A 144,179-nucleotide genomic window follows, 5' to 3' on the forward strand; every position below is an offset into this window, starting at 1 on the left:
GCTCAAAGGACCAGTAAATATCTTCAACAAAATCTTAGAAGAAAACTTCCCTAACCTAAAAATGAGATACCCATAGGCATACCAGAAGCCTACAGAACTCCAAATAGATTGGACCAGAAAAGAAACACCTCCCGTCACATAATTGTCAAAACACCAAACGCACAAAATAAAGAAAGAATATTAAAAGCAGTAAGGGAAAAAGGTCAAGTAACATATAAAGGCAGACCTATCAGAATCACACCAGATTTCTCGCCAGAAACTATGAAGGCCAGAAGATCCTGGACTGATGTCATACAGACCCTAAGAGAACACAAATGCCAGCCCAGGTTACTGTATCCTGCAAAACTCTCAATTAACATAGATGGAGAAACCAAGATATTCCATGACAAAACCAAATTTACACAATATCTTTCTACAAATCCAGCACTACAAAGGATAATAAATGGTAAAGCCCAACATAAGGAGGCAAGCTATACCCCAGAAGAAGCAAGAAAATAATCGTCTTGGCAACAAAACAAAGAGAATGAAAGCACACAAACATAACCTCACATCCAAATATGAATATAACGGGAAGCAATAATCACTATTCCTTAATATCTCTCAACATCAATGGCCTTAACTCCCCAATAAAAAGACATAGATTAACAAACTGGATACGCAACGAGGACCCTGCATTCTGCTGCCTACAGGAAACACACCTCAGAGACAAAGACAGACACTACCTCAGAGTGAAAGGCTAGAAAACAATTTTCCAAGCAAATGGTCAGAAGAATCAAGCTGGAGTAGCCATTCTAATATCAAATAAAATCAATTTCCAACTAAAAGTCATCAAAAAAGGTAAGGAAGGACACTTCATATTCATCAAAGGAAAAATCCACCAAGATGAACTCTCAATCCTAAATATCTATGCCCCAAATACAAGGGCACCTACATATGTAAAAGAAACCTTACTAAAGCTCAAAACACACATTGCACCTCACACAATAATAGTGGGAGATTTCAACACCCCAATCTCATCAATGGACAGATCATGGAAACAGAAATAAACAGAGATGTAGACAGACTAAGAGAAGTCATGAGCCAAATGGACTTAACAGATATTTATAGAACATTCTATCCTAAAGCAAAAGGATATACCTTCTTCTCAGCTCCTCATGGTATTTTCTCCAAAATTGACCATATAATTGGTCAAAAAACGGGCCTCAACAGGTACAGAAAGATAGAAATAATCCCATGCGTGCTATCGGACCACCACGGCCTAAAACTGGTCTTCAATAACAATCAAGGAAGAATGCCCACATATACTTGGAAACTGAACAATGCTCTACTCAATGATAACCTGGTCAAGGAAGAAATAAAGAAAGAAATTAAAAACTTTTTAGAATTTAATGAAAATGAAGGTACAACACACCCAAACTTATGGGACACAATGAAAGCTGTGCTAAGAGGAAAACTCATAGTGCTGAGTGCCTGCAGAAAGAAACAGGAAAGAGCATATGTCAGCAGCTTGACAGCACACCAAAAAGCTCTAGAACAAAAAGAAGCAAATACACCCAGGAGGAGTAGAAGGCAGGAAATAATCAAAGTCAGAGCTGAAGTCAACCAAGTAGAAACAAAAAGGACCATAGAAAGAATCAACAGAACCAAAAGTTGGTTCTTTGAGAAAATCAACAAGATAGATAAACCCTTAGCCAGACTAACGAGAGGACACAGAGAGTGTGTCCAAATTAACAAAGTCAGAAATGAAAAGGGAGACATAACAACAGATTCAGAGGAAATTCAAAAAATCATCAGATCTTACTATAAAAACCTATATTCAACAAAACTTGAAAATCTTCAGGAAATGGACAATTTCCTAGACAGATACCAGTTACCGAAGTTAAATCAGGAACAGATAAACCAGTTAAACAACCCCATAACTCCTAAGGATAGAAGCAGTCATTAAAGGTCTCCCAACCAAAAAGAGCCCAGGTCCAGACGGGTTTAGTGCAGAATTCTATCAAACCTTCATAGAAGACCTCATACCAATATTATCCAAACTATTCCACAAAATTGAAACAGATGGATCACTACCGAATACCTTCTACGAAGCCACGATTACTCTTATACCTAAACCACACAAAGACCCAACAAAGAAAGAGAACTTCAGACCAATTTCCCTTATGAATATCGACGCAAAAATACTCAACAAAATTCTGGCAAACCGAATCCAAGAGCACATCAAAACAATCATCCACCATGACCAAGTATGCTTCATCCCAGGCATGCAGGGTTGGTTTAATATACGGAAAACCATCAACGTGATCCATTATATAAACAAACTGAAAGAACAAAACCACATGATCATTTCATTAGACGCTGAGAAAGCATTTGACAAAATTCAACACCCCTTCATGATAAAAGTCCTGGAAAGAATAGGAATTCAAGGCCCATACCTGAACATAGTAAAAGCCATATACAGCAAACCAGTTGCTAACATTAAACTAAATGGAGAGAAACTTGAAGCAATCCCACTAAAATCAGGGACTAGACAAGGCTGCCCACTCTCTCCCTACTTATTCAATATAGTTCTTGAAGTTGTAGTCAGAGCAATCAGACAACAAATGGAGGTCAAGTGGATACAGATCGGAAAAGAAGAAGTCAAAATATCACTGTTTGCAGATGATATGATAGTATATTTAAGTGATCCCAAACGTTCCACCAGAGAACTACTAAAGCTAATAGACAACTTCAGCAAAGTGGCTGGGTATAAAATTAACTGAAATAAATCAGTTGCCTTCCTCTATACAAAAGAGAAACAAGCCGAGAAAGAAATTAGGGAAACGACACCCTTCATAATAGACCCAAATAATATAAAGTATCTCGGTGTTACTTTAACAAAGCAAGTAAAAGATCTGTACAATAAGAACTTCAAGACACTGAAGAAGGAAATTGAAGAAGACCTCAGAAGATGGAAAGATCTCCCATGCTCATGGATTGGCAGGATTAATATAGTAAAAATGGCCATTTTACCAAAAGCGATCTACAGATTCAATGCAATCCCCATCAAAATACCAATCCAATTCTTCACAGAGTTAGACAGAACAATTTGCAAATTCATCTGGAATAACAAAAAAACCAGGATAGCTAAAGCTATCCTCAACAATAAAAGGACTTCTGGGGGAATCACTATCCCTGAACTCAAGCAGTATTACAGAGCAATAGTGATAAAAACTGCATGGTATTGGTACAGAGACAGACAGATAGACCAATGGAATAGAATTGAAGACCCAGAAATGAACCCACAGACCTATGGTCACTTGATTTTTGACAAAGGAGCCAAAACCATCCAATGGAAAAAAGATAGCATTTTCAGCAAATGGTGCTGGTTCAACTGGAGGTCAACATGTAGAAGAATGCAGATCGATCCATGCTTATCACCCTGTACAAAGCTTAAGTCCAAGTGGATCAAGGACCTCCACATCAAACCAGACACACTCAAACTAATAGAAGAAAAACTAGGGAAGCATCTGGAACACATGGGCACTGGAAAAAATTTCCTAAACAAAACACCAATGGCTTACGCTCTAAGATCAAGAATCGACAAACGGGATCTCATAAAACTGCAAAGCTTCTGTAAGGCAAAGGACACTGTGGTTAGGACAAAACGGCAACCAACAGATTGGGAAAAGATCTTTACCAATCCTACAACAGATAGAGGCCTTATATCCAAAATATACAAAGAACTCAAGAAGTTAGACCGCAGGGAAACAAATAACCCTATTAAAAAATGGGGTTCAGAGCTAAACAAAGAATTCACAGCTGAGGAATGCCAAATGGCTGAGAAACACCTAAAGAAATGTTCAACATCTTTAGTCATAAGGGAAATGCAAATCAAAACAACCCTGAGATTTCACCTCACACCAGTGAGAATGGCTATGATCAAAAACTCAGGGGCCAACAGATGCTGGCGAGGATGTGGAGAAAGAGGAACACTCCTCCATTGTTGGTGGGATTGCAAACTGGTACAACCATTCTGGAAATCAGTCTGGAGGTTCCTCAGAAAATTGGACATTGAACTGCCTGAGGATCCAGCTATACCTCTCTTGGGCATATACCCAAAAGATGCCCCAACATATAAAAAAGACACGTGCTCCACTATGTTCATTGCAGCCTTATTTATAATAGCCAGACGCTGGAAAGAAGCCAGATGCCCTTCAACAGAGGAATGGATACAGAAAATGTGGTACATCTACACAATGGAATATTACTCAGCTATCAAAAACAACGACTTTATGAAATTCGGAGGCAAATGGTTGGAACTGGAAAATATCATCCTGAGTGAGCTAACCCAATCACAGAAATACATACATGGTATGCACTCATTGATAAGTGGCTATTAGCCCAAATGCTTGAATTACCCTAGATACCTAGAACAAATGAAACTCAAGACGGATGATCAAAATGTGAATGCTTCACTCCTTCTTTAAAAGGGGAACAAGAATACCCTTGGCAGGGAAGAGAGAGGCAAAGATTAAAACAGAGAATGAAGGAACACCCATTCAGAGCCTGCCCCACATGTGGCCCATACATATACAGCCACCCAATTAGACAAGATGGATGAAGCAATGAAGTGCAGACCGACAGGAGCCGGATGTAGATCGCTCCTGAGAGACACAGCCAGAATACAGCAAATACAGAGGCGAATGCCAGCAGCAAACCACTGAACTGAGAATTGGACCCCCGTTGAAGGAATCAGAGAAAGAACTGGAAGATCTTGAAGGGGCTCGAGACCCCATATGTACAACAATGCTAAGCAACCAGAGCTTCCAGGGACTAAGCCACTACCTAAAGACTTTACATGGACTGACCCTGGACTCTGACCTCATAGGTAACAATGAATATCCTAGTAAGAGCACCAGTGGAAGGAGAAGCCCTGGGTCCTGCTAAGACTGAACCCCTAGTGAACTAGACTGGTGGGGGGAGGGCGGCAATGGGGGGAGGGTTGGGAGGGGAACACCCATAAGGAAGGGGAGGGGGTGGGGGATGTTTGCCCGGATACCGGGAAAGGGAATAACACTTGAAATGTATATAAGAAATACTCAAGTTAATAAAAAAAAAAGTCCTATGAAAGTTCGCTAGATAAAACATTTTAAAAGTTTCAAGTCTCACCCAATGGAGGAGTTAGAGGAAGGACTGAAGGAGCTGAAGGGGTTTGCAACCCCATAGGAAGAACAATAGCAACCAACCAGAACCCCAGAGCTCCCAGGGATTAAACCATCAACCAAAGAGTACACTAGGAGGGACCCATGGCTGCAGCCACATATGTAGTAGAGGATGGCCTTGTTGGACATCAGTAATAGGAAAACCAGTCTCTATTTGATTGGAAATAATTTCAATAATAGTTAAGGAAAATGAAGGTTGGGGCTGGAGGAATGTTTCAGCAGTTAAGAGCACTGTTTCTTTTCCATGCTTGATTTCCAGCAACTCTAAGGAGGCTGAAAACAGTCTGTAACTCCAGTTCCAGGGAACCTGTGCCCTCCCCTGGTCTCTCAGCCAATGTTGTGGGTGCTTTGAACAGTCTAAGGAGGGCAGGCAGGGTGGCAGATTTGACTTATATGCTCACTGTAGTGTTTAGCTGTTACCAGAGGACTTGAACCAAATGGTGTGAAGCACCACTCACTGTTCACAGGAGGGGATGTCTTCTGAGGCTCATTATTTTTATTATTTTTAAATAAAAATGAGGAAGTGGGGAGCTACTTTCAACTCAATTAGCACTTTACATTGTTGTCTTTGTTGTGTGCTGTCTGAACAAGTTAGGAAAGAATGTTTTTAAAAATCAAACCAAATTATGGACAAACCTGAAATTATTCAAGGCTTGATTTGTGTTCTTGCATACATGAATACTAAAAAGAGAACATTCAGACTTAATAAGAGCTAGAATTAAAAGGTATGCCACTGATCAGCACAGTTCTAGTCTGAGGAAAGTATTTTTATCAAGGTTGTGTGGCTTAGTATTGAAAAGACTGACCTATCTCTGATTGTGGTGTTTGTTCTTTTGTGGTGAGTGGGAAGAGACATTTAAATATATATTTATTATATTTATGTACTAATATACTAATATGCTTATATATACTTATGTATATAGGTACTTTATATGTGAAAATATATATACTAAAGATATATACATCTATGTATATATAGTAAATATGTATATATATGTATACATATATATGTATATATACACATTAATTATACAGACATAAGTCTCTATCTTTAATTATCTATCTATCTATCTATCTATCTATCTACCTACCTATGTACCTATCTATCTATCTATCATTCTTTCTTTCTTTCTTTCTTTCTTTCTTTCTTTCTTTCTATCTATATAACTGCAATTGGCTCTTTCTGTATGTGTTATCTCCACCAGTGGATGAAGAATATGGGGGAGAAAACACTGCATCTGTACTGAACATGTCAGTCTTTTTGCCTGTCATTCATCTTTACATAGTGGAGTATGAGAAGTGTTTATATAAGGCTTGTGGTACATTGGTGAGTATTCTAGAAAAGACTGAAAGTATGTGAGAGGGGATGCATATGTAGTTTACAATGTTATACACAAAGGACTTGAAAACTTGATGATGCAGATATCTGTGGGAAGGTCTGCCGATATGGAGAAGCTCATGCCTGTGTGTGTATACATGTGTGTGTGGGTGTGTGCCTGTGTCTGATGTTTCTGACTAGTTTCATTTTAGGAATTTAATCCAATATTCTTAATAACTAACAAAATGCTTCTGACAGTTAATGGTAGCAAACTTTTTTATCAAAGAATTTTGATACTAGCTATATCACATATATATATTGAATACTAATTTTTATAAAATACTGTTTCTCAGAGATTCAAATTCAAAATCACTGCTCTTAATTTCAGTATAAACAAAGACACAGTAAAGCTGAGTGGGATCCTATAATTCAATTTTATTCATTTACTAATGTTCCATTAGCATATGCAACATTTTGTACATAATTACACTGAAGTAAATACAAACTAAAATATAGCAATATAAAAAATTAATAATGACTATGAAACAGCTACTCTGAACTAGTCCTTCTATGAGGAAGCTTTACCGATAGAGCATTTCAAGATATATTTTATTTTATTAATCATGAGAAAACAGAAAGATGGAGAGGTGAAGTATAACCATCTGAAATTTAAATTCAGGTTCCTTGACTCTTGTTCTTTCCATCATGGCACATCGTTTTTGAATTAATCACTGAAGCAAACAAATTTTAAAGTCATTCTAGCTATTGAAATAAGAACTTCTACAGATCATTGGAATTAAAAATGCTACATTATAGTAGTTGCGTGCTTAATTTTCTAGGAAAAGTACTCATAACAAAATGAGATAAAGTTTGGCTCTTTACAGCATATTCTACTACATCATCCATATATATTACCATTTTTCACCAACAATTTTCCTGTACTTTAATATTTTCCCTGATTATAGACTTTGGCTTACTAGTAGTTAAATACAACTTTATCAGATAACTCCTTTCCAATCATCAATAATAAAAGCTGACATCACAGATCTATTGATGAATTCTGATGTCAATGAATTACTTGAAACACCAATGTGAGTTCAATGTGATTCTTCCTCTTCCAAATTTTGTAAGAATTAGGAAGAAAAGAAGATATTATGTGGGATACTAAAAATATGTGCTAGCTGACAGGAATGTGGGTTTGACTTAAATGATCTCTTCCTGCCCTTGAATCCTCCCCACCCAGGTATTTTACAATAGTCAGAGAGATTGATTGTAATCAGAATTGTAAAGTTGACTACTGAGTTGGAAAACAACCCTGAAATAATTATGTCCGAATGAACAGAACAAAGAATTTGACATTCATGGAAGAAATGACTAATTGGAGAATAGAACAGCTAATTTTATGATCATTGTTTCATGAGAAAGGTCTAAAGAATGAGACAAGTTGAGAAATATCAAGATACTGTTTAAATCACCTAACCGATGACAAGTCTGACAGAAGAGAGTGAAGTGGGAATTTATGGTTTTGTTGGAGACTCAGTTGTGTTGTGTGATGTTTTTCTGGAAACTGTCCTATAAAAGGATATTTTTGCTGAAGCAGACACATGAGAGGATGTTTTCTCAGAACAGACATATGGTATTTTCTGGAAGTTGCCTGGTGTAAGGGCATGTGATCTTTTGCTGGAATGCTTGAGAAGACACATGATATTTGTGAAAAGTATAAGTATAAACTAACAGGCAGTGGACAACCTTTGGCATTGGTTCACCTTGCTGTTCTTTGCTGATCTTTCTTGTCATGACCTTAGAGAGAGAAATGCACCAAAGAGCTTCTGGTGGTGTATGGTACACCAGCTGCTTCTTGCCGCTTTAGCTGACTTGTACTGGTAGGTGAAGTCTCAGAGTCTCATGGTTTCTTCTGGACAAGCTGCTCCTGCTGATTGGTTTTGTGTCTTGCTAGTGGACTGGACTGCTGACAACGAAGATTGGAATCATCTCAAAGAACTACTCCTAAACAGGTCCACACCCCACTTGTCCTATTAGCCATCTTCCTCCCATATCTTTGGTTGTTGGACTGTATGGGAGGTTAAAGCATTTAAGAACCCTTACTAAAGTAGTTTTTTAAAAATATAAACCTACCAGAGAGTAGTATACAGAAGGAATTCAGAAACCAACTAGGTAAAAAACTGAATGTTTTTAATGTGTGTAAGGATATGAACCTCAAATTCTACTCAGATTTAAAAGTCATGCAAAGCTTTTGAAAGAAAAGGACAGTTTGAGGAAGCTTCTCTAGTATAAGAAATGATTCATAAACATATTCTAACTAAATGGTCTTGAAGAATGAACTCACATTCTGCCATGCTCGTGCCTTTAGTCACTCTTTGTCTTGTCTGAGGTGCCATTTTGCTCCCCAAGTCATATCGTTAAGAGAAAGTATGGAAACCAGGAATAAAATGTGCTATCTTTAGAAATAGACTCCATCATCCTTATGATCACCCAGGTGTGTTTGCGGTACTAAATTTGTAGATGCTTCAAGTAATTTGACAAGAGTTTATCATGTTGGATTTATCACTGTAAACGTTAGACAGTTAGGCAGTCGACATTAAACTTGGATGCTTTAAGGATGTTCAAGATTATTTGATGTTGATATTGTGACTTTAAAATGAAATGATACAGTGATGTGTTTTCTAGTGATGTGTAAGTAGATGACTTAAAAAAGGAAAGGTTATTTCTGTGTCACAAGATGACTTGAAATAATCCTTTAACACTCTGGAATCAGCCCTTTCAGGCTCATAAGTATTTGCTTGACTGTTTAATGGCCTGTTTATTAGATTTGTAAATTATTCATAGTAGGTATTTGAAATGCTTGAGGAATTAGATTGTGCTAAAATTTGCAGTTGTAATTTAAAGTGTCTAAGGGAATTGAATAATTGGGTTTAGAGGTGGTGGTAAATGTTTGGGGGAAATTAATCTGTCAAAATTATAAGTCAATTGAGGACCTAATCCAAGATGAAAGACGTAAATTTTTGTATTTCAACAAAATATTAGACTAGATAGACATCGATTGCATAGAATTTCTTTGAATATTTGAGAATGAAAGTATAATTTTGACAAATTAAAATATCAATAACTAGACATTCTTGTGTGTGTGTGTTTGTCTCTATGTGTGTATGTATGTAAACATCCAAAATGTTGTTCTTGGAAATTAAAAAAAAATTGAATCAGATTTGGGAGATTTTTGCTGAAAGTGTAGCCCATCAATGTAAGTACATGTTTAAAAAAAAGTGTGTGTATGTGTGTTGTGTCGTAGATGCATGTGTTATAGATGTTGTGTATATGTGTTTGCAGATTCCTTATTTAGCTCATCTGTGCACATGTAGTTGCCAGAGGATGCTCGTGATAGTTTTCCTCTATTGATCACCACAAAGATAGTGTTTTCTCTCAACACTAGAATGGTCATTTAATTTAGACTGGATGTTTAGCAATCCCCCAGGGATCTGCTTGTCATTTTCCCCTCAGCACAGGGATTACAGACATGGCTTTGTTTAGGTTCTAATGTGGCATTCAAACTCTAATCGTTCTTTTAGAACGAACCCACTGAACCATCTCCAAGGACCTACTACTGTATGTGTATTGTAAGATGTCTTATTATTTTTAAGAATGCTGTGGTGTGTGTGTGTGTGTGTGTGTGTGTGTGTGTGTGTGTGTGTGTGTACACCTGTGTGGGCACCGTATGTATGCTTGGTGCCCTCAGAGTCTAGAAGAGAGAGACTGGTGGTTCCTTGCAACTGTGGCTACAGGAGTTTGTAAGCTGTCATTTGTTTTCTGGAAACCAAACAGGGATCCATAGGAAGGGCAAATAGTGTTCTTAACTGCAGAGCTGTCTTTTCAGTCCCTATATATGTCTTTTTTAAAATTTATTATTAATTCATTATTTGGGAATTTCATATTATGTACGCAGATCACACTTACACACTTACCTCCCAGTTTTCTGATGTATGATGTCTGCCCCACTACCCCATGCCTTCCTCCACAGCACCCCTCAAAAGGAAAAAGCAAATTGATTTTGTGTTATTCATATACTCTCTGGAACATGATCAAATTCTTTGTGGGCAGCCTATCTAGGGCAGATGAGTCCTCCTCCGCCTGTATCTGGGACAGAAGCCTTCAACTGAGAAGAGTTATATAGTAGCTGGGGAGGGGAAGGGCCAGCTCTCCTACCCCAGTGCCACGACCAGGACTCCTCTCCTGCCTCTTGCCTCCCCTTCATACCCGAGTAGGTCAGTGAGCTATATGTGTCTTTAAAAATCAATTTAATTTTGTAATAAATTTGAGTGGTGAGAAATATCTTTCTCTTTTTTAAAAATTATTTTTATTACTTTATGTTTATGAGTATTTTTCTTCTTGTATGTCTATGCACCATGTGTATGCTTACTGCTCAGGAATGTGATGCACCTCCATGTAATCAGTCTCTGGTATTCAGCAGATGTTCCTGTAACCAGTGGGCCAACTGCACAGCACAGAGAAAATACCTCTCTTATTTTTTTTCTTTTTTTTTTTTATTAACTTGAGTATTTCTTATATACATTTCGAGTGTTATTCCCTTTCCCGGTTTCCGGGCAAACATCCCCCTCCCCCCTCCCCTTCCTTATGGGTGTTCCCCTCCCAACCCTCCCCCATTGCCGCCCTCCCCCCAACAGTCTAGTTCACTGGGGGTTCAGTCTTAGCAGGACCCAGGGCTTCCCCTTCCACTGGTGCTCTTACTAGGATATTCATTGCTACCTATGGGGTCAGAGTCCAGGGTCAGTCCATGTATAGTCTTTAGGTAGTGGCTTAGTCCCTGGAAGCTCTGGTTGCTTGGCATTGTTGTACATATGAGGTCTCGAGCCCCTTCAAGCTCTTCCAGTTCTTTCTCTGATTCCTTCAACGGGGGTCCTATTCTCAGTTCAGTCGTTTGCTGCTGGCATTCGCCTCTGTATTTGCTGTATTCTGGCTGTGTCTCTCAGGAGCGATGTACATCCGGCTCCTGTCGGCCTGCACTTCTTTGCTTCATCCATCTTGTCTAATTGGGTGGCTGTATATGTGTGGGCCACATGTGGGGCAGGCTCTGAATGGGTGTTCCTTCTGAGTCTGTTTTAATCTTTGCCTCTCTATTCCCTGCCACGGGTATTCTTATTCCCCTTTTAAAGAAGGTGAAGCATTCACATTTTGATCATCCGTCTTGAGTTTCATTTGTTCTAGGCATCTAGGGTAATTCAAGCATTTGGACTAATAGCCACTTATCAATGAGTGCATACCATGTGTGTTTTTCTGTGATTGGGTTACCTCACTTAGGATGATATTTTCCAGTTCCAACCATTTGACTACGAATTTCATAAAGTCATTGTTTTTGATAGCTGAGTAATATTCCATTGTGTAGATGTACCACATTTTCTGAGAAAATACCTCTCTCATCGCTTTAACAGTCACAAGATATCCCCCAGGTGTGGGTACTAGCATGATTATTTTTAGTTATTTTGGGGAATTTCTCTCTTGTATAAAGGCGATTTCCTTTCGGTATTTATCCCTTTTATTGTTAAATACATACAGTTCAGTCTGTATTCAGAGAGGTCATCTGCCAAGCACTCCCTGTACTGGAAAAGTAATAAGCTAAGAAATATAGTTTAAAGAAATTTGTAACTTTTTTTTTCTGGATTTGAGAATTTGATACCAGGAAAAATCTTATATGAAATTTTATGACATTTATATAGTATTTTATGACAAGATTGGGTATAATATTTTATCAAAACACAAAAGATCTTTGCAGTAAAATTGTATGATTTGTAATTGGAATGCAAAAGTTACCATGTCTGAATCATTGTTAAATTGCTGAGTTTGTTTTTCCTTGTCAGATGGCAAGTTAGCAATTACACAGAGAAGAATAATTTTGGTTATTAAATTGCCAGATGGTAAATGCCAAGCTCAACATGGTTCGCTTAAGGAAGACAATACAATTTTTTTGGTAGTCTGGATGGTGAGACAGTGCAGTCTTCATTTGAATTTGTTTTTATTTATTTATTGGAGCATCTCAAACTTCGATAGATAAGATTTTTTTTAAAACCTTCAAATCTTAGTGAAGACTTCCCCTAATTTGGCAGAAAAAGAAAAGCTTACACTTAGGGAGATAAAATTAGATCTTTTGTGTTTCAGAAACCTGAGCTTCTCTATGAGTACACTTAACTCCACCAACCAGCCTTCGATTATAATTAAGAAATGGCAGGTTGAAAGAAGGAAATGTGATTTTTTTTTGTAAAATCAGTCCTCTACCTTTTATGATTTACGTTCTTCTGCTATTCTGAAAATAATAATTTCAGTGCTTGTCTTGAGTGTTTGTTTTGAAGAAGTCCTGTCCTAGGGACTTAAAGCTCATTGTCTTCTTTCATCTTTATGACAACTTTGAAGCCTAAGTACTTTTAGTCTTCCTATTTTACATAAAGTACACTTGAGACTAATGTTGGTCAGCAGGGCTATGAGGGGATATGCCAAGCCCATTCTCCCAGTTACATTTATGTGGTTTGCTTCTAAAATATCAGAAATCAGACTTCCTGCTATGGAAAAATTTGAGATTAGATGTAATTCTTGACAACTCACTGAATTCACATTCTTTCCTTGTACTGTTTTCTCCTTATTGGTAGGGCATAGCACTCTTCTATTCTAATGAGTTGTAAAGTCTGTTCTCACGTGAGTGTTACTGTCCCCCAGGCAATTCAATCTCAGTAGCTTTTCTCTTCAAATTTGTGTCTCTGCTTAAAATTTCCCCCAACTTGTTTTTGAAAATTTCAAAACTAAAATAGAAATGGTAGTCTTATCAATTGCAAATCTGTAGAAGCTGGATTCATCTTTCTGTTTGTCTCTGCTCTCTTCCTCCATGGTTTCTCCACCTCTTCCTATGTGTCTCCTCTGCTGTCTTCTACAATATGTATGGGTGCACACGGGTATTTTTTACACCTGAAATATCTAAGACAGGCTGTAATTTTAGGTACTAACAAATAAGCTACTTTTTTGTTGAGGTTATTCTTAATAAACTAGTAACTAATTAATTTTTGTCAGGTTTCCAACCCCTGAATTCCATTTTCATATTAAACAATTCCTTGTCTTTTTGTCTTTTATATTGTTTAAAAATTTGATTTATTTTGATAAAAGGTTCCATGTGTGCAATTTCTTGATTAATGACCAATGTGGGAGGACCCATCCCACCATAAGTGGTCCCACCCCAAGGCAGGTCAAGCAAGTCAGTAAGTGCTGTCCCACCCCTTGCCACCCATGGCTTTTACGCCAGATGTTGTCTCCCAGTTCCTGCCTTGAGTTCCTACTCTGACTTCCCACTGTGATAAAATATGATCTGAGAGGTATTAGCTGAAACAAACCTTTGCCTCCCTTGATTGCTTTTGTTCATGGTGTTTTATTACAGCAACAGAATCTCTTACTAAGACAAATCTTGCAATAAATATTGTATATTATTAGTTGTAAAAAAAAATAAGACAGAATCATAGTGTATGTCTAGAGGTTAAACAAAGCTTCCTTATCTAATAAACAGCATTTACAAGTTAATGTGTGTTATGACCTATAGGAATTGAGCAATTATTATGCAAATATTGGTGATAAGTTATAATATATTGCAATAATGCTTGGGGTGATCTCTTTCTTGAATAAAATATTTAAAATCTTGGGAACCTGCATATTTGTTTAATGGACAATTCTAATTCTACATATACTAGAGTGTTGTTCTTATACTGATGTAGTAGATGTATTTAAGAATGCCACCCCAAAGTATCTCTGTGTGTGTTTGTGTGAATGGGGGTGAAAATGTCATTTAATATCTTTACATGCAACAGAGTTAAAGGCTGAATTGTTTGATCTGGCCGTGGTGAGGACACTCCTTTAATTGCAGGGAGGAAGAGGCAGGCTGATGTTTGCATTGTAGGCCTGCCTGGTCTACAGAGTGAGTTCTAGTTCCACGTGAGTCATGATTTCACAGGGAAACCCTGTCTCAAAAAAAATTAAAATAAAGCGAAGAGAATCGAGGCAAGGCAAGGCAAAGCAAAACAGGACAGAACAGGTCAGGACAGGACAGAACAAGACAAGAACAACAGAAAACCTGAATTGTCTTTCAGCATTGCTAAAATCAGAAAAAGAATTATATTGTACAACTGAAAAGTGATGGATGCATTACATTCTTGGGGTCAATATTTTATTTGAGAATTTGAAAAATTTTTATTGTGAAAAATCAAATTTTAATTTTGTTTCCATAATTTAATTAGACTGTAGATGTAACCACTTATAACTTAAAGCAATACTTTAAATGATAAAAATTACATTGTTGATTTTAAATATAATCAGGAATAAATCTATGGATCTATCATATCTTATATTTATTTTTTTAATTTTATTTTTCTTGAATATTTCATGTATTTACATTTCAAATGTCATACCCTTTACCCCCTCCCACACCCCCTCCCTCTAACTCTGCTTCTATGAGGATGGTCCCACTTCATCCGTGCATTCGAACCTCAAAGCCCTAGCATTACTCTACAGTGGGGAAATGACCATTGCATTTCCAGGACCAATGACTTTTCCTACTGTTGATGCTAGACAATGATATCCTCTGCTACATTTGTGGCTGGAGTCATGGGTCCCCTCCATGTGTTGGTGGTTTAGTCTCTGGGAACTCTAGTGGGGTCTGGTTGGTTGATAATGTTGTTCTTCCCTATGGTGTTGCAAAGCCCTTCAGCTCCTTCAGTCTTTTCTCTAACTCCTCCATTGGGGTCTCCTTATTCAGTCCATGATTAGCTGCAACCATTCTCATCTGTATCAGTAGGGCTCAGGCAGAGCCTCTCAGGAGACACCCATATCTGACTCCTGTCAGCAAGCACTTCAGGTATCTGCAATAGTGACTGGGTTTGGTGGATGCATATGAGATAGATCCCCAAGTGGGGCAGTTTCTGAATAACCGTTTCTTCAGTCCCTGCCCCACATTTTCCCTGTATTTCCTCTCATGAGTATTTTGTTCTCGCCTATAAGAAGGAATGGAACATTCACATTTTGGTCTTTCTTCTTCTTGAGCTTAATATGATCTGTGATTTTTTTCTTAGATATTCCAAGCTTTTGGGCTAATATCTATTTATCAGTGGGTGCAGAGCATTTTTTTTTCTGATTGGCTCACCTCACTCAGAATGATATTTCCTAGTTCTATTCATTTACCTAAGAATTGCATGTAGTCATTGTTTTTGATAGCTGAGTAGTACTCCATTGTGTAGATGTACCACATTTCCTGTATCCATTCCTCTGTTGAAGGGCATCTGGCTTCTTTCCAGCTTCTGGCTATTATAAATAAGGTTGCTATGGACATAGTGGAGCACGTGTCTTTGTTATATGTTGGGGCATCTTTTGGGTATAACCCCAAGAGAGGTATACCTGGGTCCTCAGGTAGTTCAATGTCCAATTTTCTGAGGAACCTCCAGACTGATTTCCAGAGTAGTTGAACCAGTTTGCAATCCCACCAACAATGGAGGAGTATTCCTCTTTCTCCACATCCTGGCCAGCATCTATTGTCACCTGAGTTTTTTTTAATCTTAGGCATTCTGAATGGGGTGAGATGGAATCTCAAGGTTGTTTTTAATTTGCAAATTCCCCGATGACTAAGGATGTTGAACCTTTCTTTAGGTTCTTCTCATCTATTCAGTATTCTCAGTTGAGAATTCTTTGTTTTGCTCTGTACCCCATTTTTCTAATAGGGTTGGTTATTTGATTCTGTGGTCTAACTTCTGGAGTTCCTTGTATATATTGAATATTAGCCCTCTATTGGATGTAGGATTGGTAAAGATCTTTCCCCAATCCTTTGGTTGCCATTTTGTCCTAATGAGAGTGTCTTTTGCCTTACGGAAGCTTTGCAATTATATGAAGTCACATTTGTCAATTCTTGATCTTACAGCATAAGCCATTGGTGTTCTGTGCAGGAAATTTTCCCCAGTGTCCATGTGTTCAAGACTCTTCCCTATCTTTTCTTCTATTAGTTTTGAGAGTATCTGGTTTTATGTGGATGCCCAAGATCCACTTGGACTCGAGCTTTGTTCAGGGTAACAAGAATGGATTGATTTGCATTCTTTTACATGCTGACCTTCAGTTGAACCAGCACCATTTGCTGAAAATGCTGTCTTTTTTTTTCTACTGAATAGTTTTAGCTCCTTTGTCAAAGATCAAGTGACCGTAGGTGTGTGGGTTCATTTCTGGGTCTTCATTTCTACTCCATTGATCTACTCGCCTTTCTCTGTACCAATACCATACAGTTTTTATCAATATTGCTCTGTAATACTGCTTGAAGTCAGGGATGGTGATTTCCCCAGAAGTTCTTTTATTGTTGAGGATAATTTTCATTATCCTGGATTTTTTGTTTTTGCAAATTGTTCTTTCTAACTCTATGAAAAATCGAGTTGGGATTTTGATAGGATTGTATTGAATCTGTAGATTGCTTTTGGCAAAATGGCCATTTTTACTATATTAATCCTGTCAATCCAGGAGCATGAGAGATCTTTCCATCTTCTGAGATTTTCTTTAATTTCTTTCTTTAGAGACTTGAAGTTCTTGCCATACAGACCTTTTACTTGCTTGGTTAGAGTCACACTGAGATATTTTATATTATTTATGACTATTGTGAAGGGTGTCATTTCCCTAATTCCTTTCTCAGTCTGTTTATTCTTTGAATAGAGGAAGGCTACTGATTTGTTTGAGTTAATTTTATATCCTGACACTTTGCTGAACTTGTTTATCAGGCTTAGTAGTTCTCTGGTGGAACTTTTGGGGTCACTTAAGTATACTATCATATCATCTGCAAATAGTGATATTTTGATGTCCTCCTTTCCAATTTGTATCCTTTTGAACTCTTTTTGTTGTCTAAAAGCTCTTGCTAGGACTTTCTGTACTCTATTGAATAGGCAGGGAGATAGTAGGAAGCCTTGTCTAGTTGCTGATTTTAGTGAGATTGCTTCAAGTTTCTCTCCATATAGTTAGATGTTGGCTACTGGTTTGCTGTATATGGCTTTTACTATGTTTAGGTATGGGCCTTGAATTCCTGATCTTTCCAAGGGGTCTTTTATCACTAAGGGGTGTTGCATTTTGTTAAATGGTTTTTTGATATCTAATGAGATGATCATGTGGCTTTTTCCTTTGAATTTGTTTTTATATAGTGGATCAGGTTGATGGATTTCTGTATATTGAACCATCCCTGCATCCCTTGGATGAAGCCTACTTGATCATGGTGAATGATTGTTTTGATGCGTGCTTGGATTTGGTTTGCGAGCTTTTTATTGAGTATTTTTGCCCTGATATTCATGAGGGAAAGTGGTCTGAAGTTACCTTTCTTTGTAGGGTATTTGTGTGGTTTAGGTAAAAACGTAGTTGTGGCTTCAAAGAACGAATTGGATAGTGTTCCTTCTGTGTATATTTTGTGTAATAATTTAAAGAATATTGTTATTAGTTCTTCTTTGAAGATCTCATGGATTTCTGTTCTAAACCCATCTTTTCCTGGGCTTTTTTGAGTTGGGAGACTTTTAATCACTGCTTCTATTTCTTTAGGGGTTATGCAACTGTTTAGATTGTCTCTCTGCTCCTGATTTAACTTTGGTACCTGGTACTTCTCTAGAAAATTGTTTATTTTCTCCAGATTTTTTAGTTGTGTTGACTATAGGCCTTTATATTAGGATCGGATAATCTTTTGAATTTCCTCATTTCTGTTGTTATGTCTCCCTTTTCATTTCTGACTTTATTTATTTGGATACACACTCTGTCATCTGGTTAGTCTGGCTAAGGGTTTAAGTATCTTGTTGATTTTTCTCAAAGAATCAGCTCCTGGTTTTGTAAGTTCTTTTTGTTTCTACTTGGTTGATTTCAGCTCTGAGTTTGCTTATTTCCTGTCCTGTTAGTCCTCTTGGATGAATATGCTTCTTTTTGTTCTAGAGCTTTCATGTGTGGTGTCAAGCTGTTAGTATAGGCTCTCTCTAGTTTATTTTTGGAGGCACTCAGAGCTATGAGTTTTCCTCTTGGCCCTTCCTCCATTCTAGTCCATAAGTTTGGTTATGTTGTTTCTTCATTTTCATTACATTCTAAAAAGTCTTTAATTCCTTTCTTTATTGCTTTCTTGACCAAGTTATCATTGAGTAGAGTGTTGTTCAGCTTCCATGCATATGTGGACTTTCTGTCGTTTTTATTGTTATTGAAGACCAGCCTTAGTCCATGGTGATCTGATTGGATGCATGCGATTATTTCTATCTCCTTGTATCTGTTGAGGCCTGTTTTATGACCAATTATATGGTCAGTTTTGGAGAAGGCACCATGATATCCTGAGAAGAAGTTATATCCTTTTGTTTAGGATGAAATGTTCTATAGATATCTGTTAAATCAATTTGTTCATGACTTCTGTTAGTTTCCCTGTGTCTTTGTTTACTTTCTCCTTCCATGAACTGTCCATTGCTGAGAGTGGTGTTGAAGTCTCCCACTATTATTGTGTGTGTTGCAATGTACGCTTTGAGCTTTAGTGAAGTTTCTTTTATGAATGTGGGTGCCCTTACATTTGAAGTAGAGATGTTCAGAATTGAGAGTTCATCTTTTCCTTTAATGAGTATGAAGAATCCTTCCTTTTTTTTCAATAGCTTTTGGTTGAAAGTTGATTTTCTTTGATATTAGAATGGGCTACACCAGCTTGTTTCTTCGGACCATTTGCTTGGAAAAATTTTCCCAGCCTTGTACTCTTCAGCAGTGTCTTTCCTTTTCACTGAAATGTGTTTCCTGGATATTGCAAAATGCTGGGTTCTCTTTATGTATCCAGTCTGTTAGTCTATGTCCTTTTATTGGGGAGTCAAGTCCATTGATGTTAAGAGATAGTAAGGAATAGTGATTGTTGTTTCCTGTTATTGTTGTTGTTAGAAGTTGAATTATGTTTCTGTGCTATGTTCTTTTAGTGTCTTTGCAAAAAGATTACTTTCTTGCCTTTTCTAGGATGTAGTTTCCCTTCTTGTGTTGGAATTTTCTATCTATTATCTGTTATAGGGCTAGATTTGTGGAAAGATATTCTGTAAATTTGGTTTTGTCATGGAATAACTTGGTTTCTCATCTATGTTCATTGACAGTTTTGCTGGATATAGTAGCCTGGGCTGGCAGTTTTGTTCTCTTAGAGTCTGTATGAAATCTTCCCAGGATCTTCTGACTTTCATAGCCACTGTTGTAAAGTCTGTTGTAATTCTGATAGATCTGTCTTTATATGTTACTTGACCTTTCTCCTTTAGTGCTTTTACTATTCTTTCTTTGTTTTGTGTATTTGGTGTTTTGTCTATTATTTGACAGGAAGAATTTCTTTTCTGGTTTAATCTGTTTGGAGTTCAGTAATCTTCTTTTACATTCATGGGCATCTCTTTCTTTAGCTTAAGGAAGTTTTCTTCTATAATTTTGTTGAAGATATTTACTGGCCCAGTAAGTTGGGAATCTTTGCTCTCCTCTATACCTATGATTCTTAGGTTTGGTCTTCTCATTGTGCCCTGGATTTCCTGCATGTTTTTTGTTAGGAGTTTTTTGCTTTGCCTTTTCTTTGGCTATTGTGTCAATATTTTCTATGGTATCTTCTATCCCTGAGCTTCTCTCTTCAATCTCTTGTATTCTGTTAGTGATGCTTGCGTCTATGAGTCCTGATAGCTTTCCTAGGTTTTCTACCTCCAGGGTTGTCTCCCCTTGTTATTTCTTTATGTTCCTATTTCCATTTTTAGATCCTGAATGATCTTGTTCAATTCCTTCACCTGTTTGGTTATGTTTTCCTATAACTCTTTAAGGCATTTTTGTGCTTCCTCTTTAAGGGCTTCTACTTGTTTACCTGTGTTCTCCTGTATTTCTTTAAGGGCATTATTTATGTCCTTCTTAAAGTTCTCTATCATCATGAGATGTGATTTTAAATCCAAACCTTGCTTTTCCAGTATGTTGGGATATCCCGTATTTGCTGTGGTGGGAGAACTGGGCTCTGATTATGCCAAGTAGTCTTGGTTTCTGTTGCTTAGGTCCTTGTACTTGCCTCTCGCTATCTGGTTATCTCTGGTTTTAGTTGGTCTTGCTGTCTCTGACTGGAGCTTCTCCATTCTGTGTGCCTGTGAGCCTGTGATCTTAGGATTGAGAGTGTTCCTGGGAGATCAGCCCTCTCTGGCCAGGTTTTGGGTCTGGAGGGCTGTCGGACAGTCCCTGCTCTTGGCATGAATGTGGACTGGAAGGGTCCTGTACTAGCTGCCCTAAGGCTCCCATGCTATATCTCTCCTTGGGTAGTCATTAGAGAGAAAGTGGTATCCCACCTGTCTGGGAGGTGCCTTAGAAGGGACAGTCCTTCTGGCAGACTGTCTTTCTGCAGGCAGGTTTTTTGTCTGAGGGCTGTGGAACAGCCCCAGCTCTGGGTGCAGATGGAGACTGGAAGGGGCCTGTCCCAGGCCGTATATCCTATTTTAAAAGCTTCTGTATGATGATGACATGAATGTTTATTAAATTTTTTTCTTTTAACTTAAAATACTTATAGCTATGTATCTAAATTTACATATAGGTAATACTTATTTTGTTGTATTAATTGAGTTATATATTTCAAACTTAGAAAAGTCCCACAGTTCTCACTAGTATCTGACCATTTAGAAATTAGTATGGTTTTTCCTAAGTTCAGTCTGACATCTAAAGAAATAGGCTTTTAATTAAACTCCAATTCAAGCAGAGGTCTAGGGGAAGACATAAACCCAGTAGCAATAAACAGCTAGCTTTTAATGTCTAACAATAGTTTCTTTGACATTTTAAAAACAATTCAATCATGCCCATTATGAGGATCAAAGGCTGTTTCTATCCCCCTCTTCTCTCTTGTTTTCTCTTTCTGAGTGTGTCTGCCTATCTGTCTCTCCTCTCTCTCCTCTCCTCTCCTCTCCTTCTGTCATTATGTTTGTCTGTCTCAACCTCTTTGTTTCTGTCCTTATCTCTGTCTCCTCCTTCTCCTTCTCCTTCTCCTACCCCTTTCCTTCTCCTTTCTCCATCTTTCCTTCTCTCCCCTCTGTCTCTGTCTCTGTCTGACTCTGTCTGTCTGTCTGTCTGTCTGTCTCTCTCTCTCTCTCTCTCTCTCTCTCACTCACTCTTGCTCTCTCTGTGTGTGTGTTTGTACAATGGAGTCTGTAGGTACAAACACAAACCAAAGTGGGCAGCTGACCAGTAAGCCTGAAACCACAGAAACGTTAGGGCATGATTAAAACATACTTCTGTCACATGCTATGCTTAGAAGTAAAATAACAATAAGGAGAAAGTAGAAGGACTTAGTTGAGGGGCACAAAAATTATTCTTGTTATCCCTTTTCTGGTGGAAATAATTATCGTGACTATGTACATCTCCATATCTCACACATAGGTCACATGATTTATCATCTATTTCCCAGATCCTTTATGGTCTTTCTGAGACTGTTGCTCAGGAACTTGAAGGTTGGATTAGATTCTTAAGCACTGTCTATTCTTCCTCAAGGAGAATTGACAGTTAATGATCTAAGTTATGAGTGATCTAAATTTGTATGCTGGAGTCTTTCTATTTTTCAATTTAATATTTCAAAGCAAAACCTCTGCTCTAGAAAGTCTAATTTTATTAGTATTCACAAAGCAATTCTTTCTCTTCTGTCTACCTTTGAGCCCACCCTTACATTCAGCCTAGTTAAATTCCAGCCATTTCTCAGTTCATTTCCATTCTTCAATAAAGCTATATCAGTAACTCAAGCCCATGCTTGCTAACTATTGATAACATCTTTCAAATTATTAAGGTATTAAAATTGAGAGAAAAATGATAAAAATGATTAATATTCTGAAACCAGATGAAAATTTATCAGTATAAAGGGAAAAAAGGAGCCTTGCTGTTTTTCCATTTCCTTTGTCGCTGTCCACCAAAAGCAATGATGCTCTTCTCATGTCTATGTATTATCAACATAATAAGCATATGACACACATGACATGCACAGCACATTGTAATAATTCAATCACTATTACGTTCTATATTACATTGATATTTTTAAACACTTTGCCATGTAATTAAAAAAATCATGTTAAGAGTTTTTTTGTTTTGTTTTGTTTTGTTTTTTTTTTGTTTCTTTTTTTCGGAGCTGTGGACCAAACCCAGGGCCTTGCGCTTCCTAGGTAAGCGCTCTACCACTGAGCTAAATCCCCAGCCCCATGTTAAGAGTTTTGAAGTGGCTTTCTTGTACCATACATCATGTAAATGCAGTCAACATTTAGCAAATTGATGGGAAAAAGAACAAATATTGTCTATGATCAGGTGAAGTAACCCAGAGACCTCATCCCACGTGGAATGCATAATATGCCATGTATTATAAATCTAAAGTGACATCATCATCAATAACTGCAACAATGAACTGCCTTGGAAATGTGATGTCATTTTATTGATGCTATAGAACTTCTGTGTGGCAAAATTTTGATTCAAGATGGTATATTTCTTAGGCATTATAGGGAGCTCAACAGTATTCATATAGCCTCTAATTCTTGGGATTAGACATCTTTCCATATTTACAACTCTTAATTATATTTTGAAGATTTTTGTAGCTTTCATTCTACAAGTGTGTCACCTTCTTATGCTTGTTCCACTGTATTTTATTCTTTGTGATGCTATTTTATTAATTTTAACTTCAAATTGGTAGTATTGTTGGATTTTTTGTATGTAGAATCTGTATCTCATAACTTTGATGAATTAAAAAAAACAGGTTGTTTTTTAAATGGAATATTTTAAGTCTTATACATATATAATCATATTATCTATAAAAAGAAACTATGTTATATCTTCCTTTCCAATTTGCTCAGCCTTATAATTCTAGTTTCATACTGAGTAAAAGTAGCAGGAGTACATATAGCATGCACTGAACACAATATTCAGGAAATAGCTTTCGAACTTGGTCAGTGTTTTTATAATGAAAGATTATTGAAGTTTGTCACATGCACTTTCTCTGTCTGACATATTTTTTCCCTTAGCATTATGTATCACATTAGTTAATATTTGTGTTGAATCATCCTTGCATTCTAGGATAAAAGCCAACTTGAGATGGTATGTGGTACGGGTAAATACAGCTTGCTAGTATGTTGATTTTTTTGCATCAATATTTGTGATAATCAATTTTTATGTGTCAACTTGATGGAATAAAGGATGCTCACATAGTTAGTAAAATACTATGTCTCAGTATTTCTGTGAGGATGAATATGGGACAATGAACATTTAAACCAAGGAACTGACTGTAGTAAATTGCTTTATTCAATGGAGGTGGGCACAATTCATTCATGGTTGAAAGAGACACAAAGATGAAGGAAGGAGAATTTGCTTCCTGTTTGATGTGAGTCATTCATAATTTCATGTTCTCATGTATTGGTGGTTTCAGTTCTCAGATCATTGTCAGAATATATTATTCATCATCATTTCCACATTGCTCAGACCTGTGGAATTGGACTCACTTGTGCTAGGGGATTCCTTAGCTCTGTAGCTTGCAGATCATAGAACTTTCTTGATTTTTATAATTATGCCAGCTAATTCTTTGGAGCATTTGAACTCAATACTCATCAGAGATGTTGGTCTATAATCTTTCTTTCTTTCTTTCTTTCTTTCTTTCTTTCTTTCTTTCTTTCTCTCTTTCTTTCTTTCTTTCTTTCTTTGAATCTTGGTGGCTATCAGGGTTATGATTACATCATAAAATGGCTTTTTAATATTTCTCCCCTTCCACTATTTTATAAGAATGTGAGAATAATTGGTTCTTATTTTTTTCTTATCCATGCTCGTGTATATACAGGTGCATAGGTATATACATTTATGTGTGTGAAGGCCAGATGGTAACCTCAGAGGTTATTCCTCAGTTGATGACCAATTTTCTTTTTGAGGCAGGGACTCTCAAAAGACTAGGACTTGCCAAGTAGGTCACATGGGCTGAACAGTGAGCCTGATGGGTCTGCCATCTCTGCTCCAAGTACTGGGATTACAAGTATATAACATCACATTTCATTTTGTTTTCAAATATGCGTTCTCTGAGGATTGAACTCAGGTTCTTGTGCTTGTAAGCCAAGAACTTACCAAATGAGTTCTTACTCTAGTCCCAGTATTATGCTTTTAAAATATTAATTAATTAATTAATTAATTAATTAATTAATTTAGAGCGAGTACACTGTAGCTGTCTTCAGACACACCAGAAGTGGGCAAAGGATCCCATTACAGATAGTTGTGAGTCACCATGTGGTTGTTGGGGATTGAACTCAGAACCTTTGGAAGAGCGACAGTGCTCTTAACAGCTGAGCCATCTCTCCATCCTCCCTCCCCTCCCCCACTCCAGTATTGTGTTTTATGTTAGAAGTTTGATAAAAATTATCCAGCAAATGTATCTGAAGGTTTTTTTCTTTTCTGAAGTTTCATCATTACTCTAATCTTCCAACTAATTGCAAGTGTGGTAATATCTTTCTGTGAAAATAAACCATGTGCAGTGGTATATGCTTTTAACACAGACACAAGAACTCTGTGAGATTGAAGACAGCCTCTGCATGGAGGGTTTCTGAAAGGTTAGAGCTATGTAGTGACTGTAAAAAAACCAAACCAAACCATGCCAGCCAAACCAACCAAAATAAAACAAGCTACAAAACAAAACCAAAAAAGCCTTGTATTTGAAGAGACTGAAATTTTGCCAGACTTGCCACCCAGTTAATAATATGCTTTGAGATCATTTAACACTATGTCCTCAACTGCTATTCTACCATGTATTCAGCATGCTTATAGTTTACTTGCCTTGGTATAAAACACTCCAAGAGAATGTCTACTTCTCTTTTTTAGTGAGACCAATGCAAATAAACCTATCAGATTTTTTATTTTTCTTGGTTCTTAATAAGTTTTATGCTTATAGAAATTTGTTCAGTTTTCCTAGGTTCCAATGTTTGACATACACATTTCACAATTCTTCCTTAGAATCCCCTCTCACACATCCACTCCAGGCCACTGTACTGTATTCTCATTCACTTCTAGGTATTGATTTTCATTGTAATGTTGTTACTTCTGTTAGTTTTTTCTCATTTGGTCTAGCTATGGGATTGTTAGTTTAGTTGATTTTTGCAAAAAGAACACAATGTAACAATATAGATTTTTTCCATCTCTTTCCCTATTTTTTATTTTGCTTAGGTCTATTCTAATATTTGCTATTTTCTTTCTTAATTTAACTTAGTTTGTTCTTCATAATTGTGTAACACCATTTAAACTATATCTTTTAATTGTATACCATGTGCCATCTGTCATCTAGTGTATGGTACTGAGCTCTCAATATAATACTCATGTCAATTGGTCTAGGAGACAGCTTATTTTGAAATAATTTTAAAATTATTTTTGAAGTACTAAATTCATATCTAGCACAATATTTTAGTATACTTCAAGCTCATGATATCTAGATAACCAGGCAAGATCCTCATTGTAAGTAAATTTGTGTTGATATTCAGTGTTCTACAGCAAACCATAAACAATGCTACCTCCTTAAAAGCATTGAATGGAACTCTTTGTTATATAAAATAGAGACTACTGATAAGAACATTTTTGTTTAATCACCAAAAATATTTTTCTTTACTTTTTTGGTAAGACAATTTTGGAGTTTCATTTTACTTAGTCATGTTCTACAATGTATATATGTTTACCTTCAGAAATGCCAACCATTTTGTGATAGTTTCACTGGGGAAAGTTTTACCTCAGAAAACAGAAAGTAAACAAAAGTATCAATTGCCAGTAAGAAAAATAATATAAGAAGCTTGAGTGCTTGAGAACATAGGGATATGTGGAGCTTTCTGGAATCATTACCTCTGCATTCAAAGAGGGTTAATTGTTCACATTTGCTTTAGGAGTCCTTATATTGAGTATTTTAATTACAAGTAAATAGTTTTTTTAAACTTACAGATTATAGGCTAAAATGAGAAAAAGTTCTGGATAAATGAAGCTAGAATAAGAAAACTTAAATAGAAATAAATCTCTTGGTTTTTACCTTCAAATGTAGAAATGTTGCCATGTCTGACTATACACATGGTTTGATTTTGGAATTAAAAAAAGGTCACAAAGGACAGTGGAAGAACTCTTAAATATACTTCTTTTTCCAGAGTTTGACGCAGCCTGCATTTGTTATGCCCCACTTAAAGAACAGAAAAAATAACCTTGTCTTCCATGTTACCTGTGCTTTTATACATTTTAGGCATCCTTACACATATTAAGTGATAAAATAAATTAAAAAGTGTGGCTATAGTGTTAATCTATGCAAGAGAATGGTAAACTCCATTGCATCTTTCCACTTTAAATTGTAATGAAAACAAGTTATCTAAATATTATTAATGCTAAAAATAATATTAAGATCAATTGTTAAGATACACAATTCTTAACAAAGTTCTATGCAATAAATTTGAACATTTTGAAGTTATTTTATGTGTTTACTACGCCTAAGCAGGCACTTTTGAAAGATTACATCTTCAAGGATCACATTTTTTATTGATATTTAAATATTCATATTCTTTCTTTTATTGTCATTTTTGGAGTTTTGGTCTAGAATCTCTTGGCTTTCTGATGACACAGCAATATAGGAGATGGCCTCAATATTCACAATTTTGATTGCTGGGTGAGAACACACAGAGTGAAATATTTATTTCCAACCCCCACCCTGAGGACCGGACATGGAATCTGAATTGAGTCTATCTCAGTCACAATCCAGCAACTGTTTGTATTCATCTGTATTCATCTGTATTCATCAGGATATGGGCGGAATGGATGTTCAGTGGTGCGTGCCTGTGTAAAGATGTGAGGGGGAGGCAGATGTCCAGTGGGGGAGCCAGCCTGCTCTGCTGCACACTGTATTTTGCTACACTGTAGGTGTCACCTCTTTAGTATGCTGAATCACAAACCATATGCCAGACTGTTTCAGGATGTACCCTGTGTACAAAGATGGCAAACTCTTCTTCTGAAATGCTTACAGTTTTTTCCCTAAACAGGTTTTCATTGTATGATAATACAAATTAGAGTTGGCATATATTAAGGTCCTTACTATGATCAAAGCATGAGGAGTACTTAAAGATGAAGGATATTGAAGTCCCTCCTAACGAGCTGTGAAATGAAAACCATTATACAAGGCAGACTTAATATGCTTAGCTACACAACCAGCAAGATGGAATAGCATGTAAAAATAATTCCTGTCACGTCTGGTGGGAGACTGAAGCTCAATTACCATGATGCACATAAGAGTGATGTGGGAGAACAATTCCTCAAAGTTGTTTTCTGACAGCCACAGAGGATGTGCCATGTGCATGCATGTGTGTGCAGAGACATGCACACATGCATGTGTGTTCATGTGTGTGCATGAGCACATATGCACACACACATAGAATGATAAAACCTTTTAAAAAGAGAAAAATGCTAGTTACAGCAGAATTTAAAATCTGTATAAATCCAGCTTCATGTGTAGATATCTCATTAACAACTGTGTAACTCATTAATTACTATATAACTAACATAATTTATATAATATCTTTGTGACATTATCTCAGGTACAATTAACACGGATATATGAAATAAGTAGAAAGAGTAGAATAGCATGCAAGGACTTAAAAAATGAATTGTGCACAAATTACTTTAAAAAAAGAACTTAAAAAAAGGTGTTTTCTTTGGGACAAGTCTCAAGTGACACAAAGCTTGTTTTGTCTAGTAGAACAGCCTGCCCAGATATTCCAATTCAGTTCATCAGTTTTTAATTTGCACATGGTTAATTGCATATATTTATGGAGTTCAATGTGAAATTTCAGTGTGTGTGTGTGTGTGTGTGTGTGTGTGTGTGTGTGTGTGTGTGTAGGCACATGATAATCAGATTAGAAAAACTGCATATCTGACATCTCAATATATCATTTCTTTATATTAGGTTAGCTTAATTATACCAGAATTCCTGGGAATCTTGTGATAACACAGATTCTGATTTAGTAGATCTGGGTTGCTGCAGAGATCTCAGGTCTAAAGAATTCCAAGTGATATCAGTGATGTAGGACCCACACTGTGAGCAACTCCTCTGCAGGCCACTCTCCCCAGACTTCACATTGTGTCTAGAATATTGATGATGTTTTAAGTAGAAACTTTTCCTCTAGAGATAAATATGAAAGTGGAAATGACCTACTAGCTAGGGTTCACAGTAGAGGAAGGTATCTTCAGATGGCCAGAGGAAGAAGGTAAACACCAACCTGATACAACTCTGATTTACAGTGATGACCTTCTGTTAATGATATGCTGGGGATAGTGGGGGATATGGTGGGAATAATGAGCTACTATCTGATTGGATATAAAGCCTACTCCATGAGATGGAACCTATCTATGCCTGACACTTCTCAGTGGGCAAGAATTTTGAGACTAGGTAGGCCATAAGGGAAAACCAAATGTTTTTATTCTGCTAAAGGAAAGTAGCAACAAAATGACTTCCAATGACATTCGTCTGTACCCATCCATCAGTATCTCACTTAGACATTATGAGAAACCTTTTATTCTTTAGTAGATATGAACTCATACAGAGTGAGCTATGTGTAGAGAGTGAGTGATCTTGGAACATTCAGAACTAAATAGGAAGCCACTATCAAATCCCTCTCCTAAGGGTTCAAGGAACTCTGTGGTAGAAGAGGCAGAAAGATCCGAAGTGCCCAGGTATGGATGATACCTAGGAAACAGTGTCTTCCACATACAACAGGACTGATGCACATATGAACTCACATGTGACAGCAAGCCTACAGCCAACAGACATAGTCAGCACTGAGATCAGGAAGTAGACATGAGCTCCTGTCCCCAAAAAAGAAACTATCTCCAATTAAATCACTCATAAATGAAAAATTAGTTTTTTTCAGGGGATTATCACTGGGTATATAAATAATACTTAAGAGATAGCCCCTTACCCCGCAGATGGTCAGTACAAACTATGCTCAAAGGGTGTTTGTAGATTTTACCTTTAATTTTTGTAGTGGTTTGAAAGAAAACTGCTCCCATAGATTTATAGGGAGTGGTGATATTAGGCGGACCTAATAGCTTCCTTGTTGGAGGAATTGTGTCTCACTCTCTTCCTGCTGTCTGCCAATCAACATGAAGAATTCTCAGCTACCTCCCAGTATCCTCTGCCTGCATGCCATCATTCTTCCTGCCATGAAGGTAATGAATTGAACCTCTGAAATGTAAACCAACCCCAATTAAATGTTTCCTTTATGAGAGTTGCTGTGCTGATGCTGTTTCATCACAACAGTAAAACTATAAGATATTTTTTGTCTCATACTGCTTTTTTAAAAATTTGTCTTTTGCTTGTATATTATGGTTTTCAATTTTGTAGTTTTATGGGTTGTGTGTGTGTGCACGTGTGTTTGTGTGTGCATGAATTTCTCATGCTCTTAATTTTTTGTTTGTTTGTTTGCTAGTTTATTCATTTTGCTTCATTCTTGTTCAATCCTCTTTATTTGCCTGTTAATTTTCTTAAGAGAAAAAAGGTATGGAGTTGGGAGGGTAGAGAGGAGGAGAGGTTTTGGGAAGAGATGAAGGAAAGGAAACCATAATCAGAATATGTTGTATAAAAATAACTTTATTTTAAATAAAAGTAAAAATAAAACAAAACAGCAGGGGAAATCTTGTCTCACCTGCTCAATACAGGGAAATGCTTTTACCCTTGAATTTGTAACACCAGTGATTCCTTAGGGTTTTGTCTACAAACAACCAATCACTGTCATGTGGCTGTAAAGGAGAGATTTTGTGGTTCTTCTGCAGAAGCAGCATTCTGTTAGTATCTCACTCATATTGGTGTCTGTGAAGTGACATCCTGCAGACTAAGAAACCATCTGGCCTGACTGGCCTCTCTCCAGAAATCTGATTCAAGCTAATTTAGTAGTGTGCAGTATCCTTTTAGACTGATTGACCATTTAGTCAAGACTAATGGGCTACTGTGATGAGCAATGGTAATAAACTCTTGTGCCAAAATTTCTTGAAGTGAATGAAGGAAATGCATTGTTGGAGGGGGAAGTTTACCAAGATCTATTTTGTAATTGCTTGTTTCAGATCTGCGATTTTTTGGCAGTTCAGGCAAAGGAACTAGATACAGTTACCTAGCAAGTTTAATTTTATTAAGAAAAAAGGCTATGAATGAAAACTACTCAAAACCACTATTGAGAAAACCACGAGATGTCTGTATTTCTCAGATAAAAATTAACTGCAGATGTAATTCCAAATACTTGCAAGAATGAAATCACATCTACAAATATGGTAATATGATCTGGAATTTGAAGATGTATGTAGTACTGTTCAACAAAGAGTTCATGGGGTGAATGGTACTGGTGTGAATCTTCCAGAAACAATTACACACCATCATATATATTTATGACCCCCTTCCTTCTCATCATTACATTACTTTTACATTAGATAAGTCATATAGTGAATTATAGCGAAGATCTATGAAGATGATAAAAAGACAAGATGATGAAGCAGAAAATCATTGGTCAAAACTATAATTTTCTGAGTGAGACTAAAGTTTCTATTGACCCCTATAGGCAAGTAGGCCTCTGCAGACACACAAAATGTCATTGTGTCTCCCCAAAGTAATTAGAATATGGTCTGAGTTAGGAGCAGGTGGGGACAGGGTAGATTCCATTTCCCTTTCTCATTTACAACTTCATACCAATGGAGAGATTAGATCGATTAGACATTTCATTGTTTGTCATTGTTATTGCTGTTATTTTATTTCACATCATTAGTTCAGTAAAGAAATTTATATGGATAATAAGAACAATAGTGATAGTATTACTGGAATTTGAGTAGCAGTTGAATTATCTTAAACTAATGGAGCATTGGTTGGATTCATCAAGCTGTGGACTACCCTGACCAAGTTAAGTTGAAGCTCAGTGGTCACGGCCTTTGTAAACGTACCTTGTGGTAACCGTGTAACACCTTTTATCCAATGACAGGTCTGTATATTGACGTGTATGACATAAGAGATTTGCATAAGGGATGCGATATTTGTGTAAGTTATAGATCTTGCGATTGGATGATTATGACAGGTTACCTAAATTGGCCAGATCCACAAAGTGGATAGTTTTGGTGCTGGTGTCATTAAGTCATAAGGATGAGAGAGAAAGGGGGACGAGCAAGGTAAGTGTGGAGAGAACACTGCCGCCTTTTAGTTCCAGGAAGAATACAGGAAGCAGAGTGTGGATGGCTTTTAGAAGGTGAAGAGGGCAAAAAGATGGACGTATGGCCTCTCCTAGAAGCTTCGGAGGGAAAACAGCTCCAAATACCACTACTTTAGCTTAGTGAACCCGAACCTGCTGAGTCTTTAGCAATAACAACCAAAGACTAATTGAGCCTGCAAAACACACACCTCTGTCTTGCATTTTAATGTGTGGTAAACCCCAGCATGCTGGTTCTCTGCAGAATAAACACTCTTTGTTGTTGCATACAAAAAAAAAAAAGAGTGTTCTGTTCCATAGATAGTCTAAAAAGATAATACTTTTATATGGCTTCCAAAATTATACTTTCTTTAAAGATACTTGTTTTTATTTCATGTGTGTTTGTGTAAATGTAAGTATACATACAACATGAGTGCTTGGTGCCTGAGGAGATTTGAAGAGACTGCTGGATCTCCTGGTACTAGAGCAACAGATGGTTGTTAGCTGGCTCTGTGTATTGGGAGTAAAACTTAGGTTCAGGACGAGAGCAACAAGTGCTCTTAGATTCTGAGCAACCTTCCCTGCCTCTAAAATTGTATTTTCTTGACTATACCCTTTATTCTGACCTTTTTATAATCCTATAAGATATATATGAAGGTCTACAATTTAAAGATGAAGAATATATGTTGGTTATTTGTTTAACTTTTATTTACCAATTCATTTATTCATCACTCTATAAAATTAGTACTCTATAATCTATAATATGCAGTGCTATATTTCAAATGAATTGAAAAACAGTTTCTTCTCAGTGCCATTGCATTTTTCTGGTAAAGAAATGCCTTGAACATGTGATAAACCAAGAAGACAAAGCAAAGTAACAAAAAGTTACTGACTGTCCACAGATGTCATATTTACTCATGCAGATAATATGAAAAGAAAGTCTAAGCAATGTAAAAAGGTTGTAAGGCATAGGTTGATTTACACAAATTAATAGCTTTCCTGCACAAGAGTAATAAACTAGCTAAATTCAAATTGTAAAGTACAGTGAGGTTTATATTAATGTCATCCTAATTTGAATAGTTTTGATATAATTCTAACAGAATATCCATGTGTTATATATGACTCAAACTACAAAACCCTGGCGAAATAATAATGATATATTTATGCTCATGAATAAGAAGACTGTATTGACAAATTTCAGTTCATTCTGAATTATTTATGAAGTCAATACAATTCCAATTGACACACCCAGGAAATAGTATCTGTGGTGACTGATGAACTGCTTTTAAAGTGTTTGTCAGTTTTCAAAAGGCACAAAAGAGCTAACAGAATAGTGCAGAAGAGTGACATTGAAGGCACAATAGTAACTGACCACCATGCTTACTATAAAATATTATAGGAAAAATAATGTGGCATTAGTAAACGAAATGCATACAGATGAATGGTTTTTAAGAAACATTTATCTTGGGCTGGAGACATCTTGGGATCATTGGTTAGAAGCACTGGCAGTTCTTCCTGAGATCCTGAGTTCAATTCCCAGCATCTACATGGAGGCTCACAACCATCTGTTTATAGTCCCACGGGATACAATGACCTCTTCTGGTATGCACACATGTAGGCAAAATACCCATATACATAAAATATATAAGTAAAAATAATCTTTAAAAGATGTATCTTAATTTATATATATGTGTATCTTTCTGTGGGTATGCATGTGCTTCTGTGTGTGTGTGTGTGTGTGTGTGTGCGTGCATGTGTGTGTGTCCATGTGTTTGTGTAACTGTGCTGTACCATCTTTCCAGACTCAGGTGAATATTTTTCTTTGAGAATGCTGAGTCATCACTTGTCAATTCTATTTTGGACTCAAAACATACTAGACTTTGAGGGTACGTTTTGGAAGTCTCTGGCAAATAAGGCAATGAGGTGCTTGTGAGGGAACCCAGAGGAAGACCATTCCAGGGACAATGGAGTAGAGGGTGAGCAGTTGACAAACCTTCAGACACAGGCATCAAGATTTACAGCAAAGTCTGTAGAGCTCTCATCTCTAGAATTGTGTATTTAACTCTTACCCTGTTTAATGCCTGGAAGGTTTCAAGAAATGGTGTCTTTGGAATGGGATAGATATCATGAACATTTAGGATATCAAAATTCTTTCTTTGAAAGGACTCTACACTTTTGTTTCTGATATATTATTATGAAAAAAAACCCCAGCATTAGGGTCAGTCTTCCTTTTAGAAAGTATTTAGCCTATGTAATGACCTGCTTTGTTTTTCTTTCTGATTTTTGCTAGGGAAATATCAATTTAAAACACTGCACTTATGCTACCCACTGCTGTCAGCATTTGTAACAAGAATTACAGTGGCTTAGTCATCTGTAGCCATTCTTTTCCATAATCAGAAAATTTTTCTTGGGCTTTCTCCCTTTACTGGAAAACATTTTAATTTGGCACAACATCAAGTGATTTGCTGTTTTTTCCTCTCATAATCCACAATTTTTTCCTCTTGTCTCTTGTCTGACTAATATTAATTGTTCTCTAAAAGAAATAAGAGTTAGCATGGGGAAATAATTGCTTCATTTTACAAAATAGTTCCCAATAGAGCAATATCATGCAAAATAGGCTAAGACATAAAAATGCTAATGACTGTGGAGAGACTCGAGGGTAACATAGACTGTACCTTTACTAGAGTCAGGATCCACAGAAACTGACTCAGCTTACTACTGCATTTGGAGACCTTTTCAGGGTAAAAGCTAACATGGAGACATACAGATTGAATTCCACAAGAGCAGGTTATGGGACTTCTATTCTATTCTTGGAGGGATGGGTCATTTTCTACCATATAACATCTGTCTAAATACAAATGTTTATAGTGCCCATATTTAGGGAAAATATGGTTAATTGTATATTGTGAATATTTTTAAAAATGTATACTTAACCATTACATAAAACTAAAACAAAATTTAAAAGCCATGATTGAAAACAAAGTGAAACAAAATTGTATTTAGAAGAGAATATAAGGGTTGAGGATTTAGCTCAGTGGTAGAGCGCTTGCCTAGCAAGCTCAAGGCCCTGGGTTCAGTCCCCAGCTCCGGAAAAAAAAAGGAAGAGAATATAAAGCCATTATAAATGAATTTTAAATGAGACTCTTAAAAGTAAAATAAAAGTAAAAATAAAGTACATAAAATATTAATAAATATGTCTAAGGAAAGAGACATTAGAATATTGTTCAAATCATTCCATAATGTGGAAAAATTAGACCAATGAAGTTAATAAAAATATAAACAATTAAATAATGCATTTTTGAAGGAAATTCCAATTTGGACCAAAAGTCTACCAACCAGGAAGTGAATATACAAAATGAAATTATTAAAGAAAGATTTCTTTAACAACTAGCTCTTTTTAGGAGCCAAAACCATCCAATGGAAAAAAAGATAGCATTTTCAGCAAATGGTGCTGGTTCAACTGGAGGGCAACATGTAGAAGAATGCAGATCAATCCATCCTTATCACCCTGTACAAAGCTTAAGTCCAAGTGGATCAAGGACCTCCACATCAAACCAGACACACTCAAACTAATAGAAGAAAAACTAGGGAAGCATCTGGAACACATGGGCACTGGAAAAAATTTCCTGAACAAAACACCAATGGCTTATGCTCTAAGATCAAGAATCGACAAATGGGATCTCATAAAACTGCAAAGCTTCTGTAAGGCAAAGGACACTGTGGTTAGGACAAAACAGCAACCAACAGATTGGGAAAAGATCTTTAGCAATCCTACAACAGATAGAGGCCTTATTTCCAAAATATACAAAGAACTCAAGAAGTTAGACCGCAGGGAAACAAATAACCCTATTAAAAAATGGGGTTCAGAGCTAAACAAAGAATTCACAGCTGAGGAATGCCGAATGGCTGAGAAACACCTAAAGAAATGTTCAACATCTTTAGTCATAAGGGAAATGCAAATCAAAACAACCCTGAGATTTCACCTCACACCAGTGCGATTGGCTAAGATCAAAAACTCAGGTGACAGCAGATGCTGGCGAGGATGTGGAGAAAGAGGAACACTCCTCCATTGTTGGTGGGATTGCAGACTGGTAAAACCATTCTGGAAATCAGTCTGGAGGTTCCTCAGAAAATTGGACATTGAACTGCCTGAGGATCCAGCTATACCTCTCTTGGGCATATACCCAAAAGATGCCTCAACATATAAAAGAGACACGTGCTCCACTATGTTCATAGCAGCCTTATTTATAATAGCCAGAAAATGGAAAGAACCCAGATGCCCTTCAACAGAGGAATGGATACAGAAAATGTGGTACATCTACACAATGGAATATTACTCAGCTATCAAAAACAACGAGTTTATGAAATTCGTAGGCAAATGGTTGGAACTGGAAAATATCATCCTGAGTGAGCTAACCCAATCACAGAAAGACATACATAGTATGCACTCATTGATAAGTGGCTATTAGCCCAAATGCTTGAATTACCCTAGATCCCTAGAACAAACGAAACTCAAGACGGATGATCAAAATGTGAATGCTTCACTCCTTCTTTAAATGAGGAAAAAGAATACCCTTGGCAGGGAAGGGAGAGGCAAAGATTAAAACAGAGACTGAAGGAACACCCATTCAGAGCCTGCCCCACATGTGGCCCATACATATACAGCCACCCAATTAGACAAGATGGATGAAGCAAAGAAGTGCAGACCGACAGGAGCCGGATGTAGATCGCTCCTGAGAGACACAGCCAGAATACAGCAAATACAGAGGCGAATGCCAGCAGCAAACCACTGAACTGAGAATAGGTCCCCTATTGAAGGAATCAGAGAAAGAACTGGAAGAGCTTGAAGGGGCTCGAGACCCCAAAAGTACAACAATGCCAAGCAACCAGAGCTTCCAGGGACTAAGCCACTACCTAAAGACTATACATGGACTGACCCTGGACTCTGACCCCATAGGTAGCAATGCATATCCTAGTAAGAGCACCAGTGGAAGGGGAAGCTCTTGGTCCTGCTAAGACTGAACCCACAGTGAACTAGTCTATGGGGGGAGGGCGGCAATGGGGGGAGGGTTGGGAGGGGAACACCCATAAGGAAGGGGAGGGGGGAGGGGGATGTTTGCCCGGAAACCGGGAAAGGGAATAACACTCGAAATGTATATAAGAAATACTCAAGTTAATAAAAAAAAAAAAAACAACTAGCTCTTTTTATAAAAAAATCAATTGTGTTATAAGATTAAGAAATAGATCAATTGAACAATAACAGTCCTATAGATACAATAATACACAAATATATAATATATTGAAACATCAATTTGATGGGGAGAAAATATGGCTTTTTAAATAAAGATATTTGATTATTATACTAGTAAGATATCTAGCTTTCCTACTACTTCACATTATGGAAAAAGTAAGTTCCGGATGTTTTAAGAAATTGTCAGAAACATTGACCTATCAAAAGCATAAGTAGGGGTCTCTGTCTACACCCAGGAGCTAAGACTGTCCCATAGCCCTCCATACTCAAATCCTGCCCAGAGAGAGCTGGCCTCCTAGGAGTACTGATACACCTAAGATCAAAGGCTCACAGGTCAACAGGAGGGACAAGCTCAAGTCAGAGACAGGAAGACCAACTAACGCCAGAGATAACCAGATGGAGAGAGGAAAGCACATGAACCTAAGCAGCAGAAACCAAGGATGGGTGGTAGAAAAGTTACAGAGAGGAGACCAGAGCAAGAGAGAGAAAGCAGTTGAGAGAGAACATGGCAGCAGATGTTAAGATTGCTCTCTGAACATCTACAGGTTGTTATGAATATTCTTAAGGGCTACAGGTTGTTATGAATATTCTTAAGGGATGGATGTGTACAGGATTTTGTGTATCTAGATGAGCAAACTATGTTATCTAGGTGGGCAATTATATCTTATCAATTGGATCAGAGGTTATTGTGTTGTGTGTTCTTTCATGTGGCAATTTAATTAAGTTCAAGAGAGTGTGTGGTGGCTGGACACACTGAGCCACCAGGGAATTGGGATGTGTATATCTGGCATGGTGGCAAGCTGCCTTGGAACCTAGATGGGTAGAGAGATTGTTGCTAGACTCAGAGAGTAGCCATTGGCAGTGTGATATAGGATGGGACATAGCGGGTGAGATGGTTTGTTGATTGAGATGAAAATATCCCACAGATGTAATGTAGCCATATCGTGCCAGCACTAGTGCAGGTTAAAAGAAATCTTTTTTAAAAAATTGAATGCAACATTGGGGATGCCAAGAAGTGCATGCTGAAATGAGCCTAATATAGCTATCTCCTGAGAGGTTCTGCCAGAGCCTGACAAATACAGAGGCAGATGTTGGCAGCCAACTAAGAACGGTATCTTCAATGGAGGAGGTAGAGAAAGGATTGAGGTAGCTGAGGGGGTTTGTAACTCCATAGGAAGAACAACAATATACACTAACTTGACACTCCAAAACTCTCAGAGACTAAACCACAAACTAAAGAGTATACCTGGAGTGACCCATGGCTCCAGTTGCATATGTAGCAGAGGGTGGCCTTGTTGGGCATCAATGAGATGAGAGGCCCTTGGTCCTGTGAAGGTTTGATGACCCAGTGTAGGGGAATGCCAGGGCGAGGGGGTAGGACAGAGTGGGTGGGTGGGTATGGGAGAACCCTCATGGAAGCAGGGGGTGGGGAGATGGAATAGGGGCTTTCTGGAGAAGAACAGGGAAGAGGAATAATAATCTAAATGTATATAAAGGAAATATTAAATAAAAATGAAAAAATACCCTAAGACTTTGTGAAATTCCTAGGCAAATGGAACTAGAAAATATCATCCTGATTATAGTACACAGTCCCAAAAGAATACACATGGTATGTACTCACTGATAAGTGGATACTAGGCAAAGAGCTTGGAATACTCACAACTCATGAACCACATGAACCTCAAGAGGAAGGAAGACCAAAGAGTGGATGCTTCAGTCCTACTTAGAAGAGGGAACAAAATAATCAAGGGGCATAGAGGATGGGAAGGATTTGGGAGGAAGAGAGGCAGGGGAGGGGAAGAAGGGCAGAATCAGGTATGGGAGGAGAAGTACAGAGGGTCAAGATATTGAACAGAGGTGTGTAGCAATGAGGAATGAAGAACTGGTGTTAGCAACCAGAAAGTTCCAGATGCCAGGAAAGCAAGACCCTCCCAGGATCCCACTGGGATGGTGTTAGCTGAAATACCCCACAAAAGGGAGGGACAACCTGTTGAGACCATATCCAGATTTTAGACATGGCCTCTGGGTTGAGGGGTGGGGCCACCTACCTATCTCTAAAATCATCTCTAAAATTTTAAGTCAGAATTTCTCTTGTTTACTCTGAGATTTCACCTCACACCAGTGAGAATGGCTAAGATCAAAAACTCAGGTGACAGCAGATGCAGGCGAAGATGTGGAGAAAGAGAAAAACACCCCCATTTTTGGTGGGATTGCAGACTGGTACAACCATTCTGGAAATCAGTCTGGAGGTTCCTCAGAAAATTGGACATTGAACTACCTGAGGACCCAGCTATACCTCTCTTAGGCATATACCCAAAAGATGCCCCAACATATAACAAAGACACGTGCTCCACTATGTTTATAGCAGCCTTATTTATAATAGCCAGAAGCTGAAAAGAACCCAGATGCCCTTCAACAGAGGAATGGATACAGAAAATGTGGTACATCTACACAATGGAATATTACTCAGCTATCAAAAACAACGACTTTATGAAATTCATAGGCAAATGGAGGGAACTGGAAAATATCATCCTGAGTGAGGTAACCCAATCACAGAAAAACACACATGTTATGCACTCATTGATAAATGGATATTAGCCCAAATGCTCAAATTACTCCAGATCCACAGAACACATGAAACTCAAGAAGGATGACCAAAATGCAAATGCTTCACTCCTTCATTAAAAGGGGAACAAGAATATCCTTGGGAGGAAATAGGGAGGCAAAGATTAGAACAGAGGCAGAAGGAACACCCATTCAGAGCCTGCCCCACATGTTGCCCATACATATACAGCCACCAAACTAGATAAGATGGATGAAGCAAAGAAGTGCAGGCTGACAGGAACCAGATGTAGATCTCTCCTGAGAGACACTGCCAGAATATGGCAAATACATAGGCGAATGCCAGCAGCAAACCACTGAACTGAGAACGGGACCCCTGTTGAAGGAATCAGAGAAAGGACTGAACGAGCTTGAAGGGGCTTGAGACCCCATATGAACAACAATGCCAACCAACCAGAGCTTCCAGGGACTAAGCCACTACCCAAAGACTATACATGGACTGACCCTGGGCTCCAACCTCATAGGTAGCAATGAATAGCCTAGTAAGAGCACCAGTGGAAGGGGAAGCCCTTGGTTCTGCCAAGACTGAACCCACAGTGAACGTGATTATTGGGGGAGATTGGTAATGGGGGGAGAATGGGGAGGGGAACAGCCATAGAGAAGGGGAAGGGGAGAGGTTAGGGGGATGTTGGCCTGGAAACTGGGGAAGGGAATAACAATAGAAATGTATATAAGAAACACCCAAGTTGAATAGAGAGGCAAAGATTAAAACAGACACAGAAGGAACACCCATTCAGAGCCTGCCCCACATGTGGCCCATACGTATACAGCCATCCAATTAGACAAGATGGATGAAACAAAGAAATGCAGGCCGACAGGAGCCGGATGTAGATCGCTCCTGAGAGACACAGTCAGAATACAGCAAATACAGAGGCGAATGCCAGCAGCAAACCACTGAACTGAGAATAGGACCCCCGCTGAAGGAATCAGAGAAAGAACTGGAAGAGCTTGAAGGGGCTCGAGACCCCATATATACAACAATGCCAAGCAACCAGAGCTTCCAGGGACTAAGCCACTACCTAAAGACTATACATAGACTGACCCTGGACTCTGACCTCATAGGTAGCAATGCATATCCTAGTAAGAGCACCAGTGGAAGGGGAAGCTCTTGGTCCTGCTAAGACTGAACCCCCAGTGAACTAGATTGTTGGGGGGAGGGCGGCAATGGGGGGAGGATGAGGAGGGGAACACCCATAAAGAAGGGGAGGGGAAGGGATTAGGGGGATGTTTGCCCGGAAACCGGGAAAGGGAATAACACTCGAAATGTATATAAGAAATACACTCCTTCTTTAAATGAGGAAAAAGAATACCCTTGGCAGGGAAGGGAGAGGCAAAGATTAAAACAGAGACTGAAGGAACACCCATTCAGAGCCTGCCCCACATGTGGCCCATACATATACAGCCACCCAATTAGACAAGATGGATGAAGCAAAGAAGTGCAGACCGACAGGAGCCGGATGTAGATCGCTCCTGAGAGACACAGCCAGAATACAGCAAATATAGAGGCGAATGCCAGCAGCAAACCACTGAACTGAGAATAGGTCCCCTATTGAAGGAATCAGAGAAAGAACTGGAAGAGCTTGAAGGGGCTCGAGACCTCATATGAACAACAATGCCAAGCAACCAGAGCTTCCAGGGACTAAGCCACTACCTAAAGACTATACATGGACTGACCCTGGACTCTGACCCCATAGGTAGCAATGAATATCCTAGTAAGAGCACCAGTGGAAGGGGAAGCCCTGGGTCCTGCTAAGACTGAACCCCCAGTGAACTAGTCTATGGGGGGAGGGCGGCAATGGGGGGAGGGTTGGGAAGGGAACACCCATAAGGAAGGGGAGGGGGGAGGGGGATGTTTGCCCGGAAACCGGGAAAGGGAATAACACTCGAAATGTATATAAGAAATACTCAAGTTAATAAAAAAATAAAATAAATAAATAAAAAATAAAAATGAAAAAAAAAAGAAAAAAAAATAAAAGTATAGACTATGACAAAATGAATTTGTACAAGAGGTATCTGCCTTCTTTAACAAATAAAACATGGGGTAGTAGAGAAGAAGAGATATATATTACAGGAGGCAAAGAGACAGAGTCTTTCTGATGGTTGCCCCTTGTCCAAATTCAGCAAATATAGAATGATAAATACTGTTACTCTTTTATATGATTTATTTTGGTGATTTGGGGGGATTTTTGTAGTTTCATATAGAGTGATTTTTTTTCTAGCTTTAAGAAAGTTATAATTGATATTTTAGTAGAAACTACTTTGAATCTATAGATGGCTTTGAGTAGTATAACAACAGTGATTTTTGTTAATGTTCTTATTGCTCTTTTTACAACAATGTTTCTTTTTTAAACTCATAAACACCAAAAAAAAAAAGAAACACTCAAGTTAATAAAGATGAAAAAACAAAAAAAGAATTGTTCTTGTTTAAAGAAATACAGGGACAAAGAGTAGAGCACAGCCCCCTTCCCCTTGTACAGACATCAAACTCAGACACTAACGCTGATGCGAAGAAGTGCTTGAGAGCCTGATATAGCTGTCTCCTGAGAAGCTCTGCCAGAACCTGACAAATACAGAGGATGGATGCTCACAGCCAACCATTGGACTGAGAGTAAGGTTTCCATTGGAGGAGTTAGAGAAAAGACTCAAAGAACTGAAGGGGTTTGCAACCTCATAGGAAGAACAACAATATCAACCAACCCAGACACCCCAGAGCTCTGAGGGACTAAACCATCAACCAAAGAGTACACATGGAGGGACCCATGCCTCCAACAACATATGTATCATAGGATGGCATTTTCTAGTATCAATAGGAGGAGAGGCTCTTGGTCCTGTGAAGGCTCGTTGCCCAATGTAGGGAAATGCCAAGGCGGTGAGATGTGAGTGGGTGGGTGGGGGAGCACCCTCATAGAAGCAGGGTTGGGCAGATGGAATGGGGGGTTCCAGAGTGGAAATCTGGCAAAGGGGATAACATTTGAAATGTAAGTAAAGAAAACATCCAATAAGAAAAAGGATTAGTAGTAACACAAAGGGATAGGAAGCATGAAGAGCAGAAAAACAAGCCCAGGGGTAGAATGTTTCATCAAGGTACTATAGTCACTCTCTAAGGATTGACTCCAAAGAAATGGAATGTCCACAAATGATTTTAAGCAAGGTTAATGAGGTAAAAGTTAACACCCAGGCAGTTAATAAAATTAGAAGGGAAATTTATGACCAAGATGAGAAATTCAACAACAACAATAACAACAACAACAAAATGGAGTTCATAAGTGGGAAGCAAACTATCAATCTCTGTAAATGAAAGAATAAGTTCCATTGGGAGCCTCAGAAATAAAATCAATTCAGTTAAAATTGATAAGCTTGAAGTCAGCTTTTTTGAAACAAACAAACAAACAAACAAACAAACAAACAAACAAACTAACATCTATCCTGGGTTTCTTTTAAAAAAAAACCAGAAAGAATTGAAAAGAATTAAGAAATCATTTAAGACAGGTGGGACACTATTAAACAAATGTTCACATTATAAACTTTAAAGGAAAAAGATAACATGTTCAGAATCCAAAAGTTTACAAAATAAATCACACCATGAGTAATCAGGATTTTCCTAAGGTATGTAAGGTCAAGGGCCCAGGTAAGGGACCCTCTCCCTCTAGGACAATTGGATTCATTTTAAATAATCTACCTTCCCTCCTAGAGCTCTGCCCTAGCATAGTCCCTGTGAGCTGTCCATCCTTCTTAGTCAAGGCTACCCCCACACCCTTTTGTTTCCTCCTCTGTCTTTTTTTTTTTTTGAATGCTACCCAAAGTCTAAGCATGCCTTCCTCAGTACTCTGGGCATCCATTTTCTTCTAAAACTCCCCATCCCTACCCCATCCCATATGAGAGCATACCTCAGTGTGGCTGACCTTTGCAGTTTTCCCATCTTTTTTCCTTTTGGAAATTAATGCAATTAAGAACTCGAAGAATCCTGATTCCTGAGTATCAGTGGGTCTCCTCAATAATTTTTTCTTGCCTTCTAATTGGTCCAGAAAAAGTACTCTTTCTTGTGCTATAAGGCAGCATCAGTACCTGCTACACTGAAATTAGGAAAGATATTCTCTGTTCTATTCAGGTTATAGTATATACACTTGCTTATGGAAAATGGGGAATCTTTGAATACTAACAATCCAAAATAAAAACAGAAATACTCAACAAATTATAATATAGCTTTAATTTCACATAGATTTTTTTCTCCTAAAAATACACTTCTGGAAGTAAGTCTTCATTCCAACCTATAGACATTTAAAGATACTTGAATATGTATTGAAAACTAAAAATCTAATAAATTTATGCTAAATATATGTTAAATAATTAACTTATAACTAGAACTACAAGATCAAAGTAGCTGTCTCAATTCAATATTTCCATCTTTAAATTTCTCCTAATTTAAAAGGCTATACAAAAATACTTATTAATCTGTGAATTTTGATTTTGGTTGACATTTTGAATATTTTACAAATTAAATGACTTATACTATTTTACCTATTTTACATTCTCATGTTCTCTCCATTTTGTATTTAAACAAATACTGGGCTTGTTGTTATTGTTTTGTTTTTTTTTTTTTGTCCTCTGTATTCTAAAGAAGGAATATAACATTTATTTGAAATATTGACATTTTTAAATATAACAACTAACAAGTCATTTTAAATTTAATTACAACATAGAAGCAAAGCAAAGCTATTGGTAATATAAAATAACTTTTCATCATCTGTTAGAAATTCCTATACAATTACTTTAAAATTAGAGTTGAGCCAGATAACCATGGACATTTCTTGGAAAAGCCATATATCTCATTATATAATCAAGATATGATTATTATTCTTAAAGAGTTTGAATTATAATAAGATCATGTCCACAAACGTTATGCCCAATAGGAGTTCATGATGCTGCTGAAAAGTGGTTTCCAATTCTAGGTGAAAATCACCTACTGAATTGTGCAGACAAATGGAAAGCACCAGTGGAAGGGGAAGCCCTGGGTCCTGCTAAGACTGAACCCCCAGTGAACTAGACTGTTGGGGGGAGGGCAGCAATGGGGGGAGGGTGGGCAGGGGAACACCCATAAGGAAGGGGAGGGGGGAGGGGGATGTTTGCCCGGAAACCGGGAAAGGGAATAACACTCGAAATGTATAGAAGAAATACTCAAGTTAATTAAAAAAAAAAGAAATACTCAAGTTAATAATAAAAAAAAACCCAAAAAATATCAGTGTCTTTTCTTCACAAGGAAATGTCTCCAGTGAATGCCATTTTAGGGTAGTTTATTTTTTGTTGTTGTTTTGTTTTGTTTTTGTTTGTTTGGTACAGATTCTGTCACTTATTAAAGACATCAAATAAACCCAAAGAAGTCTTGTAGTTTTCTTTCATAAAAACTTCAATGTTCAGTGACCTCTCATATTTACTATATTCTAGTAACAAATGAAAAATTAAAAATGTTAAAAGAAAGACATTGAATGCATAAAGTTGATTGTAACAAGTGTACCAGTTAGTGTTTTATGAGGAAGTGTGAGAACAGGAAGGAAGGAAAAGATCACAGTTATGTTATGACTTTTACTGGATTTCCTGCTCAGCCACGAATATCCCTATGTCAGGACCAGCATAATAGAGCTTTCATTTTAGTGACTCTGTACAGACTAAAGCTGCACAATGACAAATGTGATAACAGTTTTTTTGGTAGATGATATAATAGAGCAGCATCCATCCTGGATGAGCAAATCTGTGCTCAGCCTCTGTCTGTATGATGTGCTTAAATGGGAAATTCAGTTGGACATGTCCCATAGAAATCCATTTAGAGTGGTTGGAGGGTATCAGTACATAAAACATATCACATGGCATTAGAGTTAGTAAGGCTATCTCTATGGAAATCAGTAACAAAAATACATGAATGGATTAAGAAAATGCAATATATGTACACAGTGGAGTTTATGTCAGCCATAAGAAATGAAACCATGCCATTTGTAGAAAATTGAATGTAACTGGAGAGAATCATATTAAGCAAGTATCATGGTTCATCTCATTTGTGGGTCTTAGATTTCATGTAGTTCCATAAAATCGTATTGGTATGTAGGATGTAAAAAGAGAAATGAGAGAAAAGGGGATAATAAACAAAGAATAATATGATGCAAAAAGGAGAAATAATAGGATGGGAATGAATGTGACCAAAGTACACGTTAAAATATAACAAATGGTGTAAAATGTCTTGGTGAAACACATTACTATGCACAGCATATATGCCAAGTTTTTGTATTAAAATATATCAGTAACAAACACTAAAAACTATATGTCTGAAAAGTTGAAATGGTACACAGACTCAGCATGTGCAGCCACAGGCAAATTTGTAATTTGTAATCATAGCTGTAATTTTGATAAAGACTGACCTATACTGATAACTACTTAGCATTAATTGAAAGATAAAAAAGTAAATTATAGCATGGTAAGCCATACTTACGATTATAGATGCCAATGAAAGGAGACACATTGGGCAGAATTTAGACAAAGCCAAGTATGGTGGAATGTACCTTTAATCTGAGCACTGGGTAAGCAAAGGCAGGAGGATCACTACAGTGGAGGCCAGAGTGAGTTCCAGGCCAACCAAGATTCAGTAATAAAAACAAGTTAGACAAATTTAATCTATTCTCGCCTTTCATATGTACAATGCATGTAGAGTTCATCAGAGCCCACCATTGAGTGATATTCTAAAAATGTAAAGGTACAGCAATTCAACCAGAAGATAGTCACTATAACAGCAGAGAGGAAAGCACAAGCATGAACGATAGCTGGGATGCTCTAATGGGCATTGCATTGAATTAAAAACACCCATCTCAAAGTTTATATCCTGTGTTATTCACTCTGTGTACCTTTATTTAAATAAAAAGTGATAAGAATCAAAACAATAGTTTTGAGCAGCAAGGAAAATATATGGAGAGAGAATGAATGCAGAGATGAGGGTAAGAGGAAGATCAAGGGGCTGATGTAGCCAGAAGAGTCGGACTTCAAATCTAAAATCACTGCACGGGTTTCTGAGGGAAATAGAAAACTGGAGAGATGGTGTTTTGACTAGAAGTGTCTTAATCCATCATTTAGTCTGGCTAACTCAGCCATTCTCCCTGAATGGGAAGGCTGATTAGGAATTATTATATCACTAAGAACCTTTCTCCCTTTGTATTTATTAAACTGGGTCACATAAGGCCATTTTCATGAGGGTATATTATGTACTCTCCACAACACTTTTCACCCCTTGTATCCATTAGTCTCCTTTGATCCCTTAGATAATTTTTCTTCAACTTTCATGCCCTGTGCACATATGTAATTTTGTGTATTTCATAAAATCTAGTTGTAAGAAGCAAAGAATGTGAGATTTTCTCTTAGTAACATCCCACGAACATGATTGCCTAAATATGAGTTGAACAGGGAGGACATTAGCAAACTTGCCACATTGCATGGGGAACAAGTCTATGATTGTGTACTAAGCACAAGAGGAAACTGGATAAAACTGGGAGTGCCCCAGGGAGGTAGTCTTGCCCATGGAGTGGCACATTAGTTGGTTGTCCTGTGCAAATGTTCAGCCATGAAAACATTCTCTCTTAGGGTTTTGATTTGCTGTAAAGAGAAACCATGAGTGTGATCAAGGCACCGTGATCAAGGCAATTCTTATAAAGAACAACATTTAATTAGAGTTCGCTTACAGGTTCATAGGTTCAGTCCATTATCAACAAGGCTGGAGCATGGCAGCATCCAGGCAGTCATGGCACAGGCAAAGCTGAATTCTACATCTTCATCTGAAGGCTGCTAACAGAATATTGACTTCCAGGCAGCTAGGATGAGAATCTTAAAGCCCAAGCCCACAGTGACACACCTATCCTAACAAGGCCTCTAAATTGTGCCATTCCTTGGGCCAAGCATCTTTAAACCATGGCATTCCACACCCTGGTCCCATAGGTTTGCTCAAACACATGAGTGTAATGCAAAATACATTTAGTCCAATTTCCAAAGTCCCCATAGTCTATGGCAGTATCAACAATGTTAAAAGTCCAAAGTTCAAAGTCTCTTCTAAACTCTGTCCAATCACTTAACTATAATCCTTGAATCAAGACAGGAAACCAGCTGGGCAAACTCCAAACTCTGCATCCCCATGTCAGAGGCCAAAGTACTTTCCAGATCTCCAGCTCCTTTTTCACCTTTGTTGACAGCAACAAACTTTTTTTCCAGGGATGGTTCCACTCTCTGTTAGCAGCATTCCTCAGGAGATGTCATATGGCTCTGGCATCTTGAAAACTTTGGAGTCTCCAAGGTAATCTGAATGTTACATATTCTTGTTTCAATATCTGGGACCCACACATGATCTTCTGGTCTCCTCCAAAGAGCTGGTGCCACTTCTCCAGCTCTGCCCTCTGTAGCACTCTAAGCTCAGGTGGATCCACTCCATTGCCACTGCTGTTCTTAGTGATGATACCATAGTACTGGCATCTCTAATACACTGGGGTCTTTTGTTGCAGCTAGCTGGTTTCTCATAGGTTCTCTTCATGGTGCCAAGCCTCAAATTCTTTGTATGACTTCTTTAGTTCTGGGCCATTAAGTACAACTGAGGCTACACCTTCACCAACAGTATTCCCTGGCTTTTCACCACGCCAAGCCTCAGCTGCTTTTCATGACCCCTTCATGCCTTCAAAACCAGTACTATCTGGGTGACTCTTACAAATTACCAAGTACAGCTGCAGCACCAGGTACAACCTTGGCTGTCTGCAGAACACAGGTTCTCTGTGCTCTCAGAAAACATGTTCCAGAAGATTTCACCTCAGTAATGCTGGTCTTTCCTTTTCTTTTCTTTATTAACTTGAGTATTTCTTATTTACATTTCGATTGTTATTCCCTTTCCCCGTTTCCAGGCCAACATCCCCCTAACCTCTCCCCCTCCACTTCTATATGGGTGTTCCCCTCCCCATCCTCCCCCCATTACCGCCCTCCCCCCAACAATCAAGTTCACTGGGGGTTCAGTCTTAGCAGGACCAAGAGCTTCCCCTTCCACTGGTGCTCTTACTAGGCTATTGATTGCTACCTATGAGGTTGGAGCCCAGGGTCAGTCCATGTATAATCTTTGGGCAGTGGCTTAGTCCTGGAAGCTCTGGTTGGTTGGCATTGTTGTTCATATGGGGTCTCAAGCCCCTTAAAGCTCTTTCAGGCCTTTCTAAGATTCCTTCAACGGGGGTCCCGTTCTCAGTTCAGTGGTTTGCTGCTGGCATTCGCCTATGTATTTGCTGGCATTCGCCTATGTGTTTGCTGCTGGCATACGCTCTGAGATCTGTGTAGATCTCTCAGGAGAGATCTACATCCGGTTCCTGTCAGCCTGCACTTCTTTGCTTCATCCATCTTATCTAATTGGGTGGCTGTACATGTATGGGCCACATGTGGGGCAGGCTCTGAATGGGTGTTCCTTCTGTCTCTGTTCTAATCTTTGCCTCCCTATTTCCTCCCAAAGGTATTCTTATTCCCCTTTTAAAGAAGGAGTGAAGCATTTGCATTTTGGTCATCCTTCTTGAGATTCATGTGTTCTGCGCATCTAGGGTAATTCAAGCATTTGGGCTAATAGCCACTTATCAATGAGTGCATACCATGTGTGTTTTTCTGTGATTGGGTTACCTCACTCAGGATGATATTTTCCAGTTCCCTCCATTTGCCTATGAATTTCATAAAGTCATTGTTTTTGATAGCTGAGTAACATTCCATTGTGTAGGTGTACCACGTTTTCTGTATCCATTCCTCTATTGAAGGACATCTAGGTTCTTTCCAGCTTCTGGCTATTATAAATAAGGCTGCTATGAACATAGTGGAGCACGTGTCTTTGTTATACGTTGGGGCATCTTTTGGGTATATGCCCAAGAGAACCTCAGGTAGTTAAATGTCCAATTTTCGGAGGAACCGCCAGAGTGATTTCCAGAATGGTTGTACAAGTCTGCAATCCCACCAACAATGGAGGAGTGTTCCTCGTTCTCCACATCCTCGCCAGCATTTGCTGTCACCTGTGTTTTTGATCTTAGCCATTCTCACTGGTGTGAGGTGAAATCTCAGGGTTGTTTTGATTTGCATTTCCTTATGACTAAAGATGTTGAACATTTCTTTAGGTGTTTCTCAGCCATTCGGCATTCCTCAGCTGTGAATTCTTTGTTTAGCTCTGAACCCCATTTAATAATAGGGTTATTTGTCTCCCTGCAGTCTAACTTCTTGAGTTCTTTGTATATTTTGGATATAAGGCCTCTATCTGTTGTAGGATTGGTAAAGATCTTTTTCCAATCTGTTGGTTGCCGTTTTGTCCTAACCACAGTGTCCTTTGCCTTACAGAAGCTTTGCAGTTTTATGAGATCCCATTTGTCGATTCTTGATCTTAGAGCATAAGCCATTGGTGTTTTGTTCAGGAAATTTTTTCCAGTGCCCATGTGTTCCAGATGCTTCCCTAGTTTTTCTTCTATTAGTTTGAGTGTGTCTGGTTTGATGTGGAGGTCCTTGATCCACTTGGACTTAAGCTTTGTACAGGGTGATAAGCATGGATCGATCTGCATTCTTCTACATTTTGACCTCCAGTTGAACCAACACCATTTGCTGAAAATGCTATGTTTTTTACAATTGGGTGGTTTTGGCCCCTTTGTCAAAAATCAAGTGACCATAGGCGTGTGGGTTCATTTCTGGGTCTTCAATTCTGTTCCATTGGTCTATCTGTCTGTCTCTGTACCAATACCATGCAGTTTTTATTACTATTGCTCTGTAATACTGCTTGAGTTCAGGGATAGTGACTCCCCCTGAAGTCATTTTTATTTATTTATTTATTTATTTTATTAACTTGAGTATTTCTTATATACATTTCGAGTGTTATTCCCTTTCCCGGTATCCGAGCAAACATCCCCCTCCCCCTCTCCTTCCTTATGGGTGTTCCCCTCCCAACCCTCCCCCCATTGCCGCCCTCCCCCCACCAGTCTAGTTCACTGGGGGTTCAGTCTTAGCAGGACCCAGGGCTTCACCTTCCACTGGTGCTCTTACTAGGATATGCATTGCTACCTATGAGGTCAGAGTCCAGGGTCAGTCCATGTATAGTCTTTGGGTAGTGGCTTAGTCCCTGGAAGCTCTGGTTGCTTGGCATTGTTGTACATATGGGGTCTCGAGCCCCTTCAAGCTCTTCCAGTTCTTTCTCTAATTCCTTCAAAGGGGGTCCTATTCTCAGTTCGGTGGTTTGCTGCTGGCATTCGCCTCTGTATTTGCTGTATTCTGGCTGTGTCTCTCAGGAGCGATCTACATCCGGCTCCTGTCGGTCTGCACTTCTTTGCTTCATCCATCTTGTCTAATTGGGTGGCTATATATGTATGGGCCACATGTGGGGCAGACTCTGAATGGGTGTTCCTTCAGTCTCTGTTTTAATCTTTGCCTCTCTCTTCCCTGCCAAGGCTATTCTTGTTCCCCTTTTAAAGAAGGAGTGAAGCATTCACATTTTGATCATCCGTCTTGAGTTTCATTTGTTCTAGGCATCTAGGGTAATTCAAGCATTTGGGCTAATAGCCACTTATCAATGAGTGCATACCATGTATGTCTTTCTGTGATTGGGTTAGCTCACTCAGGATGATGTTTTCCAGTTCCCTCCATTTGCCTATGAATTTCATAAAGTCGTTGTTTTTGATAGCTGAGTAATATTCCATTGTGTAGATGTACCACATTTTCTGTATCCATTCCTCTGTTGAAGGGCATCTGGGTTCTTTCCAGCTTCTGGCTATTATAAATAAGGCTGCAATGAACATAGTGGAGCACGTGTCTTTTTTTATATGTTGGGGCATCTTTTGGGTATATGCCCAAGAGAGGTATAGCTGGATCCTCAGGCAGTTCAATGTCCAATTTTCTGAGGATTCTCCAGACTGATTTCTAGAATGGTTGTACCAGTTTGCAATCCCACCAACAATGGAGGAGTATTCCTCTTCCTCCACATCCTCGCCAGCATCTGTTGTCCCCTGAGTTTTTGATCTTAGCCATTCTCACTGGTGTGAGGTGAAAACTCAGGGTTGTTTTGATTTGCATTTCCTTATGACTAAAGATGTTGAACATTTCTTTAGGTGTTTCTCAGCCATTCGGCATTCCTCAGCTGTGAATTCTTTGTTTAGCTCTGAACCCCATTTTTTAATAAGGTTATTTGTCTCCCTGCGGTCTAACTTCTTGAGTTCTTTGTATATTTTGGATATAAGGCCTCTATCTGTTGTAGGATTGGTAAAGATCTTTTCCCAATCTGTTGGTTGCCGTTTTGTCCTAACCACAGTGTCCTTTGCCTTACAGAAGCTTTGCAGTTTTATGAGATCCCACTTGTCGATTCTTGATCTTAGAGCATAAGCCATTGGAGTTTTGTTCAGGAAATTTTTTCCAGTGCCCATGTGTTCCAGATGCTTCCCTAGTTTTTCTTCTATTAGTTTGAGTATATCTGGTTTGATGTGGAGGTCCTTGATCCACTTGGACTTAAGCTTTGTACAGGGTGATAAGCATGGATCGATCTGCATTCTTCTACATGTTGACCTCCAGTTGAACCAGCACCATTTGCTGAAAATGCTATCTTTTTTCCATTGGATGGTTTTGGCTCCTTTGTCAAAAATCAAGTGACCAAAGGTATGTGGGTTCATTTCTGGGTCTTCAATTCTATTCCATTGGTCCATCTGTCTGTCTCTGTACCAATACCATGCAGTTTTTATGACTATTGCTCTGTAATACTGCTTGAGTTCAGGGATAGTGATTCCCCCTGAAGTCCTTTTATTGTTGAGGATAGCTTTAGCTATCCTGGGTTTTTTTGCTATTCCAGATGAATTTGCAAATTGTTCTGTCTAACCCTTTGAAGAATTGGATTGGTATTTTGATGGGGATTGCATTGAATCTGTAGATTGCTTTTGGTAAAATGGCCATTTTTACTATATTAATCCTGCCAATCCATGAGCATGGGAGATCTTTCCATCTTCTGAGGTCTTCTTCAATTTCCTTCTTCAGTGTCTTGAAGTTCTTACTGTACAGATCTTTTACTTGCTTGGTTAAAGTCACACCGAGGTACTTTATGTTATTTGGGTCTATTATGAAGGGTGTCGTTTCCCTAATTTCTTTCTCGGCTTGTTTCTTTTTTGTGTAGGGGAAGGCTACTGATTTATTTGAGTTAATTTTATACCCAGCCACTTTGCTGAAGTTGTTTATCAGCTTTAGTAGTTCTCTGGTGGAACTTTTGGGATCACTTAAATATACTATCATATCATCTGCAAACAGTGATATTTTGACTTCTTCTTTTTCGATCTGTATCCACTTGACCTCCTTTTGTCATCTGATTGCTCTGGCTAGAACTTCAAAACTATATTGACTAAGTAGGGAGAGTGGGCAGCCTTGTCTAGTCCCTGATTTTAGTGGGATTGCTTCAAGTTTCTCTCCATTTAGTTTAAGGTTAGCAACTGGTTTGCTGTATATGGCTTTTACTATGTTCAGGTATGGGCCTTGAATTCCTATTCATTCCAGGACTTTTATCATGCAGGGGTGTTGAATTTTGTCAAATGCTTTCTCAGCGTCTAATGAAATGATCATGTGGTTTTGTTCTTTCACTTTGTTTATATAATGGATCACGTTGATGGTTTTCCGTATATTAAACCATCCCTGCATGCCTGGGATGAAGCCTACTTGATCATGGTGGATGATTGTTTTGATGTGCTCTTAGATTCGGTTTGCCAGAATTTTGTTGAGTATTTTTGCGTCGATATTCATAAGGGAAATTGGTCTGAAGTTCTCTTTCTTTGTTGTGTCTTTGTGTGGTTTAGGTATAAGAGTAATTGTGGCTTCGTAGAAGGTATTCGGTAGTGATCCATCTGTTTCAATTTTGTCGAATAGTTTGGATAATATTGGTATGAGGTCTTCTCTGAAGGTTTGGTAGAATTCTGCACTAAACCCGTCTGGACCTGGGCTCTTTTTGGTTGGGAGACCTATAATGACTGCTTCTATTTCCTTAGGAGTTATGGGGTTGTTTAACTGGTTTATCTGTTCCTGATTTAACTTCGGTACCTGGTATCTGTCTAGGAAATTGTCCATTTCCTGAAGATTTTCAAGTTTTGTTGAATATAGGTTTTTATAGTAAGATCTGATGATTTTTTGAATTTCCTCTGAATCTGTTGTTATATCTCCCTTTTCATTTCTGATTTTGTTAATTTGGATGCACTCTCTGTGTCCTCTCGTTAGTCTGGCTAAGGGTTTATCTATCTTGTTGATTTTCTCCAAGAAACAACTTTTGGTTCTGTTGATTATTTCTATGGTCCTTTTTGTTTCTACTTGGTTGATTTCAGCTCTGAGTTTGATTATTTCCTGCCTTCTACTCCTCCTGGTGTATTTGCTTCTTTCTGTTCCTGGGCTTTTAGGTGTGCTGTCAAGCTGGTGACATATGCTTTTTCCTCTTTCTTTCTGCAGGCACTCAGCGCTATGAGTTTTCCTCTTAGCACAGCTTTCATTGTGTCCCATAAGTTTGGGTATGTTGTACCTTCATTTTCATTAAATTCTAAAAAGTTTTTAATTTCTTTCTTTATTTCTTCCTTGACCAGGTTATCATTGAGTAGAGCATTGTTCAATTTCCAAGTATATGTGGGCATTCTTCCTTGATTGTTATTGAAGACCAGTTTTAGGCCGTGGTGGTCCGATAGCACGCATGGGATTATTTCTATCTTTCTGTACCTGTTGAGGCCCGTTTTTTGACCAATTATATGGTCAATTTTGGAGAAAGTACCATGAGGAGCTGAGAAGAAGGTATATCCTTTTGCTTTAGGATAGAATGTTCTATAAATGTCCGTTAAGTCCATTTGGCTCATGACTTCTCTTAGTCTGTCTACATCTCTGTTCAATTTCTGTTTCCATGATCTGTCCATTGATGAGAGTGGGGTGTTGAAATCTCCCACTATTATTGTGTGAGGTGCAATGTGTGTTTTGAGCTTTAGTAAGGTTTCTTTTACATATGTAGGTGCCCTTGTATTTGGGGCATAGATATTTAGGATTGAGAGTTCATCTTGGTGGATTTTTCCTTTGATGAATATGAAGTGTCCTTCCTTATCTATTTGATGACTTTTAATTGAAAATTGATTTTATTTCATATTAGAATGGCTAGTCGAGCTTGCTTCTTCTGACCATTTGCTTGGAAAATTGTTTTCCAGCCTTTCACTCTGAGGTAATGTCTGTCTTTTTTCTCTGAGGTGTGTTTCCTGTAGGCAGCAGAATGCAGGGTCCTCGTTGCGTATCCAGTTTGTTAATCTATGTCTTTTTATTGGGGAGTTGAGTCCATTGATGTTGAGAGATATTAAGGAATAGTGATTATTGCTTCCCGTTATATTCATATTTGGATGTGAGGTTATGTTTGTGTGCTTTCATTCTCTTTGTTCTGTTGCCAAGACGATTAGTTTCTTGCTTCTTCTAGGTCATAGCTTGCCTCCTTATGTTGGGCTTTACCATTTATTATCCTTTGTAGTGCTGGATTTGTAGAAAGATATTGTGTAAATTTGGTTTTGTCATGGAATATCTTGGTTTCTCCATCTATGTTAATTGAGAGTTTTGCAGGATACAGTAACCCGGGCTGGCATTTGTGTTCTCTTAGGGTCTGTATGACATCAGTCCAGGATCTTCTGGCCTTCATAGTTCCTGGCGAGAAGTCTGGTGTGATTCTGATAGGTCTGCCTTTATATGTTACTTGACATTTTTCCCTTACTGCTTTTAATATTCTTTATTTATTTTGTGCGTTTGGTGTTTTGACTATTAGTGACGGGAGGTGTTTCTTTTCTGGTCCAATCTATTTGGAGTTTTGTAGACTTCTTGTATGCCTATGGGTATCTCTTTTTTTAGGTTAGGGAAGTTTTCTTCTATGATTTTTGTTGAAGATATTTACTGGTCCTTTGAGCTGGGAGTCTTCACTCTCTTCTATACCTATTATCCTTAGGTTTGATCTTCTCATTGAGTCCTGGATTTCCTGTATGTTTTGGACCAGTAGCTTTTTCCGCTTTACATTATCTTTAACAGTTGAGTCAATGATTTCTATGGAATCTTCTGCTCCTGAGATTCTCTCTTCCATCTCTTGTATTCTGTTGGTGAAGCTTGTATCTCCAGCTTTTTGTCTCTTCTTTTGGTTTTCTATATCCAGGGTTGTTTCCATGTGTTCTTTCTTGATTGCTTCTCTTTCCATTTTTAATTCCTTCAACTGTTTGATTGTGTTTTCCTGAAATTCTTTCAGGGATTTTTGCGATTCCTCTCTGTAGGCTTCTACTTGTTTATTAATGTTTTCCTGTGTTTCCCTAAGGGAGTTCTTCACGTCTTTCTTGAAGTCCTCCAGCATCATGATCAAATATGATTTTGAAACTAGATCTTGCTTTTCTGGTGTGTATGGATATTCCATGTTTGTTTTGGTGGGAGAATTGGGCTCCGATGATGCCAAGTAGTCTTGGTTTCTGTTGCTTGGGTTCCTGCGCTTGCCTCTCGCCATCAGATTATCTCTAGTGTTACTTTGTTCTGCTATTTCTGACAGTGGCTAGACTGTCCTATAAGCCTGTGTGTCAGGAGTGCTGTAGACCTGTTTTCCTCTCTTTCAGTCCGTTATGGGTACAGAGTGTTCTGCTTTCGGGGGTGTAGTTTTTCCTCTCTACAGGTCTTCAGCTGTTCCTCTGGGCCTGTGTCTTGAGTTCACCAGGCAGCTTTCTTGCAGCAGAAAAGTTGGTCTTACCTGTGGTCCCGAAGCTCAAGTTCTCTCGTTGGGTGCTGCCCACGGGCTCTCTGAGGCGGCAGCAACCAGGGAGACCTGTGCCGCCCCTTCCGGGAGCTTCAGTGCACCAGGGTTCCAGATGGCCTTTGGTGTTTTCCTCTGGCGTCCGAGATGTATGTACAGAGAGCAGTCTCTTCTGGTTTCCCAGGCTTGTCTGCCTCTCTGAAGGTTTAGCTCTCCCTCCCACGGGATTTGGTTGCAGAGAACTGTTTATCCGGTCTGTTTCCTTCAGGTTCTGGCGGTGTCTCAGGCAGGGGTTCTGCCGCTCCTGGGCCCTCCCCCACGGGAGCCCAGAGGCCTTATACAGTTTCCTCTTGGGCCAGGGATGTGGGCAGGGGTGAGCATTGTTGGTGGTCTCTTCCGCTCTGCAGCCTCAGGAGTGCCCACCTGACCAGGCGGTTGGGTTTCGAAGTCATTTTTATTGTTGAGGATGGTTTTAGCTATCCTGGGTTTTTTGTTACTCCAGATGAATTTACAAATTGTTCTGTCTAACTCTTTGAAGAATTGGATTGGTATTTTGATGGGAATTGCATTGAATCTGTAGATCGGTTTTGGTAAAATGGCCATTTTTACTATATTAATCCTGCTAATCCATTAGCATGGGAGATCTTTCCATTTCTGAGGTCTTCTTCAATTTCTTTCTTCAGTGTCTTGAAGTTCTTACTGTACAGATCTTTTACTTGCTTGGTTAAAGTCACACCGAGGTACTTATATTATTTGGGATTATTATGAAGGGTGTCGTTTCCCTAATTTATTTCTCTGTTTGTTTCTCTTTTGTGTAGAGGAAGGCTACTTATTTATTTGAGTTGATTTTATGCCCAGCCACGTTGCTGAAGTTGTTTATCAGCTTTAGTAGTTCTCTGGTGGAACTTTTGGGATCACTTAAATATACTAACATATCATCTGCAAACAGTGATATTTTGACTTCTTCTTTTCCAATCTGTATCCCCTTGATGTCCTTTTGTTTTCTGATTGCTCTGGCTAGAACTTCAAGAACTATATTGAATAAGTAGGGAGAGAGTGGGCAGCCTTGTCTAGTCTCTGATTTTAGTGGGATTGCTTCAAGTTTCTCTCCATTTAATTTAATGTTAGCAACTGGTTTGCTGTATATGGCTTTTACTATGTTTAGGTATGGGCCTTGAATTCCTATTCTTTCCAGGACTTTTATCATGAAGGGGTGTTGAATTTTGTCAAATGCTTTCTCAGCATCTAATGAAATGATCATGTGGTTTTGTTCTTTCAGTTTGTTTATATAATGGATCACATTGATGATTTTCCTTATATTAAACCATCCCTGCATGCCTGGGATGAAGCCTACTTGGTCATGGTGGATGATTGTTTTGACGTGCTCTTGGATTCGTTTTGCCAGAATTTTATTGAGTATTTTTGTGTCGATATTCATAAGGGAAATTGGTCTGAAGTTCTCTTTCATTATTGGGACTTTGTGTGGTTTAGGTATAAGAGTAATTTTGGCTTCAAAGAGGAATTCGGTAGTGCTCCATCTGTTTCAGTTTTGTGGAATAGTTTGGGTAGTATTGGCATGAGGTCTTCTATGAAGGTCTGATAGAATTCTGCACTAAACCCATCTGGACCTGGGCACTTTTTGGTTGGGAGTTCTTTAATGACTGCTTCTATTTCTTTAGGAGGTATGGGGTTGTTCAAATGGTTTATCTGTTCCTGATTTAACTTCGGTCCCTGGTATCTGTCTAGGAAATTGTCCATTTCCTGTAGATTTTCAAGTTTTGTTGAATATAGGTTTTTATAGTAGGATCTGAAGATTTTTTGAATTTCCTCTGATTCTGTAGTTATGTTTCCCTTTTCATTTCTGATTTTGTTGATTTGGACATACTCCCTGAGTTCTCTCATTAGTCTGGCTAAGGGTTTATCTATATTGATTTTCTCAAAGAACCAACTTTTGGTTCTGTTGATTCTTTCTATGGTCCTTTTTGTTTCTACTTGGTTGATTCTAGCTCTGAGTTTCATCATTTCCTGCCTTCTACTCCTCCTGTGTGTATTTGCTTCTTTTTGTTTTAGAGCTTTTAGGTGTGCTGTGAAGCTGGTGACATATGCTCTCTCCTGTTTCTTTCTGCAGGTACTCAGAGGTATGAGTTTTCCTCTTAGCACAGCTTTTTATTGTGTCCCATAAGTTTGGGTATGTTGTACCTTCATTATCATTAAATTCTAAGAAGTCTTTAATTTCTTTCTTTCTTTCTTCCTTGACCAGGTTATCATTGAGTCAAACATTGTTCAACTTCCACGAATATGTGGTCGTTCTTCCCTTATTGTTATTGAAGACCAGCTTTAGCCCGTGGTGATCTGATATGACGAATGGGATTATTTCTATCTTTCTGTATCTGCTGAGGCCTGTTTTTTGACCAATTATATGGTCAATTTTGGAGAAAGTACCATGAGGAGCTGAGAAGAAGGTATATCCTTTTGCTTTAGGATAGAATGTTCTATAAATATCCGTTAAGTCCATTTGGCTCATGACTTCTCTTATTCTGTCTACGTCTCTGTTTAATTTCTGTTTCCATGATCTGTCCATTGATGAGAGTGGGGTGTTGAAATCTCCTACTATTATTGTGTGAGGTGCAATGTGTGTTTTGAGCTTTAGTAAGGTTTCTTTTATGTATGTAGGTGGGCTTGTGTTTAGACCATAGATATTTAGGATTGAGAGTTCATCTTGGTGGATTTTTCCTTTGATGAATATGAAGTGTCCTTCCTTATCTTTTTTGATGACTTTTAGTTGAAAATTGATTTTATTCGATATTAGAATGACTACTCCAGCTTGATTCTTCTGACCATTTGCTTGGAAAGTTGTTTTCCAGCCTTTCACTCTGAGGTAGTGTCTGTCTTTGTCTCTGAGGTGTGTTTCCTGTAGGCAGCAGAATGCAGGAGCCTCTTTGCGTATCCAGTTTGTTAATCTATGTCTTTTTATTGGGGAGTTGAGGCCATTGATGTTGAGAGATATTAAGGAATAGTGATTATTACTTCCTGTTATATTCATATTTGGATGTGAGGTTATGTTTGTGTGCGTTTCTTCTTTTTGTTTTGTTGCCAACACTATTAGTTTCTTGCTTCTTCTAGGGTGTAGCTTGCCTCCTTATGTTGGGCTTTACCATTTATTATCCTTTGTAGTGCTGGATTTGTAGAAAGATATTGTGTAAATTTGGTTTTTTGGAATATCTTGGTTTCTCCATCTATGTTAATTGAGAGTTTTGCAGGATACACTAACCTGGGCTGGCATTTGTGTTCTCTTAGGTTATGTATGTTATGTGTCCAGAATCTTCTGGCTTTTTCTCTCAGGCAAGAAGTCTGGTGTGATTCTGATAGGTCTGTCATTATATGTTACTTGACCTTTTCCCCTTACTGCTTTCAATACTCTTTCTTTATTTTGTGCTTTTGGTGTTTTGACTATTATGTGACGGGAGGAGTTTCTTTTCTGGTCCAATCTATTTTGAGTTATGTTGGCTTCTTGTATGCTTATGGGCACCTCTTTCTTTACGTTAGGGAAGTTTTTTTCTATGATTTTGTTGAAGATACTTACTGGTCCTTTGGGTGGGAGTCTTCACTCTCTTCTATATCTATTATCCTTCGGTTTGATCTTCTCATTGAGTCCTGGATATCCTGTTTTGGACCAGTAGCTTTTTCTGCTTTACATTATCTTTGACAATTGTGTCAATGATTTCTATGGAATCTTCTGCTCCTGAGATTCTCTCTTCTATCTCTTGTATTCTGTTGGTGATGCTTGTATCTACGGTTCCTTGTCTCTTCCTTCGGTTTTCTGTATCCAGGGTTGTTTCCCTGTGCTCTTTCTTCATTGCTTCTATTTCCATTTTTAATTCCTTCAACTGTTTGATTGTGTTTTCCTGGAATTCTTTCAGGCATTTCTGTGATTCCTCTCTTTAGGTTTCTACTTGTTTATTTATGTTTTCCTGTGTTTCTCTAAGGGAGTTCTTCATGTCTTTCTTGAAGTCCTCCAGCATCATGATCAAATATGATTTTAAATCTAGATCTTGCTTTTTTGGTGTGTTTGGATATTCAGTGTTTGTTTTGGTGGGAGAATTGGGCTCTGATGCCATGTAGTCTTGGTTTCTGTTGCTTGGGTTCCTGCGCTTGCCTCTCACCATCAGATTATCTCAGTTGCTATTTCTGACAGTGGCTAGACTGTCCTATAGGCCTGTGTGTCCGGAGTGCTGTAGACCTGTTTTCCTGTTTTCTTTCAGCCAGTTGTGTGAACAGAGTGTTCTGCTTTCAGGCATGTAGTTTTTCCTGTCTACAGGTCTTCAACTGTTCCTGTGGGCCTGTATCCTGAGTCTACCAGGAAGGTCGCTTGGAGCAGAAAAGTTGGTATTACCTGCGGTCCCGCGGCTCAAGTTTCCTTGTGATTGTTGCTTTTGAGCTCTCAGCGAGGGCAGAAATCAGGAGGACCTGCACAGCCTTTTTCAGGAGCCCCAGTGCACCAGGCTCCCAGATGGTGTTTGGTGTTTTCCTCTGGAGTCAGAAATGTGGGCAGAGTGTAGTCTCTTTTGGCTTCCCAGGAGTATCTGCCTCTCTGAAGGTTTAGCTCTCCCTCCCACGGGATTTGGGTCGCTGGTCTTTTCTTAATCACAATTTCTTAGCTCCAGCTAACCAGAATCAATTGTCCCAGTAGTCTTTTCTATTCTGGACTCTAAAACCAGTGTCATGTGGCCAAAGCTGTTAAATTCCAGTGTTTGCTGGGGCTGGAACATGGCCCCCTTGTTCTATTTTATTATCATCAGCTTTCTGTTTTCTAACTCCTTCACTGCCTAAGCTTGGCTGTCCTGGAACTTGCTATGTAGATCGACCTTGAATTCAGAGATTTGCATGGCTGTCTATTGTAATGCTGGGATTAATGGGGGTATACCACCATGCCTGGATTTAAGATTTCTTCACTCAGAACCTGTTTTTTCCTAGGCTGGTCTTGAATTCAAAGATATGTTTGGCTTTGCCTACTGGGATTAAAGGCTTATACTACTATGCCTGGACCTAAACTTAGCTGGGTGGGATCTTGCCCCTAGGTCATTACTCCCTTAATTCAATTTAACATCATTGAACACAGGATTCAGCTCCATTTCACTTCTTGGGTCTCTTTAATACTCAAACTATTTATTTTATATTTTTCCTTTCAAAGCTTTGCTGTGCTTGTTTAAAATGCTCTTCATGAAACCTAACCAGAGAACAAGTCTATGATGGGTGTTTCTGAGACTTCCTTTGTCAGTGTGATTAGTCTGAGTCTCTTTACCTTAGCCTCAGGGAGATTATTCAAACAAAGGCAAAAAAGTAGCCATATTCTTCACCAAAATACTATAAAAACAGTCTCTAGGCCACATATTGAAATTCTCCACTGAAACCTCTTGGACCAGGTCTGCAAAATTCAAATCACTTTCAGTAACAAAATCTTCCAGGTTTCTACTGGGATAGCCCATTAAACCCCATTTAAAGCATTTCATTGCTTTCCAAATCCAAAATCCCATAACCACATTCTTCCAAAGAAAAGTGTGGTCAAACCTATCATAGCAATACCACACTCCCTGGTACCAACTTCTGTCTTAGGGTTTTACTGCTGTGAACAGACACCATGACCAAGGCAATTCTTATAAGGACAACATTTAATTGGGGGCTGGCTTACAGGTTCCAAGGTTCAGTCCATTATCATCAAGGCAGGAGGAGCATGGCAGTGTCCAGGCAGGAATGGTGCAGGCAGAGCTGAGAGTTCTGTATCTTCATCTGAAGGCTGCTAACAAAATACTGACTTCCAGCCAGCTGAGATGAGAGTCTTAATGCTCAAGCTCACAATGACATACCTATTCCAACAAGGCCACACCTCCAAATAGTGCAATTCCTTGGGCCAAGCATATTCAAACCATGACAATGACCAAGGCAACTCTTATAAAGGATAACATTTAATTGAGTCTGGCTTACTGGTTCTGAGGTTGGGTCTAATATTATTATGGCAAACAGCAAGGCAGCATCCAGGTAGGCATGACGCTGGAGGAACTGAGAGTTCTACATCCTACTCCTAAGGGAGAAAGGAGACTATGCTCTTTGAGGCAGATAGGAGGAAAGTTTCAAAGTCCATTCTCACAGTGACAAACTTTCTCCAACAAGGCCACACATAATCCAACAAGGACACACTTCCTAATAGTGCCACTCTCTGGGCAAAGCATATTCAAACCCCCATACAAGTAACATTGTACAGACTGAGAGGTTGTATTTGAGAATATCAATCTACATACAGGGACATAAGTGCATACAAAAACAATTGAAGAAAAGAAAGGCTATGAATCTGACAGAGAGAAGGGTGGATGGTCAATGGGAGTCCTTGGAGGTAGGAAAAGGAAGGGAGAAATATTATAATTAATCAAAAAATCTAGGATGGATAACATGATAGTTGTCTTTCTGAGAGTGACTTAATACAATTAATATGAATATCCCCTATTGAATACATTTCTTTTCTGAAAATAACTTCATTTTTCATTCCTTTTAGGGCTAAAACACTACTCCATTGTGTATATAAATCAGATTTTATTTATTAATTCTTTCAGTGAAGGCCAGGTATAGCATCATTCTTTACTGAGTAAACCTTTTTGGAAGTTTGAATCCTGAGATCTCAAGTGAGCATACTTACTTTCCTGGGAGATGTCTAATAATTTCAAAAAAAATTATTTCCAGGTAGTATTTACACAGGCAGAATCAATTTTGTAAAAATATTAATAATCAAATAGAAATGCAGAGCTAATTATGATTTAGAGATAAAAGTATTTTCTAATCCTGATAACTATGTCATAAAATAATACCTAATCTACTATAAGTCACAGAGATGAAATTATTCAGTGTAATTTAATAAAAGCTAACCTAAGTATCATTTAATTGAAGGATATGCAGTATTTCCAAAAGACAATAAAATTGTTATATAACATGTAACATGCTTTCAACAAGAAATAATAATTTAAAATAATAATAATCTAATTAATAACTAAGTTATCTAGATAGGTTTGGGTCCTTTTAGAGAAATAATTTTCTACTGTTAAATTTCAGAGGCCAACTCCCAGGTACACTTCATTTTCCTCTCTCCCTGCTTTTCACTCAAATTACCTCCAGAGAGCTGCCTCCTCTCCATCTCATTCCCTCAGACACTGGCCTTTCATTTTTTGGGGGGGGCTTCTAGGTGGTGAACAACAGGTTTTGGCCTTAGGTTGAACAACAGGTAGATCTAATGAGGCTCTGTTGATGGGTTTTTGTTTTCTTTGTTGGGAAAGAAGTTTTTATTCTCTTGGCATCACTAAACCGTAGTTCCAAAATAACTAGGGGTTATCATTTGATGGGGGGATGACAAGAACACCTGATTCCTTACTGTGATTTGATGGGGGATGTTATAAAAGGATGACTTCCTGGGAAGTGCCTCATTTCTACAAAGATAATGAAAGTTTGATTATGAAGCTGACAAAGAAGCAGAGATAAAAGACTGTGACATTTGGAAACTCTTTTAAAAATTGATTTATTTTTTGATAATTTCCTAAGATATTTAATGCACTGTGATTGCATTAGCCACGACTGCCCTCTCCTCCCCTCTCTTGCTCTCTGAACTTTCTTTCTTTCCAGTCACAGACTTGGAAACTCTTGTTCAATTATATAAGATAATTTGATGGTCTGGAATTTATAACTAAAATATTATAGTGGTTGGAATACGCTTGGCCCAAGGAATGGCACTATTAGTAGCTGTGGCCGTGTTAGAAGACCTGTGTCACTGTGGGGATAGGCTTTGAGACCCTCCTTCTAGCTGCTGACTCTTCTCCTGACTGCCTTGAGATCAAGATGTAGAACTCTTCGCTCCCTCTCCAGCACCATGTCTGCCTGAATGCTACCATGTTTCCTACCATCATGATAATGGACTGAACCTCTGAACCTGTAAGCCTGTCTCAATTAAATATTGTCTTTATAAGAGTTTCCTTGGTCATAGTATCTCTTCACAGCAATGAAACCCTAACTAAGACAAATACTATTGCTATTAATATTGCTGGAAGTGAATTTAAATTACTATAGACTTGTAGTCTATGCTAAGGAGCTAATGTCATTCTGTATTCTTCATAAACACAACAAACCTGGAATTATTTTTTATTATGAAATAAGCTTAGTCCCAAAATACTACCGATTTGTTATGACTTTTGTGTAGTAAGAATTCTATTATTGTAGCGATTCTGCATTAACAATGTAAAAGCTAATTGGGGCATGTTTTTTACATGCCTTTAATCCTAGCTCTTGGATGGCAGAGGCAGGTGGATCTCTTTTAGTACTGTCCAGCTTGGTGTTCATAGTGAGTTCTAGGACAGCCAGATGTATGTAGAGAGACCTTGTTTCAAAAAAACCTAACCAAGCAACCAACAAACACACCCTATAAATTGGCATCATTATTTTATAAATATAGAATTGAGAAAAGGGATGAGAAGATCCTGAAGTACAAAAGCATAAATGAGCTATAAGGCTTTGTTTTGCTCCATTTTCCTCTGGCAACTAGTTGAGGTCCTTTAGCCTTTAGTTATAGAAGGAATAGGATAGAGTTCATTCACGTATTGAAATTGTTTATTTCAGGGAAGTATCTAGAAGATCATAAGATTCCTTCAGCATAGCTGTTATCTTCTTTGGGATAGGGCTCTCACTGAGAGAACTTGGAGTAATAATTTGATAGGAGATGGTGGTAGTCCTTTTAAATACCAGCCCTTAATAAGTTGTGAAATAATTAAATGTAAAATATTATAGGATTCTGCATGATCATGTTAAACACTTGCTTCTATTTTCTTTATTTCTATTTTTTTTACAACAAATGACAGGGTTTATTAATATAAAAAAATCAAACCTCTTGTAGATAATAAAATGGTGCAGAAAATGAAATTTTCTGGGAGATCATTATTTATCAAGATCCATTATTATGCAACTCTTAAATCAAAATGCAAAAGCAGAAATCTCATCCTCAAATTACAAACAGTCACGATCTCATTGAGTAAAATCTAAGCTCTCAATAGGAGTTCCGATTACTTAACATTCATTTTTCATTCTTAGTTATATTACCAGAGTAAAGTTATTGACTTCTCTATTGAAACTGTGAAGTGGTTGCCCAGAATTACAACTCCCCTCCACGGAAGTTGAACACAGTTATTAAATACTTGAGAAAGTGGTCAGTGTTTCCGTTTCAGGGAATGCATATGGCAGAATCTTTCCTCGAGTGATGGGAATAGAGGATACTGCCTTTACTGCAGATAGAATCCTGGAGAATGACCTCTAGGAATATCACTTTTTAAAGAAAATTATTTTTAAACTCCAGATATTATTCTCCTTCCAATCCACCCTCTCACTGTTCCACATCCCCTATCTCCATCCAGCTCCGCCCCTATCTTCACAAGGATGTGCCACCCTACCCACCTCACCAGACCTCGAAACTCCCTGGGGTCTCCAGTCTCTTGAGGGTTAGATGTTGTTGTAAAAAGATAAAAAATAAAGAAAAGTATAATGGTCTTTTACCCTGCTAGGTCCTGCACCATGGTGCCCCAAGATATCTGCTAGATATCTTGGCGGAAACACATCCCAGCTGCACACTTTGCTACACTCGAACCCTCACATAAAAGAACACACAACACAATAATCTTAGATCCAATTGATAAGATATAATTGCCCACTTAAACATGCAAAGCCCGGTACCATCCATCCCTTAGGAACATTAATAACAACCTGTAAATACACAGCAGAATCTTAACATCACCTGCCATGGCTTCTCTTTCCCTCCTCTCTCTTCTCCTTTCTTTTGTTTCCTCCTGTTCCTTCAAACTTCTCTCCCGCTCATCCTTCCTTCTCCAATGACAGGCCTCCTTCTATCCTGTACCTGCCCCTCACCTGTACTTTACAAATTCAATGAGGAGGTTCTGGAGAAGTCACCTGATTCCTGGGTAAGAGACTAGGCAGCTGTCCTCAGGGCAGTGGAATTAGCATCAAAATACAGATAACTTCAGGGCAAACCACAACCTTTCCCCCTTTTTGTCCAGTTAAAAAGCCTTTTCACTTATATATAAATTGAGTACAATTATTACCATTCTACAATTTATAAAGCATATGATATACTCAACACCCATTCCATCACTATATCAGTTAAACAGAAACAGATGCATCTTCACGGACTGAACCCAGATCCCCGTAGTCCTTTGCTGTATATGTGTTGGGGTCCTCATATCATCTGGTGTATGCTGCCTGGTAGGTGACCCAGTGTGTGAGAGATCTCGGGGATCCAGGTTAAATTGAGACTTATGGTTCTTCTACAGGGTTGCCCTCCTCGTCTAAGAAGTTTCTGTGTATATTTGGTGTAGGATTAGTGTTTGAGTCATGAAATTATCCAGCCAAAGTCCTTTGCATAGGTAATACAACAAGAAATATGAGCCCGTGAAAACAGCCTGAGTATTGTTTTTATTTCTGCAAAGCACAGAGTCGGAGTTTGCAGGCTAGCTATAGTGTGCTCTGGTTCTCAAGGAACCAAAATAACTATGTCTGGTGGCTCAATTCATGTTCAATTTAAACACGGTATTTATTCTTTTATGATAGGAAGAGCATTGCCTGACTCAGTCCTGGAGGGATGAACACTGAAAACTGTTACATTTGCAAGGTCTACTGGAATTTGACAACTTGTTTTGTTGTTTAGAGACTTCAAAAATGTCTTTCTTTTTTTTTTCTTTTCTATTTTTTGGAGCTGGGGACCGAACCCAGGGCCTTGCGCTTGCTAGGCAAGCGCTCTACCACTGAGCTAAATCCCCAACCCCAATGTCTTTCTTTTTAATTGGTATATATTCATAGTACATGGTACTGAGTTTCATAGCAATGTTTACACTTGACTATGAACTACACTTTGACCATGTTTCTCTCTTTGCTCCTGTTGCTATCCTTTTCTCCTTTTCTCCTTTTCCCTCTCTTTAGTTCCCTTTCTTCCCATTTGACTTTTGGTTCCATGCCAGGCACACATACATGCACAATTCGATGTATCACTAGCACATCTACAAACAGTGAAAATATTTGTCTTTCTGAGCCTGACTTAATTCACTTACTTGGATGTGCATCCTTCCAGCTGAAAGTTGTCTGAGGCAGACATTACTAGTCTCCATGTATATCTGTGTAAGCAGGGGCTGGGTTGAATCGATGTACATCATTCCATAACATCATGGTCAGGGCAGGCTGCCTAGGAAGGACAGCCAGTGCCGTCGAACTCAGAGAAGCCTTACAGTTTGGAATGATTGCTCTGTGGTTGCTGTCCTAAGGTTCTTGGGTATTCTGTCTTTACATTTATAGTGTTAATGGAGTTCCATGGGCAGTTTGAGTCAGGCAGTTGGGGATCTAGTTTTTCTTCATTGCTTGCCTCTCCCTTCTTGTTTGCTGCTGCCCTTTGCTGGGGAGGAACACTTAAATACCTACTGAACATAACCTGGTATATAAGTGTACATGCATGTACATAGACACATAGGACATCTCACAATTCTGAATAGGCAATAACATTTGAAGAAGAATCCCAAATTGAGCTGTAAATTCAAATACAGCTATCCTATGGTAAAAGTAGATGGTCAGGTCCAGTACTGCAGTAGATACCAAAATTCTTGGATGCTCCAGTCTTTTATGTATATGAACTTATATTTGTATATAATCTGCACGCATCTTCCTATGCATTAATCATCTTTAGACTACTTACAAGACTTCATAAAATGACAAGAAGTGTGTATAGACACTTTTATTTTTGACAAGGTGTCACAGTTTGCTCTGGCTGTCCTGGAGCTCACCAGGTTGGCCTAGAACTCACAGAGATCCAACTGCTTCTGACTCTTGACTCCTGGGTGCTATGATTAAAGGCTTATGCCGCCATGCCTGGGTACAGATATATTTTTTCAGATATAATTTTTAAGAAGTTATTTTCAGTTTACAGTTTGATTCCCAGATGTAGAACCTATCGATTTGACCATAGATTGTATTTGTTTTAGAATTTCACCTAAAATAAATGAGGAAGGTGGCTTTCAGGTACATTGCAACAATTAGCATATTCATTTTACTTTTAACACAGTTTTTTTGGCATATATAAAACAAAATAATACTCTCAAGTAACCAGCCAACGTGTAGAGTTAGAAGAGAAAAATAATTTTTTCTTCATCAATAATAAGAACTAAACATGTAAATCTCAAACTTATTCATTGAAATGGAAATACATGCTTTCTTCAGAGTGTAACATTAAGAATCAGGGTCTGAGTATCAGTTATATAAAAACTCAAAGAAGTTTCTGTTTAAAAATGCTTTATGATAAGTAAGGAATCATTTGAATTGCTTGCTGAAATACTGTTTTCCTGGTTCCAGCTTGGAAGCAAGGCTAAGAATTCTGTGTTTCTGGAACAAGTAGATTAGGTTATTTTGATGTGGGAGGCTTAGGGGCAGCACTTGTAAAATTGCTTCATGAAGAAAGCAGTTAAAGATTTTGTTTTTTCCACTTTTGGTTTGAGAACAGTCTAAGTACTTAAGGGTGGCAAGAGCCCCTGGCCTATAAGCCTTCACTGAAAACAACCCTCTATGGAAGCATGTTGCTAGTGGAAACTGCAGTCAAATTACAAGCAGACTTGGGGACAGAAAAGAAGATTGCAGACAATGACAAATGGTTCCCCCTTCTGCTTAAGAATTCTAAATAAGAGACCCAAATCCACATATCTGAATCCATGTATGTGATTGTTCCTGGACAGGTGGAAGGGCCGTGGCTGCTGAGACCTCACAGCATAAAGAACCTTTGAATAAGGAAATGGTTTTCAGACACTGAACCCAGACACAGAAGTTTGAATGTAGCAAAACAAACAAGAAACTTTTGCTCTGTTCACCCTGAATCTGGAAGGGTTTTTAGTTTCTGAAGCTTTATCAGCACAGAGTGATTAGCCCATTTAGCACATAATGCAATTCATGATATTATACAAGCATAGAAAGTATCATTATTACTAGGGTATCAGTTACCCTAGTAACCTCTCCTGTAACCTTTTCACTCTCAGGTCATTGCCATGTGTCTTCCTCTATTATTCTACCTTATCACCATTGTCATAAACATCATCATCATCATCACCATCATCATCATCATCACCATCATTACCAACATCACCATCATTACCATCATCACCATCGCTATTCTCATGTATATTATTGTTGGTTTTTTTTTTTTTTTGAGACAGGATCTCTTCTTGAACCTGGAATTCACAGATTGGCTAGACTAGCTGCATAGTGAGCTTACCTCTGTCCCCTATACTCTCCTGGTTTTGCCTCCTTATTCTGGGATTACAGCTATATGTTGCTACAATTGGACTTGTTCTTCCACACAGGAGTGTGGCTTCTCAACACAGGCATGCACATATATAGAGCAAGCACTTTACTCCCTGAGCCATCTCCCCAACTCTATCTTTCAAATAGCACAATTTTATTAATATGGGTACTAGATTGTGCCGGTTGTGAAATAGGGTTGACAAAGATGCAGCCTGATTCTTGCAGAGAGGCAATGCTATCTTGCCTTTATTATTAGGATGGCTAGGCCTAGGGTGTGACGCCATTAGTCGGTGTGGTTTTGTTGAAGTAGGTGTGTCACTCTGGATGTGGGATTTAATATACTCATCCTAGCTGCCTGGAAGCTAATCTCCTCCTAGCAGCCTCCAGATGAAGATGTAGAACTCTCAGCTTCTCCTGTTACCATGCCTTCCTGGACACTCCCAAGGTCCTGCCTTAATGATAGTGGATGGAACCTCTGAACCTGTAAGCCCGCCCCAATTAAATGCTGTTCTTTATAAGAGTTGCCTTGATCATGGTGTCTGTTCACAACAGTAAAACCCTAATTAAGGCAATTATGGATTCAATCACAGAATACACAAAATGCTTTGTCTTTCACTCTATTTTAGGGAGGCTATGTGTATGGTAAAAACCCAAAAGAAGACTTGCTTACGTGTGATGCGAGTTTTTGACTCTTGGTGATGTGCTTTCAGATATTTGTTAGTGTCTCCTTCATTGGTGATCACTAAAGGAAGAGTCATAAATACACGTCACAGAAAAAATTCAAATGAATTTTCCACGCTAAGCAAAGAAGGTCATTCAGAACAAATGTTTAATATGCTCCTAAGATAGAATTGTGGATTATCTGTGGATCCTAATTTTCTATTCTCCATTGTTATAGATAATTAAGAGAGATATTTATCTCTAATCTGAATTTTTTAGAAAATTCTTCTTTTAAAGCAATGGAAGGAGGCTAAAAATACCCTTATCTTCCCTAGGGCATGATAGTAATATATTTTTATGCTTAGTTAATAGAACCTGAATGACATTTCCAGCTCAAGTTGTCAGGAAGTACAAGTTCTCTATTTTGTCATTTTTTAAAAAAACAAGGTTGGACTTTGAAAGGTCATATATAAGTCACTAGATGAAAAGGCCTAATCCATACCACCAGATTATTTACAGAATGACACAAATTATGATGCTGTCCTAATAATTTGAACAATGAAGGTATATCACAATCCAGGAAGGAAAACAGGCACTTACTGTCCTTTCCCCAGACAGAACTGTTGGAATCAGTCAACTAGCTAGGTGCTGTCTGCTGTCCTATCTCTGGCCTTATCTCAGAGAACTGGATCCTGTGTAGACTGTAGTAGCATTGTGCTAGGAGAGGAAAGTGAATTGAATGTGTACTACCTTTTGACTGGTTGTAAAAAAGTTAAATACCACAAATCAGCCTGTCTGGAGTCATCTAGGATAGGCTAAGGCTAGCAGATAGTCTTCCGGGAGGCCACCCACCATTTTCGAATGGTCTGCCATGGGTGAGCTTGACAGCAAGACCCAAAGACACTTCATTTTAGGTTTCTTCTTGCAGCTGATATATGTTTCCTGTCATTATTAAATTAATATAATAATCCCAAGGCATTAGCTCACCCTACTGATCAGATTTCCTGCAGATCAATATAAAGATGAACTTTCATGAATCAAGACTGTTCAGATGAATTAAGAATTTTATAGAATTGCTATTTGATTCAAATAATTTTAGGAAGACAGTTTTACAAGATGGTCTTAGTTGTTTTGCTAAAGATATAATAAAGTTAGAATCAAGAATAGAATGTGCCCATTCCTCATAGAGTAAAGGTTGCATAATAAGAAATACAGTGAACTTTCATAATCACACTAAAAAGAAATAGACTTGGGACAAATTTGTGTTCAAGAAAAACATTTAGGTCCAAGGATAAAACCACAGGTGTGAACTATGATAAGGCAAGGCCATGCAAAAACGGTTGCTTTGAAGTTATAATGAGCATATAGAATGAAACACTGTTTTGAATGTAATATCAACATCCTTCCGTAATTCCCATTTTATGTAACATTTTATCTCTGAGGTAATTTTCTAAAGAACTTTTTTTTTGTCTAAGAAAGTATAAAAAGGTCAGAGAAAGGAAATAAAATTAGTGGTTGGAGGGATTGGGGATTTAGCTAGGTGGTAGAGCGCTTGCCTAGCAGGAACAAGGCCCTGGGTTTGGTCCGCAGCTCCAAAAAACAAAACAAAACTAACATAGATAGTGGTTGGATAGTTTAGCTTGAGGGGCTCTTCCCCATCAATCTGTCCATCCATCCATGCATCCATGCATCCATCCATCTAAATGTATATGTCTGTTTTTCTATATGATGTATGTAGGTATGTGCATATATGTAAGTATACATGAATACTTGTGGAGTAAGACATATGGTTAGCCCCCCAAAAATTGTGAATGTGTTAATATGTAAATGAGAATGTGAATGAAAATGTAAATGCATGTATGAGTATTTGCCTGCATAAAGCACCTTAATTCTTTTCCTTTCCTTTTTCTCTGGTTCACAAAACTTTAACTAGTCAGGCCACTGAAAGGCTTTTGGCTGCTTGGCCAGATAAAGGAGCCCTAGCAATACATTTTTTACTTAATCCCCCACTTGCTAGACAATTGATGTTAATTGCCCAAGCCAGTGGTTTTTAACCATGGAATAGCAAGAAAGTGTTTAGGATTATTTTTAAGACTTTATCAGCAAGCATTCAGTATAGTTAGGGAGTTAGAAGGCCAGAGATGATTAGTTTTTAAAACTTTGTTTGAAGACCATCAGTCTTTAAAGCAACCTGTGTCCCGCTTCAAACTATTCCAGGTCAGGCTGGCTCCTGGCATCAACCAGACGCCAAATATGTTTAGACCCCTCATGGTTTTTCAAATGCGGCATCTCTCTCAGGGCCATCATGGAAGGACCTATTTATTTTTACTTATTTACTTAATTTGGTCTTAAGATACAAAAGAACATTGCTTGGGAAGGAATTATAAATGTTTATTTTGAAAGTTGTTCAAACTACAATTGATTTTTTTCCAGCTTATTCAACAAACTGGCAAAATATGATTAATTTAACTAAGGCCTTTCTTTCTACAAGGACTTTGAAAATTTTCAACTTTGAAATATCAATTACAGAATGCTATTTTTGCACAAATGAGAGTATGTATACGCAAATATTCACCCAGGATTTTATGCAAATGTGAGAATATATACTCAAGTATTCACCCAGTTTTTTTTGCAAATAAGAGTATGCTTAATCAAGTATTCACCCAGGCTTTAATTCTTGGTGTTCAGGATTATGTGAAAATAGTGCTTGCATAAAAATCAAATTCATTTATGATACAGAATACAAAGCAACAACACAGTGTGACAAAGACAATTCAGATAGGACTGTGACTGTCTAGAGAAGGAAAAATAGTTAAGGACAAAAGGATAATGATGACACCATCCATGATTTATTACTTATGGACCTTCAAGCACACTCTTACCCAGTCATGGGATTTGTGTGGCAGATACTAAGACAGATGCACAAAGACAAGATGCATGCTTATAGATATGTCATAGATGATATGTCACCAGTATGCACTGGGAACACTCAGGCAAGAAACAGGCTTCTGGAGAGGAAGGCAAGTTTTGCAGTTTCTATAGAGTACTTCTTTTAGAAATACTGAGAACTTACTGGAATTGCAGGCAGAAAAAGGCATTCTAATTAAAGAGATTATACAGGAAGGGCATTGGGAACTTTATGAGAAGACCAAGGAAGCATGAAGTAGAAAAAGATAAGTATCTTTGTTTCAGTAGCCATATACCATATCTATCTATCTATCTATCTATCTATCTATCTATCTATCTATCTATCTATCTATCTATCTACCTCACCTCAATGTGTAGCTGATTTCATAAGAGAATGAGAAGAACAGGGATAGAAAAGGTAAGTGAGAAAAAGGTCACTATTATCATAAAAAATTTTAGTTATGACCCAAGGGGAGTTGTTGAATAAAAATAACATGAAGCAAAGCATATTACAGTATTGAAAAATTAGAGGGTTGAGGATTTAGCTCAGTGGTAGAGCGCTTGCCTAGCAAACACAAGGTCCTGGGTTGGTCCTCCCTCAGCTCCAAGAAAACAAAAGACAAAATAATAAGTTATCTTTAATTTTTATTATTATTTAAAAAAGAAAAATTAGATCTGGAGAACTATTGAGACAAATGGCTACCTTAAGACACAGCATAAATCTTCTGCAGCAAAACCTTGAATTGTTTGAGGAAATAAATTCTTGGTTCCCACATAACGGCAACACCAGAGGTCTAGGAGAACATACAGGGTTCTGAGTTGCATTTGATGATGCCTAGAAGTGGTAAGAGAATATAAGAAGGACACTATGTTCTGGTGAGCATTCAAACAGGTCAGCTATCATCTTTCAGGGTACATGACCTTAGTTAGTCTCATCACCACTTTCTGCCATTTGAATTATTACCCCAAAGTCAAAGATGCTGTACCTTTAGTTCTAGAAAGGTGAGTCCCATAGGGTCATGCTGCTGGCAGAAACCAAGGAGAAATCTGAAGCTCTGCTTGTCTGTCATCACAGCTAATTCTCTTTTGCTTGTTTCTCTTACCACAAGTAACTCCTCTGTGGCCCAGTATACAAGCAAGCAAGACCACCATTTCCAGTTCCTGTCACCTTTCAGACACAAGGCTTTGGCACCTATTTCTGGGCTGACCCTTCTTTGGTTTAATGCAGTGGAAGGTGTGGTCAGAAGCCACATGGATATATCTCTTTGAAGCTAAAGCTCCTCAATCTGCAAGAGAGGTTATGATGCTAAAGCAAGGAGATTAGGTGCCAGGAACACCTTGTATGCAGAACTGAGATGAAGTGACTCACTGGATATATGACATGAAGCAAAGCAAGCATTAAGGGATGACTCTTCTGCGATGAACAAAGTGGAGCACGTGTCTCTTTTATATGTTGAGGCATCTTTTGGGTATATGCCCAAGAGAGGTATAGCTGGATCCTCGGGCAGTTCAATGTCCAATTTTCTGAGGAACCTCCAGACTGAGTTCCAGAATGGTTTTACCAGTCTGCAATCCCACCAACAATGGAGGAGTGTTCCTCTTTCTCCACATCGGGGGGGGGGGGAGGGCGGCAATGGGGGGAGGGTTGGGAGGGGAACACCCATAAGGAAGGGGAGGGGGGAGGGGGATGTTTACCCGGATACCGGGAAAGGGAATAACACTCGAAATGTATATAAGAAATACTCAAGTTAATAAAAAAAAAAAAGGGATGACTCTTCTGGCATGAAAGGATGGATACCAAAGAGGAACTGTCAACAGCATTGAAAATAGGAGAGGAGGAGCAACTGCCATGAGAATAAGTCTCATCTGGAAATAATATAATGCATTTTGGTAATTATTAGATGCAGCACAGAGAAGCTGAATTATTACTGTAGCACTTTTTTTGTGTTTCACTAACTTATTATTGGACCAAGTAACACAGTGGGCTACAGATTCATGATTTGTATGGCCAGAACATCTATGAGAATTAAAATTTAAAATCATTTAAATGTATTGAACAACATTTTACCTTCTGAAAGAGATTCAACTTTTTTGGTAAGAGATTCAAATTACACTGGAGAGTCCTTTTACTATGCCTGTTGTCAAAGAGGTGTTTTTGGCAAAAAGAAAAGAAAAGGATGATGTAGGCAGAGATCTACTACTGGGACAGATAGATTTTCGCCAGCTCTCCTTTGACACACTTTGAAATACTTTGAGGTAATGGTACTTATTATCACGATCATGGGCCTGACCATTGTTGTTACACTGTGGGGAGAATATAAAAATATTTCTGGGTGTAAGATTTCTGATGTGTAAGATGTTTAGAGATGTAGGCAGCTCAAAGCAGAAGGAAAAAAAAAGGCATTGCCTTGCTCTGCTGAGCAAAGCATTTAATACAGCTGACTTTAGTTGATAACAGGCAGAATGGCTTATTTAAATCAAAATAACAGTGCAGTTGTAGTGAAAAGAAATGGCAAATAATGCATTTTACAAATAAGGAATATATATATATATATATATATATATATATATATATATATATAAACTGTAAACATCACCTCAGCTGGCCCACTAATGGTGACACACAATTTCCAGTCTGATTCCTAACAGATTAAAGGCTTGTCTCTCAAGAAATTTTATGAAAGCTATACATTCACTCATTTCCTACTGTTACTGAGTGTTTTCAATGTATATTTATACTTATCTAGATATGGATCTGAAAATAGAACCTAGACCAATTCATTAGTAGGAAGAGAGTGATAATAGATTAAAAGATAAATGTGATTTACCAAAGGGATATGGTATACAAGGAAACAGATATATGTTTTATAAGATGTAACTGAAATAGTGGCTAGAGATTCAAGGGTTAGTCTATAACAATGTGGAGGAATATTCACTGGTACAACACCGATAGGATGTGCTAATGAGCTGAAGGTCCAGGAAACAGAGAAACAGGTTGCAAAAATTGTGATTGTATTTAGGAAGTAGAGTTGAGGGGAAGTTTGAGAAGTTGATTAGATACATATTTATTTTGATATGTTGGTTAGATATACAAAAGGATCTGTATAGCTGTGTATATTTTAATACCTAAGTCCAGAAAATTTGGCAGATTAAGGGCTCAGATATAAATCTAATGGATGTCTCCATTTTTATTTTTTAACTGTAAGTTCAATTAGGAAAACCTTAGTGTTGAGAATGAGGGCAGACAGTGAAAAATGAAGTATCTAATATGCAGATATCTTTAGAAAGGAGATAAGCCAAGAGGTCGACTGAACAGGAGAAATCTAGAGTCAGAAACGACATCCTCTACCACAATAAGGAGCAACACTGTATGAAAAGGAAACCATCTGTAAACGCTTCCGAGGAGAATGAGGTCACTCGGCTTCTCCAAGTCTAATACAGACAACTGTGACAGTGGAAAATGCTCAACATTTTTTTTGCCACAGACAATACAATATGGCCATCCATTTAGATGGATTAATATTATTCACCTGCTACAGGAACTTGCATGATATAGCATATATCATGTATATGTATGTATAGGACAGCATGATTATTCTATGGTTGCACTAATTTTTCATTAATTTTTATTTGACAAATTTATATAAGCATATAATGTATTTTGATTAGTCTTTACTTTGCCCAGTCCTGTCTCCCACCCAGCTCTACAACCCACCCTCCCCCTTTTGCTAGCAACTACTTTCTGAGACGTATGATTTCGGTTTTATTTGGGAACACATTTACTTTAACCAGGACCATTTGCAACCCTTGAATTAGATTGCACTATTTTTTTTAAATAATAAGAGTATGTGTATATATTGATTTCCTTACTCTTCCATTTTAAATTAAAAAAAAAGTGTGCCTAAATCAGGCTATGGTGGCACAAACCTCTAATCCCAACCCCCCAGGTCAGCTTTGGCGACATATTGAGTTCTAGGCTATCCTGAGCTATATTATGAGATCTCGTCTCAAACACCATGATATAAATAACAGCAAAATACATGCATATAGAACTTTCTTTACAGAATTCCTCAGTGTATCAAGACAACTATGTGTGGTTTCATAGGTGAATATTATTTTCACCATTTTGCTAATACAATATTGAACAGCTAAGTTGATTTGAATAACATCATCTAGTGGGTCTAATAGACCTGTTTTGATACCTGAGCAAGAACAGTAGGCTTTCTAACCTGTACTCGTTCCCAAGCTAAGGAGGTACCATGACTTCCTAAGCACATTTAGAATCACAGACAATGCAAACAGGTCTCACTGGCTGTAAACCACACAGATATGCTCTAAACCATGTCTTTACTATGTGCTTTAGACAACCCGAGCAAGGAATGCAATGGTTGTGCTTCTCATAGCACTTGGGGAAATCATGGGAAGATATGAACTATAATCAAGTTTTCATTCCACCAAAGCTTACTGTTTTCTTTTGAAATAATGACATGGTAGATTTTCTAAAAGAGGACTAGTATTGAGGACGTTCTTAAACTTAAATTCTATAGACTTTCTCTAACACTGTGTGCGATGTGGCTTTTCATCTTCTATAAACATTTCATGAAATACATACCTTAAGTTATGTATAAGCACCCAAATATTCTCATAACCACATCCCCAAGTTTCTCTGCTGCTTTCTTCTAGTAGATTCCAGCAAACATGTTTTTGTTTACCATTAAAGACTACTAACATTGATGAGCTTCTTAGAAGGAGGCCCATTTTCTTTGTGTTTGAGGCAGGGACTCCCTCTGTAGCTCAGGCTCATCTGGAGTTGGAATCACCGTGTAGTCCCTGTTGGTTTTAAACTCAAGACAGTCCTCTTATGTCAACATCTCAAGTCCTGGGATTACAGATAGGAGCCATCATTCTTACATAAAACACATTTTATTATTTTAAAAATGTGTGTGTGTGTGTGTGTGTGTGTGTGTGTGTGTGTGTGTGTGTGTGCCATATGTGTACAGGTATAAAGGCCTCCAATATCCTGGATCTGGAGTTGCAGGCAATTTTGAGCCAACTGATGTGAGTGCAGGGAACAAAAATTGTCTTCTGTAAGAGCAGCAGACACTTAGCTGTAGCGCCGTCTTTCCAGCCCATTTGTAAATTTTAATGGAATGACTTATCTATTTTTACTTTCTTGCTATGCTTGGGTTAGAATTCAGGGTTTTACATCCTAGGAAAGCCCTCTCTCATTGAGCTACATGCCTAGTCCCTTGCATTTATATTAAAGACCCTTCTGACTGATTAACTTTGGATAACCAGAACATCATCTCTATGAAGAGAAGAAATGTTGTAAGTACGGATTCAAAACAATTTAGTTCATTGTTAAATGTCCTACTAGCTGTATATCTTACCTTTTATGTATAAATTAACATTCTCATGAATAGTATATAATATTCCTGAAATGTAACACTAAGCCTAGATGGCCTATAGACAACATCACCCTAACTAAGAGTATAAGGAGCCAAATACAACATCTGAGACCTATAAAAGAGACTCCATTTTGCAGCAGCCTGCCTACTTGAGGCTCCCACCAATGTGGTTGATAAAATATTGAATTATGACTTTGTTTTGGTCTAGGATTTTTTAAAAAACAAGTTCGCAGACCATCATCAACAGTGGAATATGTCATTCAGTATAACTTGAATCTTTGGTAACTCATATTTGACCCAGAATAAACTATTTATATTTTCTTCAATGTGTTATTTTATTTTAACAGAACCTATAAGTAAAGAGCACTGTTTGTCACTGTGTGCAGGACTCAGAGCACTTCCCACACCCTTCCTGTCATTCTGCTCCAATTTCTTTATCTGCTAGAATGGATTTTTCATTTTTCATTAATTCCTAACAGATTCTTTTCTTCCTGATTTAGTTCTGAGAATGCTCACCGTGGTGTGGCACATTCAACTGTTGGTTTTCATCCTCACTTCACCTCCTGATCTTGTGAGAAATTAGTCAGCTGTTCACAGTCCAATTCCATCTCAACTTGGCTTCCCCTAAAAACAAACAAGCAAATAATAAAGGAAATAGTTTTCTTTTGATTCCTCTGAAAATTTTCCACCCACAATAAATTGTTGCCCTTTTTTGTTCTCACTAATAAACACTCTTTACAATGAAACATATATCAAATTGAGATGTCAAAAAAGAAAAGAATCACATGGCTATTATCTTCAAATATAAAATAAATAAATAAAATAAAATAATTTTATACAGTCATAAATGCATACTATGTATTTTGGATTAGTCACACTTCCTATAATTTGAATAAAATTTAAATTAAAGTAATCTTAGTTAATATGTAAACAAAGTTCACAGTACCTAAGTTGAATAATAAATGCAATAGTAGAATAATAAATGCAAGTCTATAAACCTTTCCTCTTTGTAGTTTATCCAATCCCATGTTATCATTCCTAAATTCACTGTGATAGTTTGAATATGGTTGGCCCAGGGAGTGGCACTATTTGGATAAATGGCCTTGTTGGAGGAAGTGTGTCACTGTGGGCATGGGCTTTAAGACCCTCCTTCTAACCATATGGGAGCCAGTCTTCTCCTAAAGACCTAAAGATGAAGATGTAGCACTCTTAGCTCCTCCTGCAGCATGTCTGCTTGTATGCTGACATGTTCCCACCTTGATGATAATGGACTAAACCTCTGAACCTGTAAGTCAGCTCTAATTCCATGTTGTCCTTATACGAGTTGCCTTGGTCATGGTATCTGTTCACAGCCATAAAGCCCTAACTAAGACACACACACACACACACACACACACACACACACACGTATATAGATATAGATATACGATATGCATATATATACAGGAAAACTCCGTAAATAGACTCAGCAGGTTGTATTTTTATAAATATATGTGTATACGTGTAAATCTCAGTAAAAAGGAAGAAGAAATCATGAAGTTGAGGAAGATTGAAGGGCACCAGGGGAAATGGATGGGGGACAGTGTGAAATACTAATATAAATATAATATGAATAAAAATTGCATCATAATGACATATATGCTGAATGAATGACGAAGAAAAGACAAAGCCAGAATAATTATCACGATACAGTTAACCAAAAGTTCTTCTAGACTTTTTTTTTTTTTTGGTTTGGGGAAACACTTTTAATGTTCACTGTATGAGGAATTCTTCTGTGAATAAAGGTCTATCTACACAGGGTTTGATTATAAAAGAGCAAAGGAAATAGTATTATTGGTATAAGTAGAGAGAGATTCAAGAAATAGGCCAAGCGTGATTACATTTTGTACCAGTTAGATTGAGGTTCAAATGCTTGTAGGTATACTAGGTTCAGGAAAATGAGGAAAACCATACACATTAAAGTTTAAAGGAGACTTCTTAGTATGCAATTTATTCCCAACAGTTTCATGTCATTTGACTACTGAGAACACTATTCTTTCTTGTATAGAATAAGTTAATAAAATAAAACACTATGTACCTAAGAGAATCCACTAATCTCTGTACAGTAGTCAAATGTGGAAGTGAACTCTATTTATTGTTTCACGAGTAAGAGGATAATTTCCTGGACTTTCAGACCCAAGTTTACAAAATAAGAGTAGCCAATACACAGATTTATGCCTTCCCAAGTAGTGTTAGCTGTTGAAGTTGGTCAATTTCCTGAAGCGCTTAAGAGGTGGGTTGTAAGTTTGCCTCTGTGTACCATTCCTTTTTGCCTGCTGATCCCTGCTGAAAGCAATGAAAACTCATGGCCTAAGGGAAAAGTTCACAGAGGCCCTGGTACTGCCAAGAGAGTAAAAGTTTCCTGACATTTTCTATAGGCTTTATTCCCACTGGACTCAGATTTACCTGTAGACAGTAGACAATAGTGCCTGTGGGACTCATGGACAGAGAAGCACAGTAACATAGAAGTGGGCATGGGAAGATGTATGGAGAAGTAAGACGTGGCATCAGAGGAACCTGAAAATGCTGTCACTCAGAGGATCAGTCTGTGGACTAACGTCTCTAGGAAGACACTTAGACCTGAGGCAACAAAACCCTCTGCTTTTCTCTTCGCCCACAATTCCCCTGTTGTTGGAGCAGCCTCCTCCCTTTGTACGTACTTGCCTGGAGGGTCAAATATGGGTTTATTTCTAGGTTTTCCACATGCATAGGAAATGGGCAACCTTGCTATGTTAAACTGAGGCTCTGAAGTGCCCCAGTTGCCTCTCTTCTGTTACGATACTCCAGTGTGGAAGGATTACACTTATTTCCTGTATCCAAGGAGATTTGTTAAAATACCTGGAGTGCATAGCATAATCCATAAATACTCAAGTTATTTATTTAAACTAGTGCCACGTTTGTCTATAACCTATGCACTTCTTGCTGTGTACTTAAAATTACCTCTAAATTACAGTGCCTCGTACTGTGTATCATCTATTTTTCCGTTTTTCTCTGTCTCTTGATCATCTTTCTATTAAATATCTATCAGTCTATCTACTTATATCTATACATCATATATCATATTTACATTTACCACCTATTTATCTCTCTATCATCTATCACCCATTTATCATCAATCTATCATCTTTATTACCTCTATGTATATCTCTATCCATCTACTCTATCATTTTTATATATAATGTTATAGAAATAACTGTTACACTGTAAGCAGTTATTTTTATGACATGACAAGAAAAGAGGCTGTGAGTATATAATATAACCACCTTTTCCATGAATGTTGTTGATGTGGTTGCTTAAACCTAGTTAAAATAAACAAATAACTACAGAGGGAAAACTACTTTGAATGTTCCTACCAATAGCTCACTGGTTAGTTCTATCAATAATGTTAATTAAAAAACATGCCTGAAGATTTATCAGATATATTAAGTGCAGTTCTTCACAGGATATTACTCATTCATTGGGATGTTTGGAATTTTCTTCAGTGTCTCACTTTGAGAGCTCTTCAAAAGAGCAGCAACTAGTATATGCAATGGTCTAAGAGCTTCACTACACTTGTGGATTTCTCTAGCACAACCAAGAATAAACCAGAAGCAGTCTTCTCGTACCCTTTAATGCTGACTTTTTAGAATCCTGGAGAAGTAGAGTGCCATTTCTGAAGTTTCAGATGAGTTCATGCTTGACAGTTCCATCTCTGAGGATGAATACCTTTCTCTCAACTCTCTTGAATTTGACAGAGCTGTGCTTTATTTAGCAAGCATCTGCAACCAGAGCAATAGTACCAAGGAAGCCTCTGCAAAGTCAGTGAGTGATGAGATCTGTGGCACACATTTAAAGCACATTGGTGACTTTACCTTTATTTTAACTTTTTATGTTTAAGCTTACTGAGAGTAAGATCACTGGAAAAATCACTAGCCACAGAGAACAAGCCATGCTCTGGCCACACACTCTCTGTAATGACTTTCAGTGTGAAGACCACCACAAAAAGCATTGCTTAGCTCAGAACCAGAGCCTTCAATACTGTAGCAAGTGAAGCCTTCTGAAATGGCACAGCACTGGGGATTCATAAAGCTTTGCTAGTTAACATGCAAATCCTTGTGTGGAGGAATTCTGAAATGATTGATTGTTTTATACATATGCATTTTCTATTTCTTACTGTTTTGTTAATAAGCAGTCAATAAGTCTCTGTCAATGCCAAAGTTTTTTTTAGTGACTCTATCATATATAAAGAATTATATCTCAGCTTTCAGGATTGTAAAACTGAATTGAATAATAATGAAATAGAATGAATGATTTACAATGCTACCACATTAAATAGAGTAATCCTGTCCTTGATACTACTTGAACATGTGACCACCAAATTAGTAAGGATATTTTTCTTATCTGTTGGGAAATGTAGAAATTAATAAAAGTCAAAACCCAGAAGCATTTGGTTTAATTACTTGCACTTCATTTCATTCTATTTGGTGTGTGTGTGTGTGTGTGTGTGTGTGTGTGTGTGTGTGTGTGTGTACATGTGTGTGGTTTGGCTATTTGAAATTTCAGTAAAGCAACAGACCCATAAGACCTAATTGGTCTATTTAATGCACATAAAATCTTACACTTAGAAAATAATTTTGCAATCAATTTTCTTTTGTTGTAAAGCAAAAATTATATGATTTTAAGTGGAAAGATATTGTAAAAATTATCTTCCCTTTCAAGATAAATTGTTTAACAAAAATTAAGGGCACCGTTGTTTTAGACTAAGCTTATACATGGTGCTCCAAAGGATTAGATTACAAATAAAGGTGGAGTTGTCCATGTTCTACTCCACAAAGCAAAGCAGATACTAAGCTGTTTATCTGAGCTCCTGAGAAATCAGGATAACAAAGATGAGGGCTATATTTCCCAAACAGGCCAGCTCCATGGCATGATAATGAAGTCCTTTCAGTTTTAATCCTTACAGAAAAGAAATAACTTGCCATAACACAGTGTTACCTAATCTGTAACGTTCCCTAGTGTTCCGTCTCCTTGTCCCTGGTTTGTAAGAAAATAATTCAGAACCAATATGTTAGTTGTTCCTTTGTTTTTACTATTTTTAGCTGTGATTCATCTAGAAACCCAAACTCCTGCTGAACCATCAGAACACTTCTACATTATAAAATGCTATGTGATTAAAATGAGTATTATTAAACTTGCTGTTACCAACACACACAGAGAAACCTAGAGACTTATCAAGGCACTACTAAGAATTAGTCAGCATTTCTTACTTGTTTTTAGTGATTAAATGTGCATTTGCTGACTTTTAAAGTTTATTTTATTCACTAAATACATAGGATCATAGGTATTTTCTTTGCCATTCAGAAGCTCATGACATAGTGAAAATGGGAAGATATTTTCATGCATGATAGATACATGTTTTTAGTAAATTCAACCATAAGTGTACAAATAAGGGCCATAGAAACACACATTTAAAAAAGACTAAAAAGATTTTGTTTAGAATATGATTGCTAAGAAGTTCTGCACTGAGAAAACCAGAATCACAAATGAACCTAGATATGAAGTTGGAAATGGAGAAAGAACTGGATGGTGAAGAGTTCCAACATTAGGTTAAGGAGATTTGACTTCACCAGTCTTCTATCCTAATGCTCTGTCACACCCCATTGGCCTCCAAGGAACATACGAAAGCAAATTATGAAGAGAAGAGTTTAAATGTCTGAATGATCAAGAGAGCTTTATAATAATAAGTAATTAAAAAAAACTGACAAGATTATTTGAGGACATTATAGTCAAAAGGTGCCCAGGGATTATAGAGGAATTTGAACCCAGTAATATGGCTGCTCTGGCAAGGGATCCAATCCAGAGACCTTCCAACTCTTGTATGTTCAGGCTGGAACACATACATTAATCCCAAATAATGTAGGTAAGGTTAATTTGTAGAAGGAAGCATCCATATTTAAAAGCAACATCTAATTGAGGGGAAGAAAAAGTGAAAACTCAGAGAACGATTTGGCAGAATGAGTCAGAGTTATGATACACTCAATTCTCATAAGTGCAGACAGGAAAGAGAAGAGAGAGAAAGGTAGGGGGAGGGGGAGAGGGGAGAAGGAGGAAAGGGAGAGAGATAGAGGGAGAGATAGAGGGAGAGATAGAGGGAGAGGGAGAGGGAGAGGGAGAGGGAGAGATAGAGGGAGAGGGAGAGGGAGAGGGAGAGATAGAGGGAGAGGGAGAGGGAGAGAGAGAGGGAGAGGGAGATGGAGAGGGAGAGGGAGAGGGAGAGGGAGAGGGAGAGGGAGAGGGAGAGGGAGAGAAAAGTTTTACCCATACAATTTTACAGAGACAGGTTGCAGATGAAGACAGAACAAAACAGAAAATGAGCCAAGCGATTAGAACAGATTGCCAGAGTTAGTTTAAGGCCAAGCAGAACAATTCAGTTGAAAGCTGAGAGAAGCCAGTTAGAATCAATCAATTTGGAGAGAAGTTTGGCCCAGAACAGCTGACTTGAACCAGTCAACCAGAGTCAGAAAAAGCTAGAACGAGTGAGCTTATTCACCAGCAAACCTCTGAAACAATAACTATATCAGGCCAATAAAAGTTACTTTTACAAGGGAAAAGGTAGGATAGGAGTTAATGATTGTTTGAGGGACACTGGTAATTTTAATAATATCCACTAGAGGGGAATGATATTTCCCCATTCACTCCAGTTACACCCCCTTTCTTCATTATAACTGTTTGTTGGCAAATTTATGTTTTCTTAATCATACCTTCCTGTCATGACTAAGATTCCACCAGTTTATCTGCAAATGAGACTGAGAAAATGATTCAGAGTAATGTATTTCATAGCACTTAGTAGGTTACATTATTTTTAATGAAAAGTTGAAATGATTATTTTATGTTTTGTATATTATGAAGGGCAGTATGCTTTTTCCATATCATTGAAAATAGGAGAATCTTAATGCCCCAGTGTAGGGGAATGTCAAGGCGGGAAGGGAGTGCTGTTTGGGGAGGGGGAACACCCTCATAGAAGAAAGGGGAGGGGGATGGGATTAGGAGTTTATGGATGGGAAACTGGGAAAGGGAATAACATTTGAAATGTAAGTAAAAAATATCCAATAAAAAAAGAAAATAGGAGAATCAAATATTGAAGGTATCACTCTTGCTTTAATAAAGGCCCCGAACATGCAACAAGATGGACAGCTCTTTGGTGTCTGTAGGTTTTTAATGATTTCTACTTTTGCTGTGGCACCAAATAAGTTTCGAATTTGAATTAACAAAAGTCATAACTGTAGGAAAGTACAACTATTTTTATATTATTCCTTTTGACCAATGGTTTAAATGTCTTGAGTGGCAATTTGTATAATTTACATCATCCATATATAATCACTCATTGAATTTATCTTCTACAAATAAGGACCATGCTTCCTGTTCACTGTTGGTTTGGGTCTGTCTGCAAAGCAACTACTACAGTGTATGCATCTTCAAATGTGATAACTAGAAAGAAAACACTAGACAACACAATTTCATTTGTTAGTGGTGTCCAACAATTTTAGTGTGTGTGTGTGTGTGTGTGTGTGTGTGTGTTGATAAAACTACAATTACCTCTTAATTAAAAAAAATCATAAAGAATTTGTTAAAAAATGTCTTTAAATATGATTATTTCCCCCAAATACTTCAAACACAATGTGAAATGTCAGGCTTGTATACCTTAAAATTTAGCCTCCTATACTTTCCTTGTTTCCTATGGACCAAAAGCTGTTTCGATGCATGGACTCCTATAGCCCATTATTTCTACCTTTTATAGAAGTGTATTCATGGGGCAATAGCAGAAGCCAGATCATTCCATGCCCCTTCCACAATCCCCGACTTCATTTTCCTCAGTCTTGGAGGCTGCAGGATGATGTGGTAAAATCAAGTCATGAAGCTGGCTGAATGTGCCATGGTCAGAGTGTTTCAATACTTTTTTCTTATTTTAATACTTCAATAGAAAAGAAAGCAAATGTTGGAATAACATTTCTCCCAATCTGCATTCCTCTGGAACTGACCCTTCTACATAATGGAGCCGTGCAGGTGTACAGGAGTATAAATACTGAACGATTAGTAATCTCTGTGCTCCACATTCTGACTTCATTGCAAATTTCTGAGGAGTAAGGACAGGAAGAAAGAAGTGAGTAATACAGAAGCCAAAACAAAAAAATAATTTATAGTTTGTTTATATGCCAAATATGCTCATTTTTTTATATTTTAAATCTTTACCTGGTGTTTGCTAAATGCTTCTGATATTTTAGAGTCTTACCAATAAATCAATTAGGACTGAGAATGTGGGAGTCATAAAAACAGAGTAGAATAATGATTGCAAAGAGAGTAGGGAGGACTAATAAAGTGATCTGTCCAAGGACAGAGAATTTCCATGAGACAGAAGTAGTAAATTCCAAAGAACTACTTACCTTACAGCATGGCGACTAGAGCAGATAATACTGTAGTAATTTGATAATGGCTAGATTTTAAATATTCTCACCCTCAATAATTACCTGAGGTAATTCATATAGTAGCTAGATTTGCTTAGTAACTTAAATGCATATCTCAAAACATGTTCTACATTTCAAACATTTATAATTTTTACCACCAAGAAAAAAAATAGACAAAGTACCCTTGCCAAAGGCATACAGTAGGTCATAGTACTGGGTTTTAAAGAAATCGGTTTCTGATCCTATAGTTTCTCAAGTCATTTTAAAAGTGAAAGTTGGGTTGGCAGGATAGTTCTGCCATATCTGAATTTAATTTTTGACATGAGTATGGTGGAAGGAGAGAACCAACTCCCAAAGGTTGTCCTTGGACCCCTATGTAAAAATGAGAAACTCATCGCACACTGGCACATTTGTTATTTTAAGCACAAAAGTGCATCCTTCTAATCACAAGTCATCTTTTATCAGCTTCAGATTGCTCTCATACAACTGGGTAGCCATAAAGGACAACATGATTTTGACAGTTGTTTTCTGGGGCTGGATCTAACTGGTTAATGACTGTCACTGGGAGGTCTCAACCTGAGCCCATTCAGCAACTTTACAGTCCAGTTTGAAACTGGCTACATGAAGTCATTGTTTTTTGATAGCCATAGTGTAAATGTAACACATTTTCTGTATCCATTCCTCTGTTGAAGGACATATGGCTATTATAAATAAGGCTGCTATGAGCATAGTTGGAGCATCTTTTAAGAATATTCCCAGAAGTGGTATAGTTGGGTCCTCAGGTAGAGCTATTTTCAATTTTCTGAGGAACTGTTGGACTGATTTCCAGAGTGGTTGTACCAGTTTGCAATCCCACCAACAATTGAGGTGTTTCTCCACAACCTCGCCAGCATCTGCTGTCACCTGAATTTTTTGATCTTAGCCATTCTCACTGGTGAGATTATTAAGCAAATGGACGGAACTAGAACATATCATCCTGAGTGAGTTAATCAAATCACAAAAGAACACACATAATATGCACCAACTAATAAGTGGACATTAGCCCAAAATCTTGGAATAGTCAATATACAATTTACAGACCACATAAATCTCAAGAAGAAGGACAACCGAAGTGTGGGTGCTCCAGTCCTTCTTAGAAGTGGGAACAAAATACTCACAGGAGGAGACAAAGTGTGGAGCAGAGGCTGAAAAAGGCCATCCAGAGACTGACTGCCACACTGAGAATCCATTGCACATACAGTCACTAAACCCAGACATTATGCAGATGCCAAGAAGTGCATGCTGACAGGAGCCTGATATAGCTGTTTCCTGAGAGGCTCTGCCAGAGCCTGACAAATATGGAGGTGGATGCTTGCCATCAACCATTGGACATAGAATGGGGTTACCAATGGAGGAGTTAAAGGACTGAAGTAACTGAAGGGGTTTGCAACTCCATAGGAAGAACAATATTATCAACTAACCAAACCCCCCAGGGTTCCCAGGAAATAAACCACCAGCCAAAGAGTGCACATGGAGGGACCCATGGCTCTAGCAGTGTATGTAGTGGAGGACGGCCTTGTCCAGCATCAATGGGAGGAGAGGCCCTTGGTCCTTTGAGAGCCCCAGTATAGGGGAATGCCAGGGCAGAGAGATGGTAGGGAGTGGGTGGGTTGGTGGGGGAGGGTGTTGGGATAGGGAGTTTCCAGAGGGTAAACCAGGAAAGGGGATAACATTTAATATGTAAATAAAGAAAATATCAAAACAAAACAAAAACAAACAAAAAACTATCTACAATGAAAGTATTTACACTGAAAGAGGAGCTTTTCCTTTCTCTCTACTATTTACACATTCAGCAGAATATCACCAGTCAAAGGGCTTACATTCAGAATTTAACTTCTCTTCAGAGTTAAATGTTAAAACTTTACTTTTGTCTATCTTTCAGAACTGAGTTTTCTCCACTCCATATTTGAAAGTTTCTGGACCACATGTTATTCCGTTTCTCGATTTCCTGTCCATAACCCCCTATTCCATCCTCTCCCTTCTTCTATGAGGGTGTTCCCCCATCTGCCTACCCATTCCCGCCTCCCCACTCTGATGTTCCCCTATACTGGGGGACCAAGCCTTGGCAGGACCAAGGGTTTCTCCTCCCTTTGGTGCCCAACAAGGTCATCCTCTCCTACATATGTAGCTCGAACCATGGGTTTGTCCATGTGTACAGTTTGGATGGTGGTTTAGTCCCTAGGAGGTATGGTTGGTTGGTATTGTTCTTAGGAGGTTGCAAACCCCTTTAGCTCCTTCTGGGAGGTTGAACTCTATGCATGCTTCAAGTCTATCACAGTCTTATTTAATGTGAATACACATGTATTTCTGTGGAAAATATTAGTGTGCTTCACATGTGAATTGATTCCATACCACACAGTGGGCATTATATAAGAGTGTACATAATATGTTGCTTTCTTTTTCTGGGTATATGTGCAGGTGCATATGTGTGTATGGGTGCATGTGAAGGCTGATAGACAACCTCAGGTCTCATTTCACAGGTGCTACACATCATGTGTTTTTTTTTTTTATTTTGAAACAGAGAAGGTTGAGAACTAGTTCACTTGGCTGGCCTGCAAGTCTCCCATTTCACCTACCTGCGCCTCCCCGGTGCCTGCATTCCAAGAACACACCTGCACCTGGCTTTTTTGGGTAGCTTTTGGAGAATGAACTCAAGTTCTCCTGCTTCCTAGCAACTGCCTCCGGACTGAGCCACATAATTGTCTTTTGGAAGTGTAATTTTTTTTTAATTTCAAATGATTCTGGCCTAAGACTTTCCAGGGAACAATTTTGGACCTGTGCTGGCAAAGTGAATGGTCAGTACATTTCCCATTTCTAATTATGTTATGCTTCTAGTTGCTTTGAAAAAAGACATTTTACCAGGGATTATGATTTAAGGAGCACAGAGCTAGGAAAGGACTGAGAATTTCTGAACTACTGCTCCAAAAAACAATTTCTTTTTGTTTTCTTTTTTTAGTATGGGAGAGTTTTCTGAACAAGAACATTTAGTGGAAGATAGGATATCCAAATTTTTGGCAAGATAGACAAACAAACAAACAAAAAACCTAGATACCCATGAACATAAATTTCTTCAACACATAAATTGTCTCCTACATGTCTTTTAATTAAGCCCTTAAAGAGGGATTCAACAGAAAGAGAAACAGAACTAATTTTCAAAGGGCATCTAAAGTATAGATACAAAGTCATCATTTACTTAAAGGTATTATATTGTACAGACTAAGTGGTTTATATTTAGGAAAATATATGTATATGCATGTAACAACAATTAAGGGACAGGAATTTGAACAGGAGCAAGGAGTGATATACAGGATGGTTTGTGTGAGAAAAAAGAAAGAGGAAGATTATGTAATCATATACTAATCTTAAAAAGAAAATAGAAAATAATATTTTAAAAAGAAAGGGACTGGATATAGACCTCTCCTGAGAGACACATTCAAATCATGTCCAATACAAAGGTCAATGCTAGCAGCAAAACACTGAACTGAGAACAGGACCCCCTTTGGGGGAATTAGAGGAAAGATTGAAAGAGTTGAAGGAGCTTGCAACCCCATAAGAACAACAATGTCAACCAACTAGAGCTTCCAGGGACTAAACCACTACCGAAAGTCTATACACGGACTGACCCAGGGCTCTAACTGTATATGTAGCAGAGAATAGTCTTGTTGAGGCACCAGTGGAAGGGGAAGCCCTTGGTCTTGCCAAGGTTGGACTCCCAGTGCAGGGGAATACCCATATGGGGCAGGGGGAGGGGATGGGAGCTTATGGACAGGAAACCGGGAAAGGGAATAACATTTGAAATTTAAGTAAATAAATATATCTAATAAAAAATTAAAAAGAAAGATGTTGTTATATTTGGAAGAGAGCAAGAGCATATTTTAATGTTCTAAGATTAAGACTGACCTAGTAAAATACTTACTTTACATGAGTTCAGTATACACACATTCTGGCTCAAATTCTCAAATAATATCTCCTGTGTGAAGTTTCCACTTTCCCTTCTCCTTGTAGTAGAACTGGGTTAAAAGCTGCAATCCAGGGGCTTTCCAAAGTTGTATACAGTATGTCATTCATCTAATTATATATGGAAGTAACTTATAAATCAACAGAGAAGGAAATGACTTGAGCTCTCAAAGAAATTAGGTTTGATAGCTTCTTGACCAAGTTTTCAGGAATCTTTGCTCAGAATATTATGGGCAAGTTTAGTGCAGAGGTAGAAATTTGACAGTTTTAAATTCATCTTCTTCGAAAGGTTGAACTGTGGGATGTAAGTGATAACCACTCTAGCAGCCCAACCAGGCACTTCTGTGGACTGCTGACACCATAGCTCCAAGTTAACTGGGGGAATGGAGCACTAGTTCTAGGCCTGCTGCCTGGCTGGAGCCTCACAAAGCTGCTAGAAAGAAATGTGTGGTCTGGAGTCACACAGACTTGTCATGGTGCGTGAGATGTGGGACAGATGACCACAAGACACGCAACTGATGAAGGCATTGTGCCAAGAAAGATGCGTTTGCAGCTCTTTGTTCTTTCAATGTCTTGATAGGCTATGGGGGTCCAGAAACCACAGAATTAAAATGGAAGGAAATGAACTCATGTCTAAGAGACACTGTATAAATCTTATTTGATCCTACATACAAATTTTCAAAATGGATTTTTTCCCAAGAGAATAAAGAAATCACATTTCTCCTCCCACTTAAAAAAATTGCGAAGTTGCTTGGTCTGGGTGAAATGGGATCTGACACCTATAGTGACTGGTCAAAAAGGAAAGTTGAGTTGACTTAGTCAGATGGAAAATATTCAAATTTTACATCCAGATTGGGTAAAAACAAAATTTAATGCCATCTTGGATGTAAGAAAAAGTGAAAAATAGAGCAATTCAGGCCAACAAATATTAGGCAATCCTAAAGAAAGGAAGGCTATAAACTAATTTAAGCTAATCTTAGACTTAAGGAATTTTGGATAAGAAGTAAATTTCACATAGGAAGTTGTATCATGAATTTTAAATGCCAGAGTATCAATATCATAGTAGATAATTGGCTGTAAATTGAATAAATAGGTCCAATGGAAAATAGGAAAGAACAATTGCAGAAAGTGATTTTCATATACATGGTGCATCTATAGCTCAACCATGTAAAATAAGATGAGGGGTATTGAGTGGGATGCTGGACTTCAGTGTTACAGTTCAGTATCTGTGTCACTGCCTTGCAGCTGTGTAATGGAACCTTATAAAAAATATCCATGTGTGAGTACAAGAGAAATCTTAGAAGTGCATCTCAGAATTATGCTAGTCAAATGTTTTAAGAATAAACAATAACTGAAATATATAAGCAGAAAACAACAGTCCCTGGCCTGGAGAAATAGCTTAGTGGTGAAGAGCTCTTTCTGCTCTTACAGAGGACGCAGTCTGGGTTCCAAGTATCCACATGGAGACTCACAGCCCTCTGTAGCTTAGTTCCAGGGAATCTGATGCCCTGTTCTTGTCTATGAAGGCACCACACACACACACACACACACACACACACACACACACACACACACACACACACTGTCCACATATGTACACACAGGCAAACATTCAAACACAGCAAAGAAAAATAAGCAAATCCTTAAAATTAGTGTATTCAAAATCACTGTTGGAACCAAGCACTGACATTAGAGTGTATTTCTGCATTCCAGCATATACTGAATACCAGCTGAAACATACAGCCTTATGGACTGAACAACTTCTGAAATATATAAATATATATCCAATATATATGTTTATATATTCAATATATGTTTATCTATATTTATATATTCAACCAGTTCTGTACCTTCCCGAGGAATATAGCTTCACAGCAAGTCTGAGGCAGCTTGGGATGGATGAGAGCTTGCCTCCAACAAAAATGTTAAAAAAGGAATTAATTGTATTATGCAATATAGAAATAAATATCATAAAAATCTAATCAATGTTTATAAAATTAAGCTAAAGTAAAAACAAAGTAAAATGACATCATTTAAGCTTAGGTCCTTTCGCTATATTTGAAGGAGTGAGTTCAACAAATGGAGCAACCGTGTATCAGAGTTTGAGGAAACATGAAAATCTAGAGTAATACCAACAAAAAGTGTCCAACCAAACCAAATCTGCTACACAATTCAAACTGGAGATATTGAAATGATCATAAAAGTGCTCTCAACCTTAACAGTAATCCAGTAAAAATGTTAACAGTAGTCTCAGAAGAATGTAATTTTTAGCACCAGCAAAACATTTCAAAAGGATAGACTATTCAATTTCCATAAAGATACTCTTTTTCCATTAATTAATTTATTCACTTTACATCCCAGTTGCTGACCCCCTGTGCCCACTGACACAGTCCCTCCCCCATACCTCCTTCCTGTTTCCTTTGACAGGGAGAAAGTTCTCCTTTGGGTACCCTTCCACCCTGGCACATCAAGTCTTTGCAGGGCTAGGCACATCTATGAGGATATTCATACAGAACTATGAAGATTTTAATTATCTCCTTTAAAACGTGTATTCATGTTCTTGCAAATGTTAGAATAAAATCATATTTTCATATACTGGAGGCATGTAAAATGACAAACATACAAGAAATTCTTATTATTTTTGTATAAATTATTTTAAGTATAAATCTTGCAATCTTTTTCTCTCTTCTCTCCTCCCCCTCTCTATTACTTGGGGTGTGTGTGTGTGTGTGTGTGTGTGTGTGTGTGTATGTGTGTGTGTGTATGTGTGTGTGTGTAATGTAGTATTAATCTCCTTTCCTCCCCTCCTCTTCCTTCCTTCCTTCCTCCTCCCTCCCTCCCTCTGTCCCCACCCTTCCTTTCTCCCTCTCTCCCTCCCTCCCTCCCTCTGTCCCCACCCTTCCTTTCTCCCTCCCTCCCTCCCTCCCTCCCTCCCTCCCTTCCTCCCTTCCTTCCTCTCTTCCTTCCTTTCTCTCTTTCTTCCTTTCTTTCTGACCATATCTCCTTGATCAGGAGCTCACCAAACAGGCTAGAGTAGCTATCTAGCAAGCCCCAGGGATCTTCTAGTCTCTTCCATGCCCACTGCTGGTACTACAAACTATTCCACCACACTGTAGAGCAAAACAAACAAAATAAAACAAAACACACAAGAAGCCTGAGTTCTGTGAATGGGACCAAGGTTTGCATGACTGTAACGTAAAGTTACTGAGTGAAACATCTTCCTAATGTCTCATTACCTTACATGTGACAGTTGAGCTGATGAAGTACATAGTAAAGAGAGGAGGATGCATTTCCTAGTTTCAAAGGCTGTAACATAGATCTATAGTTAAAAATGTTAGTGGATCAAGTTAAAGTGATAAATTTTGCACCAAGTTTAACCAGTTGTTAGTCTTCACCTTCTAAGTGTACCATTTAATCTTTTTGGAATCACATCCTTCTGCAAAATGAACATGATTGACCCTATCCTACTGGGATGATAAAGTGTAACAGTATATTTAAATGCAGCTTTGAAACCCATCAAACATGATTTTCTCACAATACTATGATTTTACTCTGGCTTCACAGATAGAATATTCCAAATTCTTCTTGTAGTTATTCAGTTAGTTTGTGTTCAGGTCAGGGGCTGCCTTCCCATTTATGTGGTGGGGAATTTTCTGGAGATTGGTCTTATGCACTGTGTATTCAGATGCTGATTTCTGTACTTCAAGATCTAGTCACAGTCCATGGATGGGCATTGTGATGAATAGTGAAGGATCTCCTGGATCAGTGTGGTGTAAAGAATCTTCCCTTATTAGTTTTGATTAAATTAATAAAAGGCTAAACAGCCAATGACTGGACAAAGTGGACAAAACGTCTGGACTTCCAATCCCAGTCAAGGGACTGCAGGAGGAGAGCCAAGAGAAAAGACACAGGTGAGGGTCCAGGAGAAGGCCATGGGGTAGAGGAAGAAGAAGATGATTACCATGAGATCAGGCATGAGGGAGAATCATGAAGGGAATTCATTCTCCGTGAAGAGAGCTAAAGAGAGACAGAGTGCAAGTAACTCAGGGCTTGGAATTAGCTAGGTACTGAGAGGATTAGGAATATCTGCAGAGCTATTGTGCTTGAAGCTTGTTCAATAAATCAATAGATCTCCATTTCAATTATTTGGGACTAGCTGGGTTAGAAAAACTGCACTTTTAAATTTCATCCTGCAGGGATCTGATATGACTTTTGCATTCCACAGATAAACTGAAGCTTACTTTCTCACAAAGCACATACTTCCTTACCTTTCAATATGAATTTTATATATTCATATATGTGTTACAATATTCATATATTACAACAGATGAGCTGTTTCCAGACATCATACTCCTGAATGTGACATTGGTTTAATACAAGCTTCTTTTGTCTCTATAGTATTGCTTATTTACAATTTAAAAACGTCATGATTAATTTGTGCTTTTAAGATAATACAACACTTTAAACAGATTCTTCTCTATATCTTTAGGGATACAGGGTCGTGATGGTATTCAATAAGAATTTGTATTTAGTTTTAATGTTGGAAGTTACTGGGAGGAAAGGAAACACATAGAATTAGCTTAGTCTTGGTAAATTTCTTTTGTACAATTTTTTGTTCAGATTTTGAGCCTTCATTCAAAGGGCCTTTCTAGGATTACAACTGCAAAACAAAAATTAATGTCCTCTAACATCTCACAGAGTTGATGGTGAGTGTTTGAATGAAGTCAGGAATTAAAGAAGAGCGAGCCACAGATGAGTTTCAGAGAATGGTTCTTTGACCACATGAATTCTGGACTTCTCTTGTCAAAAAAATAGAAACCCCCTATCACAGGCAACCCAGACCCAGTTACAAAAGGGAAAGGAGAAGACGCCACTTCTTTCACTTCAGGCAGAGTGATAAAGAGCCACTTCTTTCACTTCAGGCAGAGTGATAAAGATTGAACGGTTCTTTGCTTGACGGGCACAGCTGCCTAAGAAGAGCAGAATGATGCTTGCATGATTTGCGCTGTGTTGTAGCTACTGCACTGGAGGCTGGCAGAGCACTCACTGGTCCAGACCTATAGTTTATTACTGAAAGCTTGAAGAAAGGTCTCAAGAAGACGCAAGTAGCTCATTCCTTATTACTGCTTTAAACGTATTCAGGAGTGTAAGTCTCCTCCAAAGTCTTAGCTATTAAGACAGTGCTTAGGAATCACCCTTACAATGTTAACTAGAAAACAAAGTCATGTATTATATATTTTATAATGTATTAATAATGCTTCGAATATCAAAGTATTAGATCGAAACATATGTATAGTATTCTCTAAGGAACATTTTAAACATAAACTATAAATTTAAATATAAATTGGTGGCACACAAGCCTTGTCTTTTTTTAAATGTGCATATACTAATCCCCACTGACATAAAGTACTCTCTTCAGCCTTTATTCTATTAATTTCTCAGTATGTGTGCTACTACACTAATACATTATTTACAAGATTAAAAAACAATAAATATTTGCCCGTGGAGGCACTGCAGGTGTGGCTGCTGTGTCACATGTGTGTCAGTAGGTGGCAGAGAGGAAAGAGGTTATTTCTACACTCAAGTGTTCTGATCTGTGACAAACTGAATGCTTAGTAGCCTAACATTTCATGGAAAAGCTAGTCTGAGACAATCACTAGTCTAGTGCCAGGGTTACCTAACAGAGAAGTAGCCTGAGATGAGCACTAGTCTGACACTTCATAGGCCTGATGGTGTACACCGCAGCTGAGATGGTCTGCCTGGGGTCAAAATTACTGCTGAGGCCATTTCTGAGATGACCCTAGACACTCAGAGGTCCTGGGCACCACTAAGAGGGTGGTGGAGAAATGGAAAAGAAAGAGAAAGAGAAGGATGTGGGTACAATGAAGAGAGGCAGAACTGGAGACTCAAGGGTAGCGAGGAACGGCCTGATGCTATCTCAGAGCACAGTGGGGACCTGGCCCAGGCTTCCATGAGGGAACACATCTGGGTCAGTGGCCCTACAGCACCAGGGGTCTATTACTGCCAAAGGCCAGGGGATATTACTGGTCTGGGTTACTGCCTGGGGACCCCTAAGCAGTGGTAGTACTCAGGAGATCGGGTCCCTTGCACACTGCAGGAGTTGAAAATAAACTGGCAATGAGGATACAAGCATGGGAGAGCTGCCCTTACCACTCACCTCCTGTGTGGTGGCATGGATGAAATAGAGATATCCTCCTCCCTACTCACCACCTGTGGCAGGCAGGAGGCCCAGATTTGCCGTCATGAGAACAAGAGAGTTAGTCTTGCCTCTTATCAGTTGCAGCACTCTTGTCTGCTGTGTGGCATGATAACATATGTATATGTATATATGTATGTGTATGTGTATGTGTATGTGTATGTGTATGTGTATGTGTATGTATATGTATATGTATATGTATAGAAATCCTCCCGTAGTTTTTGCCCTCAGTACCAGTGGCAGGGGGAAGAGTTGACCCTGAAGGAAGTCATGAGAACATGAGAGCTGGTCCTGCCCCTTACCTATTGCAGTATTTGAGAGAGTAGATCCTCTACCTCACAGGGCAACATAGCTAGTGCTGGAGGTGGGGTTTGGAGATGAGCCAGCCCTGAGGCCTGAGCACAGGGATCTTGTCTGTTGGGCAGTGGTACAAAGGAATGAGAGAGGCCCTTCTCCTCTCCTTCACCCTGGCCATCTATGGCATGTGTGAGCACTTGCCATGGGGTCATGAGAGTGGAAAAACTGACCCTGTCCCTCACTGATTGCAACACACGGAAGATTGGGTCATGACCTTTCCCTGGGCAGCACGGTAGAGCTGGCTCTGGTTGCCGGGGTTGGCGATGAGCTAGCCCTGAAGATGTGTGGGTGAGAGGTGCGAGGTTAACCAGCTCAGATACCACGCAGGCCCAGATCCAGGCATTTAAATTGGCATATTCCAACACTTGCCCCTTGGATGAACTTAAGCAGTGTATGAAGGGGCTGGTTCTACAGATCCAAAACTATAGGATTTCCATGACACAGGGCAGCAACAGGATAACTGAGAAGAGTCCCAGTGAGGGTCCAATATTGATAGTGTAGCAGAAGCAAGAGGCTTGGTACCACACCTACAGGTCATTGCAATGAATATCTGCAAACAGAGAAGTATGGACAGAAGGGTATATACTGTGGGACACATTGCCTCTTCCACACAACTATTTTTTAATTTGTTAGGGGGAGGTGGCAAGGGTAGAGGATAGTATGAGGGGAGCGGGAGATGAGTAGGATAGGAGTGCATGATGTGAAATTAACATAGACCCAAATAAAAACAAAAAAAGCAATAAACAAACTTAACTATTGGCAGAGATTTCTGGGTGACATTGAAAAATATTTGTAAAAGAAGTATATTAATAGTTCCTTAATAGAAAAATGTTGTTTAATATTGTTGAAAATTATTTCCAAACAGATGAAATATTGTTGTTAAAAAAGTAGCCTTATCATCATCGGAGCCCAATTCTCCCACCAAAGCAAACACGGAATATCTAAACACACCATAAAAGCAAGATCTAGTTTCAAAATCATATTTGATCATGATGCTGGAGGACTTCAAGAAAGACATGAAGAACTCCCTTGGAGAACAAGTAGAAGACTACAGAGAGGAATCGCAAAAATCCCTGAAAGAATTCCAGGAAAACACAATCAAACAGTTGAAGGAATTAAAAATGGAAATAGACGCAATCAAGAAAGAACACATGGAAACAACCCTGGATATAGAAAACCAAAAGAAGAGACAAGGAGCTGTAGATATGAGCTTCACCAACAGAATACAAGAGATGGAAGAGAGAATCTCAGGAGCAGAAGATTCCATACAAATCATTGACTCAACTGTCAAAGATAATGTAAAGCAGAAAAAGCTACTGGTCCAAAACATACAGGAAATCCAGGACTCAATGAGAAAATCAAACCTAAGGATAATAGGTATAGAAGAGAATAAAGACTCCCAGCTCAAAGGACCAGTAAATATCTTCAACAAAATCATAGAAGAAAACTTCCCTAACCTAAAAAAAGAGATACCCATAGGCATACAAGAAGCCTACAAAACTCCAAATAGTTTGGACCACCTCCCGTCACATAATAGTCAAAACACAAAACGCACAAAATAAAGAAAGAATATTAAAAGCAGTAAGGGAAAAAGGTCAAGTAACATAAAGGCAGACCTATCAGAATCACACCAGACTTTTCACCAGAAGCTATGAAAGCCAGAAGATCCTGGACAGATGTCACACAGACCCTAAGAGAACACAAATGCCAGCCCAGGTTACTGTATCCTGCAAAACTCTCAATTAACATAGATGGAGAAACCAAGATATTCCATGACAAAACCAAATTTACACAATATCTTTATACAAATCCAGCACTCCAAAGGATAATAAATGGTAAAGCCCAACATAAGGAGGCAAGCTATACCCTAGAAAATGCAAGAAACTAATCATCTTGGCAACAAAACAAAGAGAAGAAAAGCACACAAACATAACCTCGTATCCAAATATGAATATAACAGGAAGCAATAATCACTATTCTTTAATATCTCTCAACATCAATGGCCTCAACTCCCCAATAAAAAGACATAGATTAACAAACTGGATACACAATGAGGACCCTGCATTCTGCTGCCTACAGGAAACACACCTCAGAGACAAAGACAGACACTACCTCAGAGTGAAAGGCTGGAAAACAGCTTTCCAAGCAAATGGTCAGAAGAAGCAAGCTGGAGTAGCCATTCTAATATCAAATAAAATCAATTTCCAACTAAAACTCATCAAAAAAGATAAGGAAGGACACTTCATATTCATCAAAGGAAAAATCCACCAAGATGAACTCTCAATCCTAAATATCTATGCCCCAAATACAAGGGCACCTACATACGTAAAAGAAACCTTACTAAAGCTCAAAACACACATTGCACCTCACACAATAATAGTAGGAGATTTCAACACCCCATTCTCATCAATGGACAGATCATGGAAACAGAAATTAAACAGAGACGTAGACAGACTAAGAGAAGTCATGAGCCAAATGAACTTAACAGATATTTATAGAACATTCTATCCTAAAGCAAAAGGATATACCTTCTTCTCAGCTCCTCATGGTACTTTCTCCAAAATTGACCATATAATTGGTCAAAAAACAGGCCTCAACAGTTACAGAAAGATAGAAATAATCCCATGCGTGCTATTGGACCACCACGGCCTAAAACTGGTCTTCAATAACAATAAGGGAAGAATGCCCACATATACGTGGAAATTGAACAATGCTCTACTCAATGATAACCTGGTCAAGGAAGAAATAAAGAAAGAAATTAAAGACTTTTTAGAATTTAATGAAAATGAAGGTAGAACATACCCAAACTTATGGGACACAATAAAAAGCTGTGCTAAGAGGAAAACTCATAGCTCTGAGTGCCTGCAGAAAGAAACAGGAGAGAGCATATGTCAGCAGCTTGACAGCACACCTAAAAGCTCTAGAATAAAAAGAAGGAAATACACCCAGGAGGAGTAGAAGGCAGGAAATAATCAAACTCAGAGCTGAAATCAACCAAGAAGAAACAAAAAGGACCATAGAAAGAATCAACAGAACCAAAAGTTGGTTCTTTGAGAAAAACAACAAGATAGATAAACCCTTAGCAAGACTAATGAGAGGACACAGAGAGTGTGTCAAAATTAACAAAATCAGAAATGAAAAGCGAGACATAACTACAGATTCAGAGGAAATTCAAAAAATCATCAGATCTTACTATAAAAGCTTATATTCAACAAAACTTGAAACTCTGCAGGAAATGGACAATTTCCTAGACAGATACCAGGTACCAAAGTTAAATCAGGAACAGATAAACCAGTTAAACAACCCCATAACTCCTAAGGAAATAGAAGCAATCATTAAAGATCTCCCAACCAAAAAGAGCCCAGGTCCAGACGGGTTTAGTGCAGAATTCTATCAGACCTTCATAGAAGACCTCATACCAATATTATCCAAACTATTCCACAAAATTGAAACAGATGTAGCACTACCGAATTCCTTCTATGAAGCCACAATTACTCTTATACCTAAACCACACAAAGACCCAACAAAGAAAGAGAACTTCAGACCAATTTCCCTTATGAATATCGACGCAAAAATACTCAATAAAATTCTGGCAAATCGAATCCAAGAGCACATCAAAACAATCATCCACCATGACCAAGTAGGCTTCATCCCAGGCATGCAGGGATGGTTTAATATACGGAAAACCATCAACGTGATCCATTATATAAACAAACTGAAAGAACAAAACCACATGATCATTTCATTAGACGCTGAGAAAGCATTTGACAAAATTCAACACCCCTTCATGATAAAAGTCCTGGAAAGAATAGGAATTCAAGGCCCATACCTGAACATAGTAAAAGCCATATACAGCAAACCAGTTGCTAACATTAAACTAAATGGAGAGAAACTCGAAGCAATCCCACTAAAATCAGGGACTAGACAAGGCTGCCCACTCTCTCCCTACTTATTCAATATAGTTCTTGAAGTTCTAGCCAGAGCAATCAGACAACAAAAGGAGGTCAAGGGGATACAGATCGGAAAAGAAGTCAAAATATCACCATTTGCAGATGATATGATAGTATATTTAAGTGATCCCAAAAGTTCCACCAGAGAACTACTAAAGCTGATAAACAACTTCAGCAAAGTGGCTGGGTATAAAATTAACTCAAATAAATCAGTAGCCTTCCTCTACACAGAAGAGAAACAAGCCAAGAAAGAAATTAGGGAAACGACACCCTTCATAATAGACCCAAATAATATAAAGTACCTCGGTGTGACTTTAACCAAGCAAGTAAAAGATTTGTACAATAAGAACTTCAAGACTCTGAAGAATGAAATTGAAGAAGACCTCAGAAGATGGAAAGATCTCCCATGCTCATGAATTGGCAGGATTAATATAGTAAAAATGGCCATTTTACCAAAAGCGATCTACAGATTCAATGCAATCCCCATCAAAATACCAATCCAATTCTTCAAAGAGTTAGACAGAACAATTTGCAAATTCATCTGGAATAACAAAAAATCCAGGATAGCTAAAACTATCCTCAACAATAAAAGGACTTCAGGGGGAATCACTATCCCTGAACTCAAGCAGTATTACAGAGCAATAGTGATAAAAACTGCATGCTATTGGTACAGAGACAGACAGACAGACTAATGGAACAGAATTGAAGACCCAGAAATGAACCCACACACCTATGGGCACTTGATTTTTGACAAAGGAGCCAAAACCATCAAATGGAAAAAAGATAGCATTTTCAGCAAATGGTGCTGGTTCAACTGGAGGTCAACATGTAGAAGAAAGCAGATCGATCCATGCTTATCACCCTGTACAAAGCTTAAGTCCAAGTGGATCAAGGACCTCCACATCAAACCAGATACACTCAAACTAATAGAAGAAAAACTAGGGAAGCATCTGGAACACATGGGCACTGGAAAAAATTTCCTGAACAAAACACCAATAGCTTATGCTGTAAGATCAAGAATCGACAAATGGGATCTCATAAAACTGCAAAGCTTCTGTAAGGCAAAGGACACTGTGGTTAGGACAAAACGGCAACCAACAGATTGGGAAAAGATCTTTCCCAATCCTACAACAGATAGAGAGCTTATATCCAAAATATACAAAGAACTCAAGAAGTTAGACCGCAGGGAGACAAATAACCCTATTAAAAATGGGGTTCAGAGGTAAACAAAGAATTCACAGCTGAGGAATGTCGAATGGCTGAGAAACACCTAAAGAAATTTTCAACATCTTTAGTCATAAGGGAAATACAAATCAAAACAACCCTGAGATTTCACCTCACACTGGTGAGAATGGCTAAGATCAAAAACTCAGGTGACAGCAGATGCTGGCGAGGATGCGGAGAAAGAGGAACACTCCTCCATTGTTGGTGGGATTGCAGACTGGTAAAACCATTCTGGAAATCAGTCTGGAGGTTCCTCAGAAAATTGGACATTGAACTACCTGAGGACCCAGCTATATCTCTCTTGGGCATATACCCACAAGATGCCCCAACATATAAAAAAGACACGTGCTCCATTATGTTCATAGCAGTCTTATTTATAATAGCCAGAAGCTGGAAAGAACCCAGATGCCCTTCAACAGAGAAATGGATACAGAAAATGTGGTACATCTACACAATGGAATATTACTCAGCTATCAAAAACAATGACCTTATGAAATTCGTAGGCAAATGGTTGGAACTGGAAAATATCATCCTGAGTGAGGTAACCCAATCACAGAAAGACACACATGGTATGCACTCATTGATAAGTGGCTATTAGTCCAAATGCTTGAATTGCCCTAGATGCCTAGAACAAATGAAACTCAAGACGGATGATCAAAATGTGAATGCTTCACTCCTTCTTTAAAAGGGGAACAAGAATACCCTTGGCAGGGAAAGGAGAGGCAAAGATTAAAACAGAGACTGAAGGAACACCCATTCAGAGCCTGCCCCACATGTGGCCCATACATATACAGCCACCCAATTAGACAAGATGGATGAAGCCAAGAAGTGCAGGCAGACAGGAGCCGGATGTAGATTGCTCCTGAGAGACACAGTCAGAATACAGCAAACAAGAGGCGAATGCCAGCAACAAACCACTGAACTGAGAATAGGATCCCCGTTGAAGGAATCAGAGAAAGAACTGGAAGAGCTTGAAGGGGCTCGAGACCCCATATGTACAACAATGCCAAGCAAACAGAGCTTCCAGGGACTAAGCCACTACCCACAGACTATACATGGACTGACCCTGGACTCTGACCTCATAGGTAGCAATGAATATCCTAGTAAGAGCACCAGTGGAAGGGGAAGCCCTGGGTCCTGCTAAGACTGAACCCCCAGTGAACTAGACTGTTGGAGTGAGGGCGGCAATGGGGGGAGGATGGGGAGGGCAACACCCATAAGGAAGGGGAGGGGGAGGGGCATGAATAAACAGTAACCTTATATTCCTGTTTTAAAAAGACTAGAATAAAAAATTAGAATTGCTATAACAATCTCAGCTTCATATATATGAAATAAGAATAAATGTATTTCATATATATGAAATAAAATTAAATGCATTCAATATATATGAAATAAAAAATAAATATATTTCATATATATATATGAAATAGAGACTGTCAAATAGTAAAATGGGTTATTGAGAGTTTATGAAATTTCCTTCCCTTAAAGTTTTGTTATATAAAAGAACTAGCCATCTGGCTTGGAAATGCTAGGCACAGAAGATTGTGTGACAAAGCTTCTGAGGTTTTTTTCTCTTAATTTTATGAACAAGTTTGTGAGAGCTGAAATGTCATAACGTCTCCACTGCACAGAGAAAGAGAAAATGTGAGAAGGTTTCTAGAACTCACTTCCACCCTAGGGTGGCTGTGACACAGTCAGTGACATCATTTGTTGATAGATCCCTGAGGAGGTTTTCTTTGACACTCTTCATGCAAAGCTCAGTGAATCATTCCATCAGACACTAAGATCAAAAGGCTTTCCCTACAGGAACACACTGGCCAAGCTGGAGAGAAGAGACACAAGTCAATAAAATATAAACAGCACAGCACAGACGCTCTTGAGGGATTCACAGACAGAAGGCTGATGAAGGAAGTGCTCATGGAAGGGAAAAAAGACAACTTAGTTCTTGCAAATGACTAAAAGATTGGCATGATTGGCAATGGAGTTGAGGGAGGGATGGAGGGGGCCCTACAGGGCAGAGGAATGCTGTCTTTAAGATACACTTGACAGGCAGGCAAGTCAGTGCAGATAAATATTATAAGCATGGATCAAAATTAATCCTAAAATTCATTTGGGGGAAATGGGAAAAATAACTCAAAGGGACTAGGCACAAATCAGGAAAGTGGCTGTAAACAGTGGTAAAAGCATCGAGGCACGCTAAGTTAAATTCAGTAATGGGTGCTTAGGAGAATAGAGCACATTCAGAGGGCATAGAGGTAGAATAGTGAATGAATTTATGGGGAAATGAGGGAGGGGAACTGGGAGTCTCTTTTATGAGATATAAGTGGCTAAAATGCTTGAACAAGTCAGGGAAGTATAATTATGAACCTATAGGCTGGACTTGAAGGTCATCGGTCTGTCCATATTTTGATATCCAGTGGTTTTAACTTAATGAGCTTTGTTAGAAAGACAGAAGATAGAACACTTTACTCAAATGTAAGATATGTACTCTTGGTGCTACTCAGTGTAAATACTTGTCACAGCACGGACAGTGTTGGAAACCTGGGAACTTACTCTCTTTTGAATTTTCTTAATTTTTGTACTACACTTCCAGTTTGGTGAAACGTTTTTTTCTTCTGTTAATCTTTCTTTTAAAGGCTAAAAAGGAGTCAAGTTTAATTTCAAGACTTTTAATCGATAATAAATATATGAAGAAAACCAACAGAAGTAATATATCTTTTTTTCTTATTATGCTTTATCCTCAGTAGTATTAGTTTTCCATTAATGACAATGGTAGGGATATTATTTTTATTTATATATCAAAAGATTACTAAGCTTAAGGAGAAATTAAGAATAATCAATGAAAGACTCAGATATGAAAACTTATAAACCAGTTTCTATCAGCACTTGAGATACCTTTATCAGAAATATAAAATTATTATGGGGGATTCACCATCCCAGCCTCAAGCTGCACTACAGATTGCATAAAAGCTGAATAGTATTGATACAGAGACACACAAGTCAATCAATGGAATGGAATCAAAGATCCAGAAATAAACCCACATACTTATGGAAACATGATCTCTGACAAAGAAGCCAATAACATACAGTGGAAAAAAGAATGCATCTTCAATAAATGGTGCTGGTATACTGGAGGTCTGCATATAAAAGAATGAAATAGATCAATATTTATCACTTTGCACAAAGCTTACGTCCAAGTGGATCAAAGACCTCAACATAAAACCAGATACACTGAATATAATAGAAGCTAATAGAAGAGAAAGTGAGAAAGAGCCTTGAACTCATTGGCATAGAGGGGAGATTTCTTAAACAGAACTCCAATGGCTCATGCTCTAAGATCAAGAGTTGATAAATGGGACCTCATGAAATTGAAAAGCTTCTGTAAGGGAAAGGATATATAGTCAATAAGACAAATCAACAACCTACAGATTGGTTAAAAAATATTTACTAACCCTACATCCTATAGAGAGCTAATATCCAAATTATATAAGGAACTCAAGAAGGTAACCTCCAAAAAACCAAATAATCCAATTAAAAAATGGTGTAGGATTTCCATCTGCACCTGGAGCTGACCCTGTGCCAAGCTCTTCATATCCAAATCCCCATGGGAGAGCTGGTCTCCCAGGAGTGCTGACACATCTGAGAGCACAGGTAAGACCACCACTTCTGCTCCGAGGGACCTGCCCAGAGCCCTCAGGCACAGGAACCAAGGAGCAACCTGGGACAGGATCCTTCTGCTTTCTGTCTGCACTCTGAAGCTGATCCTGTGCCACAGTTCTCTGAACCCAGATCCTATGGGGAGAGAGCTGGTGACCCAGGAGTGCTGAAACACAGCCTTACAGCCACAGTTAGAGACAGCAAGACCAGCTAACACCAGAGATAAACAGATGGCAAGAGGCAAGTGCAAAAACATAAGCAATAGAAACCAAGGCCCCTTAGCATCATCAGACCCAGTTCTCCCACCACAGCAAGCCCTGGATACCCCAACACACCAGAAAAGCAAGATGCAGATTTGAAATCACATCTAATGACGATGATAGAGGACTTTAAGAAAAAAAGGAGAATGCAGGTAAACAAGTAGAAGCACTTGAAGAGAAACACAAAAATCCCTTAAAGAATTAAAGAAAAACACAACCAAACAGGTGAAGGACAAAACCATCCAGGATCAAAAAATAAAAATAGAAATGATAAAGAAATCATAATGGGAAACAACCCTAGAGATAGAAAACCTAGGAAAGAGATCAGGAGTCATAAACACAAGCATCAACAGAATACAAGATATAGAAGAAAGAATCCCAAGTGTAGGGAATACCATAGAAAACATTGACACAATAGTCAAAGAAAATACAAAATACAAAAACTCCTAACCCAAAACATCCAGGAAATCCAGGACACAATGAGAAGACTGAACCTAAAGATAATAGGTTTAGAAGAGAACAAAGATTCCCAATTAAAGTACCAGTAAATATCTTCAATAAAATTATAGAAGAAAACTTCCCTAACCTAAAGAAAGAGATGCCCATAACCATACAAGAAGCCTATAGAACTCCAAATAGATAGGATTAGAAAAAAATCCCTCCCATCACATGATAGTCAAAACACCAAACTCATGAAACAAAGAAAGAATATTAAAAGCAGTATGGAGAAGTAAAGGTAAAGTAACAGATAAAGGCAGACCTATCAGAATTACACCAGAATTCTCAACAGAGACTATGAAAGTTAGAAGATCCTAGGCAGATGTCAAACAGACCCTAAGAGAACACAAATGCCAGCCCAGGCTACTATATCCAGCAAAACTCTCAATCAACACAGAGAAACCAAGATGTTGCACGACAAATCCAAATTTACACAATATGTTTCCATAGATTCAGCTCTACAAAGGATAATAAATGGAAAACTCCAACACAGGGAGAAGCTACATCTTCGAAAATGCAAGAAATTAATCTTCTATTAATTAACCCAAAGAAAGATAGTCATACAAACCTAATTCCACCTTTAACAACAAAAATAACAAGAAGCAACAATCAATATTCCTTAATATCTCTTAACATCAGTGGACTCAATTTCAGAAAAAAAAGACATAGACTGCAGACTGGGTATGTAAACAGGACCCAGTGTTTTGCTGCATACAGTAAACACACCTTAGTGACAAAGTCAGACCCCACCTCAGAGTAAAAGACTGCAAATTTTTTTTCAAGCAAATTGTCCCAAGAAACAAGCTGGAATAGCCATTCTGATATCAAACAAAATCGACTTTCAATCAAAAGTTATCAAAAAAGATGAGGAAGGTCACTTTATATTCATCAAAGGAAATATCTACCAAGATGAACTCTCAATTCTGAACAACATCTATGCTCCACATGCAACAGCATCTACATTCATAAAAGAAACATTATTAAAGCTCAAAGCACACATTGCACCTCACACAATAATAGTGGGAGACTTCAACACCACACTTTCAGCAATGGACAGATCATGGAAAGGGAAACTAAACTGAGACATAGAGAAACTAACAGAAGTTATGAACCAAATGGATTTCACAGAAATCTGTAGAACATTTTATCCTAAAACAAAACAATATACCTTCTTCTCAGCAGCTCATGATACCTTCTCCAAAACTGACCATATAATTGGTCACAAAATGACCTCAGCAGATCCAAAAAGATTGAAATAATCGCTTGCATTCTATCAGATCACCACAGACTAAGGCTGGTCTTCAATGACAACAAAAATGACAGAAAACCCACATGCTCATGGAAGCTGAACAATGCTCTACTCAATTATAACTTGGTTAAGGAAGAAATAAAGAAATAAATTGAAAACTTTTTAGAATTTAATGAAAATGAACGTACATCATACCCAAAAATATGGGACATAATGAAAGCAAAAAAAAAAAAAAACCAAAAAACAAAACAAAACCAGAAGACCAAAAACAAACAAACAAACAAAACCCCTCATAGCTCTGTATGCCTCCAAAAAGAAACTGGAGAGAGTACACACTAGCCACTTGACAGCACACCTGAAATCTCTAGAACAAAAAGAAGCAAATACACCCAAAAGGAGTAGATGGCAGGAAATAAACTCAGGGCTGAAACTAACCAAGAAGAAGCAAAGAAAACTATACAAAGAATCAAGAAAACAAGGGGATGGTTCTTTGAGAAAATCAACAAAATAGATAAACCCTTAATCAGACTAACCAGAAAGCAAGAGACAGTATCTAAATTAACAAAATCAGAAATGAAATGGTATAAATAACAACAGAATTGGAAGAAATTCAAAAACTTATCAGGTCCTACTACGAAAGCCTATATTCAACAAAACTGGAAAATCTGGAGGAAATGGACAATTTTCCAGACAGATACCAGGTACCAAAATTAAAGCACGATCATATAAACCATCTAAAAAGCCCCATAACCCCTAAAGAAATAGAAGCAGACATTAAAAGTCTCCCAACCCCCCCCCCAAAAAAAAGCCTAGGACCAGATGAGTTTAGTGCAGAATTCTATCAGACCTTCAAAGAAAATATTATACTAATACTCTTCAATCTCTTCTACAAAATAGAAACAGATGGAAAACTACCCAATCCGTTCTTTGAAGCCATAATTATGCTTATACCTAAACCACACAAAGACCCAATGAAGAAAGATAACCAGACAAATTTCCCTCATAAATATTGATGATAAAATTCTTGCAAACTGAATTCAAGAACACATCAAAACAATCATTCACCATGATCAAGTATACTTCATGGTTCAATATAAGAAAATCCATCAATGTAATCCACTATGCAAACAAACTCAAAGAAATAAGCCACGAAATCATCTAATTAGATGCTGAAAAAGCATTTGACAAAATTCAACACCCCTTCTTGGTAAAGGTCCTGTAAATTTCAGGAATTCAAGGCCTATACCTAGACGTAGTAAGAGCACTATACAACAAACCAATAGTAGCCAACATCAAACTACATGGAGAGAAACTTGAAGCAATTCCACTAAAATTCAGTCCTAGACAATGCTGCCCACTTTCTCCCTCCTTATTGAATATCTCACTTGAAGTCCTAGCCAGAGCAATTGGACAACAAAAGGTCAAAGGGATACAAATTGGAAAGGAAGAAGTCAAAATATCACTATTTGCAGATGATAGGACAGTACACTTACGTGACCTCAAAAGTTCTACCAGAGAACTACTGAGTCTAATGAACAAGTTTGGCAAAGTGGCTGGGTATAAAATTAAGTCAAACAGATCAGTAGCCTTCCTCTGCTCAAAGGATAAACAGACTGAGAAAGAAATTAGAGAAATGACATCCTTCACAGTAGCCCCAAATAACATAAAATACCTCAGTGTGACTAACCAAGCAAGTAAAAGATCTGTATAACAAGAACTTCAAGTCTCTGAAGAAATTGAAGAAGATCTCAGAAGTTGGAAAGATCTCCCATGCTCATGGATTGGCAGGATTAATATCGTAAAAATGACCATTTTGTGAAAAGCAGTCTACAGATTCAATGTAATCCCCATGAAAATTCCAACTCAATTCTTTATAGAGTTAGAAAGAGCAATTTGCAAATTCATTTGGAATGATAAAAAACCCAGGATAGTGAAAACTATCCTCAACAATAAAAGAACTTCTCTGGGAATCACCATCCCTGACTTCAAGCAGTATTACAGAGCAATGGTGATAAAAACTAAATGGTATTAATACAGAGACAGGCAGGTAGATCAATGGAATTGAATTGAAGGCCCAGAAATGAATCCACACACCTGTGGTCACTTGATCTTAACATCCAGTGGAAAAAAGACTGCATTTTCAACAAATGGTGTTGGTTAAACTGGAACTCAGCGTGTAGAAGAATGCAAATCAATCCATTCTTATCTCCTTGTACAAAGCTCAAGTACGAGTGGATCAAGAACCTCCATATAAAACCAGATACACTCAAGCTAATAGAAGAGAAAGTGGGGAACAGCCTCGAACACATGGGCATGGGGAAAATTTCCTGAACAAAACACCAATGTCATGTGCTTTTCAATCAAGAATCAACAAATGGAACCTCATAAAATTGCCAAGCTTTTGTAAGGCAAAGGGTACTGCCATTAGGACAAAACAGCAACCAACAGATTGGGAAAAGATGTTTACTAATCCTACATTTGATAGAAAGCTAATATACAAATATGTAAAAAGAACCAAGAAATTCATCTCTTGAGAATCAAATAAATTGGTGTACAGTGCTAAAGAAAGAATTCTTAACCAAAGAATATTAAATGTCTGAAAAGCACCTACCGAAATGTTCAACATTCTTAGTTGTCAGGGAACTGCAAATCAAAACAGTCCTGAGATTTTACTTCATACCAGTCAGAAGGGCAAAGTTCAAAAACACCCATAAGGAAGGGGAGGGGGGAGGGGGATGTTTGCCCGGAAACCGGGAAAGGGAATAACATTCGAAATGTATATAAGAAATACTCAAGTTAATAAAAAAAACATGAAAAAAAAAACTCAGGTGACAGTAGCTGCTGGTGAGGATGAGGAGGAAGAGGAACACTCCTTGATTGCAATTTGGTACAACCACTTTGGATGTTCCTCAGAAAATTAGACATAGTACTATCTGAGGACCCAGCTTTATCACTCCTGGTCATATACCCAAAAGATCCTCCAACATACAACAAAGACACATGCTCCACTATGTTCATAGCAGCCTTCTTTATAATAGCCAGAAGGTGGAAACAACTCAAATGTCCTTCAACAGAGGAATGGATACAGAAAATATGGTACATTTACACAACGGACTACTACTCAGCTATTAAAAACAATGACTTTATGAAATTCTTAGGCAAATGGATGGAACTAGAAAATATCATCCTGAGTGAGGTAACCCTATCACAAAAGGACACATATAGTATCCACTCACTTATAAGTGTATATTAGCTCAAAAGCTGGGAATATTCAAACACAATTCACAAACCACATGAAGTTCTAGAAGAAGGAAGACCAAAGTGTGAATTATTCAGTCCTTCTTAGAATAGGGAACAAAATATTCACAGGAGAAAATATAGAGACAAACTGGAGCAGAGACTGAAGCAAGGCCATCCAGAGACTGCCACATATGGGGATCAAGCCCATATACAGACACCAAACCCAGACATTGTTGTGGATGCCAAGAAGTACATGCTGACAGGAGCCTGATATGGATGTCTCTTGAGAGGCTCTGCCAGAGCCTGACAAATACAGAGGTGGATGCTCACAGGTAACCATTGGACTGAGAACGAGATCCCCAATGGAGGAGTTAGAGAAAGGACTGAAGGAGCTGAAGGGGTTTGTAGCCCTATAGGAAGAACAATATCAACCAAACAGACCCCCAGATTTCCCAGGGACTAAACCACCAACCAAAGAGTACACATGGAGCAATTGATGGCTCCAGCTGCATTTGCAGCAGAGGATGGCCTTTCAGGCCTGAATCCCACTTAGAAACAAAATAATCATGGCAGGTAGAGGGAGGCAGGTACCTGAGCTGGAAAGTGGAGGGGTGGGATAATGGGGGCAGGTTCAAGTTTAGAGGCCAGCAGAACAGAAGCCCAGAGGACCAGGAGAATGGATGGAAATATTTAGCTTCCAGGGGTGGGAGGTGGGGAGACCTTCTAGAATTCTCAGTGACCTGTGACTTAAGAGACTCTCAGGACTTAATGGGAATGACCTTAGTCAAAATATCCAACAGTGGGGATAGGGCCCCAAATGGAGGGAAAGGGCTACCAACCCACAGTCAGAACTTATGATGCAGAATTTTTCCTTTCTAAAAGAACTGCAGGGACAAAAATGGAGAAGAGTCTAAAGAAAAGTCTCTCAGTGACTGGCCCAACTTGGGATCCATCTCATGAGGAGGTACCAAGGCCTGACACTATTACTGAGGACTGCCTGGTCTGGTCTCAGTAGGAAATGATGTGCCTAAATCCTCAAGAGACTCGAGGACCCTGGGAAGGAGGATGGGGACAGGGGAGAGCACCCTCTCAGAAGTAAGGGGGAAGAGGACTGGAATGAGGAACTGTGGGAGGGATACCGGGATGGGGTGGTGGTGGTGGCTGGAAGGTAAATAAATAAAATTAATTAATAATAAAGATAGAAATATACAATTAAAAATAGCCATGGCGAGAGGGGTGGTGGTGGGACACACCTTTAATCCCAGCATTTGAGAGGCAGCAGCAGGAGAATATCTCAGTTTGAAGCCAGTCTAGTCTACAGAGCAAGCTTCAGGACAGCCAAGGATGTTACACAGAGAAACCCCTGTCTTGAACATCACCCTACCACCACCACCACCACCACCACCACCTACAACAACAACAACAACAACAACATCAACAACAACAACAACATCAGACATGGTGATGCATGTCCGTAGCCCAGCATTGGAATGCTGAGTCAGGGTTCATTCTCACATTCAGAATAATTAGTATCACCATTTTATTTAGAGTGAGTGAAATCGTAGTAGCTGGTAGAATTTTTTAATGAGACAGTGTCAGAGAGAACTCCTTCTTATTCTATAGAATGGGTTTAGAGAGCCTTTTCATCATTGGAAATTTCCTGAAGCGAGCTTTATTCTCTGGAAAGAGAAATGATAGTTGTTTGTGTCTTTTTGATTTTCTTAAAAGTTTGCTCTCTTGATTCTTAAGGATCATTGATCAAAAGAGAAAAAGAACTGAGTAGAGAAGACAGCTACAGTCCATGACCACTGAGGCAGAGAAGCAGTGTAGGAAGTGGATCCAGATGTGCCATTTCTGCTGGACAAGAAGAGCCTGTGGGAGAACTTCTGATGGTTAGCTTTCTTCAATTTCATTAAGAAGTCCAAGGAGACAAGGTTTTGTGGAGGGTGGTGGGAGTGTAAGCCAGTGGTGGGAAAGAAATTAATAGCAAGATGGTGGCACAGTGTGAATTAGATTCTTGTGTTCAAAGCTGGCTGAGAAAGAGAAGACTGGCTAGGCTTGTAGCTGAAGAAGGGCTTAGCATCCTGTGAAGCTTCTCTGCTTATCTGAGTGGTTTAAGCATGGGAGAGATCCCATGTGAATAATCCACGTACACAATGGGATCACTAATAAAGCAGAGGATAAAGTTTGGAGGGGGTTGAAGCCTGCTCCAAGATTATTGTGGGACTTGGAACAGAAAGAGGGGAAGCTTTAGAGGAAGGAAAACAGCTTAGCAGATGAACTGTCAAGGACTGGAAGTGGAGGAGATGCCGCCTGAGGCAGCTCAGTCCTCTCAGTCAGCAGAAGTAGCATCCTGCTGAGGGTGAAGGACACAGGACTTTGTAAACTAACTAAATCTCTAATGAGCCTGCGAGCTGCTGACCAGCTGCTCAGCAGCACTGGGGAGTGCTGACCACTGTAAGAAAAGCCTTGATGAGAGGCTCATGGAGGAATGTCATTAGAAGTGGAGACTTTATGGAGTCTGATCACAGTAATTTATACCAACGACCTGGGCTACAGTGAGATTGGCCATGTGGCCTGCGGGCCAAAGCACAAGTCCACATCTGCAGGTCTCCAGAAGGTGCCTCTCTCAACCATGGTTCCTAACCATGGTAGCTCTGGTAGCTCTTTTTCTTACAAATGCCTGGAATATCACCCCTACAGCCTGCTAAAGGTATCGGCTTGGCCGTTGTCCTTTTCATTCTTATTATTTTTAAAAGTGTTATTCCTTCTGTTGTCATTTAATTTAGGCATTAATGACTCCCATTTTTAAAACCAAACCTCCATGGCTCCCTCCAGCTACCTTTAATCTACTTTTTGAAAGCTCTTCAAAGATTTGTGCTATATATAGTTTTCATTTTTTTCCACCACCACATCTTTTCTTTCCTCTTATTATTTTAAATGACATGTTTCAGAATTATGCATAAAATTTTATTTAGGGTTTTGAATGGGTAACTGTGTCTATAATTCAGAGGCATGATGTGGTGCTCAGGGGCAGAATGGTTGCCTAGCAAGCACAAGTTCCTGTGTTCACTCCCCAAAACCAAAAAGAAAACAAAACTGAACTAAACAAAAGTCCTTGGGTACCTTCTCAACCTGGAGCACCAAGTTACTGCAGGGTTAGGAGCATCTTCTCCCACTAGGCCACACAAGGCAACCTATGTGCCGGGGTTAGGGTGGGAGTAAGGGGCTCTGTCCAGCCACGTATGCTCTAGTTGGTGGCTTGGGCTCTGGGAGCTCCCTGGAGTTCAGGTTAGTTGACATTGTTTGTCTATTCTGTGGGCTGCAATTCCCTTCAGGACCTTTGGTCCTTCTTCCAAGTCTTATATAATGGTCCCTGACCTCCGTTTAACATTTGGCTGTGGGTTTCAGATCTACATCTGTTTCAGTCAGCTAGGTGAAGGGGATGGTTGATGGGGATGGGAGATGGGGGATGGGGGATGGGGGAGGGATTCTATGAGATGGGACCTGGAGGGAGGGCAGCATTTGGGATGTAAATAAATACTAAGTAAACAATATAAAATGAAATAAGACTAGAAGTTGAGTGCAACAGAAACTACAAGTGTAGGGAGACTAAAACACACACTCTGGAACTGTTCATGGGCTGTTGAAATGGATAGAATTTTTTTAAAAAATCATAAAATAAATGGAACTTATTTGAACATTTGTGAGACAGAAAAAAAAAACCCCAAAACAAAAGCAAATAAAACAAAAGAAAACAAAATAAAAGCCCCCTTTCCCGGATATTCCCTTTTTCATTATATTCTTCCACAAACATCCCCTTCCTCCCTACAAAGTACCAAACCATTGCTGGCTCTTGATTTGTTGACAAGGTTTCATGTATAACCTTATTTTTCTTTGTTAGTAATCATCCACAAAGTCTGATTTTTTCTTCATGTTGAATATATTTGGAAGATCTATTTATTTAAATACATGAAAAGTTGACTTAATAATTTTAAATGTTGGATATTTTTCATGGAGTAGATATTCATAATTTATTAGGTTTTTTTAATTTAGAGGTACTTATGTTTTTTCAATTGTTTGCTTAACTTTGAGAATATATTAATTTAACTAAACATAACTTAATGCAAAGAAAAATTCCTGGAATTAGAGCTAGTAGGTTTACAACTTCTGTTCAATGTTATGAATCAATATTGAATCATTATAATTTTGACTGAAATGACTCATGAGGATTGCTATAAGTGCTATAAGTGGAAAGGGGACAGAGATTGGTGGGGATAATGTAAACACAGTACACATATATGAAATTTTCAAAAAAAATTAAACAAAGTAAAGAGTATCAGAGTGTGAGAGCTTTTTTCAAAGCTAGTCTTCCTGTGTATCCTAGCCTGATCTCAAGCTCTCTATGGGCTAGGCTGAGATACAGTTTTAATCTTGAATGTCCCCCAAGACATGTCTATGTGTTGAGGGCTATTGGGAGGCAGCACAAGCTTGAGGAACTGGACAGAGAAGGAATTAGGTCAGGACTGAGAAGGAATTAGGTCAGGACTGGTAAGCCCTTCCTTGAGTGGGATATTGGATGCCGGCCTCTTTCCATGCGTGTTTCCACATTCCTAAAAGGGCTCCCACCACAGTGATGAACACACTATGCTATCACAGACCCAAAGCAACAGAGCCCAGCTATCAGGGACTAAAACTTCTAAAAATTGATTTTTCTCAGTTATTTTGATAAAGTCACGGAAAGTTGACTAACCTGAGCGTCATTTAAATTCTCAAATAACTCTTTGTCCTCACATCACTGAACCCTTCTGCAACGCTGGACTTCCTTCCTTCTTAATATACTTTTCTTTTCTTCTTTGATGTCTCTGGTCTCACATATTTCTGAAATTCTCCTGAATCTTCTGATTGCTACTCGCTAATTGCCTTGCCTTGCTCCTACAGCCTTCAGTGTCTTGGACTGTTCTAGATTGTTTGATCATCTAAATATCTTTTCTTGTTTTCCCATAGATTCTCAGTGTTTTGGATGTCAGTTATGTATGGGTGATTCACATTTTCATCTCAAACTCTATCTCTTCCCCTGAGCTCTGTCCCAACTACCCCTTGAATCCTCTGTCAAGACGTCTTATAAACCACAAGAAACTCCTTTGTCCCTGCCAGTCTCCCATGCGGTTCAGCAGCAACTGCATTCTCACAGAGGCTGAGCCCACACCCCTAAGCAGGAACTCTGATTCCTTTCCTTCTGTTACCAACTGTATTAGTCAATCAATTCTTGATTCTTTCATCTCTGAATACATCCAAAATCCCACTGCTTGTCACCACTGTCTGTTGTTACCACTGGCTAAAGACTACACTAAGCAATGCTGACAACCTCCGTGAGGGTTCTAGCTCCCCACAGATGAGCTTTGTGTCATAGTAAGGGTATCCTGGTAAAACACTTCTGCTGAAAAACAAAGCAGAACAAGAACTTTATTTCTTTCCACATATATAGAAAGGAAGGGTAAATTCTATACCGTGTGTTAAAGGCTACAAATCACAACTGAGAAGATAAGACCCTGAAGGAATTGGGGGGTTGTTGGATCCAAACAGTCTCAGCTCTCAAATACCAGGGGTACTCATTGATGTCATTGTGGCTAACTTGTGTGCCACCCACGGCTCTGAAACATTTCTTGTTATGCTTTCAAGTAGCTACATCATTTCTCTTTTAGCACAGGGACCGAGGTTCTATGTGGGTCTATGTTGGATGACTATAGATACCTCCGTAGGGATCACATGACCTGGTAGCAATCATTGTGTCACATTTTTTTTCTGCTCAGTAAGCATCGCTCCCACTCATGAAATTGACAATGAAGAAGAGAATCCTGTCATCGATTTAAAAATATTATGTTCAGGGACTCGAGGAATGGCTCAGCAGTTGAGAGCATTGGTTGCTCTTCCAGACTTAAGGTTCAAGTCCTAACACCTACATGGCAGCTCACAACCATCTGTCAATCCAGTCCCAGGGAACTGATGCTCTCCAGTCCTCTGTGAGTACCACATGCCCATTATGAGCAGTCATCCATGCACATAAAATAAATGAAAAAATGTCTGCCATTTTTATATTGTTTATTTTGTGGTAATGTCATAGAGTGTCCTTCAAACATCCTTGAAATTGTTTCAGTGACAGCTAACCATTTCAGAAGAGACCACTTTCACTAGAAGAGAACTTCCAATATCTCTGTACTTTCCATGAAGATGTTATCATGCTGGAAGTCTATGAAAGAATCACATGCACCAAATTTATGTGAAAACAAGGCACTTCCTTACAGAGATGAACTGTTATGATCAGTTCTGTGGTGGTAAGTATAAGAACAATGTATCTAAGAACTCCTGTAAAAGCAGTTGAGTGTTTTTATTTATCTTAAAGAATTAAAAGAGCCTGTTCAGTGTGCTACATATAGGCCCCCTGAGGAAGCAAGGGGCAAACACTGCTTTGTTCTTTACATCTCCATCCTAATAAACAAAGCCCTCTGTTATCTGTCAGAGTGGAGCAGCTTCTGTAGCACACATAGCCATTAGCTCTGCAATAAGCCTAAATGGGTGAAGCTGGAACAAATGACACATTAAGGAGTGCATGGGAAATTTTACTAAAATTGTTTTGATAATAATGAGAAACTAAGTTATTTGGTACATCTGGAAACTTGTGACTAATACCAGGCAGGTAGGACATTTGTCCTGAAGCATCTCAGTTCTTTATAAAGAACACTGGTCACAAAGATGAGTAGAGCACCTTTGAATGAACTCAGCAGATAACAGATTTCCTTAGGGAAGGGACCTTGGGCAGATAGGTTTGAATGAGATGGACAAAGGCAAGGACTACTCCATCTTATGAGAAAGCTGGAAGTAGAGATATTAGCGTTTGCTCTTAAGTTTACAGAGTGGGGCAGGGGTGTAAATGAAAACCAGAGAGGAGCTGCTTCCTCAGCCTCCCTCAGCTGTGTGGGATTGTTGTTCCTTCAGTGGAAGACAGCCAAGTTCAGTCTGTCTCCCTATAAACAAACATTTAGGGCAAATCAAGTGTGAACATCACCATATTGTTGATCACCAAACCTAGGCTCAGATGTATATGTAAACGGGAGAGAAACAGAATTCATTTGAGAACATTATTATTTCCTTTGTCTGGGCACCAGCACCTTTAAAATGCAGGTGAATGGCAATGAGTTTGGTCCTCCAGAAAAACTTGAGGTCTGGGCAGGCTACCTGTTTTCTTAAATTGCCACCCTTCATCTCATCATCATCCCTTAGTAATCACTGCAGTGCTCACGAACCATTTAGCTAGAGGAGAAAACGAAGTCTCTACCTCAGTGTTTTCCTCAAATGCATGGCAGTACTTTTCAGTCCTGTTCCTACCCAGTGGCCAAACCAGATTCTACACTGAAGGCAGTCCAACTGCCCACCTCTGAGCCTATGCATGCTCCTCTCCTTTCTTTGATCCCTTCACTTTGGCTTGCAGCTGAGGTTCTTTTAGCCCCTTTGGATACAAACACCAGGAACAGGAGCATGGCCCCTCATTCTGCCACCCCTTTCTTTCCCTTCCCTGTAAACAAGAAAAGACCAACAAATCTTTCCTAGGCAAGCCTCTGCAGCAGCTAGGGACTTTGTGGATCAAGGTGAGGGTCTGCTTGGAGCTTTACCTCATCTATCCTGACCCATGGAAAGTAAAGTTGGAAAACTATCAATGCTTTCTTGTCTACACCCTCTCGAAACTCCTACACAAATCTTACCATTTTGTGTTTGATCATCTCCAGATATGATCAAGTGATGGATTGGATGACCTCTAGTTGGGTTTCTGCATATCCTAGCTTCTAACCTTAGCAAGCTCACTGGATACCTGCACCCTAACTAGGATGTTGGCGTCACAGTCTGGAACCCACATCTCTCCCCAGGGTCTGGGACCAGGTTTCTTCATGCACTGAAGACCACCTGCTCCACCCAGGATCCTGCCTTTCCCCCAAAGTTAGCCCTGGCGAAGCAGAGACGGCAGAGACAGCGAGTTTCAGTTTGGTGCGGTTCCATCAAAGTAGCAGGGGTAAGGAATTGTCATTACCACCCCCATACCCCCCACTTCTTCCACCTCCGCCTCCGGGGCCCCGACCCTAGGGCTAGCCAGGCTTTTCCATCCGGTGCCTCCCACCGCCCTCCGCGCGCTCTCCAGTGCCCCAGGGCAGCTCTGCGTACTTACCGGAGTGAAGCTGTGGGGCTCTGGTCCCTAGCCCGCCGCGGTCCTGCCTGGCCACAGCAGCGCGTCTGGGCTGCTCTTGGGCGGCGAGCTGAATGCGCGCTGCAGCTTGGGGCGCAGCTTCAGGGCGGATTCCAGACCGCCAGTCCACCCGAGGGCCGACGCCCGGGGCTCCCCTCAGCACCCTGCTCTTCTAGCTTCTTCCACTTTTCCTCCTCCCAGTCCTTCTTTCGTCCCCTCCCTCCTCTTGGACTGATGCTTGGAGAATGGAGGGGGAGGGAAAAAGTCCCGTCCGTTTAACTCCACTGATACCTTGGAGATTATCTGTTCGGGGAATCTGGAAATGACGAGAACCACCTTTCTGCAAACAGCTTAAAGAAAACGATCTTGTTTCCCTTAACTTTTCATCCTTGGACAGACTCCTTCCTTCACTTGCGTTTTAAAAACCTCTATGGATGGGTGGAAATAAAGCTGGGATCAGATGAGGGGTACCTGGAGGCATTTCAGGCAACCGTTTTTGGAGAGTGCCTTACTGGGTGGCCCCTGAGATCTGTTTACTCACAATTTCACAAAGTAGGCATTTCTTGGAAAATAATTGGAGTTGAGGGCAAAGGAAGGAGGGCAGGAAGTAAGGTACTGAGTTCAAGGTTGATTTAGTTTCTTTTTAAAGTAGTGCAGGTGGTTTGTGCCAGAGACACCTTGGAATATATCTCCACTGCTTTTCCCTAGGATGTGACCTTGAAAGGTTATTTGACCTTTGCTGTTTTGCTGTTGTTTTTCTTTCTTCCTTCCTTCCTTCCTTCCTTCCTCCCTTCCTTCCTTCCTTCCTTCCTTCCTTCCTTCCTCCCTTCCTTCCTTCCTTCCTTCCTTCCTCTTCAGACTTGTATTTCATACCCCTTTACGGTGGTTTCATTAGCCTGCCAGAAATTGCCAAAACCTATCTTGACCTTGGACTAGGACTGTTTCCTGTAAGGTAGACATTTTGCAGGATTTAAGCAGGTGCCTATTGGGAGCAAATAAGGACAGTCTTTCTTGGGCAGAGCTATACCCACTGTCCAATGGTGGACCCAATCATGATAGAGTTGCACCCTCGGGCTGACTGTAGCTTGATCTTTCCCGGAAAACTCTACCACAGAGATATACTTTCTGTCTTTCACATGCCAGCACTTCCTATGCTCCAAAGTGAATTTTTAGAAATCTGCCCTATAAACCAAGCCTGTTTCTGTTGGTGACACCAACTTTGTTCCCTGGCATCCTGTATTTAAATGAGATGCTGTATATAGTCATAATGCCTGGTCTTCAGTAAATGTTAGCTGAATTGTGGTGATTTCAGATCAACACTAGCATTTATTTCACATTACCACTCACTTCCCTGTGTTTCAAATCGCACAGCTCTAGCCCCTGTCCCTTATAATTATGTGTCAATATAAATATGTGGCTACTTACTTAGGAAATCCGGGGGAAAGAATTCCAGAGGAAGTTCAGATTTATAACACTCATTGCCGACGGAAGCCATTTCGCTTGCCATTGTATTGACCATCTTAGCTTTACTGCCAGCACACTGTACAACAAATCCTGGGGGTGACAGCTATAAAGTCCAAGGTTACATTACCTCAACAAGCAGGTTAAGAATGTCTCCAACTGCTCCTGTTTCTGTAGTGACATTGTCCTCAAGAGATACAAAGATTCTGAAAATGTACAAATCAAATAGGTTTTCTTCTTCAGTTTAAGAAGGTGAAAGAAACCAGCTTGAAATGTGAAAAGCCGCAGACCTCAAGTTTGAGCATACTTTCAGATGATAGACTTGGACTCATGCAACTGGAAACAGGGATTCGATAACAAGCCCACTGGAACAGACTGTATTAAGTGAAGCTGTAGGAAAGACCACACCCATAATGCAAAAGGGATCTAAGTTTTCAGATGCTGCGACTGCAAGAAATGAATTTGCTTGGGTTCTGTGATGAAAGCCGCACCTTGCACACTGCAGTAGGACCTTGTGCCCTAGAGGGATTCAATTGCTATTCAGTGCACACATACTTACGCTAGCAGTGAGAACATCATCCTAGCTCTCAGCAGGTTTTCTCTGGGTGAATGGAAGATAATGTAGAAGGAGCACCTTAGATGGCTTCAACAGATATTGAACGATACAGGAGAGAGGCCTGCGTCTCTGTGAGAATGTCATCAGAATCAGGTTTTAAGTTCAAGACCGGTTAAAGGACTGCAAACAAGTTCTTTTTATAAGTTCTTTTTCTGCTGTATACTAATCCTATAAATAATGGGATTTATCATATGTTCTGTACACGTCTGTAAAATGCTCTGATTGTACGCATGTCCACCATTACCTTGTCCATCCTGCCCTCTCACGAATCCCTCCTCTTTTCCAAGTCATATCCTTCCTACTTCCCAGAGTTCCATCTTTTTAATTCACAGAGCAAATATGTGACATCTGTCAGAATTTCTGAGTCTTGTTTCGTGTAACATGGTGACCTCCCTGCCACCGCCTCTGGAAGCACTTTTTTTCCCCTTGAAGGTTTATGTAACAAATCAAGGGCTAACAAGCTATATCACTGGCAGAGTGCAAGGACCTAGATTCTGTAGGACCAAAGCCCCATAAATGTAACTTGCAGGGCATGCAGATTCATGTCTCTAAGCCTAGCACTCAGGAGTTGACGGTAAGTGGTAGATAAGTTTGAAGACAACCTAGGTGACACAGTAAGACTGTGTATCAAACTCCTACAAAAATCATCACTATTAATTTATTTTTAATCTTAAACATGAGAAGTGAGGGTCATGTATCTTTTTGAGCAGCACGCTGCTTTTTGATCTTTGCCAGAGGGAGATTTTCACCAAGGCCGAATGCACTATTTCAGTAATATTGATCTCAAATTGAAGCTAAGTTTAATCTCTGTCATTCCTTTCAATTAAGCTGACTGCAACCATGAGATAATTGTAAAATCCTGCACGATTAGCACAGACAGTGCGGGCATAAGTGATGGAACCTTTTTAGAATGGGTAATATTTTCCTGAGTTATAGTTGCCTAAGTGCAGAAAAATTTACCTGACTTCTGTGTCTCCCAAGTTAAAATAAATGGACTAATTCTACAATATCAGAAGATCAATTTCGGGATGTTTATTTTAAATGCCATTTTCTGTTTTGGGGAAAGTAGAGTGAAATGAAAATTCATCATGAACATAAAAGCAATCCACAAAAAACTGTTCCCCAAGTTTATGACAAAAAAAAAACCAGTTTGTATGATGGTTTTATACCATTAAATCCATTGGGTGGTTACTTTCTTCTTTTTATTGTAGAAGAAAGCTGTCTTAGGGTTTTACTGCTGTGAAGAGATACCATGACCAACATGATTCTTATAAAAGAAAACATTTAATTAGGGCTGGCTTACAGTTTCAGAGGTTCAGTCCATTTTCATCATGGCAGGAAGCATGCCAAAATGCAGGCAGGCATGGTGTTAGAGGAGCCTAGAGTTCTACATCTTGATCTGAAGGTGACCAGGAGGAGACTGTCCTCCCCAGGCAGCCAGAAGAAGGTTTTGTCCATGTCATGTGGAGCCTGAGCATAGGAGGAGACCTCAAAGCTAATCCCCATGGTGACACATTTTCTCCAAAAAGACCACATCTCCCCATAGTGCCATGACCTTAGGTCAAGCATTCAGACACATGAATCTATGAGTCAAACCCATTTAAACCATGACAAAGTAAAAGATAAACATGTGAGACTTCTGGACACAGTTAAATAAACATTTCTACAATATAGGGAGGACTAGGTTGGAAATAATCTTTATAATAAAATATTTATTTTCTCAAACATGAAAAAAATTTCTGAGGATGCTCCTCAGTATATTATATGTAAACAATTGACCAAAACTTCATGTTTATGAGCTGGATTGGTTCTTACAGTAAATCTTTACAATTTCTATGGCAGGCAAAGTAATGCCTTCTACTAGACATTAACAATATGATACAAAGGAAGTGTAAGATGTGTAGGATGCTCTCATATCTCATTGTGGTCAACTAAGCCAGGGGAGCTCAGCTCTGATTCTAAGCAGGTCAGTAGATTGAGCTTTCTGAGAAACTTTCCCAACAATGCCCATAATGACTGCAGTAGTTTTCACTTCCACTGGCAGAGGATGAGTGTTCTCCTCTCCCCACAAGTATTCCAGCATTTGCGACTTCTTCCTCTTCCCTCTCCCCCTACCCCTGTTCTTCTCTTTGCCATGTCAGTGGGGTGAGCTAAAATCTCCAAGTTATTTTATTTTGCATTTCTTCAATGGCTAAGGCTTTGACCTTAAAAGAATGTCTCTCAGCCATTTGTATTTCGTATTTTTAAAAATTCTTTGTTTAGTTCTATGGCCCATTTTAAAACTAAGTAGTTCATTTTCTTGGGTTCCATACATAGTTTAAATACTAACCCTCTGACAGATGCATAGCTGATTAGGAATTTTGCCCTTTCTGTAGGCTGTCTCTGCACTTGCATGATAGTGTCTTCCACTGTGAAAAAAACTTTTAGCTTTGTGAAGTTATATTTATTAGTTAATGTGTTTAATGTCCTCATTAAGAGAGTCTTTCTCAAAAAGTCCTTTACTGTGCCAGTAATTTCATACATATGCCTTGCTTTCTACTCTCAGACTCAAGAGTATCAGGTGTCATAATGGGGTCCTCAATCCAAGAAAATTCAGGGTGAGAGATAAGAATTGTTTCACTTTCTACATGGAGTTATCAGTTTGAACAGCAACTTCGATGAGGATGATATCTTCTCTTCAAAGTGTTGGCTCCTTTCTCAAAACCAGGTGGCTGTAAGATTATGCATCCTACATTATATTTCATTGACCAATGACTCTTTTAATGCCAGACTGATGCGATCTGTTATTTTCTTTTAGCTCTGTATAATCTGTATAATCTGAAATATGGTGTACTGATACCTTCAACATTCTGTTGTTGTTCAAGATTTTTGTTTGTTCTTTTACTATTCTGTGTCATTTTTATTTTCACATGACATTTAAGATTTCTTTTCAATTTTTGTGAAGAATTGCATTGAAATAGTCTTGGAGATTGCACTGAATCTGTATATGCTTTTGATAGGATGGCCATTTTTAAAATTTTAATCCTTCCAGGCCCTGAGAATTGTAGTTCTTTCCATTTTCTGGTATCTTCTTTGATTTATTTTTTAGTGTTTTAGTATTTTCATTGTATAATTTTTTCACTTTATCTTTTAGAGTTATTACAGTATACTTAAAATTTGGAGGATATTGCAAATGCCATTGCTTTCTTGACTTATTTCTTAAAGTATTGTCATTTGCCTATATGAATGCTTTTTGCATGTTAATTTTATGTGCTGCTACTTTGTTAAAGGTATGTATTTGTAGAAGGTGATATGTAGAGTCTTTATGTATAGAATCACATAGAGTCACTTCATCTTCAAATAAAGATACTCTGATCTTTTTCTTGCTACTTCCATCCCCTTTATGTGTTACTTGCTTGTCTTCCTCACCTACCTAAGTATTTAAATACTATGCCGAACAGTAGTTGGGAGAGTGGTTATCCTTATTTTATTCTGGTTTTATTAGAAATGCTTTGTATTTTACTCCATTTAGTTCGATGTTGTGGGGTGGGCTTCCTATATATTGCCTTTATTATATTGTATTTTGACATTCCTAAGAAAGTTAAGCATAACAGCCTTGAAGGAACTCACACTAAAATGGAATTAACTAACCAGATTCAGTGAGACATCCAGTCTAAGTGTGTGTGAGATTGAAACAATGAGGTAAAAAAAATTTGGTTGGTCCTCTTGACATATTAAATGCGAACCCTATGTGGGTTATTTTCATCAGCCTGTGAACAAAAAAATGGCAGAAAAAATACTTGAATTTGGCTCTTAATTTCATCTATCCATTAACATGTTTGATGATTTAAAGAAGGGATTTAATACCTTCAAATTTCAATCATCAAAAGTTACCATCATTGTATCTATTTCTGGTAACTCCTAGTTTATGGAGTCATACAGAGTAAGGAACTGCACTATATGATTTTTGTGGATGAAAAGTAGCAATGACATCAGAAATTTTTAATAGCTAATGATGTATCTTTGAGGCCACTAATTTCTTTTGTCAATATCACCATAAAAAGCAACTTTGAAAGTCCAGTGCAAGCAAGTGCAGGGCTCTGGATCTATCTGGATTTAATGCATCTATCTGTAGCAGCAAGTACTTGATCAATTAGAGTATGGTGAGAAATAAAAATAATAAAAAATAAAAAATGTGTACTTAACATGCACAGATTCCCTTTCCATCTCGACTTGCTAATAAGTTTCTGCTTTTACACTGATGTGGTCAGATCAGGCCAATAAACACCAAATTGATTCTAACAGTTGAGGTAAATGAGACACTGGGTGCTGACTCACTGCCAGCTCATAGTAACATAAGTAGTAAAATAAGCTTGAGTACAGTGAGAGTTTAGTCATGGAATTTTACTAGAGTGAAAACAGGTTTAAAGTGAGATTCTGGATCTTTAATATGGCACTAATTTGTTTAGAATCTTTAGTATTTCAAAGACTAATATATGTCCTTGATTGAAAAATAACCTGTGGTTATTTTAAAATAATGTTTATTATATTTCTATACAGATGCTGCTCATAAATGTAAAAGGAGACAAATTAACAACTTCATAAAGCTGTTGATGTATTGCTATTGCTTAAATAAGTGCAATTCTTGAAGGCTTTTATTGAAACTTGCTCAAATGTCCATTCTAATTCCCCTCCTCCTCCTCCCCCTCCTCCCCCTCCTCCCCCTCCTCCTCCTCCTTCTCTTCTATTTCCTCCTTGTTGTCATCTTCCTCCTTCTTTTTGAAACAGACTTAATTTACTTTATGTCTTGTGTTAAGACCCTTATGTGGTAGCCACTACTGGACCCTGAGTTCCCTAAACAGAGACCCTGCTGTGGATTTTCCCATGATAATGAGTGAATTCCTGATAAGGAGATTTGAACACAGTCTATTTCCAGAGGTCAGGGGTTAGGTAGTTGTAGGACTTGGAGAGAGCATCAACGGTAGCCTTGGCAAAGTTGCTCAAGATGTAGCCCCTTGCTGCTTGTAGCAGTCACTAATTTCTAACCACTGTCTTAGAGTTTTGTTGTGAAGAGACAACATGGCCGCGGCAACTCTTATAAAACATTTAAGTGGGGCTGGGTCACAGTTTCAGGGGTTTAGTTCACTATCATCATGGAGGCAAATATGGAGGTGTGCAGGCAGACATGGTGTTGGAGAAGAAGCTGAGAGTTCTGATCCACAGGCAGCAGAGAGAGACTGCTCCACACAGACCATAACTTGAGCATATGAGATCTCAAAGGCAGCTTCAATAGTGACACACTTCTTACAACAAGGCCATACCTGATAGTGTCCAGTTATGGGCAAACATTCAAATGAGAGTCTATGGAGGTTCCTATTCAAAATACTTAAAGTACATTCCCAGTAACAGCCCCAGAGCCTACTGCAACTGGAGGTTACTAGGAATGAGCTCCAATGATAAAACTAGAGTTCTACTATTAATGCTTGATGTATGGATGTGGGGTTCACACACACACACACACACACACACACACACACACACACACACACACACACACTCACTCACAAAAAGAAATAATTTCTCCACAGTTTTTAATTACATTTTTCTCTCTTGCTTTATAAAGTATACGTGTGCACATGCATGTGTATTAGTGACTTCGTTTAAAGATTTTGAAGCTGCTTTGGGAGATAGACTCTTTCAGACATTTAACCTTTCCTTAAATAATACTTATATTATATCCATTCTATTGCTCTGTGACTTATCATATCACTGTAATTAGGCTGTGTATCGGGAGGGGACTCTGCCTTCACTGTTTTTCCTGTAGACTCTGAGCTGCTTCAAGAAATGACTTTATTTACCCTTAGTAATTGCCTAATTATGATGCAAAATAATTGTTGAGATACATGCATGAGTAAATATACATATATTTAAATTGCAAAGTGGATAAAATCTAGCATTTACTAGTCTTCAAAAATGATATTTATCTCGTGTTAGAAGCTGTTTACCATCTCTGGTGTCATTAAATGGTACTGTGTGAAATAGCCCTCTTCTCATTATCCCTAGGGAGACTTTCTGCTTTACGTGTTCAAGATGTCTGGTGCTCCTTGATGCCCATTAATCTCCAGAATGGGGGCACAGAACCCCAGTTTTTTTCTTTCTACAAGTGTACTTGCCTTGAAACATTACTCCACCACATAGGTATTCTATGGAGAGAAAGAACACCCACTCTGGGGCTGTTCACTTCTGAACTAACTTCAGAGTTTTGCTTTTCCAGTACCTTTTCTGGAAGCTTTCTGAGAATAGTCAGGGCTAAGGAAACTGCAGGCGCCAGTCTTCATTATCATATAGCTTTGGAAAGTGTAATCCCGTTACTTTGTGCTTGCTCCTGGAAGTTCTACTGGAGTAAGGATAGGAAATTGTCCCCTGCCTACGAGAAATGGACAAAGCCTAGCCACCTTTTTTCATTCCTTGTACAATCACTCTAGTACATATTTGGTCAAACACTTCATCTGCCTGCTGAAATACTTTGCACCTTCTAGTGTCAAGCATCCCATGGGCACCGAGAGTTTGCCTACCACTTATTTATCTCTTTTCTTTCATTGCCCATAGCCCAGGAAATATGGGTATGTTATATCTACTCCTGTATTAGTTCATTCCTTTATGCTTTATGTCATTTTATTTCTTGACTGCCATTTTATTAGGAACGTTCTGGACAAACGCACAGAAATGTAATATTTAATTAGCCTGTCAAAGTAAAGGGAGGAGCTCTCTGTAAAAATAGATGAATGTTGGAGCCTAATTATGTGTTATTATATGGTATAATATGACATTACCACATACACAGCTTGTATGTCAGATTCACATTTTTTGGTGTCCATTTTAAAGCTGACAGAAGAACAAAGAATTAGTTTCTTTCAACAGCATATTTTCTGATATTTCCCTCACCTTTTTTCCCATTAACCCTGAATTTTCTATACATCTTGTTTTATTTTTCTTTACTCTGGAATTTTGTTTTCTTAGTAGTGAAACTACTGCTAGAGCTGTTATCACTGGCAAACTTGATTGTCGCTCTTAAGACCAGATATTTATGTTTACTTTTTTCATGGTTTTGCATACAATGAGAAATGTTCACTTTTTTGTTAAATATTTTATACAAAACATAAACACTGTTTGCATTCCATAGTGATGGAAACAATGCTCAACTGATCAAATTTGGATTGTATTATCGGGTTGCCGTAGAACGTTCAATAAAAAACAACCCACTGGCAGACATCGTCACAGAGAAAGACAGAGATGCCCCTGTCTATGCCTCTTCAGCACTGAGATTGCAGCCGGCACGCATGTGGATGCCAGGGATGCTGGGGACTAACTCAGGTCTTTCCCCTTCTCTGGCAAGTAATTTCCAAGTTGTATCATTTCCCCATGCCCCTCCATCACTTAAAGTCCTGTGAGAAGGTATATGATACTGTGTCACAATATTTTATTTTATTTCTACTTTATTATATTTTTTTCAGTACCAGGAATCGAACACAGATCTTTATGAATGCTAGGCAAATAGTCTACTGCTGTGCTATATTCTCAGGCATCATTAAAGTTTCTTTTTCAGTACTTATACAATTTCCAAAGTAGTATCACCAGCCAACATTTCTTGTTGCTCACTCCCACCCCCAATTGTGCTGTTTCTTCACACATTTCATATTTCTTTGCTCTTTGATATAATAAACTCGTATCTCAGGTATAGTTTTTGTTTTGTTTAACAGATATGTTGGGTCATAATTCATATACTCTAAAATGCACCTATTTAAAATTCACAGTTAAATAGATTTTAGTATACTCAGAGTTACACAACCACCATCACACTCAATCTTACAATATCTTTGTCATTTCTCAATGAAATCCCAGATCCAGTGACTGTTAAGTCACTCTGGATCATGCCTTCCTTACTCTCTTGTACCAGGATGTTACAATCTATTTCCTATCTCTATTGGTTGGTGCATGACATACAATTTATATAACCTGAATGGCATCATCCATTTTGCTACTGGCTCCTTTCATCTAGCACATTTTAGTTTTATCCACTTTGAGGCATGGATCCATTCTTCATTCCTTTTTTATTATATAATTTTATTTTTTCACTCTATGGTTACACCTAAATTACTCAGCCATTTTAGGTTGAAGGGCATAGAAATGTTTTCACCTTCTTATTTCAATTAGTAATATATAAAATATCTATATTTATATAATGTATATAAATAAACCTTATGTACATTTTTTTGCATGATCAACTGTTTTCATATTTAAAATTTCTGTTCACATGACAACTCTACATCTAGACTGTTTAGGAACCAACAAAGCTTGGTTAAATCATTTGTACTATGTTGAATTTTTTATGAAAGCTCTCATTTCTATATGTCTTTGTAAACATTCTTGTCTGATTTTTTTTTATTTTGAGAAAAGCTCTCTCTGTAGAGCCTTGGCTGTCCTGGGATTCACTCTGTGGATCAGGCTGTCTCCCAGAGACCAACCTATCTGCCTCTGAAGTGCTGGAATTACAGACATGTGCCACCACACCTGACTCTCTTGTTTGTATTTTGAATCTCTATTTTGGAGGATGCTTCATTGGGGTTTTGGTTTGTGTTTCTCTGATGACACATGACCCTGAGCATTTGTTTCTTGGACATCCGCATCTTGGACAAGGCATACGTACTACTTGGACATCTGAACCATTGAGAAATGTCCAAATCCTTAGCCCACTTTCAATTGTACCATTTCTTTTCTTTTGACAAAATTTTAAGAGTTTTTATACAGTCTAGGCATGGGTTTCATCGGCTATGCAATTTGTAAAGACTTTTTTTTCCAATGCTGTGGTCTGTCCTTTACAAGCCATGCTTATTTTCAATTGCAGAATTATAATTGAGAATGTATATGGTAAAAATAATGTTAGTTCATGAATTTCGTGCAGTATTAAATCAAGTTAATTAACATATTCATCACCTCAAACGCTTTTTTCCCTGTGATGACAGTTTTGGAAATTTACTTTTGGCAATTTGGAAATATATCATGCGATATTGCTAACTATATTCATTGCACTGCGAACTTTGTCATAGACTTTAAAAAAAACCCTTAAAATTTATTTCTTCTGTCAAACAGATGCTTTATATTATTTAGCAATCATCTCTCATTCCTGAGTTTGAGTGACTAGTAACTGATATTGTCTGTCCTCTCTCCGCTGAAACAGACAGTTTAGTTGTATCCTCACATAGGGGGCGAGAACACTGACATTTGTACTTTGGGGAAGCTTATTTCAACGTTGAACAATGTTCTCCAGTTGCTTCATGTATTACATGACAGGTGTTCTATATGTCTGTCTGTCTATTGTCTATGTATTTTCTCGGCTTGTGTGTATGTGGTTGGTGTGAAGGTGTATGTCTAAGGTGTTTGAATGCATGTGTGTGTATCACTGGGTACAACTGTGAATACACAGCACGTGTGGAGGTCAGAGACGGTTTTAAGACAATGTCTTTTTGTTGCTGAATGCTGTGTTGTACAGGCTCGGAGCTTTTGGGGATTCTCCTATCTCCATTTCCCATATTCTTGGGTGTACCAGAATCACACATACTGTGCTATGTGTCTGGCTTTTCACATGTGTTGTTGGAATTTGAAGCCAGTACTCCATGTGTGCTTAGAAATCACTTTACCCACTGAGCTCTCTTCTTGACCCATATAATAGAGTCACTGCAAACTCAGTTAGAGTGTTATTATATTTGTTAGCTTAAGGTCTATTTTATATTGGTGTATTCACTCTGGCTTTTGTTTGGCTTGTGATGTTTTATCTGTTACATTCTGCCACATTTTGGATATTAAAATCCTTATAAATAACCTTATAATTATCTCAAGGGGCTATCAAATACTCTTCACTTTCAACCATTTGTCTATGTGAGAATTTTCTCCATAGAGGTAAATCAAGAAAATCATCACAATATAAAGAATGGAGAAGCACATATGAAAATTTGCTTACAGGTAAAATTTTGTCCTAAGCCTCTAGCCTGCTTTTGTATGTCCATAAGACCAATAACATTTTTCCATTTTAAATGAGCTCTGACAAAGCAACACAAAGACAAGATAAAGAAAGCATACTAAACCCATGGATGACTGTAATACCTTCTACCTATATCTAAGACATTTAAAGCAGTTTGTCAACCTCTTCAATTCTTTTTGTAGTGTCACTTCTATCAGCTTAGCCTCTTGTTCTTGACTTTTAATTCTTTTGAACTTAATTCCTTAATATTTTCATGTCTTAAGTTCTCCGCTACTTTTAATAAAGTCCATTCTAAATGAAGACCATTCTGTTCTTGGTCGTTGTTTTAAACTTGAGGCATCTGTGTCTTTTCCATCCACAGGGAACAGAAACAGCTAACATTAGGATGAAGCTGGAATTCTTTTTTTTTTTTTTGCAGTGCAATAAGATTGTTCAATTTTTTTCTTTTTTTCTTTATTAACGTGAGTATTTCTTATTTACGTTTTGAATGTTATTCCCTTTCCCGGTTTCCTGGCCAAAATCCCCCTAACCCCTTCCTCTCCCGTTCTATATGGGTGTTCCCCTCCCCATCCTCTCCCTATTACCGCCCTCCCCGCAACAATCACGTTCACTGGGGGTTCAGTCTTAGCAGGACCCAGGGCTTCCCCTTCCACTGGTGCTCTTACTAGGATATTCATTGCTACCTATGAGGTCAGAGTCCAGGGTCAGTCCATGCATAGTCTTTAGGTAGTGGCTTAGTCCCTAGAAGTTCTGGTTGCTTGGCATTGTTGTTCATATGGGGTCTCCAGCCCCTTCAAGCTCTTCCAGTCCTTTCTCTGATTCCTTCAACGGGGGTCCCATTCTCAGTTCAGTGGTTTGCTGTTGGCATTCACCTACGTATTTGCTGTATTCTGGCTGTGTCTCTCCAGAGAGATCTACATCCGGTTCCTGTCGGTCTGCACTTCTTTGCTTCATCCATCTTGTCTAATTGGGTGGCTGTATATGTATGGGCCACATGTGGGGCAGGCTCTGAATGGGTGTTTCTTCTGCCGCTGTTATAATCTTTGCCTCCCTATTCCCTGCCAAGGGTATTCTTGTTCCCCTTTTAAAGAAGGAGTGAAGCATTCCCATTTTGATAGTCCATCTTGAGTTTTATGAGTTCTGTGTATTTAGGGTAATTCAAGCATTTGGGCTAATAGCCACTTATCAATGAGGGCATACCATGTGTGTTTTTCTGTGATTGGGTTATCTCACCCAGGATGACATTTTCCAGTTCCATCCATTTGCCTATGAACTTCATAAAGTCATTGTTTTTGATGGCTCAGTAGTATTCCATTGTGTAGATGTACCATATTTTCTGTATCCATTCCTCTGTTGAAGGGCATCTGGGTTCTTTCCAGCTTCTGGCTATTATAAATAAGGCTGCTATGAACATAGTGGAGCACGTGTCTTTTTTATATGTTGGGGCATCTTTTGGGTATATGCCCAAGAGAGGTATAGCTGGGTCCTCAGGTAGTTCAATGTCCAATTTTCGGAGGAACCTCCAGAGTGATTTCCAGAATGGTTGTACCAGTCTGCAATCCCACCAACAATGGAGGAGAGTTCCTCGTTCTCCACATCCTCGCCAGCATCTGCTGTCACCTGAGTTTTTGATCTTAGCCATTCTCACTGGTGTGAGGTGAAATCTCAGGGTTGTTTTGATTTGCATTTCCCTTATGACTAAAGATGTTGAACATTTCTTTAGGTGTTTCTCAGCCATTCGGCATTCCTCAGCTGTGAATTCTTTGTTTAGCTCTGAACCCCATTTTTTAATAGGGTTATTTGTTTCCCTGCGGTCTAACTTCTTGAGTTCTTTGTATATTTTGGATATAAGGCCTCTATCTATTGTAGGATTGGGAAAGATCTTTTCCCAATCTGTTGGTTGCCGTTTTGTCCTAACCACAGTGTCCTTTGCCTTACAGAAGCTTTGCAGTTTTATGAGATCCCATTTGTCGATTCTTGATCTTAGAGCATAAGCCATTGGTGTTTTGTTCAGGAAATTTTCTCCAGTGCCCATATGTTCGAGGTGCTTCCCCACTTTTTCTTCTCTTAGTTTGAGTGTATCTGGTTTGATGTGGAGGTCCTTGATCCACTTGGACTTAAGCTTTGTACAGGGTGATAAGCATAGATTGATCTGCATTCTTCTACATGTTGACCTCCAGTCCTCCAGTTGAATTGAAGCTGGGATTCTTTCTTTTTTTTTTTTTTTTATTAACTTGAGGATTTCTTTTTTTTTTTTTTGAGGTGTATTTTTTTTTTATTAACTTGAGTATTTCTTATATACATTTCAAGTGTTATTCCCTTTCCCGTTTCCGGACAAACATCCCCCTCCCCCCTCCCCTTCCTTATGGGTGTTCTCCTCCCAACCCTCCCCCCATTGCCGCCCTCCCCCCATAGTCTAGTTCACTGGGGGTTCAGTCTTAGCAGGACCCAGGGCTTCCCCTTCCACTGGTGCTCTTACTAGGATATTCATTGCTACCTATGGGGTTAGAGTCCAGGGTCAGTCCATGTATAGTCTTCAGGTAGTGGCTTAGTCCCTGGAAGCTCTGGTTGCTTGACATTGTTGTACTTTTGGGGTCTCGAGCACCTTCAAGCTCTTCCAGTTCTTTCTCTGATTCCTTCAACGGGGGACCTATTCTCAGTTCAGTGGTTTGCTGCTGGCATTCGCCTCTGTATTTGCTGTATTCTGGCTGTGTCTCTCAGGAGAGATCTACATCCGGCTCCTGTCGGTCTGCACTTCTTTGCTTCATCCATCTTGTCTAATTGGGTGGCTGTATATGTATGGGCCACATGTGGGGCAGGCTCTGAATGGATGTTCCTTCAGTCTCTGTTTTAATCTTTGCCTCTCCCTTCCCTGCCAAGGGTATTCTTTTTCCTCATTTAAAGAAGGAGTGAAGCATTCACATTTTGATCATCCGTCTTGAGTTTCGTTTGTTCTAGGGATCTAGGGTAATTCAAGCATTTGGGCTAATAGCCACTTATCAATGAGTGCATACCATGTATGTCTTTCTGTGATTGGGTTACCTCACTCAGGATGATATTTTCCAGTTCCAACCATTTGCCTACGAATTTCATAAACTCGTTGTTTTTGATAGCTGTGTAATATTCCATTGTGTAGATGTACCACATTTTCTGTATCCATTCCTCTGTTGAAGGGCATCTGGGTTCTTTCCAGTTTCTGGCTATTATAAATAAGGCTGCGATGAACATAGTGGAGCACGTGTCTCTTTTATATGTTGAGGCATCTTTTGGGTATATGCCCAAGAGAGGTATCGCTGGATCCTCAGGCAGTTCAATGTCCAATTTTCTGAGGAACCTCCAGACTGATTTCCAGAATGGTTTTACCAGTCTGCAATCCCACCAACAATGGAGGAGTGTTCCTCTTTCTCCACATCCTCGCCAGCATCTGCTGTCACCTGAGTTTTTGATCTTAGCCATTCTCACTGGTGTGAGGTGAAATCTCAGGGTTGTTTTGATTTGCATTTCCCTTATGACTAAAGATGTTGAACATTTCTTTAGGTGTTTCTCAGCCATTCGGCATTCCTCAGCTGTGAATTTTTTGTTTAGCTCTGAACCCCATTTTTTAATAGGGTTATTTGTTTCCCTGCGGTCTTACTTCTTGAGTTCTTTCTATATTTTGGATATAAGGCCTCTATCTGTTGTAGGATTGGGAAAGATCTTTTCCCAATCTGTTGGTTGCCGTTTTGTCCTAACCACAGTGTCCTCTGCCTTACAGAAGTTTTGCAGTTTTATGAGATCCCATTTGTCGATTCTTGATCTTAGAGCATAAGCCATTGGTGTTTTGTTCAGGAAATTTTTTCCAGTGCCCATGTGTTCCAGATGCTGCCCTAGTTTTTCTTCTATTAGTTTGAGTGTATCTGGTTTGATGTGGAGGTCCTTGATCCACTTGGACTTAAGCTTTGTACAGGGTGATAAGCATGGATTGATCTGCATTCTTCTACATGTTGACCTCCAGTTGAATTGAAGCTGGGATTCTAATGGCCTTGCTTTGAACAGTTCTTCCTCATGCGAGGACAAATGGTCCCTTGCTTTTACTTTTTTATACCTTCTCTAGATATGTATTTAATTTGAGCACACATTTTAGTGAGCCTACAGACCAGTTTACTTATTAAATAAACCTTTGCGTACAGACTTAGAGTACACTGAATTAGTCAGAAAACTTTCTTATGTGAATGTGGACACTGCTTTCTTATTTATTATGTATTTGGCCATTTAACATATTTATTAATTATAAATTGAGTTGCTAGGAGTTCTGGAAATGCGTGAATTAAGAGGAAAAGACAACCTGTCTTACTGGAGGAAATGTACAATGAAGAGTATCATAGTTTCAGTTATCCTGCCGTAATTAAACAAACACTAAACCTTACTTCTTACTTGAAGACACAGTACATAACCATGGGTTTTAGAGCTGATTTTCACAAGTAACAACATAAAGTCTTGTCAACATAAACTCTTTCAGTCAATAATTATACCTCCCAGAATATGTAACCTCTTTCTTGAGCACATTAGCAATGCTCACTTTTTATGCTTTATTGCTTAGCCAGAATGTGGGACACAGAATTTGACTAACAGGACAAATCATGCACTTTAAAACAATGTGGGGGAGTCCCAAACCTGCGGATCCGGGAAGTCCCAAACCCGCAAATCCAGGCCCACAGCAGCTCTCTGCTCCCAAACCCCGTGGCAGAGAGACCTCACTGCCTGGTCAGGTAGGCACTCCTGAGGCTGCAGAGCAGAAGAGACCACCAACACTGCCCACCCCTGCCCACATCCCTGGCTGAAGAGGAAACTGTATAAGGCCTCTGTGGTCCCATAGAGGAGGGCCCAAGAGCAGCAGGACCGCTGCATCTGAGGCACCGCCAGAACCTGAAGTGATCTATGGGATAAACAGTTCTCTGCACCCAAATCCCTTGGGAGGGAGAGCTAAACCTTCAGAGAGGAAGACACGCCTGGGAAACCAGAAGAGACTGCACTCTGCACACATCTCGGAAGCCAGAGGAAAACACCAAACGCCATCTGGAACCCTGGTGCACGGAAGCAGGAAAGTGCAGTGCAGATCTTCCTGGTTGCTGCCGCCGCAGAGAGCTCATAAGCAACACCCCATGAGCAAACTTGAGCCTCAGGACAGGTAAGACCAACTTTTCTGCTGCAAGTGACCTGTCTGGTGAACTCCAGACACAGGCCCACAGGAACAGCTGAAGACCTGTACATAGGAAAAACTACACGCCCGAAAGCAGAACACTCTGTCCCCATAACTGGTTGAAAGAAAACAGGAAAACAGGTCTACAGCACTCCTGAAACACAGGCTTTTAGGACAGTCTAGCCACTGCCAGAAATAGCAGAACAAAGTAACACTAGAGATAATATGATGGCGAGAGGCAAGCGCAGGAACCCAAGCAAGAGAAACCAAGAAAGACTACATGGCATCATCGGAGCCCAATTCTCCCACCAAACAAAACACTGAATATCCAAACACACCAGAAAAGAAAGACCTAGATTTAAAATCACATTTGATCATGATGCTGGAGGACTTCAAGAAAGACGTGAAGAACTCCCTTAGAGAAAAACAGGAAAACATGAATAAAAAGTAGAAGTGTACAGAGAGGAATCGCAAAAATCCCTGAAAAAATTCCAGGAAAACATAAATAAACAAGTAGAAGCCCATAGAGAGGAGTCACAAAAATCCCTGAAAGAATTCCAGGAAAACACAATCAAACAGTTGAAGGAATTAAAAATGGATATAGAAGCAATCAAGAAAAAAAACACATGGAAACTACCCTGGATATAGAAAACCAAAAGAAGAGACAAGGAGCTGTAGATACGAGCTTCACCAACAGAATACAAGAGATGGAAGAGAAAATCTCAGGAGCAGAAGATTCCATGGAAATCATTGACTCAACTGTCAAAGATAATGTAAAGCAGAAAAAGCTACTGGTCCAAAACATACAGGAAATCCAGGACTCAATGAGAAGATCAAACCTAGGGATAATAGGTATAGAAGAGAGTGAAGACTCCCAGCTCAAAGGACCAGTAAATATCTTCAACAAAATCATAGAAGAAAACTTCCCTAACCTAAAAAAAGAGATACCCATAGGCATACAAGAAGCCTACAGAACTCCAAATAGATTGGACCAGAAAAGAAACACCTCCCGTCACATAATAGTCAAAACACCAAACGCACAAAATAAAGAAAGAATATTAAAAGCAGTAAGGGAAAAAGGTCAAGTAACATATAAAGGCAGACCTATCAGAATCACACCAAACTTTTCGTCAGAAACTATGAAGGCCAGAAGATCCTGGACAGATGTCACACAGACTCTAAGAGAACACAAATGCCAGCCAAGGTTACTGTATCCTGCAAAACTCACAATTAACACAAATGGAGAAACCAAGATATTCCATGACAAAACCAAATTTACACAATATCTTTCTACAAATCCAGCACTACAAAGGATAATAAATGTAAAGCCCAACATAAGGAGGCAAGCTATACCCTAGAAGAAGGAAGAAACTAATCTTCGCAACAAAACAAAGAGAAGAAAAGCACACAAACATAACCTCGTATCCAAATATGAATATAACAGGAAGCAATAATCACTATTCCTTAATATCTGTCAACATCAATGGCCTCAACTCCCCAATAAAGAAACATAGATTAACAAACTGGATACGCAACGAGGACCCTGCATTCTGCTGCCTAGAGGAAACACACGTCAGAGACAAAGACAGACACTACCTCAGAGTAAAGGGCTGGAAAAAAACTTTCCAAGCAAATGGTCAGAAGAAGCAAGATGGAGTAGCCATTCTAATATCAAATAAAATCAATTTTCAACTAAAATTCATCAAAAAAGTTAAGGAAGGACACTTTATATTCATCAAAGGAAAAATCAACCAAGATGAACTCTCTATCCTAAATATCTATGCCCCAAATACAAGGGCACCTACATACGTAAAAGAAACCTTACTAAAGCTCAAAACACACATTGCACCTCACACAGTAATAGTAGGAGATTTCAACACCCCACTCTCATCAATGGACAGATCATGGAAACAGAAATTAAACAGAGACATAGACTAAGAGAAGTCATGAGCCAAATGGACTTAACAGATATTTAACCTTCTATCCTAAAACAAAAGGCTATACCTTCTTCTCAGCTCCTCATGGTACTTTCTCCAAAAGTGACCATATAATTGGTCGAAAAACGGGCCTCAACAGGTACAGAAAGATAGAAATAATCCCATGCGTGCTATCAGACCACCACGGCCTAAAACTGGTCTTCAATAACAATAAGGGAAGAATGCCCACATACACGTGGAAATTGAACAATGCTCTACCCAATGATAACCTGGTCAAGGAAGAAATAAAGAAAGAAATTAAAAACTTTTTAGAATTTAATGAAAATGAAGGTACAACATACCCAAACTTATGGGACACAATGAAAGCTGTGCTAAGAGGAAAACTCATAGCTCTGAGTGCCTGCAGAAAGAAACAGGAAAGAGCATATGTCAGCAGCTTGACAGCACACCTAAAAGCTCTAGAACAAAAGGAAGCAAATGTACTCAGGAGGAGTAGAAGGCAGGAAATAATCAAACTCAGAGCTGAAATCAACCAAGTAGAAACAAAAAGGACCATAGAAAGAATCAACAGAACCAAAAGTTCGTTCTTTGAGAAAATCAACAAGATAGATAAACCCTTAGCCAGACTAACGAGAGGACCCAGAGAGTGTGTCCAAATTAACAAAATCAGAAATGAAAAGGGAAACATAACTACAGATTCAGAGGAAATTAAAAAAATCATCACATCTTACTCTAAAAGCCTATATTCAACAAAACTTGAAACTCTGCAGGAATTGGACAATTTCCTAGCCAGATACCAGGTACCACAGTTAAATCAGGAACAGATAAACCAGTTAAACAACCCCATAACTCCTAAGGAAATAGAAGCAGTCATTAAAGATCTCCCAACCAAAAAGAGCCCAGGTCCAGACGGGTTTAGTGCAGAATTCTATCAGACCTTCATAGAAGACCTCATACCAATATTATCCAAACTATTCCACAAAATTGAAACAGATGGAGCACTACCGAATTCCTTCTACGAAGCCACAATTACTCTTATACCTAAACCACACAAAGACCCAACAAAGAAAGAGAACTTCAGACCAATTTCCCTTATGAATATCGACGCAAAAATACTCAATAAAATTCTGGCAAACCGAATCCAAGAGCACATCAAAACAATCATCCACCATGATCAAGTAGGCTTCATCCCATGCATGCAGGGATGGTTTAATATACGGAAAACCATCAACGTGATCCATTATATAAATAAACTGAAAGAACAAAACCACATGATCATTTCATTAGATCCTGAGAAAGCATTTGACAAAATTCAACACCCCTTCATGATAAAAGTCCTGGAAAGAATAGGAATTCAAGGCCCATACCTAAACACAGTAAAAGTCATATACAGCAAACCAGTTGCTAACATTAAACTAAATGGAGAGAAACTTGAAGCAATCCCACTAAAATCAGGGACTAGACAAGGCTGCCCACTCTCTCCCTACTTATTCAATATAGTTCTTGAAGTTCTAGCCAGAGCAATCAGACAACAAAAGGAGGTCAAGGGGATACAGATCAGAAAAGAAGAAGTCAAAATATCACTATCTGCAGATGATATGATAGTTTATTTAAGTGATCCCAAAAGTTCCACCAGAGAACTACTAAAGCTGATAAACAACTTCAGCAAAGTGGCTGGGTATAAAATTAACTCAAATAAAGCAGTAGCCTTCCTCTACACAAAAGACAAACAAGCTGAGAAAGAAATTAGGGAAACGACACCCTTCATAATAGACCCAAATAATATAAAGTACCTCGGTGTGACTTTAACCAAGCAAGTAAAACATCTGTACAATGAGAACTTCAAGACTCTGAAGAATGAAATTGAAGAAGACCTCAGAAGATGGAAAGATCTCCCATGCTCATGGATTGGCAGGATTAATATAGTAAAAATGGCCATTTTACCAAAAGCGATCTACAGATTCAATGCAATCCCCATCAAAATACCAATCCAATTCTTCAAAGAGTTAGACAGAGTAATTTGCAAATACATCTGGAATAACAAAAAAACCCAGGATAGCTAAAATTATCCTCAACAATAAAAGGATTTCAGGAGGAATCACTATTCCTGAACTCAAATAATACAGAGCAATAGTGATAAAAACTCCATGGTATTGGTACAGAGACAGACAGACAGACCAATGGAACAGAATTGCGGACCCAGAAATGAACCCACACACCTATGGGCACTTGATTTTTGACAAAGGAGCCAAAACCATCCAATGGAAAAAAGATAGCATTTTCAGCAAATGGTGCTGGTTCAACTGGAGATCAACATGTAGAAGAATGCAGATCAATCCATGCTTATCACCCTGTACAAAGCTTAAGTCCAAGTGGATCAAGGACCTCCACATCAAACCAGATACACTCAAACTAATAGAAGAAAAACTAGGGCAGCATCTCGAACACATGGGCACTGGAAAAAATTTCCTGAACAAAACACCAATGGCTTATGCTGTAAGATCAAGAATCGACAAATGGGATCTCATAAAACTGCAAAGCTTCTGTAAGGCAAAGGACACTGTGGTTAGGACAAAACGGCAACCAACAGATTGGGAAAAGATCTTTACCAATCCTACAACAGATAGAGGCCTTATATCCAAAATATACAAAGAACTCAAGAAGTTAGACCAAAGGGAGACAAATAACCCTATTAAAAATGGGGTTCAGAGCTAAACAAACAAATCACAGCTGAGGAATGCCGAATGGCTGAGAAACACCTTAAGAAATGTTCAACATCTTTAGTCATAAGGGAAATGCAAATCAAAACAACCCTGAGATTTCACCTCACACCAGTGAGAATGGCTAAGATCAAAAACTCAGGTGACAGCAGATGTTCGTGAGGATGTGGAGAAAGAGGAACACTCCTCCAATGTTGGTGGGATTGCAGACTGGTTCAACCATTCTGGAACAACCATTGAACTGCCTGAGGATCCAGCTATACCTCTCTTGGGCATATACCCACAAGATGCCCCAACATATCAAACAGACACGAGCTCCACTATGTTCATCGCAGCCCTATTTATAATAGCCAGAAGCTGGAAAGAACCCAGATGCCCTTCAACAGAGGAATGGATACAGAAAATGTGGTACGTCTGCACAATGGAATATTACTCAGCTATCAAAAACAATGACTTTATGAAATTCGTACGCAAGTGGAGGGAACTGGATAATATCATCCTGAGTGATGTAACCCAATCACAGAAAAACACACATGGTATGCACTCATTGATAAGTGGCTATTAGCCCAAATGCTTGAATTACTCTAGATGCCTAGAACAAATGAAACTCAAGACGGATGATCAAAACGTGAATGCTTCACTCCTTCTTTAAAAGGGGAACAAGAATACCCTTGGCAGGGAATAGAGAGGCAAAGATGTACATGCTGACAGGAGTTTGATATAGCTGTCTCCAAAATCAAACTTTCTAATCCTTTCTAATGTGAAAGTAAAAGGGGCATCTTTTGGGTATATACCCAAGAGAGGTATAGCTGGGTCCTCAGGCAGTTCAATGTCCAATTTTCTGAGGAACCTCCAGACTGATTTCCAGAATGTACCGGTCCTGCTGCTCTTGGGCCCTCCCCCACGGGAACCCAGAGGCCTTATACAGTTGCCTCTTGGGCCAGGGATATGGGCAGGGGTGGGCAGTGTTGGTGGTCTCTTCCGCTCTGCAGCCTCAGGAGTGCCCACCTGACCAGGCGGTGAGGTCTCTCTCCCACGGGGTCTGGGAGCAGAGAGCTGCTGCGGGCCGGGTTCCTCGAGTTTGGGACTCCCCCCTCTTCCTATGTTTTTTTTTTTTTTAAGTTCATCCATCTAGTTGTTTGCTTTCTCTGAAGTCACTGATCATTTTCAGAAGTACTTTAGATTCAGTAATTGAGCAAGATTTCTTTCCTTTTGTTTTCATCATCTTGCTTTCTTGTGTCACATTCCATGCATCTGCTCCTTTGGATACCTTTTTTTATCTTATGTGCGGTATTCCTAGTGTACACACTACTTTTGTTGGCTCATTCATGAAAAAAAAAAAGGCACGAGGACCCTCCCACCCCCTAAAAAAAGGATGAAGTGTTCGAGCAGCTTATTTCTGGGTTTTCTAAAATTGGAGTCTGCCAGGTGGAGGTGGGGGAGGAAAGTTGAAACTGGTCTCTTGTGTTTCTATTTAGGCCATTGCTGAACCAGATGCTGCAAAATGCCAGACATTCCTTGGGACGTTTTTCCTTCTAGAAGCTATCTTCTCATTGTATTAGGATACTTTGCTGACCACATTAACTATGCAGTCTGTGGGTTGGGAAGGCTCTTTTACACTCTCAAGATTTCTGACCTTGTACACTTTGGGGTGGCTAATGCTGTAGTCTGTAGTCTCTCCTGAGTATATTTGGAATAGGAGGAGCCAATACAATATGGGGATCTATATGAGCTAGCTCATTTCTTTAAAGAGCAAAGTAACATACAGTGCAACTATAGAAATAAGACTGTGAAAGACAGTTCTGTAGATGAAGTAATTTTTCTTTTTTTCCAGGAATTTTCCCCCTTAATGCTCCATAAATAATCATTTATAATTCTTATTTTAGATTGTCTTAACATCGGTAGATATGACTAGTCTGTACACAAGTGACTAATTTATTCATCTCTAAGCCACTTTCTTTTTCTTTAACTTTTATTTTTTTTTGAGACTCAATTATATGGAAGAAAAGAAATGGATAATTTTGTTCTTGCTGTTTTGTTTTTGTTTGCTTTTCTTTTTCTTTTTTTTTTTTTTAGAAGAAGAGTCATTTTTAGCCAAGGAACTGTAAAATGCAACAATTACCTCAGCTCCTTTGTGTTAGAACTG

At 38.7% G+C, this 144,179-nt stretch overlaps 1 long non-coding RNA gene and 1 other non-coding gene across 2 annotated transcripts; one reads left to right on the plus strand and one right to left on the minus strand.

The window, feature by feature from the left end:
• Positions 1-6,938: 6,938 nt before the first annotated feature.
• On the minus strand, positions 6,939-120,276 carry LOC120095588 (uncharacterized). Its single transcript, XR_015632879.1, has 3 exons — positions 120,085-120,276; positions 79,255-79,362; positions 6,939-8,488 (listed from the first exon to the last, which is right to left on the minus strand). It is a non-coding gene; the product is annotated as an uncharacterized LOC120095588 (long non-coding RNA).
• On the plus strand, positions 96,710-96,842 carry LOC120095746 (small nucleolar RNA SNORA17). The gene has a single exon (XR_015633800.1). It is a non-coding gene; the product is annotated as a small nucleolar RNA SNORA17 (small nucleolar RNA).
• Positions 120,277-144,179: the final 23,903 nt, after the last annotated feature.

This window comes from Rattus norvegicus, chromosome 11 (assembly GCF_021556685.1).
Source record: "Rattus norvegicus strain SHRSP/BbbUtx chromosome 11, alternate assembly SHRSP_T2T, whole genome shotgun sequence".
Classification (NCBI taxonomy): Eukaryota; Metazoa; Chordata; class Mammalia; order Rodentia; family Muridae; genus Rattus; species Rattus norvegicus.